This window comes from Nesoenas mayeri (genome assembly GCF_963082525.1).
Source record: "Nesoenas mayeri genome assembly, chromosome: 19".
Classification (NCBI taxonomy): Eukaryota; Metazoa; Chordata; class Aves; order Columbiformes; family Columbidae; genus Nesoenas; species Nesoenas mayeri.
The window spans coordinates 5,932,622-6,061,298 of NC_137568.1; the positions used below are offsets into that span (position 1 = coordinate 5,932,622).

The 128,677-nt window shown below is 43.2% G+C and overlaps 5 protein-coding genes across 9 annotated transcripts; 3 read left to right on the forward strand and 2 right to left on the reverse strand.

Moving 5' to 3' along the window:
• Positions 1-28,887: 28,887 nt before the first annotated feature.
• LOC308047739 (urotensin-2 receptor-like) lies at positions 28,888-29,988 on the forward strand (the record flags this gene model as incomplete). The annotated part of the gene is made up of 1 exon (XM_080356436.1): positions 28,888-29,988. One exon carries the CDS (start codon positions 28,888-28,890, stop codon positions 29,986-29,988), a length of 1,101 nt encoding a protein of 366 aa, XP_080212562.1.
• A 13,644-nt stretch (positions 29,989-43,632) lies between these two features.
• OGFOD3 (2-oxoglutarate and iron dependent oxygenase domain containing 3) lies at positions 43,633-82,203 on the reverse strand. 2 transcript variants are annotated; one of them, XM_080356348.1, is made up of 9 exons: positions 82,017-82,203; positions 81,157-81,374; positions 75,693-75,768; positions 74,748-74,790; positions 68,136-68,200; positions 67,522-67,578; positions 64,374-64,527; positions 56,706-56,829; positions 43,633-46,147 (listed from the first exon to the last, which is right to left on the reverse strand). In XM_080356348.1, the coding sequence occupies exons 1-9, from the start codon at positions 82,103-82,105 to the stop codon at positions 46,011-46,013; spliced, it is 963 nt and encodes a 320-aa protein (XP_080212474.1). In that variant the 5' UTR covers positions 82,106-82,203; the 3' UTR covers positions 43,633-46,010. The 2 variants fall into 2 exon arrangements, with proteins under 2 accessions (XP_080212474.1, XP_080212475.1); XM_080356349.1 differs by lacking the exon at positions 43,633-46,147 and adding an exon at positions 56,368-56,551.
• Positions 82,204-82,335: 132 nt separating this feature from the next.
• HEXD (hexosaminidase D) lies at positions 82,336-92,679 on the forward strand. 3 transcript variants are annotated; one of them, XM_080356345.1, is made up of 12 exons: positions 82,336-82,482; positions 82,606-82,715; positions 82,788-82,875; positions 84,252-84,416; positions 85,507-85,690; positions 87,072-87,143; positions 87,928-88,123; positions 88,775-88,857; positions 89,627-89,705; positions 89,783-89,884; positions 90,207-90,296; positions 91,061-92,679. In XM_080356345.1, exons 1-12 carry the CDS (start codon positions 82,402-82,404, stop codon positions 91,227-91,229), a joined length of 1,419 nt encoding a protein of 472 aa, XP_080212471.1. In that variant the 5' UTR covers positions 82,336-82,401; the 3' UTR covers positions 91,230-92,679. The 3 variants fall into 3 exon arrangements, with proteins under 3 accessions (XP_080212471.1, XP_080212472.1, XP_080212473.1); XM_080356347.1 differs by adding an exon at positions 83,237-83,283 and having other exon boundaries at positions 82,452-82,482; positions 82,606-82,875; XM_080356346.1 differs by lacking the exons at positions 82,606-82,715; positions 82,788-82,875.
• Positions 92,680-96,177: 3,498 nt separating this feature from the next.
• On the reverse strand, positions 96,178-102,537 carry CYBC1 (cytochrome b-245 chaperone 1). The gene is made up of 6 exons (XM_080356687.1): positions 102,406-102,537; positions 101,192-101,233; positions 99,856-99,929; positions 98,666-98,762; positions 97,281-97,425; positions 96,178-96,700 (listed from the first exon to the last, which is right to left on the reverse strand). Exons 1-6 carry the CDS (start codon positions 102,488-102,490, stop codon positions 96,571-96,573), a joined length of 573 nt encoding a protein of 190 aa, XP_080212813.1. The 5' UTR covers positions 102,491-102,537; the 3' UTR covers positions 96,178-96,570.
• A 7,985-nt stretch (positions 102,538-110,522) lies between these two features.
• NARF (nuclear prelamin A recognition factor) lies at positions 110,523-128,213 on the forward strand. 2 transcript variants are annotated; one of them, XM_080356511.1, is made up of 12 exons: positions 110,523-110,695; positions 111,274-111,354; positions 112,323-112,466; positions 114,090-114,222; positions 115,317-115,451; positions 119,732-119,850; positions 120,705-120,834; positions 121,488-121,560; positions 122,849-122,986; positions 123,855-124,012; positions 124,530-124,767; positions 126,915-128,213. In XM_080356511.1, coding segments are annotated over exons 1-12 (1,377 nt in total). In that variant the 5' UTR covers positions 110,523-110,668; the 3' UTR covers positions 126,916-128,213. The 2 variants fall into 2 exon arrangements, with proteins under 2 accessions (XP_080212637.1, XP_080212636.1); XM_080356510.1 differs by having other exon boundaries at positions 124,530-128,213.
• The last annotated feature ends 464 nt before the right edge of the window (positions 128,214-128,677 follow it).

The following is a 128,677-nucleotide window of genomic DNA, read 5'->3' on the forward strand; positions in this document are numbered from 1 at the left end:
ACAGGTACAAAGAAGCTTCACCATAAGCAACCACCTGTTCTTCTTTCTTTTTCAGTGCAAATATGCAGCAACACAGGCATTTTTAAAAATTATACATATGTATATACACACACACAAGACAGAGCATTAAAAGCTCTTTGTTCTGCAGTGTAAACACAATGCTGCACAGAGTGCTGTGAGCTTAAGCCAACCCAAAATACCAGTCCCCCAAAGCAGCCTAAGGCACATTGGTGACATCCTGCCAGCCAGTGTCACGGAGGAGCCAGAAGCACTGAGGCTCTGACAAACAAGTGACTCATCTCTTGGGCATCACTGAGCTTCAGTTGCTCCAACATCATCACCGGAGAGCGTGCCAGAATATGCGAACTGGCTTGATACGAAGATTATTTCAAGGCATTTCTGAGCCATCCAAGACTGCTTTCACGCCTGTACTAGAAGCACGGAGGAAGCTCCGTAGCGTATCACTTTACTTTTTCCTTGGGATCAGATTGATTAAACTGTTCTAAGGCCATTCGAGGCAAAAAGCTGTTCACAGAAACACTTCCAGCTGTAGCATCTGCCTGGACAATTATTTCACCCAGACAGCGATGCCAACCGGACACTGAAGATGCCGTCCAGGCTGACCCGAATTGGGCAGCACGGCCAGCTGCCACAAACCATTCCCAGCTCTGCTTCCTCCAGAGGTGCTGGCAGCATCTCCACTAATTTGTCAGGGCCCGACCTATGCTGGCCATTCCTGAACACCCTCACCCTATCCTACAAACTACATGCCAGATTTTTTACAATCTGTGGAAAAATCCTTAGTGGGATTGCAGCAATTTAAGGCTATAAGTACAATTCAAGTAAAGGCTCAGTGGGGAAGCAAATATCAACACAGTTTTATGGCCAATTCAAAGGCAACTTTTGCTATGGAGCAACCATTAAGTACAGGAAGAGTTAAATATGGCTCAGCTTTCTCACTGCCCCCAAACCTGTAAAGTCAATATATAACAGACATTTCTAGGCTGAGGCATGGTCCTGTTATCAGCCTGGAGGGAATTTATATCCATGAGCAAAACCATAAGAAGACATGCTTACGTAACAGAACAGTTTATATGGCACTGAAGGGCTCCAGGCACTGCTTTAATGCCTCATTAAATTTCCAGACCATGGGGCACTTTGTATTTACACTCCTCCCTGTCACTGCCTTCAAGGTTTCCTGGGATTTTAGCATAGCACTGTTGCATCTTCCTAAATAAAAATCATTTTTTAAAAAAGTCAAAATGTAATCTCATGCTATCTTGGCATGTGACTTCATAGCTCTGTCAAAATTAAAATGAAGTATCACGTGCCTGTTCACCACCTTTGTCACATATATGAACTTTATTTTGTTAAGCGATACTAAGATCTGAAAGCAGCAGCAATCCAGCACTTACGATGTCCCCTCTCTGCCCTTTGATGCTTTGTCACTCCATTTATTCAGATAAGCAGAAAGCTCGAGGCAGAGCTGGTGTCACCTGGGCTGGCAAAACCCACAGCACCTCTCAGGTGAATGGCTGCCGGTATGTCAGCGCTCAGTCCCACCCCACAAAGCCTTTTTGTTGTTAATGATGGACTGAACTTGCAGAAAACATGCTTTCAAATCAATCCACAAGCTTGTGAAATGTATCCTAGTAAAACTGACTTGTACGATTTGGGCAGTTGTAGCTGCACGACTGGCCAAGAACCTCAGTTTTAACATCAATGGGGTCAACCTTTAGGGTATTTAGTCTTTGCAGCTGTTCAGTATTTGACCTCTTTCCACTCAATTTTATCTCCACATCCCACAACTGACATGCTGTAGAGATACATGACCAAAAGAACACAGATCTGCAGCCCTTGTCTTGACCACCAGCCAAGAAGGGGCACCCACGTTGCCTCATCCATCTCCCCGCACGCGGCTGTGCTGACAAACCTACAGCAGTCAGCTGGGGAAGGATCACCAAGGGCTAAATGTCATGATTTAAAGTTGTGTGGTATTCATCCAAAACAAATCAGTCTCGCTCAAGCCAGGACACCTCACCCTTGAATTCCCTCCAGGCAAGATCAGCAGCAGATGACAGTGTCATGCTTTAATAAATGTCACATAACGGGGCCAAAACTGCTTCTGCCTCCAGCGATTATAAAGGACGAGGAGCTGTTGTGCTCATCACTTTGGCCTCCTGTGATTCTCAAGCCAGGGAGCTCACCGGGAGTCACTCCAGGTTGAAGCTGCTGAGAATCATCCCTTTGCTACTCTGAAAAACACATTTTTCCAAGCTGCTTCCCTTTGGAAAAAGGTTGTTTTATTGATGCTGATTAAACTTTTATTTTTTTTGCATCCCTCCAGAGAGTAGCAAAAAGCAACATTTAAAACTGATTTTCAAAAGGCTGATGGGAGAGAGGAGAATCAGGATTGTTTTAATCATATCCTGGCTAGAGAGCCCAACATTGAGCTACTAGAGCACCTGTGGGTTTAGGACGTGCCTCTGCAGGTGGAGATCAGAGGGTTTTATTGGAGTTGTGCATCTGAAGAAGGAAAAGTGCAGTCTGGGTCAGCAGGAGCAGACCAGGAACAAGCCATGGTGGACCTCATTTAATCCACCAAGTGAAGGGACGCTCTGATGCACCCACTGGAGAAGAATGCAAGGAGGGGAGGGGAAAAAAGACCCACAAAATGTTATGTAGAGTTTTACGTGAAAGACAAGCAAGGGTTCAGAGTTAATGTGTAGTCTTTTAACACCAGTGTTATTTTTTTATTATGTCAGAAAAGTGGTATGTGAGTTTTTAAATGAAAACCACGGGGAAATTGTGAAGTGGCGCTTTTTTTAGGGTCAGAAACCAATCATAATGACATTCTTTACATTTATAAATGCACAGGACTCATCCAGCAATCTTTGCTCAAGAGGTGCATTTATTTCCAGTAATTTAACAGCTGAATGGATTTATAATGAAAACACAAGCCACCATCATTGATATTCACACTGAGAAACTGGAGAGATTTTACAAGGTCTACTTGCATTTGACATTTCTCCCGGCTCCAAACGGCGGGTACGCGTTCCACGGGACTGTTTGTTCCTGGAAAATGCAGCCCCGGCTCGGCTTCATATATCAGTTTGCCTAGAACAAACATTTTGTACTTACAAACAACCTCTTAATTGACTAAATTAAAAAAGGAGAACATTTGCTCCACATAATAAGTAAGTATGTATTTTCTATGTCTCCTGCCACATTTGCAAGCATATACATTAGGATAAGGGTAAATACCTGAACGTATCAACAAATCTTTTGTGCCAAAACTTTGCAAAGTAGTTACAGTTCTTAGGCCTGGATTTCTACCCAGGTACTGATGAAATCTGACTTTTTCCTGGCAAGAAGAAAAGAACGTGTCTAGACAGACACATGCTGTGAATTGACCACTGTCACTTGTCTCGTGAGGCTCTCAGAACTGAGTTACGATCTGTTGCGTATCTTGGACTTCTTGCACACTCCTTAACCTTTTAATATCTTTATTATGCAAACAGCAGCATGGAGCATATTACCGTATTAACAGTCCAAATGTCTTTAATGCTCTAGGCACGTCTCTTAACATTTTCTTTAATTCAAAATTTTAAGAGACTGTGAATGAATTTCCAACAATGAAGGCAAAATGATTGATTCTCACCATCCCCATTAATTTTAAGTAGCTCTTATTTACTTATACGTCCCAGCAGAAGTCATGGACGTTTACATTAATTTTTGTTGTGGATTAACAGAAGATACAAAGCTTCATTATTAAGCAGTAAAACTAATTAAATTTCAACAGCCTGGAAAGTAGTTTCAGATTTCCAGTACAAAAAAACCCAGCTAATTCTCAAAGATGCCATTCTCAGTCCTGACCTTGCTCCTTTACACTGGAATGGAGGGCGGGAGCATGTACATGATGCATTTTTAAAGCTGATGGAAGTGTCCTTGTGGCCATCTCTGCCACCCAACAGAGCAACTGGAGATGGCTTCACAACCAGAGCAGGGTCAGGGGCTTCTATGGAGCCTCCTTGTTCCTCTCTACACATTGCACCTTGTTTTTCTCTCTGCAACACCACCCAATGCCCAGTTATTCAAGACCAACACAGAACCCTCTGTTTCCTGATACTCTCATATCACCTTTTTGTATTTGCACACATACATATAATGCACATACCAACCACTTTGCCACCCTGATATGTTAGACTTTCATATAACTGATTAATCAGTTCAGAGTACAGTCCCTGGGAACCTATTCTTATGTTTATGTTGAAGCACCAAAGCTGTAAAATCCACGGAATACAGCAGCATCCAAACCAGAAGTTATTTTGGCAGCATATAGAACCACATGTGATGTACCCAGCACAATAGCAAAAGCTCTATCAGCTTTTTCTGATATTTTTGGAATGGAACAGGAGGTATTTTTCTTAAGTGCAATATATTTAATAGTGCAACAGCTGCTAAACTCATTAAGCCAGCCCAGACAACGATCACATCATTATCATAATTCCATTTAAAGCACTTGCCTCTTTTAAGAAGGCCAACACGATACAATCATTAGAACATTTTTCTGGCAGTTAGCATCCTTATTTGTTGTGAGGGTGAGAAGTGAATTGAAGCTTCCTCATTTTTCTTTGATTAAGATCTCAGTTAGAAAAATCAATGACTTACTGAGGTCACCACAACATTTCAATGTTCCAGCTTTTCCACTGAAGACCACAGAAACTTCACTAGACTTCAACAGCTGAGCAAATTGAGCTCCTTGCTTGCGAATCAGCACCAGTATGAATATTAATCACCTCTGTCCTACTTGGAATACAATTTGCATTGCTAATGACTTGTGGCTGTTCTGTGATGCAGTAAGAGAACACTGGTATGGTTTCTATAGAATGCAAATTCAGCATCTGAGAAGAGAGAATCCCTCGCCACATCTCACAAACCTGCATGCTTGCAGGAAGGGAGAATATTCCCTAAAGAGCAGCATGCAATGGAGACAGGTTGCAAAACCCCATTACATAGCACTGAGCAGAGGTGCCAGGAGCCACTCACTGCTGCTGCCCTCACATCCCACCCAGGGATGTGGGGAGACAAGTGACAGTGGTCAATTCACTGCAGGGAAAAAGCTGCTGTGTAGGTGGCAAGGGACAAATCTTATCTGACAGCAGGCTAAAGCCACCCAAATCTGAAACTGACTGCCAGAGGGGAGGCCGGCAGTCAGATATGCAGTATCAGCTGAACCTTGTTTTCATTTCTGAGCCATAAAGATGCCAAGTAGTGCTTTTTCCATTAAGGACTGTGTGCTCGCGCATTTTAAAGCTGACAGGTGAAGGCTATAGATAGGAAAACTTCATGTCAATGGGATAAGTGATTTTCCACAAACCACTACCTTGCCCAACTATTCACCATTTCCTGCAATTCATGAGCTAGAGAACATCAAGTGAAAGTACAGAGCAGCAGGTTTTAGACAAAGGCGTGGAAATACTTTTCAGCCACAATTGTGTAATTAAACTGGGGAGCGGTCTGGCCAAAAGCCAGTAAGGAGCCAACACTGCTCTGTCCACATCTCCTTTCTGGTGATCGCTGAACACAAGGACTTTTTTCCTCTCTTTTTCTTGAAGATGCACACAAGGAGATCATTATCCCCTTAATGTGATTTCCTCAACATCCTACAGCAGTAAACCCAGGAATAACATGAACTTTGTTAATACGAGATCTACCAATTCTCATTCTTCCTGATCTGCTTCACATTCGTGATTTTTCCTTCCTCTCTCGTAAGAGTCAGGGCAAGAATTGAAGGCTGCAGCTAGAGATAACATGGCTCAAATCAGCTCACGTAACCACAGACAGAGAAAAAGCTGTCAGCTGTCCTGTGCACAGCTGTAACGCATCCCATGAGCAGCAGGAATGTATGCGGGCAAACCTGGTCAAATATCATCAAGAATGAGAGTAAGTCTTTAATCATATGTACACAGTTAGAGTTCTCTAGTTTCAGAGCTCTGGTCTCTGGAGCTTGGATTCAGGCAGACACAGAAGATCCAAGCAATAGCATGGGAAGAAATGCAATTAGAGAGCTGGGTGGATACTAAAGACAGCATAAATGAAGGGCTAAGGAAGCAGTGAAATCCTAAAATCAGGAGGAAGAACAAAAAACAAAAGGGTTTTTTTTTTTAGAATCAATTATCTATACTGTTAGAGTAAATAAGTATTCCCAACATTGCCAAAAATTATAAATCCCCACCTGCAACGAACCTGTGAGCTGTATCAGAGGGTTTATACAGAATTACTCTGCAGCTGCTGCATCAGGGTCCTCCTTATTCCACCGAAAAGCCAAAGAGGATCCTTTACAGCAAAATCTGGGGCTCACGCCTCCTTCACCTCCACGGATCCTCTGATTGGGCTTTTCTCACTGGGTTTTTCTTGCTGTCTATTTTCACAAACCTGGCATTTCTGAACCTTTTGTTCGCTTCAGCTGAAATAGCCAAAGCCCTCAAAAGTTACATGGGGAAGTGTCAGAAAGGCTGGTGTACACAGAGCATACGATCAAAGGAGGTGTCTTTTCTTACGAAAAGAGGCTAAAACTTGCAGGTTTTCCAGCAGTTGTGAGGATGCGTCATTTCAAGGAGGAGATGCACAATTAATGATCAGAACTCTTTGATATTGTACACTCTGGTTCTATTTCTTCTGGGCTGCAGGTCTGGATAGAGAAAGGGAAAACTATGATAACAAGCAATGTGTCCTGGGTGCGCTGCCTCCGCCTGTCCCAGCAGCCTGCGAGCATCTGCTGCCATTGATTTTATTTTTTAAAGGAATCAGAAACCCTAAGTTTCTTCCAGAACACACTATATCATTATTTTTCATCACTTCTCACACACACACACAAAAAAATAGTCTTTCCTTCCCATTCCAGCTGTAAATTTGAGGTTGCAGCTATAGTGGGACTGTCAGCAATAGTGAAACACAGGCTGTATTAAACCATCTTTAAACTTAACAGAAAAAAAAAATCAATACTTCTCCATACCCTCCAGTAGGATATTTTGGTACTAAAACATCATAAGAATAAAAGTGATACTAAAAGCAACTCAGGCACCAGGGAAATGTGGGAGTTTGTTGCCTCATTTATTATGAATAGATGAACGTTTATACACTATCCACTATATGTGTCTGTGTCTGTAGCAACAGGGGTCATAAATTACCGGCGTGTTGCCCAGAGAGGTGGTAGATGCCCCATCCCTGGAAACATTCAGGGCCAGGCTGGACGGGGCTCTGAGCAACCTGATCTGCTTGAAGATGTCCCTGCTCATGGCAGGGGGTTTGAGCTGGATGACCTTTGGGGGTCCCTTTCAACCCAAACTATTCTATGATTCTAGGGGGAGTTGAGAGAAATCAGAAATTTCTACAAAAGCTGGTGTCTTATGAGGAACATGCAGGGGGATTGCAGGACACTTCACATCTGCAAGCGGGTTTTGTTCTTACACCCCAGTGCTGCTGCTTGGTTCTGTCCTGCCCTAAATCAGGCTGAGTTAGTCTTTACCTAGAGCCTGTACCAAAGTTTCCAAGGGGAAAAGCATTGGCACCACAAGAGCACACCAAGATTCTGGGCTTTCTGCACAGAAAAAAAGGGTTGGAATACTTTTCTTCCATTTCCAAAGTGAATTTTAATGAAGGCATGAAGCACTGAGCAGGTAACTCCTGCTGCCTTCCCTGCAGGACACCTCAGCGTGGAGGAATCTGTAAAAGAAGCTTTGTTACCCAAATAGGAGTCTGAAACTGGTGAAAGATGGAAAAGCAGAGTTTAAAATAAAGGAAAATAACAAGAACCTAAGGCACAGAACCTCCTCTCCACAGGAAGGGACAAGGGAAGATGTGGGAGATGAAGGCAAATCACAGCGGCTTCAGGTGTGGAAATTCCACAGGCTCTTCACACAAATCTCAAAGCATTCAGAAAAGCGGTTTCAGCAAAATATGTGCTTGCTGGCTTTGGTATTTATAGTTCCTTACTCTGGCCAGATAGATAATCTTGCCTTAATATATCCTATCAGAGCCCCTCAAACTGCAGCACAGACACCCACTAACATTCAAGTGACAATTGATGATGTAGTTAATGAGAACAGCTGGCTTGCACCATTTCACAATCCTCACTATATGCCCTCAGTTTTTGATGGCTACTCTGAAATGTCTATTGAAATGAAGGATTTCTAAATGTCAGTACTGTATGTTTTCTGATCACAACCCTTTAAATTTGGCCTGGCCAAAATACAGAACTCTGGGCTTTGCCAACTTCTAGTCATTCTCCTCAACTGGCAAGAAAAAAAAGAAAACAAAACACAAAACCACACCACAAACGCAAAATAAAGCTACAATTTCTCGAAATATTTTAACTTTCCTAAAGAGAGATTGATTTTGAAACTTCTTGCTGGCACATGAGATCAAAATGATGTTGTCTAAATTAATTACGCTGACAAATTCCCACAGGAAGCTCTGATAGAAATCTGTGTTCCAGTAAAATATTTGAATTTTTCTGAGCAAGAATTTCCTGAGAGAAAATCGTTTCTTCAGACAATTTTCAATCAGATTTTCAAGATCTTTCAAATTTGCTACCTATAAACAAGAATGCAAAAATCTCTGGGCCATTTTTCTTATGCTTGGGCATTGATAACCACTGGCGAGCAGTGGCATATACCAAACTTCTCTCATTCATCCTGTCACTATAGTAGAAGCTACTGTACAGCGAAAATAATAATCCAGGCACGTCTGAAGCGTGAATTAAAAGTAAACTGAATAAGATTTCTCAAAAGAACAAAACTGTTAAATCTACTCCACTTATTATAAATCTGATTAAAAATAAGGGTGTTTCAGTATCATTTCTGCCTTCATTCACCCTCTTTATCTGATCACTAAAGAGACAATTTAACACGTTTTCCAGGAATCTCGCTGTCTGGAATGGGAATACAAGAAGTCATTTTGATTCTTTCAGCTGTTAAAAAAGAACATGTCTATCAAAAATGGCCTGCCAGGTCAGAAGGAGAACTGAATTTAAGAGATTATCAGCATACTGGCGTGTTATGCTTACAGTATTCCCACTACAATAAGCACTACTTTAAATAAATGAATAATGAGAATTACACATGACAATTTAATTATTCCTACAGGGAATTTCGTGCTGAGGAAAGAGCTCTGTAGCAGGTCCTAGTGCAGGTGAGCATGAACAACATGGGGGTGCCACCTTGCCCCAAACCCACCTTATGTCCCCAGGAGACCCAAGGACCTGGTCCAGTCCAGCCCAAAGCCTGAATTTAATTCTTGGCCTCATCTGTATTAGAAAAGCTTCCCTACCGCTGCTTTAAACACACAGCGATCTCTCACCCTGCAGAGACAGCACACGGCAGCGAGTGATGATTTATACTGGGGTGCCAAATAAAATCTGTCAGGCTCACAGAATTATTTTTGCTGCTGCAGCCATGAGCACAGGGAGGGTTTGCTGACCCTCAGCTGGTACGGAGATCATCTGCTCCTCCAGCTCCTGACAGATGTACTTACACCAAAAAGCACACCTAGTAAAGCTTGCATGCTCCTGGCTTTACTTCTTTTCCCTCTTTGTGATTTCCTACCAAAGCAACCTCACCATCAGCATACCCATCTTCAACCCTTCTTGCCCTCCATAGAGCCAGAATCTCGTCTTTGCAGGTTGCTATAGATGTGCTGCTGACAGTGACCTTTCTCAAGCAGATTCTCTCATTACTCCATAGTGATAAGAAAAGGACAATGAGAAATTAAGCAATTCTTTGTTGTTGTTTTCCTATTACTGTGATTACTGCTAGAGTGGGTTGTGTGTTCCATTACAATACATCCTCCTCCCCCCAAAATATCCCCACTTGGACGATCACATAACATTTCTTGACACTGACGTCTAGAAATGTAGCACCCAATATCCACTTCCAAAAGAACTCTTTAAATTCCAGGCACAACATATGGTTGCACATGGATGTCAAGGACAGAGAACTAAAAATAAAATTACAAGTAAATTAAAGATCATGACACTTTCGGATGCATCAGTGGTGGTGACCACATAGGGCAACAGTTCACTTATCTACACGTACCACTCTGTGATAGTGCAGAGCTCTCTGCAGGCCTTCAAAATAATTAGCATGGGTTCTTATCCAAGAAAATGTGCATCATATTTCTTTAAAAGAAACATAAGAAGCTATAACCTAAAATAGATCATATTTCTCGGCAACTGGCACCTTCTTTTGCTGACAGGGAAAAACATAATGAGTGCTAACATTTTGCTTCTGAAACACGGCTTCTATTGTCATCACATTTTGATTCACCAATACACAGTATCAGCCTGTAGTTGGCAGGTTTAATTTCCTGCTAGTGCAAACACATGGCCCTGTTCCAGTCCCACAACTTGTCTACCAATGTAACACGTGAAGTGTCGTAAGCTTACATTTCAATTAGATAAATAGGCCAGATTCTCTGCTTTCAAGAGCTACAAACAATGCAACATCTGGGAGCTAAGTTCTTAGATTTACCACACTGAAAGGTAGGGCAAAATCTAAACCGGCAATTTTACAAATTCAATTTTATCATTCCCTTTTTAAGATATGTCAGGTAGAAGAAACATGAATCCAGAAGTCGTTTGGGATGTTTGCAAAACCAGATTTATTTACATGCTGCTGCCATCAGTGCAACAGTATTGCAGGTCCTGTATTTTAATTGCAACAGAAAAACTGCCCTAAATTCATCAGCCCAGTAGAACGAACTTGCAGCAAGGGCTGCCAGCAGCTTTTCACTGCACTAATTGGGAAGCAACACCATTTCTCCATAAGAGGAACTCACAGTGCTAAAGATTAATGATTAAAACAATCGTCTAAATTACTAGAGATTATATGCTAATATCACTAACATAGGCCTGACACCTCAAAGCCTGGTCTAATTAGCACAGACGGAGTGCGGGGTGAAGGTCAGACTGGATGGGATCACCTCCGGCTGAAAAGAAAGAAGGGACCAGGTTTCTGCATCAGTGAAGATGCTCAAGTTGCTTTTATCCTTCCAGATGTTATCTGCTGTGCTTCCCATGACACTCAGTGCCCTCTACAAGGAGAGGGGATGGGATCAGCTTTCACTCGCCAGCAGCTGCTGCTTGGCCTTCCACCATTGTCCTTCCTCCAGCATCACCGCACAGCACCAACCAGCAGGACATCACCCGAGGTAGACCTGTCTTTGGTTTTGGGAGACTTCTCAGATGCTGCAATTAATAACAGGTTGGTGTGAAGCTTTTTGCACCACGTAGAAAGTTGAAGCTGGCAACCAGCCCCCCCGGAAAGCTTTCTGCTATGCTAAGACAGATATTTCCCCCGTGGAGCTGCCAGCAAGCTGTTTCTTGCCTTTGAATTGCTAGGCATGGGCTGCAGGAGGGAGAGCTACTTTGGTAGCCTAATTTAGTACATGAGGGGCAATTTCCAAATGCTCTTCTAGGAGTGGGAAGTTAAAACACTGCTAGCCCTGTAATAAATAACAGCCTGCTACCAGCTCAGACTGGATTTGGTCTGCAGAGAGGACTCCAAGAGAGGTGAGATTTTATTCCCCCTTAAAAACACATCTCCCTCTCTCATCTTCAACACAAACCAGCAAAGAGCAATTTCAAAATAACTGGTTTTTTTTTCTTCTTCCAAAAGAAAATCCTTTCACAAAGCGTTCTGAGTGCCAAAGGACATCACAACCCAACAGGCTGGTTTCGGAGCTCTCACTAAGAGGCTTCCATGCCCATTTACAGCTGATGTTCTGGAAACTTGCAGAGACCAAGAGACCAGCTCTGGAGATCCAAGGTCTAAAATCCTCCAATCCAGACCACCACAGAGCTTTGTTATCTAATAGCAAGCAACCACAAACTCCAGCTTCGCTGTCAGGGGCAGTTTGCCACAAAACCTCAGCAAGCTTTTACTGACTTTTCACTGCTCCTTTACTGCACCGATAAAAAATTGAAAATGCCCATGTTTTACAGTTTAAACATCAACATTTCTAGGATTCAGAAGGTCACAGTATGGCTCTAGTGCATGAATTTCATACCTCAGCTAAAGAAAAAACAATCTTATAATTAATTAACTTACTTTAGTTAAAATGAAGAACTTAACTGGTTATCTCTAATTGTATGCAAGTGTTTCTACGGTACAACTATGATTCTATGAAGCTACCAGACATTGGTTGACTCTTTTTGTGCCCAGACATTTTTCCATCAGAAAGGTGTGGTTTTAGTAAAATAAATGTTTTTATATGGAAAAATACCATTTGAAAGGATACTAAAACTATATTTTTAATAAATCAACCATAACAGAAAGCCGAACAAACTTCTGTTTTTAATCTAAAAACATAAGCACTCCCTTGGGGAAAAGGGAAGAAACTTAGAAGGTGAAAGGAAACAAAATCCAGGGAAGGAAAATGGAAAACTCAATGCTTGTGTTGCCAAAGTGGCACTGGAAATTTATAGCAAGTGCGCTTTTATTTAGGAACTGCTCTGGGAAGCGCTTACATGGTAAGTCAGAGGATTGAACCCGGGAATGCTCAGCTCTGAGCATTTGTAGCTCCGTCCTCTGGAAACAGCCACCAGAACTGGGTTTGCAACAGCAAAGGTGTGCAGCAAAAGTGGTTTCTCTTACTCTGTGTGGGACTGTTTCACAACAAAATTTGTAGACACAGACTATCATAGTAGTGGTATCGCATACATCCTCCCAGCTGTAAATACTCATTCACTTGTGCAAGTTGAGGGCAATTTCAAGGTGGTTTTAAACCCCAAAATGGAAGACACAGGGGCATAGTGCAGTGATACCAGCCCTTAGTCCACAGAGACTCCTTAATGCTCAGAGCTGGCAATACAGAAAATATTCAGAGCTGGGCTGCAGTTTCTTTTTATTCATTTCTTTGAGGGTTCATTTATGCTGGATGTCAGTATTCAGCTTGGTTCATGAAGGGTCAAGCCTTTGGCTCCACGCTAGACTGCGTTTCTGAGATTGTTCATGGGAACAGTCTGCTTCAAAGTAAGGATGCACTTTGAAAAGCACCAGAATGCAAAACATCCCCATGGGCTGCCTGTGTTTGTCGGCTCCCATGAGCTCCAAAATGTACCGGCCAAGTCAACAAGAGTGTTACAAGCAACATTTTCCTTCAGTTCCAACATCCTTGTGGCACCTGTCACCCAAGCTCAGGCCTCTCTTGTTCATAGAATAAAACCACAAGAGGGACGAGACAGATGTGTTCTTAAATACACCTTAACTAACATTAAAACTCAACCTTGTGAGGCCAAAGTTGCTCCCAGGGAGACTAAATCAGTCAGCTTTCCTTAATTTGCAAGACAGGCGATTAAAAGGTGATTTTTGTTTGTTTGTATACAGCAAAATAGTAGCAGCAGTTGAGCACAACTGTTGAGCTGTGATCCTTCTTTCCAAGGCAAAACCACACTGATTTCTACATGATGATGATTCTTCCATTCATGAGAGCTCATTCATCCCACATGGCAGCACTGAGAGTAGCTGTGAATCTTGATACTTCTCCCAGAAATGACTACACTCACAAAAGAGCACACTGAAATGAAAGGATATCATATTTTTCCTCTTTTTTTCTTAGGATTCCTTTCTGGCTCATCCCTTCCAGGGCCACGTTTCAACAAACCCAAGAATTTCTGACATTGCAATAGCTCATTTTCCAGCCCTGCCCTCAGGTTACTGAGGAGAGTTTCATTATAAGCTCTGTCCTCCCCATCTTACTTCTCAAGTTTCAAGAATGTGAATGGAGGTGTTTAAATGCACAAGTTTCGGAAGGGGCTTGCGGGAGGAAGAAAACAAAATGCGAAGAGTTATCTGCTCTACCATTCTGTTTCATTCAGAGACACTTTGCAACAGATAACAAATTTTGAATACCAGTAGGATTGCATAATCCAGCCACCCACTATCAGGCTGCTTAGCGCTAATTTGGCTATATTTTTTCCTTTGCCAAACTGTTCCTGCAACAGGCCCCTCACTTGGCAGAAACGCTGCTGCTATTCTGGCTGTAGAACACATTGAAGGGGAACACTTAGTTCCACTGTGTCAAATTTATTCTCAGCAAACTCTTCCTTCCTGCTCACGGGGCTCCCTGCTCCGGAAAAAGCCACTGACACCAGAGCAGCCCCAGCTCATCCAGCTGCAGCTCCACCGCTCCATCTTTTGTTGGGAGGCTTGAACGAGTGTCAGAGTCCTATCAATGGAACCACCTTATCCCGAAATAACTCATCCCAACGGGCAACATGAAAAAAGCTCAGTGCAGAACTCATTCCATATGGAGTGACAGGAACCACGTTTAGAGGCTGTTCTCCAGCCCAAAGTTGGGTTTCTTGGCAACTGTGACAAAGCCATGTGTCTTCCAACCTCAGTTCCCTCAATACAAGCCACACATAATAAAAAACTCTATGTAGGAGACTGCAGGACAGAATTCACACAGGGGTTTTTTGTTTGGTTATTTTCTTCCCCCTCAGCTCACCAGGCGTGAAACTGCTGTAGAAACCTACTCTTCTCTTTTCATCCAACTTATCATCATGTCTATTGAGACACAGTGACTATAAAAAGGCACTAGGAGGTGTTTTGAACCCAGACCTCTGGAAAGAATAGAGGGTTTTGGGGTTTCTTTTGCTTTGTTTTAATTTGTGAGAAGTATCCATTAATTCCTCCTAGGAATCAATGAAGTTGCTCATATTGCTAGAACAAAGCTAAGTGGCAAAAAGCTTAAATACCTGAGTGCTAGAATCAAGTTGCAGGTCTTTAAAGAGTCCAGCGAAAGAGTACAGCCATATAGTCTGTTCCCAAACTCTTTTGCTAGACAAAAACTTACATTAAAATGAAAGAAACAGATGTGCACTGCCACAGAAAATGGAATAACAAAACTTGCAATATTATCAGTGCTCATATCTAACTTTGCCTAAAAAAAAAAAAAAATCACTAACCTTTTGATAGCTCACTTTGTGTCTGAGCATTTTCTATTCCACATGACGTTACTCTGAAGAGAAAAGCACTCTCGAGTGAATTTAGCCTAATGAGAGAAGCCTGTGATGACATTTAACATCATCCATTTATCTTTTGAAAAGGAACAGCATAAGTACATTCCCCATACTCACTTATAAATCTGCTCTAAGTCTGCTCTCAGAGATAAATTTAACCTCAGGCCAGCTCTGTTAGTTTTGGTGCTTTTATATTGTTCTTGGTTGCTCTCTGGGAAGTGGTTTGAGATCCACCAACAGGTTGCACCCACAAGCCATGGGTGTGTAATTAACTCAGAATTAACATCACCTCCCATCACAAATGAACAAGTGATTCAAAGGTTAAAAGCTCCACATCAATTCCCCTGATATATCCACATAGAGACTGCCTTGAAGTAATTTGCAGTGATTAATACATATTATGGGCTGGCAGAACCCAATACAGACACATATCAGAATTACTCTTTGATGGGAGAGAGAAGACACTGCTCTCTGAGAGACCTGTCTACTTGACACATTTAAAATATAACTCTCTTACCATATTGTCACTACATTTTGTGAACCTGGCAGAATGCAACCAGCCAGCCTGACGTCCCAAAGACAACACCCCACTGAAGATACAGAATCAAGTTTGGTTTCTACACTGGACATCTATTTTGACACCCACATCGTTTTTATGTTTGTATTACTTTGTTGAACATTACACTTGTTGCTGCTCCTGAAACTGGGTTTTCTTCAGAATTATCTAAATTGAACTTCTAGTGAAATGGCATTTTTTTCTTGTTAATATGCAGCAATAAATCTTACTGTTAAGAACAGGAAATTTGTATTCTCTGTCGAGAAATAACATTAGGAGGAAAAAAGCAACACCAAACTGAATATCTAGCCCTCATATTCCTAGCCATTAAGAAAAAAAGAGAGATGCAGTAAGTTGAAGCACAGAGCCATTCTGGCAAACCAACATCTTGACTTGAAAAATTAGAATAATTACTAGCACCCTCTTACCTTATTGATGAAGTCTCAAGTGAGCTTCAAACCTAAACTGTGCCATAAATGCAGCACGGCTTGAGGTCAGACAAGCACCTTAGGAAAACACTTTGAGAAGTGCTTGAACTTAGTTTAATTGCTTATCACTGAAGATTATTTGATTTGATTGGTTTCTGAATGAAACTAAATGGGCTGAAATCATCAGTTTAAGGTATTGCCAGCTCCACAAATTAAATGTAGAGATCCTGAAAACCACTGAGCCTGATTCTTAAAAGTGAGGATGAAGAAAGAGAGCAGAAGGGTGGGAAGTTACACTCTAACTGTCCTGGTGCTGGAACCCTTGCAGGGTGCAATGAGTAATGAGAGAAGTTACAGGCACTTCAAAAAGGTGATAGTTTAGCAAAGCACAAATGTACGTCTTCTTAATAAGTTTCAGCCCAATTCTGGGTTGTATGGAGTTTGAGAGGAAATGCATCAGGGCTTAGTAACTACTGAAACTACATAAAAGAAACATCAAATAAATGTCTGTATACACAGCAGAGGCTGCATTAAAACCCTTAGTTCTGTCACTAAGCAATTTTTGACTTGGGAGCTTATAGAATTCCTGTAAAACAGATATTTGCTACAGTATTTCTTAAATAAAATGGAGGGGGAAATAATCAGGCTGGCTGCAGGAGCCAGCCCAAAGCAGCTCTGGTTGAAGGCCGGGGTTAACCACGTCTCTGCAGGCAGCCATCAGCTGTTGTCCACACCAGCCCACCAAGGGGAACGGGGAGGCTCCTCACCAAACAGTTTTGCAGCTGTTTACGGACAACTGCCAAAGGCAGGAATTTGGGAGTCCTGCATTAGGAGCCAGACACTGGAGGTGAATGAGCCTCAGGAGCCACAGACGCTTCTTGGAAGCTGTTGGGGTTGGCGCTAACGCTACACCAGACCTCATAATTCCATTCCTAATTGCACAGCATGCCAGTTCTTAATTACCTCTCTCCTTCCTCCTGCTCTTCCTCCTTGTGCCCTGGTCCCCAGCACCCTCTTTCCTGTTGTGGATGGCGGAGGAGCACCAAGAGCCCAGCAGTGGGGATGCTCCCAGGAGCGAGGTGGGTGATTTGGGGAAATTCCCCCGGCAGGTGTCTCAGCCCTCGTCCTGTCCTGGCCTCAGTGCAGGAAAAACCCTCCTGGTGTGTGTGACAGAGGTGTCCAACATGGTGGACCCCAGAGCAAGTGAGCGGGAGCAGGAACAGGGATGCACCTCCTGCACTGGCACTTCGGACTGGCCGAATCCTGCCAGGCCAAAGCAACTCTTTAATTAGCCTGCTTTTTCAGAGTGGCTTCCAAGGCAAAACACAATCTAAAGCAAACAGCCTGGCAAAAGTCTGGAAAACACCCCTGCAAGGCAAACCCCAGATTTCATGGGAAGTGCTGAGCCATCTCAACCACCACATGTAGCTACACTCCTCTCTCCTTCTCCACTTCCACGACTTCATCGTGCCACTGCCCTCTGCTATCCCAGGCGTCCTCGGGCACGGGGGGACACGTGTGCTGTCCTCAGCGAGCACAGCCTGTCTGCTGCAAGGGTGACAGTGACACCTTCGCTGCAACGCCCTGCGTGGCTGCACACCGCCAGCCTTTCTGCTTGCTCGTTATCACTTCACCATAGGCAGCAGCCAGCATGTTCAGCTAATTCAGCTTGGACTTGTCCCCCCCAGGCCTATAACTCAACTCTAAACTTGCAGCAGAAACTTATAACACAGAGAGAGTGTTTCTTAAATCAGAAGCATCAGATGCTCTCAGCTCTCTGTGGACTTTGATTCTCTTCCCCAGAGTTTGTGAAGCCTGCAGATAAGGCAATGTGAGACATCCTTCCAGAGCCATAAAGCTTCAAACTGTACAAAGACAGACAACTAGTTTTCAGCAGCCTATCTGGATTGCCTGGATGGATTAAGCATGAGAAAAACCTCCAGCTTTCAGGGTAAAACTCAATGAATTTGCACATTTTCTGATGGCTGAAGCACGAGCCAGCCTAGTGTGAACAACTGGAAGCATTAATGTGCAGTAATGTAAAATTGGTCAAACACATTAAATGACTGTCACTCAGTCAGCAGTAGCTGTGTAATATGAATAAAGAAAGCATTAAAAATGCTCTAAATAATTGGCACTCTGGGTTTATATAGGACTAGGGTTGCATATTAAAACACACCTTATTTATTCTTCATAAGCAATAAGTGTTTACTACATCTGTGATAGCTGTATAGAGTCAAACCTCATTTTTAAAAAATGATTAATTGGTATTTAATTAGCATGCATTATCGTACTAGTTATATACATTCTAGTTGTGAATGCAAATATAATTCTAATAATTACATAACTAGCTATGATTTCAAGAACTTAATACATAATGCAGTGCAGACAGCTCCCCTTGCCAGAGAAAAATAGCACGTACCATATACGGAGTAACATTGAAAAAACTGCTTAAATCCTCTTTTTCAAAATGGACTTGGGTCTAAGTCAAGAATTCTCAGGCTTTCTAGTGCTCGAGTGCAAAATTTCTGTGCCACTGCCATTCTCAAACCCTGCTACACAACCCAAGCGTCGTTGTTCCAGCTGGTTGGGACATGCAAGGCCAGGTAAGACCAGCAGGCAGTGAAGGGGTCGGTGGGTGCCGAACCTCAACCTGAGGGTCCAAGAGGGGATTCCTCATCCAGAAACTCCTGTCAGCAGCACCCAGGTGAGCACATGCAGCCTGGGGCAGGTTGGACCATCCAGCAGTTTGCACTTCTGCTCGCTCCCCTCTGGGTCCTCATAAATTGGGAAATTAAGACGTGGGATCCTCACAGCAGACCTATATTTGACAGTAAATAACCAGGGGTTTCACAGCTGATTAGACTGAGTGGAGGGAACTACCACAAGTGACTGACAAGATCATTACAATAATGTTCAACTCATTTCCTCCCCTGTCATCGGCAGCTCCTTTTTCAGCCACTGCCTGCAGTACAAACATAAACCTGAGGTTGTCTGATGAGCCTGAGCACTGAACAAGGAACTGCACAAGGACACTGGAGGGTTACACTCTGCATTTGTTTTACAGCTTGGACCCTCAAAGCTGTTTCAGTGCCTGAATCCCAATGATTTTCCATCAGAGATATGATCCTACAAGTCCAAGTCCTTTAAAAAAATCTCTAGTCTTTTAAAAGAACATTAGGCAGCTGGGAAAGACCTTTATAGTGGCACCCTTTATAGAAGAAATGAAATTGCCTGTCTGATGACCACCGCAGGGGTTGGAAGAGGCTCTTCCCTTTGCTAGGATATGCCTTTGTTACACTAGTTGTAAAGCAGCTACTCCTTTCAAATATTCAAGCGATGTGTGAGGTTCTGGTGGTGCGTGTTTGCATCTCAGTGACACCTCAAGGACTGGGCAGAGGTGGCACCTTCAGACAATGTGCTAGGACAGCTGCCAAACATGAGCCAACGCCTCAGCACTTCTGGGAGACAAATACCATTATATTCTCCTTGTCTTTGCTTTTGTGCTAATTCAAAGTGGCTGTGAGAGAACAATCCCGAGGCCACCAGCAGGATAAAAAACTCGGTGAATCAAGTCATAAGACTCAACGCTTGCATTCATCATTTTACCAATAGCTAAGAAAGTTCTCTAAAATCCACCCCGAATCCCAGTGGTTCTGTCAGATTCTCTCCCACCTTCTTTCAACTCAATGCTGCCACAGGGAGATGTTTCTGAACGGGTTAGAAAGGAGTAGGGGGAACTGAGAGTTCTTTGGGAAGTGAAAAACAACACGTCTTCTGCTATTTCTCCCACTTCAGGAAGATGCTCCAGCCCACGGCTCGCCAGCCTGGACCCTGAAAGAGAAAAGCTGATTATCCCTCCTAGCAGAGAATGTCTTTCACTTATCTCTCATCCAAGCTATTTGGGGTACAATGTAAGGCTCTTTTTCAGCAGTCAAATCTCCCCTGGTGCTGACAGGTAAAACTGCTGGTGTCCCCACACGTCCTCTCTCTGAGCACTGAGGAAGGCAGAGAAATCCCAGCCCCTTTTCTGCACTTCGGCAAAAAAATCCACCCCCTAATCGGTGCCTGTGAAGAAAATCCATCAGGTCCAATTTTCTACTCTACCACCACCTCCCGCCTTTCTTTCCAAAGTCACACATCTCACATACACACGCTTCTGGACCCATTTTTGCCAACTTAGAGACATTTCTGTTTTTACGTGTAGCTCAGGGCACAGGAACTCTCCCGCAACACTTTCTAGGGCTAAATGACAGACCTGCTTCCAAATCCAGGTATGTGTATTAAGAACATGAATGTGCTCTCTATGTTTCTAACCAGAAGCCTACAAAAACATATTTCTGTACGTTAGCCCAAAGACAAACAGCCTCATTCCAACCTCCCCGCTGTTAGGTGGGATCTTGCAGCTCCAAGAGTGAAGGAGGTACCAGAGCCACTGGCCTCAGTGCACCCCAAAGCATCTTAAAGCTGCAGTTCTTGGGGACGAAAAGGCGGCATTTGTCAGTCTGACAAAAACAACCATGAAATACAGCATTTTCTCCAACCAAGTTAAATGACTGCCCACGCAGAGCTTCCTCTCCCCGGAGCAACGCTCCCGCAGCCCTTTATCCGCATCTCTCCACTTCCTACAGCAGGAACGCAAAGCCCGAAGCACTTCAGCTGCACTGATCAGGCTTCCCCCTGCCAGGCTCTGCCTGTGAGATGTTTATCTTTCATTTCTCCTGTTGAGCCCAGTGCAGGAAAACCTTACTGAAGACAAATCCCTTCCTTTTTAAATGCTAAATTTTAATGGAAGTACTTTTTAGCTGAAGATTTGCTGGTCACTCATGGTGAATAATAAAGCCTTTGGTTTATAAACAATTGTGCTTGTCACCGTCTGGTCTCTCTATTTGTCATTCCTCACTCTTTATCTTGTAGAGGTTACTGGAGCGGCTTATGTCAGTTATTGCTCAGAAGAACCCTTTGATTGTGCTTGTTCAGTGCAGCCACACATCTCTGTATCATCACTGCTAGGGTCGTCCTGACAGTTGTTACCGAATAAATGCCTGACCAACATAAGCAGTAGCAAATTTACCGAGGGAAGGACAAGAGAAGGTATGAGAGCTCTTTATAGGTCACACGCTAGCACCGTACCAATCACCCAAATGGGAAGAAAGGTTCCACCCTATTTTGGCACAGCTGCACAAATTCAGCTGTCTGCAAATACCAACTTGGCCGTGGAGATACGCTCTTCACATCAAACCCACCACCCGGGGAAGCCGCATCAACCAAGTGTCTCTTCTGGGGACGGCCAGACAATAACTGTGCCTGGGACCATCAACTCCCACTTTGCCAGTCCTAGGTACATTTTATATTTAAAGGAAGCATTAATATTAGATGTTTTGAGAGCAAATACATATGAATTATTGCAGACAGTCAAAGCAAAAGGCACAAATTCCCACCAGGAAGCAAGAAATAGTTTTACGGCTGTGAAGCTTTGTGGAGCCAGGAACATGCCCACTGCAACGTGAGCTGATCATATGGCAGAGCAGATTTTGATGTTCTCTTTGCTGTATGTCACGTACTTCAGAGCTTTTGTGCAAACTGCCAGGAAACAAGAAAAAAGATACTATTACTGGGGGAAAATCAAATATTCCATTTTCTAGACAATCTGTAGGGGGCTGAGCTCTGGGCTGTCTTCAGTAATAAAAGTATTAGTGTTTTTACATAAATATGCTGGTCTAGTCCCAGGCTGATGAGTAAAGAATTGTAAATGTACGTGGCTATCCACAGCCTGCAGGGAAAAAGCTGTGCTCCTAGCGCTGAGTTCTTAAGTCCGTGAATTTCTGAACAATGATTTTCTGATTGTCTGCAAGTTGTCATGAAATTAAAAAATGGGTCCAAACCCCCCTCCAACAAACAAACAAACAGTTTCCCGTGGTTTCTTTATCATTGTCTCTCTGGTGCTTCTGTTTTTCCTCACCACCCACCAGCCAGGATGGTGACATGTAGGGGAGAGTCCCTGGGGAACAAACCTCTCCAGGTCAGTGCCACAGAGGAGCTGACGCCACAAAGCCATGGCATTGTGCAGCTTCTGCAGGCATAGAGCCATAGAATAGCTTTGATTGGAAAAGAGATTACCAAGTACAACTGTTAACCTAACACAGCCAAGTCTACCTCTACCCCATGTCCCTGAGAACCTCATCTACCTTCTGTCCAACCCCTCTAGGGATGGTGACTCCAGCACTGCCCTGGGCAGCCTGTTCCAATGCCCCACAGCCCTTTTTGGGAATAAATTTTTCCCAAGATCCAACCTCAACCTCCTCTGGTGCAACTTGAGGCCGTTTCCTCTCATCCTATCACCTCCCCCTCGCTCCAACATCCTTCCATGGTCTGAACAAACCTCTCTGACCGGCAAGCAGCCCACAGGGGCTCAGACAGCACATCGTAACAGCAGCCCTGGGTGGAAAAACGACTGGGGTCATTCTGATTTGAAGGTAATTTCAGGACTGGAAGTGAAGCACATGGAGTAAATTCTCTGTTCCGTTTGGCCAAGGCTCTTAAAATAAAGTTTAATGCAGATCTAAAGAGAGACAAAGTCTGATCCAAAGGCAATGGAAAAACTGGAACAAAGGACTTCATTGCTCTCACTAAAGCTTAAGTACCCACCCAGCTGGAGTTTTCACTGGCTGAAATCCCCTTTCAGCAGCAACATCTGACAGTGATAGACTCTGACACATACCCTCAAATAATTAAGCCAGAGAAACATTAAAATAAAAATATAACAAATGTTTCTCAGCTTCCCCAGAGGCAAAAGTCAGCTCAAACTGGCAGCAATAAGAGTCCCTGCCTGGTGCGGCTGGGCTGCCACAGGTGCTCCTTTTCTGCAGAACACACACACCTGCACTGAGGGTCTCCCTGAGGAGTTCAGGAGGAAGAAATCTATAGAAGGTAGACAACAAGAGAAATGACTAAGCGGAGGCGAGCGGGTTTGAGTCACACACACAGCCCTCGCCGTCACCCCGAGAGCTGTGCCAGGAGTCACCGCGATACCCGAGAGCTCACGGCGCTGCTTTGTGATGCTCCCAGAGTGGTTACTGCTGGAAGAGGTTTAAATAATCCACCCTAAAAAGGATGCTGTGCTGCCAGCCGCCAAGGCAGAATCACCGCTCAGTTCAAACATCCCCAAAGCTGGGCCCAGCTCTGGTCTGAACCTCTGTTCAGAGGAAGGAATATAAGTTCTTGTTTGGTTTTTAACCACTGGCTTCCCGCAAAGCCCACTGAAATCCAGGGAAAAGCTCCTGCTGACTCAAGTGAGCTCTGACCCAGACACTGAGCACAAGGCTTCACTGGGAATTGTTTCTTTGGCAAAAGGAGATTCCTTGGGCTTCCACCTTTTTCTCACATCTGTCAAGAGTTTTTATACAATTCTTATAAAACCAAGATGAAAAACATCCATTTTCCTATTGCTGCTTCCTCCAAAACAGAGTGGGAGTTTTCCTCTCTGCCGTGCACCGGCTGCTCCCATCAGCTCCTCTTGCGGCTGCTCTTATGAAATGCAGACTATTCACCTGAAGGTAATTCCTCTGTGTGGACAAAGAGATATTACAGAAGTCAGGAAATAAAAGAGAGTTTCCAGTATGTGAAGCCCTTTATTAACAAAAGGTTGATTTGCGGTGATGAAAGCTTGCCATAGGTTTTGCGTGCTCCATGTGAGTGGAGTTTAGACTGTAGAAAGAGATGATCCTTTGGAGGAGGAATTCAAAGATACAAACACTATAATTTTTCCATCAGTAGAATGGGGTATTTAGTAGCACTAAAAGCCGTCCTACCTTGAACAAAAACAAATCACGTACCAAAAGCAGCACTGCACTGAGCATGCGACTTCAAGAGCTTCTTCAGCTACACAAAAGGCAACTCAAATTGCCAAATCAAACCTGCTGCTGTCCCTGGCAATACCCCGTGCTCTGCGGGTCAGATCTCTGCCAGCTGTTTGGCACCGTCACTGCAGCGCACGGGGCTGCGCAGATGCTGGGTTGTGTAATAACAAAAAAGCTCTCTCAAAGCCAGTGCTGTCTGCTTTGTACTCACATGCACAATGAAGCAGGATGATTTTATTTTTCAGTGTGCAATTCTGTTTTTTAGGTGGGGGAGAAAGAGTTCAAATCTAAGCATAACAGTGGTTTGAGTTTCCACAGGAAATGACTTGGGGTTATTAACATGTATTTTTTCCATTGTAAAAGGATCTCTTCTTAAATGGTCTAACACAAGAAGATCCTAAAAATCCCGTCAGAGCCCTTACTGCTCAAAGTCCCTATGACAGCATAGAATTTACACTCTTCCTCCACTGCAAAAACCACGGACAAAGCCTTTGACTTCCCATCTTTTCCCATGGCCCACTGTAGCCTCTGCCAGGTATAACCTTCACCACCAAAGATCTCAGGCTTGTTGCGACACTGAAGAAGTGGCTTTGGATGTACGAGAGGCAAGGAGACGTTCTTCTGGACCCAGATCTCTTACGTGGTTGCTTGCAGTTGCATGGACTTGGCATCCAGTGGAAGGCTCAGCGTGGCTGCAGGGGCAGCGGCACCGCCGGCCAGATCCTCCACGGGCGCAAATCCCCGCGGCGTCTCAGAACTTACGCTGCCGGTGACTCGACTCTTCACATGTGGCAGCAGGAATGAGAGCGCAATGCACTTGCTCATGAGCGCTGTGATTAAGAGGTACAAAAGCAAGTCCCTCCTATGTTCTTTATATCTGGGAAGGCTTTTAAAAACCCACTCAATTACATTCCAGAAATAAAGCTGCCTGAAACCTGTCATGCAGTCTTCTTTAGAGACATTGGAGAGGGTTCAGATTCCCTCCAGTGACTCCTCCAGTGCTAGGACACTTGCCTCTTAAATTTCTGAGTGGGGAGAGAGTGCTCTAACTTTAATTTAAAGTATACAAGTTGAATTTAAGAGCATATTCAACTGTAAAGACAGATGTAAACATAAGTATTAAAAACAAGCTTTCAGAAGTGGTGGATCAAATTTGCTTTTGCTTATGGCTTTGCAGATCTGGAGTGATCCCACTCAGATCAGTGGGTTATGCTCTGCATGGTCCATGGTTTTAAATAATCCTTTGCACCTGAGTGATTATTCTGGTTCAAAAACAATTTCAAAGACAAATGAAGACTTATGCATATTATTGCAGAGCGTAAATACTATTGCAAGGAGATTCAATTGCCAAGCTGCAGAGATTATATATTGGTGTGTTAGTAACTTGAGAAAAGGTTCTGTATGGTGCATGCTATTGAGTTAAGCAATGCGGCCAACTCAGTCTCTGGGCATCCCATGGGATATTATGCTGCAGTTGTTTTCGATATCTCTTTGTCATCCACTCCACCACAACATTACATTCCATTTACAGGCTCTAAACTAACAGATGATAACTTTGAGCCTCTAAGTTTAGGATTAAGAAGTGAATGTATGGATCTCATCTGACAGCACATGTTTGGGATCTAACAAAACTCAGCCTTGGGCATCTCCGGAGCCGTCTCACTTTGTCTTTCTCACGTGGATGCTGTGTCAAGACTTCTCTGAACTTGGCAAAAGCAAATATTTTCCTGATGCTTTGCCAAGTGATCAGTTAAGTCCTTTCAGTTCCTGCCGAGTAGGAATCTGACGTGACAAGCAGTGGCCACGAGGTGACAGGGCACAAGAACATCGCAAGAAACAGTGGTGCTCGCCTGGCCATGCAGAATTAGTGCAATTAGAGGCAATCCCATCTGAAGGCTGGATCTGTGCCCCATGGCATCCATACCCTCAGAGCTGATGGATGCTGAGAAGGAGGCAAAGGTGGCTTTTCACACGTTCCCCTGCCCTGAACTGCAAAATTCACTCTCAACAAAATTCCACCAGGATGGCACTTTAGGAGAATAAGAGCTTATAGTGACAGTCTCTAACAGGGAGCCACTGCTTTCAAGCCCTCCCTGCCCCCCTTTTGTGCAGCCAGCACTTGATTTTGAAGCCTGGCACAGTTGAATGGAGCAATGAGAGACGTCTTTCCATCTGCCAGAACTCCAGCTTCCAGCTGCCCACCATGTACACTTTGACCTTCATAACCAAACACACGAGTACCAGCTACTCACTGCATGAACCAAGGCGTTTACATAAAAAGACATTGGACATGGCTCCTCAAATAGCCCTCATCATCTAGACTCCTATTATCTGCTTCCTAATAAGCAGACAATTTTGTTAGGAAATTCTGAAATTAGGAACTGAGCACCTGAAAAGCATTTCCTGTTCAAAACACAATAAAATGCAAAACGGAGCTATATCTTAAGATGGCTGGGTATATTTTCATGCATTAGTACAAATGCCTCTGGATGGGAAATATTGCACATGAAGTAAATTATAATCATTTTCATATCAATACTTTTTAGGATATTAAAAGAAAATGGGGGATTAACAGATTTTGAGGTTCATAAAAGACAATTTGATCTTTGATGACTTGGTTTTGTGTGCAATATCTCCCTGAAGACTTATTCTGACAGTAATTCTGCACTGAGCTCCGTAGTTCAATTTGACTAAAATACATCTTCTAGAAAAGCACTTGCAGTCCTTACTTAGACATCTGGAGAAATGGAAAATTCACCACTACTTCTGGTAGATGTCACCCATACCACTGAAAAATGTGCATCTTGTGTACATAAACAAATGGGAAAAATCAGTATTCCAGACTCTTGCGTAGTCCCCTTTCTAATTCTGATTGATCACAGTTGTCATATGCTCCAGATCCAATTCCAGCAAGCACTGAGTGCTGCGTTGATTCTTGCTGGTGTGCAGAACAGACTCGGTGCGCTGCAAGAGCAGAGCATGGGAGGGGAGAAGCGCCTCTTGCTTTGCTCTGCCGCAGCACGACTTCAGGCAGCAAACTATTTTTTAAGAGTTTAATAGGAGTAAGTTCCCATGGATACATGTGAGTATCCTACATATTTAGGAAAAGAACTGTGCTGTGGACTCACTAATGGCTAGTGTTGCTCCATTAAGTGTTTTTTCTACTGGAAGGAAAAAAAAGGGAAGCTGAAATTAGGTATTTACTAAACAGATTAAGTATGTGATGCTTATCTCTATTATCTTGTGTGATCACCCAAAACAAATCAGGTAACGTGGCAGACAACAAAATACCTATTCTGTTCTCCTCTGGTTCTCCGTCCTGGCTGTCAAATTAAGACAGAAAACAAAATACCCCAGAGAACAGTTTCAAAACATAAAGGAGACAGGACTGCAAAAGTTGTGTGCAACCTAATTCTCAGAGACTATTTATGCCAAATCCGGATCTTCCTCGCAGTCTGTGGCAGTCAATCCCCTTGCCTGCCATGCAAGCAGGATTTGGCCCCGGTGAAGCATCCGCCTGCATTCCCAGCTGCCAGGTCCAGCTGCCGCGCAGGAATGCAGGGCTGCGAGGGCGCTGGCACGGCACCGAGTCCCAGCTCCCAGCGAAAACAGTGTTCATCTCCGTGCCTGGAGTTAAACTTTGTCAGTGCGGTGCCTGATTCTGATAAAGCAAATCCCTGCCTGACAACAATTCAGTTTAAATTCTTCTCCCTCACCAGCATTCAAATCGTGCTTGAGCCAGCTACTTTATTGAATATAGCTTTAAGCATTTGGAGTGCTGTGGAAAGAGGCACACGCAGTGATGAGCAGTAGCGGGAAGGAAAGCAGAGTTACACATGTGTGTGTTAACTTTACAGCAAATTACAACCGTGTATGCAATACAACATTTTATAGGGCTAAATTCTGCTCCTATGAATCAATGAGAGCTTCACCACTTTTCAGCATGCCACAGAGAACTAGATGACATTTTGCACAAAAGCAGTTTGAGGAGGGATTAAAACAAGCAAATAAACACATAGCAGTCATTTTAGCCCTCTGGTTTAAGAAAAATGTTTGGAGGCATAAAAGCCAGTTAATTCCTATTGGAAATCAATGGCAGCTGAGGAAATGCAGCACTCTTGTACCCTTGGAAATCTGTGCTTTGACTGTGGAGTGCCCTAATCTCTGCCTTCTCTAAAATAAAATTGAAATGTGAGGTGCTCATTGATTTTGCAACTGTCCCCAGATTTCCTGCCTAACTGGAAAAGTTGTCTCTGTAAACCTCATTAATCACACTCTGTACTTCACCTTCTTCAGGTGAATGAGCTCTCACTAAATCTCAAATTTAAATCTTACTATAACATTGCTATACTATTCAGAGTAAAATACAAGCTATTCCCATGAAGAAAAAAAAAAGAGGCTATTTCAGCCCCGGGTTTATTTCCACTTCCATCTAAGTCTATCTCCGAATCCATCTGAAACACGATTTGCCATCTATCTGAGAAACACATGGGCTGCCTCCGGCTCTGCCTCTTGCCCACAGAGGTGTCTTGGACTGATGAAGCAAAGCAGCGAGCTCCCATCACCAAAGACAAAAGCCAAATTACAGCAGAGCGGCCGGGAAAACTTTTGGGGAAGCTCCCAGAGCCTCCTCCGCCTGGCGGGGTTGGGTTCCCGGGGGCACGGAGCGCTCCGGGTTTGCTCCCACCAGCTCGGGGAGCCCCGTCTCCGCCGGGTCTCCCCCGGGATCCGCCCGGGCTGAGCGCGGCGCGGCTCGTTCCGGACCCTCCGCGCCCTCCCCGGCTGCCGGAGCCGCCTCCTCCGGGACGGCACCTGCCCCGCCGGAGCTGCGGAGGCTCGGGGGGTCCCCGCTCTCCCTCCGGTGGCGGAGGAGGGAGCCCCGGCGGGCGGGGGGCGCGGCGGCCCTTCCCCCGGGGGCAGCCCCGGTCCCGCCCTGCCTCCCGCGGGGGGCGGAGCGGCCGCCGGCGGGGCCGGGAGCTGCGGGGCCGGTGCGAGGCTGCGGGGCCGCCGCCGCCGCCCATGGAGCCCAACGGGACGGCGGCGGCGGGGGGCGGCAACGCCTCGGCGGCGGTCGGTGGCGGCGGCTCCCCCGGAGGCGGCCCCCTGCTCATCTCCTCGGCCTTCGGGACGGTGCTGTCGGTGATGTACGTGGCCGGAGTGGCGGGGAACGTCTACACGCTGGTGGTGATGTGCCACTCGGCGCGCTGTGCCGCCCCCATGTACAGCTCCATCGTCAGCCTGGCCCTGGCCGACCTGCTCTACCTCTCCACCATCCCCTTCATCGTCTGCACCTACCTGGCCCAGGACTGGTACTTCGGGGACCTGGGGTGCCGCATCCTGCTCAGCCTGGACCTGCTCACCATGCACGCCAGCATCTTCACCCTCACCCTCATGTGCACCGAGCGCTACCTGGCCGTCACCCGGCCCCTGGACACGCTGAAGCGGTCGCGAGGCTACCGGAAGGTAACGGCGGGGGCCGTCTGGTCGGTCTCGCTGCTCCTTACTCTGCCCATGATGCTGATGGTCACCCTAACCGAGGGGGGCAAGGCAGAGGGCAAGGTGAAGAGGATGTGTGCGCCCACCTGGAGCATGGACGCCTACCGGACCTACCTGACGGTGCTCTTCAGCACCAGCATCATGGCCCCTGGAATCATCATTGGCTTCCTCTACACGCGCCTGGCCAGGACCTACCTGGAGTCCCAGAGGAACCCTCCCCACAAGGAGAAGAGCAAGAGATCCCCCCGGCAGAAGGTCCTCATCATGATTTTTAGCATCGTGCTGGTCTTCTGGGCCTGCTTCTTGCCGTTTTGGATCTGGCAGCTGGTGCGACTCTACAGCAGCTCCCTGCAGCTCACCACCCAAACCCAAAAGTGCATTAACTACCTGGTGACCTGCCTGACCTACAGCAACAGCTGTATCAACCCCTTCCTCTACACCCTGCTCACCAAAAACTACCGGGAATACCTGCGCAACAGGCACCGCAACTTCTACAGGTTCACATCCTCCTTCCGCAAGAGGGGCTCCAACCTGCAGTGCTCCTGGGGACGGTCCATGTCCTCCAGCAACCAGTATGACTACAGCTCGGAGGCGCTGGGCATGGCCACGTTGAAGGACAAGTGAGGAAGAGGAGGCTCCCTGGAGACACCAGGACCAGCAGCGCATCTGGCCAAGGTAGGGCTTTGGGACCCCTCAGCCCTCCAGGGTCCTAACAACTCATTTCTGGTGATCACTGTAGTTAAAGGCAAGAAGTTGTGTGAACACAAGTACTGTGAGATGCATTTGAATTTCTGTCTGGCTCAGGGGTGTCAGGAGGGTCCTGCAGGAGCCAGCAGGGACAAATCTTTCTGGGGTTTATGTGCAGAAGATGAGGTGGGTGCTCTGTTCAGTTCTGCCGTAAACTCTTTCCCTGCTGTGCTGAGTTTTGCCCAGCCCTGCACTGTTTCTCCCGTGTGGCTTCGCAGTGCTGTCCTCAGCCTACAGCTGGCTCAGATCTGCAAACGTCTGAAACTGTCCTGATATTGCTCAATTAAGCTGCAAACCTTGGGTTTGCTCTATATGCTACTGTTGCCTATTTCTAGAGTGTGCAAAGAGACCTGTAAGCCCCTTTTCCTATTTCTTGTTATATTATCGTTCACTACGGTTTCATCAAGCTTAAAGTCTCTATTTTAAAATTCATTGCAGCAGCACTTTGAACTCCAGGCTTTCAAAAACCACAAGGTAAGCTGTGAGAAACCACAGGATTACCTAAAAAAACTTGGAATTTTTAAAGGTTTCTACCTAAGGTGATTTGAATTTGCCACTGATATTTTTTTAAGGTCCATTTCTTGACATTCAACAGGGCTTGAAAAACTGAAAATTTATCTTGCAAAGAAAAATGTCGTATAATGCTACCACTCAAAGACCTGAGGCTCTAAGCAAAATAACTGAAACCTATATCATGAGACTCATCATAAAAGGGACAAATTTATTCATGACGTTTCATCAAAAGCATTTTGCCTCAGTGCATTCTGCTTGTTTTCTCCCCACTTAGCGTCTCGTAGTAAACCTTCACCACAGATGCCAGAGATGCTTGTAAGCATCTAAACAATTGTAAAACCTCCGTTTATAAAATAAACGATGATTGAAAAGTGGACCATCCTCAGGTTTCCCCCCCGCATGGTCTCTTTACCCATCTCAGGGGTGTCTTTACCAGGGGAGAGCTCGTGTGCGTGGGGATGAAGTTGGGTTCAACATTCTTCCTTCCTATTCTGGAGCAGACTCTGGGGATAAGTAAAGCATGGTAGAAAATGCATAAACTATTGCCAGCAGCTAGTGATGCCCAGAGAATTCTGAAACAGCAGGCGGCTGCTTAAGGAACAGTCATTTCCACTTTCTTACGGCATAACCCGACCCCTGTACACTGGAGAGGGGTCCCGCTCCAGCCCTGCAGTGTTACTGGGTTCCCGTGTCCTTGGGTGATCCCCTCGCGTCACACGCCGAAATTCAGGGTATGTTTGTGCTAAAGCAGAGACACGAGGGGCCAGCAGCGCAGCCAGGGGCTGGGAGCAGAGAACACAGCACAGCAACACGCTGGATTTTATGCACTCAACCAACAGCAGAAAAATAAACCCTTGGGGGCACACGTTGGATGAAGACCAGGGAAGCACGTTCCTGTGTCAGGAGTCAGTTATTCTTACAGCTGCAGTTGTCGGGTTGCTTTTCAGGGAGAGGGGAATAAGTAACTCACCTTGCTCGTATTACTTTTAACCAAGGGACCGTGTTCAAAACACCAGTGGCCCCTTTGCCGTGTACCAGTATTGTGCAGACTCCCAAGCTGGGCAGTATAAATAGACCTAATGGTGCCCATTTCCTCATGAAATAGGGGGGCTAACACACAATTAATGTTAGGAATGAGCAGGAAGGGCTTCAACAGTTTTTAGGAACAACTTTTCAGGAACTAATTCATTTTTTAATTGTGAATTCTGAAGTCATTGTTACTTTTCCTTTGCTTCTCATTTCCGAGGCTGGAAGTCACTCCCATATAAGAATAACAAAGATAAGACTTAACTGAAAAGGCGCTGTGGGAAGGCTGGAGTAGGTGCATGGTCTGCAAGGTGTTCTGTGTGGTCCTGCTCCCGGGCAGCATGTGTGTGCAGACAGACAGACGTCCTTGCAGAGCCCAGCATGGCTGCATCATTTCCAGGAGCTGCACATGCCATGTGCCCACCTCTCAGCAAAACAAAATAGTATTTCTGCATGGCTATAGAAAGAAAAACCCACCTAGATTTGCATCCTGATCTGCCACAGTGCTCGTATGTCTTGATTTCCATTGCTCAACCTGAGGAGAAGCTCCTTGCAAGGCCACTTACCCACCGCAGTATCACAAGGTTGCTATGGGATGATTGCCATGGATGAAATAGTTGCAAGGCATAGTGTATATCCATTAACAGGTATGAATGGGAAGCAGATGATGAGAGAACTGTATAAATATCGAAAACAGTATTAGGAAATACACTTTCTGCTTTAAAAAAAACCAACATAGTGCTAAAATATCTAAAGCCAAAGAGTCTAAAAACATAGTTATTAATATTAATGAAAGAGAAGCTGAAAAGGAGTCGTGCCTACAAAAAAAAAGGGGATGAAACCACAGAGCAGGTAAGATCCACATTTTAACCTAATGTGGGGATAAGCAAACAGAAGGGTTTGATTTGGGGTGCGCTTCCCGAAATGTCCCGTCAGTCCCCAGAAGTGAGTCTGTTACTCTGCTCAGCATCATGAAAGGTGTGTAGGGAACGTGCTTTCTGTGCCACATCGTCAGAGCGTTAAACATCGAAGGGTTGGTGGAGGAACATCCGTATGAAAGGGGGAATATTGGATATTTGTCACTCATTGGGTTTTTCAACCAGTATGTGCGTCATCCCAGTCCCATCCCAGTGCTGCTCCTCTCTCCCATCAGGTTTATCGGAATAAACCCGTACGAGGTTGCTCTAACAAGAGGACCAGTAAATTGGATGGCACCCACCAAGCATGTCGCTGGGGCAGAGGGGAGCCTGTTTAACACACCAAACTGGCCAGCAACCGGCAGATGCTGCTGTGTGTGATGAACAACAGCTCCTCAGCAGCGCGGGAGGTGCAACACGGCACAGACCTTCGCCAACACGGCTCCTCGGGAGCCTCGTGTACTCTCGGGGATCAGAGCTCAATTTAAAAGATTAATTACGTAAACAACATCCCTTTTATTGTCCCATCAGACCAGCTAAACTGCCAAAATTCAGAAGGTTTGACCCACTTCATAAATACCTTGCAAGAGCAGATGATTTAACTGAGTTGCTGTTGTCTGTAACTGGACAAGTCTTGACTCTCTTGGGCGTCCTCATGTTTTGGAAATTAGGAGATGGTCTCCATGTGTCTTCCTTTAGCAAAAAAACCCCAAATTAATACGGTAATTAGTTTTGGAAGGGGATTCCTGCTGCATGTCTGTAGCACAGAGTCCTGTCTGGCCTGACACAGCCTTTATGTGACCCATAAGGGGTAACTTTGCCTGCGGGTAACCCCAAGTATTTTGGGGAGTGTGTTGGTTTGGGGTTGGTAGGACCTCAGTGCTCACAAGCACATCGCCCTGTGTGCAGGCCACGCAACACTGCTGGAAAGCAGCTCAGGCTATTTGTTACACAAGGGAGAATTATTACCTGTGCTCAACACTAAAAAGGATGAATCAGGGCTCCTAAAATCAGGAGATTAAAATCACAAAACCACACCTTTTCCCCACAACCACAGAGGCTGTGAAACTCTATGAAAATCGAGATAAACATAACCAGAATCTGGATTATAAGACTTTGCAAACTCTATGTATTTTGTCACTTAGGGTGAATGTGAAGCATCTCAGTCCAGGGCTGAGGTGACAACAGGAAAGTCAGTTGGGCTGTAACTGGGCAAAATGTGGTGATGTCCTTGAAAACAATATTACTTTGGCTATTCTACATTCCAAGAAGGCAAGCAATGTGTACCTTGGGATCATTTACCCGACCCAAATCATTGTAATCCTGTGGGCTTTAATGTGGGCTCTTTTTTTTTCTGGCTGGTTTTATTCTTATTATAACTGAAGTTTTGTTGCAGTTCACTGACACAGCTGGTTCTTCACAAACTGGGGAATGGTAGGTGTAGGGAAGGCCAGAGCAGTTCAGTTCTTGGGGCAGAGGTTGTCACTGCAAAACTCCACACATGCTTCACAAGAAAGAAAAGAGTTTAATCACTAGAAAATAGTTCCAATACCCCTTAGGGTTTAGGATTTTTTGACAAAACAAACAAACCAACCAAACAAAAACCCCCAAAACACCCCACCAAAACAAGCCAGACTGTGAAATGCACTTTAATCCTGACCGTTCTCTCCTTCCTTTAATCTAAGGTAGGATCTAATGCAGCAATGGCAATTTCGGTGCTTTCACTTGAAAGGAAAAAATGCTGGTTCTCTGTGGACAAGTGAGAATGATTGTTTTCCCCAGACACGGGAGAATCCATTTGAACCTTACTGAATTTTTGAAGATTTTACCTTCAATCACACATTTCTTATCACCTTTCTTCTCCTTTTTTGAAAGCGAATTTGCAACAAATGCTCAAAGGCCCCACATTACAATTTAATCATGACCGCGAGCAAATCATTAACGTTTCCACTCCTGTTTTGTCAGTCATTTTTGGTGCTTAGCGTGTGATTGAATAGCAGGGAGGGCAGTGAAACAGAGGTGATTTTACGAGCACTTTGTACCTTGCAGGATACAAAACGCGCGGCGTGCTGCCCAGTTGCATTAACCAAGGAGAACAGGCAGGATGACTAAGTTCATAATCTGTTCCCCACAAGCATGAAGAAAGGAGAAAATGCATAAACCTTATTTCTGAGCCCAGCCCGCAAACCATGCGAGCAGATAATGCAGCACCTGAGAAATCCTGAGTGCAGCCCCAGAAAGTCCGATGTATTTGCTGGGAGGTTGGGTTGGCTCAGGGACACTCCGCTTTTCCCACCGTATTTCCGAGTCCCTCTGGTGGCAGCACCATCTTCCATCCCCAGGGCTTGGGAAGAGCATTTGCTTTTTATTTTAGGCTTTAAAATGGAGCGGTTGCACAGAATCAGGGCACAACTCAACTACGGAATAGCATTTAATTTCTGTAAAGTATAATGTCACTACAACATCTGGAGGGGAAAAGTTGCTTGTGGAGAGAAATCCTACTCCCAAGTGCCAACTTTCCTCTCCCACATTTATTTCTACATAAACCCAGACTAACTTTACTCCTGTCATTTTTGCACAGCATCCTCACTGCAGCACCCATGGAAACACCCAGAGCCAGTGACCAACCTCAGTTTACCCCAGCCAGGGGCTTTTTGCCTTATAATGTTGATTATTACTGTTAGCTTCAAGTTTTTCTGGGGACTTGGAAAGACATGGAATTAATTTCTGTGACTTATAATAAATATATAGCTTTGCCTTCAAAGTTGTAGCAGCAGCTTCACAGGATATAACTTCAAAGTTATTTTTATTATCATTATAGAAGCCAGCTTTCTGCACACACCAAGTTTCTAATGTGGTGTATGTCACCTTTAGGGGAGACTAACTTCATCCTGGCAGGTTCTGAATGGTCAAAACTGAGCTTTGTGCTCTGTGGTCCCAACTAGAGACATCCTGCCCTCAAACACAAGGTTTCCAAAGGGATATACCACAGCAAAATTGCTCCAACCTTTTCCCTTGTTTTCCTTACTCAAGAAAGGGATAATTAAAAGAGGAAAGGGAGACACGAATCCTGAGAATTCTTTGGGCTCTACTTTTTCTGGTTCTCTCCAATTACAATTTAAATTTGAATTTAAATGAAACATTTTTGTAAACACTAGGAATACTTCTACAGTGAGGAACAAGGTGAAGATTTAAGAAGCGCTTATTAATTTCATAGAGAAGGCTGAACTTCGGTCTTGTAGAAGATCCCACCCAAACACCTCCGTCGAGATATCTGGAGGGGAAGTAGTAAATAAGTTTGTGCAGAAACAAACCATCCAGCAATGTTAGCCGTGCTTGGCAGAAAATGCCATTCTAAAACCAAACCGGTGCTAATCGAAAAGTAAAATCTGCAAAGTTAGTTTGAGCTTGTTTAGGCCAGTGTTTCTCTGAGGTGTTGTTAGCTTCTCCTTGTGCATTCCTGTTAGGATCTCGAATTCAGCTCCCGAATTCTTAACTAAAACCAAACATGATTTCATCCAAACAAAGCAAGGGAGATTCCTGAAGCTAAATGTGGCGTATCCATAAACAGGGCATTTCAGAGGCAGCTACCGCTTCATATATGCACTCCTGCAAACTTCACCAGGGATGTCCATCAAATTCACAATGCTTCTACGCCTTTTATTTGTTTTTAAATATCATCTTGACATTTGAGAACCACGAGGATGGCTCTTGCGAGAGGCCTCCCAGGAAAAGGCGCTGTGTAGCCATTGCTTCTCAGGCCACATTAAACTGATCTTTCAAAAGATGTGGAAATAGGAGAAGGTAAATTAACTGTAACATAGGAATGCTAAAAGGGGAGAGAGTGACATCCCTGAAGACACACATGGGCAGAGGAGATCTAAACCTTCAGGAATGTGCCGTCCCACCGGACAAGCCCCGCGCAGCGAGAGGCAGCACCAGCTCCTGCAGCATCTCCCTCTGGCAGCCCAGCTCCACCAGTACACTGCGCGCAATCCCAGTAACCCACTGATTTAAATGGACTTTCTGCTTTTTCTTTGCAAGATTTTTATTTTCTCCTTTCTTTTAACACTGTAGAAGGGAATATCGTAGAGAAAAGGCATTATTATGCAATCAGCTGGAGCCCTAGTTGCCTCTAGCCAGCACATTTTTAAAGCAGCTTTCTGCCCCTGAATAGAATTTGCATTAAGGAGCAGTAGCAGGACAACACGGGGAGACGGCAGCACCCACCTGCCTCGTGCCCCGTGGCAGCACTGGTTTATCTGATCCCACTCAAGTGTATATATTATATTTATCTTCATTCACATCATGCTGCTGGGGACTCACAGGCCATTCATCCCGAAAGCACTTGGGCTGTTGATAAGTAACCCAGGCAGGCTTAGAGCTAATAAAATCCAGAAGAGATTTACAATGGGTTTGACGTTGGAGACACTTACCAAGGCAGCACTCACACCAGAGCTGAAGAGAGAGATTAACTCAAACGGGGGGGTGCTCAGAAGTCCTGGTTTCTCATACAAAATCACCGCTGACTCGCACTGTGACCTCGGGGAAGTTGCTTATTCTTGTGCCGCTGGTCATTAACTGCCTAGAAAACAGCAACACTTCCTATCATCTGCACAGGTGTTTTAAGGCATTACTGATGTGCGTTAAATGTTTCGAGATCCTTGGATGAGAGGTGCTACACGTGGAAGGGAAAAGCTCTGCTTGTAGAGATAACTAGAGTTCAGGTTAGCTATTAATGGATGAACAGAGGAAAAGTTTGTGTACCAGAAGATACACAAGATATGTTTTTGATTAACGGCCGCTGATCGGTGAAGATGCTCATGTAGCCCACAGCAAGGGCAGCTGCGCTCGGCTGGCTTCCCTGGGAACGTGGCTGAAATGAGGCTCCTGATCAAAGCATCACCATTTTGGTGCATCACTACCCTCTCTAAAGCCCCTCCTTGGGTGAGAAACCATAGCAGCAGATGTGGAAGGGAAGCAAAATAATCTTTACCTCCTGGCAGCCTCTTCTTCCCCATGTTACGGGCCGGGAGCGCTGGGGTCAGCGGAGGTAAAGGCAGAGTCTGTGCTGCAGCCGGCTATAGCAGCAGCATCTTAGCGCAGAGGGGGCTGAATAGAAAGAATTATCCCCATGCTCATCATCAATTGCTAAACACAGCAGAGCTTCCCTGTCATTTTGTTGTTGGCATCTTTTTTAGAATGATTAAATCTGCTGAGGAACCTCCGCCTGCCTGAGGCACAGCACTAGTAATTCCCAGCAACAGCAGAGGAAATAACAACCGAGTAACTTTGCTTGGCTGTTTTCATTTGGTTGTTTGTTTTAATACAGAGGTGAGTTTATTATTGCAAACATCTCTCAAATTTCAAAGCGCTGCCTCTATCTTTGCAGCACCTTCTCTTAGGCAGGATGAGAAAATGAAGCTCCACAGTGTCTGGTGCCCAGTGTTAGAGGAAAAGTTCCTTACAGAGCTGGCTTAAATAAGGGGGTGCACAGTGGAGGGATGGGGAAAGAGCTGGAGCATCACTTGGTCTTTTACCTCCCTCCATCGTGAGTTAATATTTTCTTTTCCAGGCATTGTGTGCCCTGAGTATTCAGTATCTATCTCCATTATGCAGAAGAAAAATACTGTAAGAAGTCTTGGGTTTAGTCCAATAAAACACAAGAAAAAACTTTAAATCTATAACTTCACGGCCTCAGGAAACTCTTTGTGTCCCCTCAACACAAGTGCTCATGTTCACAGCCCCAGAGAGGCGCCGTGGAAGCCGGGATGAGCAGGACCTCGGGTGTGGGTAAATGGCTGCAACAGCTGCTCTACCTGCAGAATGGAGGAGTGAGATAGTTCATGTGTCACACTGCATTACTCATTAATCTTAATGAGAGCACAGAGAAATTGCTTTAGGCTGAGAAAAGGCCTTGGAAGGCAATACTACATCAGCTTCGTGCTGCCTCCCATAATAAGCCTTCACACCTGGTGTGGAAATAGGACGGGGGAGAGATGGGCACCCTAAGGGGAGCACATGCCCGGGCACAGAGACTTACGGTTCTTGAAACCCTCCCTCCCGTCAGGATCTCGGTGCAGAACCAGCATTTGATCCGACAGCCACGTGCCCTGTTCAAGATGCAGCCAAGTCCCAGCTTGACTTGCTTGCAAATCCTCCTCTCTTCTTTTTCATCTTTACTGTGCACGGAAGGAAACTGAGCACAGGAGCCTCTAAACTCCGCACCAAGCGCCAAGCCCTGGCCGTGCAGGGTCAGGAGGTACAGGAGAGGGTGAAGTCCCTGCTGTTTGACAGTGTCAGGGCATGGACAGAAATGGAGAAGCTTGCTGGCACAAGCACCTTAGCTTAGACCTCAAAAAAAAGCATCAAAGTGGCATCTTAATAGGCATTTTTGTTTCTATCACATTCTTCAGTTTATCTTGCAGAGCTCTGAGGTGGGTGTTTCGGGCTTGGAAGGTCTCTGTATAATCACAGACTCAGGACCTGCCTCCCAACCCTGCATTCCCATCGCTCCCCATAGACGGAATCTCCTGCCCACGTTGAAGCTTTTATAGAAACGGAACAAATGTGACTGCGTAGCTTATCTGTGCAGCAGAAATACGCACTTGTTTTTAGCATGTTGCTGTCTTGGGCACTCCTATTTTCATCTGAGGTTTTTCTTTTCTGTCCTTTGTGTGACGTTTCCCTCTCAGCCACAAGACGTGGCCTCTCCCAGGGCCTCTGTCTCCCCCCTCGCTGCCCCCCAGCTAAAACACCCACCAGACCGTGCAGCAGCCCAGCTATAGTTTGGAGGCTTTGGGGAAATTTCATACCTCTTGAATTTCAAATGTGTTGTTTCACGTTGCCTGCAGAGAGGGCAGAAGTCTCTATTGATTTCCACAACCTAATCAGAAAGCAGGCATGTTTCTGCAAGTGCAATTGCTCTAATCAAATCCTTCAACTAAATAGAAGTTACATCTGCATAGCTAGCAGTATAATTTAACAAGCTTTTCTTTAACTGTTGCTCCATCTTCAGCCTCCTCCGTCCCCTCATTTAGGCTGGTAAATCTGGTTTTGCAGCCTTGTGGCTTTAAAGGATTAAGTCATTTTACTTTACAGGGCCTTTTCTTTTTTTCCAATCAAGCCAAAAATAATTATTTCTTGTCCCAATCGGATTCACTGTCTACCCCAGGCAGCTAAACCAATACAACTGATGGGCCATGGAAATAAGTGCTTGTGAAATGACATCATCAAATCTGTTTTGAAAATCATGAGTTAAAAGCTTCAAGGTGCTTGAGTTTAAGATATCACTCAGACCAGTAAATGGCTGAACTCACAACCCAACAACCTTTACCCTGCTGCAACTGGAATCGTCTTTAAGACTTGTGTTCTTGGATGATTCAGGCTTTACCTTCTGTTTTTTCTGGCCGGTAAGGCAGTGGCTGCCCTCTCTAGGGATGCACTTTAATCCCCAGGGAGGCTTTCTAAAGCCTTGTGAAGCAGAATAACCACCAGAAAAACCATCAGGAACCTCTATACCTTTGCCAGAGCACCCATGAAAACATAGTCCTGCAGCTTCAACCCACACTAATAATCTTTGTGATACATCTTCAGTCTGGAAGAGACTACACACCGAAGGACTCAGCATGGGGAAGCACTTTTCCTTAGTTGCCTCTGGACCTGTGGGGCTTTTTCCTGCTCAGTTTTCAATTATTTGACTCACACTTCATGGGCTTCATTTTCTGGCACATTAACAGCTGGTGGTTTCAAAGGCTGCAGCTGGCAAGGGCAGTACCTGGAATGGGGAGTAATTACTTGCTGAGCTCATTGTAATTGTTCAGTTATTGAATAATATTGAAAGGCAAGCAGGGGGAATATTTGGTTAATTAAGAGCTCATTCAATCACTGCTAAATTTAGGCCTCCAAAACAGTGCTCACCTTACCTGGACTTGAAAACCTCTGCGTACCTGTTCTGCAGGGTTAAACCAGGAACGCTTTTTGACTTCAGTCATCAAGATGCATTTGCTCTTGGGCAAACCCTCCCAACATTTATAATCGGCGTTAAGATCTCCCTGAAGCTGCCATCGGTCTCTGCTGAGACGTTCAATAAGAAACAACTCACCTGTAAGCACGCAGGCACGTTTGGGATCAAATTCTCATCCAACAAAACTTAAAAAAGGAAAGAAAAAGAGATGTTACAGACACAACAGCAAAGCATGAGCGTTTAATAGAGCCCAGCAAGTGGGACAGGAGAAGAGCTTGGAGCCCTTGTCATTTTTCCAGTGCTGCTGGTCTAACACAGTTGCTGGGCACATGGTTTTTCTGTTTGAGGCTTTTAATAATTTAAGGTTTAGGAAGCAAGTTTCTTGCCCTGAGGACATTTTCTGGAGCATGGACCAGCTTCCAGGGGCTCTGAGGAGTCTGCAAGGCCAAAAAAGCATTTACAGCTTGTTGTCACGTCTCTGCTGTCGCACCAAGAATGTCAAGTGTCTGTATGAGAATTCAAACAGGCTTGTAACTGAAAGGATTTTATTTAAGGACTTTTCCAGGAGAATTTTGAGGGAAGGACTTAAACAAGAGGTATCATTTGACTCAAGATGAGTACCACTTAATTTTAAACAATTAGTGAACAGATTTTTAAATAATTCTTTTCCTTTGGGCTTTAATCCTTTGTCCTAGATTAATTTAATACACGATATTCCTCACGCACAGTATCGGTCATGTGTAACTACCACTGCAAACCTACCAATGGGATTTGCTGTCAGTGGCACGTACTGGTGAAAAGGGGACTAGTCAACTGCAAACGTTACAGAATCACAGAATCACAATGTCAGGGATTGGAAGGGACCTGGAAAGCTCATCCAGTGCAATCCCCTCATGGAGCAGGAATACCCAGATGAGGTTACACAGGAAGGTGTCCAGGCGGGTTGGAATGTCTGCAGAGAAGGAGACTCCACAACCTCCCTGGGCAGCCTGGGCCAGTGTCTGCCACCCTCACTGAGAAGAAGTTTCTTCTCAAATTTAAGTGGAACCTTTTGTGTTCCAGTTTGAACCCATTACCCCTTGTCCTATCACTGGTTGTCACCGAGAAGAGCCTGGCTCCATCCTCCTGACACTCGCCCTTTATATACCTGTAAACATGAGTGAGGTCACCCCTCAGTCTCCTCTTGTCCAGCTCCAGAGCCCCAGCTCCCTCAGCCTTTCCTCATACAGGAGATGCTTCACTCCCTTCAGCATCTTGGTGGCTGCGCTGGACTCTCTCCAGCAGTTCCCTGTCCTGCTGGAACTGAGGGGCCACAACTGGACACAATATTCCAGATGTGGTCTCCCCAGGGCAGAGCAGAGGGGCAGGAGAACCTCTCTGACCTACTGACCACCCCCTTCTAATCCACCCCAGGTGCCATTGGCCTTCCTGGCCACAAGGGCCCAGTGCTGGCTCTTGTTCATAATGTTCAGAAGGGAGAAAGAAGAAAACAGGTTGAAACCCTTGCTGACCACAGGCAGATTTATCCCCTTTGCACTTCCAAAGTGAAAAACGTTTGAGCCTGCAAGATCTAGCAGCTCCATCCTGTCTGTAGTACACACAAAATAAAGAGGAGGAAAGAGTGCATACCAAACCTCATCCTTTGCTATACACTTCAGAATGAAGTAAACTTAACCTTTCTTTCACAGATAATACATTAGAATAAGCCACATCTTGTATGTCTGGAGACACACCAGTCTTTTGAATAGGCACCTGTAATCATCTTGTATTTTGCTTTTAGTTTAAACACTGCAAAAAGGAAAATAATTCTTAAGCAGGTTTTCCAGAGCAAACTCTGCAAGGTAAATTCTGCAAAACAGAAGAGCCGTCAAAGCAGGTTGATTTCAAAAGCTGACAACCTTGACAGCCTCCTTGCAGCAGCACAGAGCCGCGTCATTTCTGCAGTTACCCGTGGTTACAACACTGTTGAATGAAAGGGAATCCAAACCTGTCGAGGGTTGTAACTCTTGAACAGGCGGAACAAACGATCTGGAATGACAGCTCGCTGAGTACTCTGCTGGGTTCTCAATGGAGTGTTTTGCCAACTGCTGCAAATTGCTGGACCTCATCCATTCGAGTCTGGGCTGCTGAGGGGATGGGGAAGCTCCCGGTGGGATCTCCTTGACTTCTTTGGTTTTTAGAAGAGGGGAAGGCGTAAGGCAGCTCGTCAACAGATCCTGTGATTTCAAGTAGAGTCATGAGATATTCTCTCCCTGCCCCCAAGTTAACATATGAGCTGAAATTAGTGTTTTCTCTTCTATTAGTAATTTCTTCTAAATTAAGAAGGCTGAGACATCTACTTCAGCAAAACAAATAGTACATCAAAGTAGCTGCCTTAAGCCAGGCAAGTGATCCTTTTCAATGCTAGCAAGCCAGTCTATGAATAAATAAGAGGCTGAGCTTATATACCCTATTCAATACATGCCACAGGTAAAAGCTCAAGTGTGCTGGGACAACTGAGCACTGAAACAGATGATTTGAGGGGAGATGATGGACAGAATCAAAGAAAGACGTGCAGTTCGGAAATAGGACAGCGATTTTCTTTGGACAGTCCACCCTGAAAAGCTTTAGTACAAGCCACCAGCATTCACATGGACAATAAAAAATGCCTACATGGATGCTTCCCGCATAAATAGATTGTCATGAAAAGAGAGTTGGCCGGCAGGTTTCAGCAAACGTGGTGTAAAATTAGCTTTCAGCTCCCTAAGGGGGTTTATAAGAGAGATACGGCAGAGCACTGGAGTTCTTCATTTTCTGAGGAGCAGACACTCACCACTTGCCGGACACTCAAAAGGAGAGATGAGCTGGGATGTATTTCTTGTTTGCTTGGGGGAGGGAAGAGAATAGGGGTGACTGGTTGGATTTTCTTCCCCCTCAAAGAGCCCTGATCTCCAGCAACATCTCCTGCTTTTACTCCTGGAATTTAGACAAAAAAATACTGCCCCAAGCCACACGTGAGCATGTTAGAGAGATGCAGTTCACACTGTGTAAGGATATCTGCATGTAGAAGGAACGTGAGGAATTCTGTATTAAAAAGAAAGTCATCTTTATTTATTGGGGAAAGGAAAGCTAGAAGGAGAAATTCAAATATAATAACTGCAATCAAAGAAGAAACAAAACCAGATTCTCCTGACACCATAATCATTATCAACGCCATTTCAGCTACACATTTATTTTAATGTGCACACCTTTGTGCTACAACCTGTTGAGATGTTGACTTTAAAAATAAGACATGAAGCTAAATTTCTGCTGTAAATCCAAATTAAATTCTTTTTGTAAACAGAGTACTCTGGTAAACATTTCTGGACTTGAAATTCATTAAGATAACACTTGGAATATTTCAGGTGGACGATACATACTCAGGAAAATCTCAGCATAAACGTACCTTTCCAAACCTTCGGTTGATTTATGAGGAATTAAAAAACCCACAATGATTCCACAACTGCTTACACAATGAAAATTCCATACATGAGTAATGCCAAGGAGTCCATTCAGAGTTCTTAGAACCATAGCATAGAGGATAAAAAAATTAAAATCAAATGCATGCTGCGGAATGGAAAGCTAGGATTACACTAAAAACCTCATCTGATCCCGTATCTATTGATTTTATAAAAGTTCCTGATATTCCCTAAAACCTTTGAATGGAAAGACAGTTTTTAGAGTAGCACAATTTCGCAGAAGTCCCCATGAAGCTTCACTCAGGCTCTTAGAAAGGATTAAATCTCTGGCTTTTTCTCCTGCTGTATTTTCTGTTTCACCCTGGGACATTTGACACAAGCAGGCTTTATCTTCCTTTCAAGTATTTTTCTTTCAAATACAAACCAGCATTCCCAAATACTTGTAACAAGTATGCTTTCAGGTGCAAGGCTGTAAATTTAATGTCAGGACTAAGCCCCAGTTCACACAAAACATGTCCTGACCTTTCTCTATTCTGTTTGCACCATGAGGGCTCTTAAAGGTTCTTGCACAACTAGGAAACATGAAGCCAAGTTCTGCCATCACCCTATGTTCAATTCAGAGCACTTGTCTGCAGCAGGTTGGCATCAGACTTACGCAAGTTTAACACAACAAATCCCATCCTTGGCATAATCAGAGTTCTAGGAAACCAAGCAGCACATTTCCCAGTAGCAACAGGCAGGCTGAACCTGAAAGAGAACAGTCATTAAAGTAATTCAAGTTCAGAATTATCTATCAAGGACTGGGAAGAGATACTCTTAATAAAAAGTTATTCAGGCTATTTATGTGGATCAAAATAAGTGAAGCCAAGTTTATTTCTAATGATCTGCGAACATGTATTTATTTGGCCTAGAGGGGTTTTATAATCAAGCTCTAGGTCAAGACCAGATCCATTTAAAATGCAGGTGGATACGTTTCCCTCAGACCCCACATACTAGAGTCTGCTGGTCCATGTGGTTTTGTCAGCCGGCCTTCAACGGCAAGACAAGGTTTACAGAGTGAGTAACATGGAAAACCACAACAAAAACAGCTTCTTCCTCAGCTGTTCCCATCACAAATCCTAATGCCCTACTTGGGAACTGGGGATTGACAAATGCCGAGATGAAGGCAGAGGACTGTCCGATTACCTCTGCTGTGCTCTCCGGTTCAGTATTTACTTGATGTACATGGTTACACAGTCAAGCCACCTGCATAAGGAGATCTTAACCTTAACGCTGGGCTTTCAAGAGGAAAACTGCTCATTTTCATTACAACTCAGAAAATGAGGTGAGCTGGGCATGCTGCATTCTGATCAGAACGATCTAGTGCCAGGACATTCCCAGCACACCAAGGTGTAACGTGTTTTCTGGCTCACCAGAAAATTCTAGTTCTGACTTAATATTAACTAGTCCCAGTTTATAGCAGAAAATATCTGTAGTAATTCAATAAAATAAAGTTCAAGTAAATCCCAGTAGTCAAACCACAGGTGTATTGCCTGCTAGTGCTCATGCTAAGGAGAATACATTCCTCTCAACAAAAGGTATGTTCACAAGAAATAGCACTCATCTTGCTCTATTAACTTAGGTCAAGCTTTCTACCTCCCATCAGTAACTGAAGTGACTAAGTAATTTAACAACAGGCAACAGTAGCATGGGCAGTCATATCGAGACATGGTCCAAAAGATTGTTTGTGTCTTTTAAACTGGAGAATTTAAAAAAATATAACATGAAAAATAAAGAGCCTGCTCCAGGACTCTTCATTTTAGCCTATCCCCTTTGGGCGTGAAGAGAAACCATTTTCAGAATACACCAAATTTAAGGTGGTCCTTAAGGCACTGTTTGCAATATTTATGGAAAAGGTCACACGAAAACAAAATGTATTACAATATATTAACACAGTTGGGAAATTCTAATTGTATGTGAGGTTACAAGAGATGTTATCTCCCTCTTTCTTCTCCTCTTGCAGGGCTTCTCTCATTCCATTTGACCTCTTCCCCGGAGGAATTACTTCAAGACGGGATCCCCAATGCCGTGGTCTGGGTTGCAGGTGAAGGAGATGGTGACAGCGTAGCGAGTGCCCCACTGAACCTTTTCCACCCGATGAAGGTTCTCCGATCCAGAGGTGAAAAAGGAAACCCGGCCTGTAAAGACAACATATTTAATCAGTGACACGGAGTTCACCACTCGGCTCTCTACACGGTTTTGCTGTTGTCTTGCTCCGACTGCTCCCTAGTGACCTGAGAGCCCATTGGTCATCGCAGAGACAAACTGTTACGAGCTTATGCTGCACTCTGACAGCTTTATGTACTGTTTGAAACGTACCTTAATCCTCTGCGCTACAAAGCTGGAGACTTAATTCCACCATATCTCATAGTTTATAAAAGGCAGGAGGAGGGCAAGAATATCTGAAGCCAGTTCTTAGTTTTTGCAAAAAGAAAAAACAGAAAGGTGCAACTCCAGTGACAAAGTGTATTGATCTCCTCTCTGCTCCCTTCTAGTCTGGGCTCTAATTTTAGACCAAAGGACAAAGTACTACAAAGGTGGCAAAAAGTCTTCAGTGAAAAAACACTCAGCAGGTTTACAAGCAGCCGCGGCAGCTTATCAGCGTTGTACCAAGTATTTGCTATGGCGTGTTGTGCACAGCCTGATCACCCCCTGCTCAGCCAGGTTAGAAAGTTACATATAAGTCATATACCAATTAATTTTCCTTAGAGCCACACCATCAATGCATTGGCTTGGAAATTGTGGGGTTTGTTTTGGGTTTTTTTTTAGATGTAAGTGCTTATTCCTGCGCTTCGCGCTGTCCAAGCTCTGACCACCACCCTGCCTCGGGGTTCTCCAGGCACCAAGTGGCATTGAGGTGAAACGCAGCTTCTTTGGTAACGACAGCAGAGGTACATTAGCATCCCACTTGCTGAAACAGAAGAGCCCTCTGCACCTTCATAGTATTAAAGTCTGCTGAAAACACAAAAAGTTTGTTTAGCAAGTAACTCAGATCTGACGCAATTCCGTAGGACTGCTCGAGTTCTCCTGAGGAAGCCAGTAACACCCGTACGCACAGCTGGTTTATCCCAATAGCATGTGTTCTTCCCGCTCGGCTATATTTTTCCCCACTGTTCAAATTAGATGAAAGCTTGTTAAAAAGCTTATCATAGGGAATTCATATTGCCAATCTAACTCTGCCTGGGACTCATTCACAATCAGGCAAAAATCAAACACTTATGGGGCTACTTAAAATGGGCGCAAGATAAACTATTCCAACCATTATATGGTGTCCACTGCAGAAATGGACTCCAGGCAACATAGCTGGTTTTCTCCTCTGGATCTTTTGGGCCACTTTTAGCTAGAAGTTATTTTGCTCGCATACTCCTAAGCAGCACAAGGGAGATTTGAACAGAACTAGACTGGCTTCAGTGAGCCCAGTTTGCTCACTAAGCCGAGGTCTCTTCAAGCAGCCTCCGTGTTCCTCGCACATACAGTTGCAGTTCACTGTTAATCTTTCATAGTCTTTCATAACTGCCCAGTAGAAGTCGTATCACACTCTTCTCTGCCTTGTCGCTGCACAACAGTAATTGGTAAAACTATATATCTATTTTAAAAACACATTCATTTGTACACATAGCTCATTTAGACCTTGGTGTCCTGCTTTTCTGGATTAAAGGCTAAGTTAAGCAAGGTACTCCTGTCCTGGGAGTGTTGCAATGAACAGTGCTCAAGGATTTCATACAAAGTCCCCATGTCATGATATTTTTTTTCATTTTGAATCCTATTTCAACATTATTCAAGTACTTTATTATCAGTCTCTCACTTACTCACCCAAAGCTTTGCCTTAAACCGATTTTCAAGCATTTGTTTGATCCCTTCTGAGAAGAAGCAGCAATTCAGAGTTAGACAAGTTTCAGTGTATTGTTTAGGCCAGTTAAATGGGATTTTTTTTTTTTGCTATACAGAATGTATTTTAATTTCTTTCTTTAATAAATATGTCTTCATATATATGGCATCTATAGCTCCTTGTGCATCTGGTCCCACATCAGCCAACCACAGTCTGAGTCACTGAACAAGCCCACAGTCAGTTTTCAAACATAAATTCTTCTCAAATGAGGAAAAAGTATCTTAAACTAATTTCCATTGCAAAATTCTGAAGCAAAAGCACAGTCTCCATGGTATGCTATTTTTAATAGTAGAAATGTTCAAAAAGAGTGTAAAGCGTGCTAATTCCCATCCCATCTGACAAAACCTTCAAGAAATGTATGGCAATATCATTATCCAGAGACTCCTGGCAAAGGACACAAAAAATCGAGTTGTACCATTAGCAGATAGGATGACTTCTAAGACTTTCAAGCACACCAAGACTGGACCCTTCACAGTCTTGCTTCAATACATAGTATATGGAAACCTCTTCAAAAATTAAATCACTACAATAAAAAGCAAGCAGGTCAGGACTAAGCAAGTTCCTTAAAGCACAGACCTACCCCGAGGTTATAACCTGTCCTTGTCCCGGCTATTATTTTTTTAATCAATTTTGAGTTAAGATTTTAAACCCCAAAGTTCCAAGCTATGAGCCACATCAGCAAGTTAGTAGGACCATATACAATATGGGTCTGGTTGTAGCTGTGAGGCTGCATTCAAAGTGTTGAAAGTGCACTTTAAAAAAGTGTTAAATGCTGCCACAACTAGTGTTGCTGTGATAGGATTGCTCTCATTGTGAATGGGGAAAACAATATGCACAGGACACCTCCACTAAGCTCTCCAGACTATGAAATACCAATAGAATCAATGTTGAGCTTCAAAAGAGATGAGTGTTGTACTACAAATGCTACAGAATGGTTATGCAACTATTCATTGCAGATAAAAGTGTGTACGTACTTACAATTTCCTGCTGAAACATTTTTGCGGAACAAAAGCTCAGGAGAAAGTATGTAAAATTCGTATCCCATTTCCTTTGTCCTTTTCTTTCATTATTTAACAATGTCCTCAAATTGGTCTTTTCATTCTCTCCTCCCCTCCTCTGATGAGCCTGCACAGGTTTCTTTCCAACTTGCTTTTCTGCTCCACTAAAGAAATTTTGACTGCTACCTTCTGGCACATAATTCCAGTTTGATTTATGAACACTTACTGTTAAAGTGTAAGCTTTTTTGAGACCACAAGGTACCACTCCATACAATTTTATAGTATATTATCTAAGCAAAACAGATGCGGTCTTTAATCCCTGGTCCTTAGAGGATGAACTTTTGGAGAGGACGAGACAGCAAAGGGATCACCTCCTGTTTTGAGGTCCGTGCTTCCAAGCTTTCAGAAAGACACCAATCTCTGAGCTATGCTCTGAAGGATGGAGATTGGAATGGAGGTGTCCTGGGGTTAGAAGTGATGCCAAGGGTAAAAGCCAAAGGATTCATTTTTTTTCTACTTAAATAAATCTGTAGTCTGAAAAGTATTTCACCCCAGTTGTGAACATTTGACTTGTTTTCCCCAATCATTGCAAGATGCCAAAAACTCCATTGTTTTAGCTTCACGATGCTTTGACCCTGTACTTCAACCTCAGGAAAAAGAGGTTGAGATTCATAAGCTACCAGGAGCCACGGGCTGCCCTGTCACACCTACTATCCATCACCTCCTCCTCACCTCCGCTCCCCATTCCATGAGAAGTCAATGGGGCAGAGCTCACCACAGCAGTCAGTGCAGCACGCCACCACACTGAGTGCTCTTAACACTTGGACATACAGCCCCATACTAGATAAAAATACATTTTGTAGGCACTTCTGTCCATGCTCTTTTCTCTCTTCTGCCCACAAACACTTAATTTCTTTAGAGTTGTTCCCAAATGGCTTCAAAGTTTGCCCCAGGGTGTCTAGGGCCAGGGGAGGGAGCGGTACGCCAGCCTAGCTCTGAGTGCAACTACAGGCCAGAGGAAGTTCCTCCCACACAAATGCACTTGTTCTCACTTTTATTAGAAAAGCAAAAAAAACCCAAAGAATTAGAAAGATTTATGGTAAACTCAAGACCTGCAGGAGCCCGTTTCTAAATGCTTTGCTTGCTTGCATATCTCCGCAGTAACAGAAGTAATGAGTCCTTGCCCTACAACCTCTATTTGACAACAATACCTGAATCTACAGTTTGTTTTTATTTCCTTTCCAGGTTTTCTCTGCTTTCCAGCATTAAGTGCTAGACAGTGTGCTTCAGGATGGAGATAGGGCCTATAAACCTTTAGCTGATGAGCTCCTGTTCCTTGCAGGCTGCAGAAAGTGTTGTGGTGCAGTCGCTCCCCTCTCTAGTTCACAGAAGCTCTGCTTCTGTACTAAGATGAGCCAAGAGTTCCATCCACAGGTGGAGTTTCATCTCAGTCCTTTCTGTGGCCCTTAAGCATCCCCACAAGTTTTAATAACTCAAAAGAGGAAGCAAAGGATAAATTGTATTGGGGACAAAGGGATTAATTGAATGGAAAACCCAGGTGCAAACTCATTTAAACACTCCACTCTCACACTGACTGAGGACAAGAACTGCCAACGAGCTCATCACCACAGCATCCACCAAACTGAGCCCGGTGTTTGGTGTCACTGACACAAGTCAGGCTCTTAAATGCTGTCAGGCTGAGAAACGCCTGTGATGTGAAAAACAGGAAAGGTCTCGCAGGGAGCAAGACCTTAATCTTAGAGGTAACCACTTATTCTACTGATGTTTTGAGAATCAACTTCTGCACTGATTCCAGGACTCGTTATTTATGAAGACATACAAATGCCAGTCACAAACCACACTGCCACGAATTTTATGTGATCCTAATTTAGATGAAGCAACACTTATTTTCAGGAATAATACTTCACCAGCAGCAAAAGCCACAGATATTTCACTAAGCAGCAATTATGTCCCATTTAATTACTCAAACAAAACCCCTAGAGGAAGATATGTATTAACAATGAGCTTTTGCTTTTCCCTGCTTTTGCTTTCTCAGGTTTTAATCACATTCTTAATTGCCCCTTATCAATGGATTCTTTTTAGATGGATTCAGAAAATACAACTGATGCAAGCAGCATCATGCAGGTGAGAATTCAGCTGCATTCAGCTATATATCACAGTAAAAATGTAAAAAAGTATTCCCCTAAGGCTTGTTCTCAGGAGATTTCATCTGTGTTGAATTTTAACATTCGGTTGCATTTCCATAAGAAAAGCTGCCTAACTCCTGGTCTGTGAGGTAATACAGATTGGAGGAATATGAAAAGGAAGCAGTTTTCAATCACAACTATGCTCTTGACATGTAACTGACTTCCAACCAAACCACTTACTCTCTCATTTGTTCCCTTGTCTCCAAAATGAATGTGGTAGTGACCTATTCTAACAAGGTTACTGTGAAAATTAATTAGTAATCACCATTACAATACTTTGCAGTTAACACATGCTCTGTTTTCTAAGTATTATAAAAGATAGCCTATGTTGTTCTTATTCTGGCAAGAGAAAAAGTAGATGTAGGGAATATATGAAAGGACTTTGAGACCATACAAATACTAACATACTGTAATGCTCATAAGAAAAAATACTACAAGATCATTATGCCCCAATATTATAAATTCATTGCATAATCTATGTTGGAAGAGACCTTGAGAGGTCATCTGATCCAATTCCCTTTCTCAAATCAAGGCCAATTTCTAAATTATATCCAACAGCTGAGTTCCACCAGGTTGCTCAAGGTCTCAGCATTAGCACATGCGAGTGCAGAACCAGATACCGATGTTTCCCAGGTCTGTCTCAGACACACATTTTGTTGTTACCCTCACGTCTTCTGTGCTTGATTTTTGAGCAGGGGACATGGAGCAGATGACATGCATGCAGCAGCCCCTTCCAACCTCAGGTATTCTGATCACACATGAACAGGCCATTCACATGAGTATCAGCTTTGGCAATCACTTTCTATTTGCAGCACACCTGTTTATCCACTGGACTCCAAGTCCCTTCACACTCTCATCCTTCACATGGCACCGATGTTTCTGCTTTTTTGGCAGCATCCTGGCCTTTGCAGTTTAAATGACCGCCAGGTTTCCTTGTAAACTCCTTGGGTCATGAGAACATCCAGGAAAAACCACAAATTACGTGTTCAATTGTCTCAACCAACACTCGATCACACAAGTAAGCGAGTGATAACTGTCCCCTCATTCTCCGGGAACTGGAAAGAAGGAAATGAAGCAACTCATCTGTCTGATTAAAGAGAAGCAGAACAGTTTGTTTGGCACTACAGATCCGTGCGACATCTTTCATCTCAGGCACTGACAGCTTTGACTGCCTGCTTAACATTTACCAGCTCTAAATGTTACTTGCAAAGGAAAGAAAAACTGCATCTCATGTGCCGAATGACACCAAGACAGAAGCACTGCCAGGGAAGCTGCACAAACAACTGTCTTCTTACCCCTGTCATCTGTTTTGGATTGATAATTCATTCTCACATAAAGTGTCCAAGAAAAATGACCATATCACTAGGCAAATAACCTGATCATAAATAAGTTTTATTGTGTGACTACAGAATATAACAGATATGCTTATTCAATTACTTACAAATAAATGCTGCATGGGGAAAGCTTTAAGCAAGACCTTACCTAAATCCCGTAAAAATAACATGAAATGAAAGCATCTGCAATGGCCCTGATCCAGAGTGGAGAGAGGGGGCACAACTCTAAACGTTTTATGCTGTATATATGCCAAGCATAGAAGCATAAAGAAGCCTATAACCTTAAAAATAAACACACAAAAAACATACTACACAAATCTGCAATGTGTACCTAAAGAAGCCTAGTTACAAACTTGTCCGAAATTTATTTGCTAGACAGAGAAATTAGTTGCTGTTATAAATAAAGTCACTGATTTACATAGCTGGCTTGTAATTTGTAGAAGTATTATCACTAATTTTAAAAGTACTTGCTTCTATTTTAAATTCAGAACCATTTGGACCGCAAACTTCCAAATTACAGTTTTTCAAGGAAATAAGTGAACTTAATTATTTCCTGCTAAAAGTACATGAGCATTTTTAGACTTCAACAGAAGCCCTGCCTGCTGCTCTCCTACCAGCACAGTCGGTTGCTCAGAATAACAGGAGTTTCCGCTCTGTACATTATGTCTGAGGGTGTGACAACGCAGTCAAGTATTTAGAAGTCAAAATGGCTTAACTACTCCCTCCAAATCACAGCTACTGTGTCTCACCAAGGCCTCCTGGCTCCATTTCTTCTCCTGACAGCCCAGAACAGGACAGGGATCCCACCTCTGCTCCACCTTCCAGCTCTCCCCTCCATTACTCACCAGTACGACCACGTCAGAGCAGCAAAAAGTTCCTGAACTGGACTCCGACAAGAAGTTCTTACCAAGAAAAGCCTCTAAGTACAAAATGTTGCAATTCCAATCACATGAAATACATCTGGAACGTCTATTTTACTTTTCCTGGCCTTGCTAACCACAGCATGTTTGGTAGAGTCGAACCACACGGATGCCAGTTGTAGGTTTTGGAGTTGACAGAGAAGGAATTTATCCTTGCATTTAGTAAATCACTAAAACAAACAAGGGTAACTTCTGCTGCTCATCTCTCATTCAAAAAATGGCCTTTAAACAAAAAGACTTCATGATAGCACCTATAGTGTGTGACGTTAACATTCACAAAGATCAGGAACCAAGAAATGAAATATCGTTACTGAACCATACGGTGTAATACAGCTGAACCTGCAGCTGATTTGGTATTTTGTTTTACTTTATCCATTACAATACCTGAATTCCATCAAGTTGACTTGCTGAGGGCAATTTTCTTCTGCTCTCTTTATGCTTCTAGCTTTGCTGCATATTTGTCTAGCAGTATCAAATTTGTGAAGTATTGGCATGCATATGCATCACATAAAACCAAGTCCTGTGCAGCAAGGAATGAAAAGCACATAAGGTGCATACTACATGTGTTTCTTTATAGCTAAGTATTTTATACCAAGGAAAAGAGCCTTAGAGGCCAATTGTCAATATTGACAGAGCAACCCCTGGTGCAAAGGACAGAAAAAAAGCCAAGATGTCAATTTTGGAAGTAGAATTTGCATTGACATTTAAAAGCTACAGACGCTACTTTAGAACTGTTTCTTTGTCAAAAAAATGGTTTTTTCCAAGTAGTATTTCACTCAGCACTAATAATTCTCTTACTCATGGTACAGTGAGTTTCTTGCAGCAAACAGAGGTCCTGACTGAAGTCAAAAGACACATATATACTTCTGAAACTCATCACGGCACAAGAAAAATGTGTTCCCTACCGCCACGTTTGGTTATGAATTAGCCAGAGGTCTGTACACGTCAGTTGGCACAGTGGAGACTTTTGTTCATGTCTTAAAAAGAAGAAAATACCTCAAGAACCTCTAGGTTAATAAATTATAATTCCTTCTTGAAGCTAGGGGTGTCTGTTAATAATTTAACCAGGCAATGTTGTAGACCATGCTACATATTCTATCGAGAGTCTTTCCCTCAAATATGTGAGAATAAGAATCAGGATTTCCAGACTTCGTACACAATCCACAAGTGATATATAATTAGAGAAGTGATAAGCATTTGAAATTAGGCTCCACTTCTCATAAAACAGTTCTCGCTGTCCCTAACTGCCTGGCTGAGACAGATCCTGAAATACCAAGTGCTGTGAAAGCTTTGGAAGCAGCAGCAGGACTTGTCCAGGCAGGACTCCCCAACACAGGAAAGCCCATAATGTTTTATTTTTAATTATCTTTTTTTAAATTCAAATTACTGCTTTTCTGCTCCACTGCATCAGGAACAACACCTTTCTGTTCCCTACTGTAAAGCCTGACACTTTAACAAATGACTGCTCACAGAAAAAGGAATGTGCTCATTTTGGCACACGGTACCAGGTTCCCAAAACGCAGACTAACTTTGAGACAACGAGAAGTGCCAGGTTTTGGAACTGAAATGGCATTAGCAATACAGAGAAGGTAAATTACCTGTCATGCATGAAAACCAAACCAGCAATTACAACAGTCATGTCTCAAAAAGCCTCAATCTCCTAAATGAGAAGCATAAAAACTTATCAACATGGTTTTAAGAGTTGGGTTGGAGTGACATGAGAAGCACAAAGGATCAAAAGCATAAAACAAATAAAGAGAGGAGGAGAAAACACTGCAAAGGAACATTCTGAACATGCAAAACACATCAATTAATGTTTACAGATATCTAAAGGGTGAGTGTCAGGAAGATGGAGCCAGGCTCTTCTTGGTGACAACCAGTGATAGGACAAGGGGTAATGGGTTCAAATTGGAACACAAGAGGTTCCACTTAAATTTGAGAAGAAACTTCTTCTCAGTAAGGGTGACAGACACTGGCCCAGGCTGCCCAGGGGGGTTGTGGAGTCTCCTTCTCTGCAGACATTCACTGGATGAGCTTTCGAGGTCCCTTCCAATCCCTGACATTCTGGGATTCTGTGATCAACTTGCACCAGCAACAGAAAACACCCTGGGGTCATTCCCTCCTTCACATTCTCCCATAAGCCACTTTTTATCAGCAAGAGGAAAACCATAGTAAGTGAAATTGCCTTCACATTGTGCTTGTGCTTCACCTCTCACACTTTTCTCCTTTGCTCACAGGATGCTGTGGTTAATTAGATTGCACCACAGGTAGTGACACAACCACAGGAACCCTGACGACTGTGTTTAGATAGAGGAGCGCATTAGAAACGTGTAACTGGTATTAAATGTAATGTTCTGTTGTGTGCATGTGGCACATTTGTTCTTTCAGAAAAGGCCATTCCCTAATGCTTTGCGTTGTCTGTTTTCCCAAGGCGTGTTTAACCAGTTCTGGGGCACACATACAACAGCCAAAATCAGGTGCTGGTAAAAATCTTTCTGTAATTCATCTGCTCCCTCTTCCTCCCCAAGAATGACAAAGAGCCAACGCCTCGCAGCACAACCTGAAAAATTAATCGGATGGGGCTGAATGGAAGCAATTTCACAGTTGCAGACTCTGAAATTAAGTCAGAGGAACATTGCATAGAGCAATCGGCATGAGCAGCCTTCAGCTCCCCTCTCAGCTACCTAGAATTCAACTAGGATTTCCACAGCTATAAAAACATGTTAACCTCATAACTGCATTTGGAAATGGAATAGTTTAATGTATTCCCTTTCAAAATACTGGTGGCAGCATTTTGCTAAGGATGACACTTTCAGTTTGGGGTTTATTTCCAACCACAAAAGCCAAAACAAACACGCATGCAATCCTTGATACCAAACCCAGAATGCGGATCATACCAGAGTTTATTTAAGCCAACTTTACTGCTGGTGAGTGGATTGTTATGACCCACGAGGCAAAAAAACCCGCACCCATCTCCATTTGCAGGCAGCAACAGTCAGAAGTCAATTCTGCTTGGGGTAATGCCTGTCAGCAATTACTGACACTGTCTTAAATGAGTAAATCTCCATCTTTTCTCTCTTGAAAAGAAGATGGAACACAGTAGGAATATAAAGTTGTCCTTGATTTTTTTTGCTGCAGAAATGTGCCTGGTCTCGCATCATAAAAGGTCACACTGCTGGAAGTTCAGCACTCACCTGCCACACAGACAGGTTGAAGCTCAGATAAAATGCTGCATTACTCCACAGTTACCGCTGACACAAAATAAAGTCCCACTGCACCCACCAGCCCACCCAGTTAGTAAATGGCACCACCTGGGCTGCCCCAGTGGGGGCAAACCCAGACTCTCACCTGCTCGGGGCTCTATCGTCTTGTTGGAACCCGCATCCATAAACACAAAGCGTCCACCACCAAAATCTTCAGTGTAGTCAGACAGATAGAGCAGTGAAGTGTAGTCAAAAGAGCCGTACGTTACCTAGGAGTAAAACAGTATTACCAAGTGTTAACCAAATTCTACTCTCATCTTGGCAGAGCACAAATAAAGCAGATGGATCTGATGAGGTTTTGTAATTTTCAAGTTTTCACTCATTTCATAAAGGGGTCTCTGAAAGCTGAGAACTTTAACAGAAATTATATATGTTTTTGTCTATTCTGTTTATATACAAACTACACATAAAACTAGCATGTTATGTTTACTATATCTATTATTACAGTTTCCATAAAGAACCACTCTTATTGACTTATGTTATCCAAAGTCTGCTAAACAAGCACTAAACAACATGGCTTCAGAAGTTAGAGCTTTGCCTTGTATCAAAAATACAGATGGGCTCAGATCTACTTCTGCTGTTGTAAGATAAAACACCACTCTAAGGTTAATGGTGAAAGACAATCCAAGAACAGTCTTTGACTAATTAATTCCACCCACTATCTAATCACAGCTACAGGTTTCTGGAAACCTCACCTTCTACTCTTTTCACCAGCTATTATGCAGGAGGTTTCTCATAACAGTGAATCAGACTTTCCAAGTAAAAACATTTGTTGGAGGAACTTCTACTCATTTCCATACAGGTTTTGTTTAAAAGCCTCCAAATGTGACTTTCAAAGTTTCTGCTTCCTCTCAGCCTGCAGACCAAACATCTTACTTAAGTCTAACAAGGTTATTTTCCTTCCTTTTAAAGTATTATTTTTGCTCCATATGTACACTGAAGATGGAGAAAAGAAATACTATGCAGTAATACTCAGAGAGAAGCTATTAAAATATTTGACAATGAGTTCAGCTGGATTCTGAAAACATTTTTTTCATATCTATATGTCACCAACAATTAAAAATATACTTCAAAATCAATGGCTATGTTCTCCAATTCCTTTACATTATATCACAACTCAGTCAAGTTCCGCATTACACTGTCAAGCAGCAAAATGTGCAGCACAGTAGCACTGTATAAATACATAGTATTTGCAGAGTGTTTTGAGTGACCTGGTGACCATTAGAGGTAGGTGCTACTACCCAACTTAGACATTTTCTAAATATTTTCGATTTTGGTTTAGGTTACATTCATTAGTGCCAGTTAAATTCTGGCTCAACAGCAGTCGTACACATTATTCTGTAAGGGCAACAACTAAAGAGAACATAGCAGCAGATGGAATTGGAAGACATTGTCATTGTTACTCATTTTATTATTTGGATCATAAGGGCTTAAAGGAAAAAAGCCAAATCCAGCGATATGCTGCACTACACAGTTTGAATTAAGAGAATGAGGGAAATGTTTTAGTGATCCCCTTCTCCCCACATTTATACAAACCTTAGTAGCAACACAAGGCAATAAATGGGAATTAATAAGCATGTGGTACCGCAGCACCTCAAAACAGCCATTCTACAGCAATTAGGTGATCAGCTTCACAAAGCTGTTTTCCTCTTCATGGATTTGGTGATCAAACTCCCAGTCCGTTCAAGGAAGTCTTCTGGCTAATTAAGTCATCTGCACAGTGAAGAAGTTCAAAGAGAAGCCCAACTCATACCTGCAAGTCTAACGCTGTAGAATTATTTTTATGAACTCTTCAGTGCTGCGGCATCTTTGCTCCATCAGTGCACTCCTCATCCTTCACCAATTCTGAACTTCTAAGAGCTGACGACGAACCATTTTAGCCTAACCAAACATCTGATTTCTATAGACAACTAATCTGACGAACCAAGCGTGCAATGGAAAATGGCTTTTCTGTCCCTGTTCTTGTTCATTACTAACAAAGCAGCCAGGCCTGAGAAATGCAACACCACGGAAAGGAGGCACTAAATTATACTCAGTTATTTAAAATGCCAGAAGTCCCACATGTATATAAAATATATTTATTACCCCGGTAATAGCTTCCAAGTCCAGGAAGGTTAATAACTGAACCAGAAGTTCAAACTATGTCAGAAAAGCTGTCATTAAAACCAGGTGATAAGCTACAAAGGCACACTGCAGCAAATCAAATTCTATAGCTCCTCATGAACAATTCAATAGAAAAGATGTGGGCATTTCCATTCAGCTTGATACTTCATACAGTTAGAGTGTTCTTTTTGAGTACCCTTTATTTAAATAAGTCAAACACAGCTAATATGTAATGGTAGACACTCAATGATATTGATATGATTCTTCTTAAAGGTTATTATCATAAATACAACTAATTGTCAGAATTAGCCAGCCACATTTTGCAGTGTGGCACCTTTGGGTTTTTGAGGTTATATGTTTATATGCAGCTAAACAGCTGTAAGAATATGGAATAGGCCTCAGACACATAGGAGAGCATTCTCTGCTTTCCATTGCAGAAGAAAATACATCTATTCACTTTCCAATCAGCTTAGATGTAGCATGATACCTTCCAGGAATCAGTCAGAACTGCTCTTTTCCCATAAGCCTCAATCTCTTTGTGCAGATAATCATAAAAACGGCCTTGATGGCTACTTGCAGTGTTTTATATATTGGTAGTATCTATTTAGTGGACAATGTAAGACACCAAATAGCAAGTCTCTAAATAAAGAGGGGCTGTAAGGGAGCTGAGGCAATAAATTTCAGCAGACACAAGAAAAAAATCAATCCTCAGATTTCAAGGAGGATGCTGTCCTAAAGCAGAAGCAAGATCTTTTCATGTTATTTCATAACATGTCTAACAACACAAGGGGAAGACAAGAGTGCGAAGTTCGCTAGCACAGGGAGCAGCTGCCATCAGCAACAGCCCCAATGGCCAGAGGGTGGTTGGAAGGGTCAGGGGGATGGAGATGGTGTTACAAGGTTTGGCTTGTTCACCTTAATAAAAAAGGCTGAGAAGGGATATGACTGCTACCCATAAATACCCAGGGATGGGAGGAGGTGGAAAAAATAGCTATAAGCTGCTCATGAAGATATTTAGGCTACAAACAAAGGCTGCAACCAAGAAAATTTACACTGAAATCCTGGACTAGCTCCAATAGAAGAAATGCAAGGAGAACAAACCAAAACTGATCTTACCGCAGATCCTGACAGTTCTGTGAAAAACAATGGGATCCTCACCCAGTCAGGGGACTGCAGAAATCTTCAAGCCCCTTATCACTTCTATTAGAGAATGTTTTAAGACTATTCTGCTGTCAGAGCTGAGCGTGCAGCAGCAATCCCATTATAAATCAGAGATTTGCTGTTTGAAAGGCTCAGCTCCAAACAAATTCCATCCAAGATGAAACTCCACATCTTAAGCCAATGCTCTCTCTATTTGATTTAGCTGCTTATACATTCAACAAGATTAAATGAGTCATTTGAGTGATTTCAGGGTTTCCATTCCTGTGCAACCAAAAACCAAATAGATTTTAGAGAAAAAAAGCAAAGCCTCATACAGACACAACAGATCTGTGCTACTCCATTATGCAGTTAAAAATCTTCCAAACCAAGGATATTCAGATTAAGAAATATAACTACAATAGTCTAAGCAATATGGGGGAAAAGGGAAGAGGGCTATTGGTGTATTCTAACAAGCCTACATCTTTGACTCAGTGTCAGACTCTGAAACAGAAAAGTGTCACATTAATTCTTCAAGGGCTTGAGTTTTCCTTTCTTTGGGAAAGAGGCAGAGAAAAAGAATCCTAAAGTCTTCTAGAAGCAACCTTCACCATTTAATTATTATGCGGAAATGCATAAAGTGATTTGTTATTTATGCACTCTCCTTGGAATAGAACAATACAACACAAAAGCATCCAACAAGCTGTCAATATTTTTAACATGCTGAGCTTATTTATCTGTCTTCAACTCCCTCGTACTCGCACTTATTTTGCAGGCCAGATAAGAATACCACTGCTCTTATCTGAGAAATGTTTCCTACCTCCGATCAATAGCAATGGTTTCAACTGCAGTCTGGAGGTGGTGAAACACAGTTTGTTGGAGAAATTAAAACACAAAGCAGGCTGGCTGCACTGAACACAACCTGTGAAGCTCCACAACCTTTCTATCCTGTTCAGCCTTCTCTGAAATATCTTCTGACCTACTGACCTTCTGTTTGAATTCAGTCTCCTGCACAGCCTGAGCAGCTAGAAATATTTTTACCTTTTTCTACCCACATACCAATACAGCTATAGATCTACACAACATATATCTACAGTAGGCTAAAACTATATACAGACATATTCTACACATACTGTAACATTTCTGTAAGCCACGATCTGGCAAAGACATACATGGAAGCTACATCCAGAAATAGTTCTTTTCCAATTGCACTTAACAGGAAAATAACACCAGACCTTTTGACACACAGAAGTTAGAGAGGAATTAGTGGCTTGTTTGTGCAGCAAGGAAAGGATTCAAATGAATCCTTTGAAGCCAATTCAAGTTAATGATGTAGCAGAAGTAAAGGCGGCCAGTGTCTGGTAAAAATAACACATGATGATGGAATTTGGACTTTTACGGCGGACACAAAGTGAACAGGATCAAGGTTTTACCTCTATCAGACCCTATTTAAAGCATCATCAGCCTGGTTCAAACTCTGAATTTTCAACCTGGTAATGGAAAAGTGCTATCATTCAACTATTTAGCGTGCAACATTGCTGTCACGACAGCACAGAGAGTAGCCCAACTTTGGCATATTCACATACAGCCCTTACTGCAAAAATGAAGATAACCACATTAAAATATATTCACCTGGAACATCAGGTTCCAGGCACAAAAGGTTCAAGGCACAGATGAAAAGCACTTCAGTGGTCTGAATGTTTGAGCCTTCCAAACACAGTCAACTGCTACAGAACTGAAAAATGTTCAAACTACTTGTATAAAATACACAGGACAAGCTATGGTTTTAACTCCCAGTGTGATCTAAACAATACTTCTCTCAGAAAATATCTTGAAAATTAGCATAAGTCACATTTACATGGTTTAGAGCAGGTATGCTATTTTTTGGAGGTGCAAATTCTACACTATTATGAACACAGTGTTTATTAACTGCCCCAACTAGGATAATGGTCTCTTCACTGCTGTCATAAATCAGACCACCCAATTATTCAGTATAGACACTCCTAAGGTTTAGGTTATACATAGCAAGCTTAAGAAAACGCATTTTGCATTTGTTTTGGGTTTTTTGTGAAGCTGGAGATGGGCTAGAAAAAGCCAAGGCCAGTCAGTTGATGTATCTGCTCCCTGAACAGCCAGCCTGCGAGGTAAACAAATGTGGACAAAAGAGATGGATAAGAACAGGCAAACATCCAGCCTGCTGTCCTGGTTTTGGTAAAAGACAAGTTTCTCTTTTAGTGAATTTGCCTGTCAGTTAAAGCTTCGTATTAGCTGCATTTTACTGGAGAACCAGATACATGTTTTGGTAAACATAGCGATGGAATGAGAAGTTATTGCTAAGCATGGATACACATCTCACAAGATGGGCAACAAGAAACAGGTGACCAAGAAACTGTGTGTAACATCCCATTCAAGTGAATACGTCATATAAAAGTGGGAGATCATGAGGATCACATCCATTTTTTTTTCCCTTTTCCTTATGGCCGACATTAGCAGAGGACCTTGCAAGTCATCCCTGCAAACTGAGGCCAGTGAGAGACTGAATCCAGCTCCGCTGGCTGTAGAGTCCAGTCCAGGACTTCAGGTGCTGGCTCTGAAGTTGCTGGGACTTTCAAGATTGGTTTTGTATATTTTGTATTATTTTCTCTGTTCTTATTAGTAGCATTAGTAAAACATTTTCAATTTTTCCAACTCTCTTCTCTCTGTCCTTTCCCTCCCCATCGCCCGTCCTGAGTGGGAAGGGGCAAAGTTGGGGGCCAAAGGGGGAAGTGGGGGGGAAGAGGAGGTTAACAATACATCTGCCAGGGTTTGATTGTCACTCCGCAATCAAAACCCTCAACACCTGCTGTCCATCATGTACAGGCAATGTCAGGATGCCATAACAGAGAATTTATTTCCTCTGTAGAAGCTGCTTCTCTTTATGGAAAGAGATTTGCTTCTAAATGACAAAATAACTTGTACATTATAGGAAAAATTGGGGTAGAAACACTTAATTGTAAGGTTATCCAACCACCTTATTCACTTACCAATGCAAAACACATGCAGAAAAGAGAATATTGGCAAGCCTAATGCTTGTGCAGACACAAAACTCATTATAGTAATAAATCAGAGTCTGAAATTCTAAAATACACTTTCGGGCTGAAAGAAAAAAAAAAAGTGGAGAAAACAGGCATCAGCTATTGAAATTTACTGCCTTCTTGTCCCTCGTGGCAGTCAAATTCAATTCTCTGAAAGTGTGAAAAAAAACCTATGAGGAACCTATGAATTTATTGCACTTCACGTGGAAATGAGCATAACATGAGATGGAATTCTTACGAACCCACCCAGCACAGTTTATTCTCTACAACCAGCTCCCACCAGCACTAGTCAAAATAATCTGCACCTCAAAATCATCCCTCCCACCCCGGTCCTCGGTGCACTCCTGTTCAATGGTTATATCGCAGCTTTCTAAACAAGCAGCATCCAAAAGCTGAGCTGGTCTTTGTCATATTAGTGGCTGAAAATTCCATGTTGTATCACTTGCTTCTTCTGAACAGCGGCTGTGAAAGCTGTCACTGTATTTTCTAAATTTAAACCGCTTCTGCCTACACGAACCTTTGAACTTGGTTAAATTCAGAAATAATACCAATCCCAAATCATTCAGGTCCATTGAAAAATGCGAAGTATTGAGCTATAAACCTTCAGATAGAACACTATGCAGTTGAAGTAAGCCTACATTGCCTCTGCTGTTAGTTTTATCTGCCACGTATTGAAAAAGCTCTTCCTGTTGTCCTTGACCCCTCTCGCCAGGTTGAATTCTAAGGAGGCCTTAGCTTTCCTAGTTGCCTCCCTACACCCTCTGACAACAGCCTGATATTCTCCCCAGGTGGCCAGCCCCTCCTTCCATGATCTAGAAACTCTCCTGTTCCACTTGAGCATACCCAGCAGTTCCCTGTTTAACCACACAGGTCTCCTGGCTCCCTTCTTTGACTTCCTATGTGTCAGGATGCTCTGATCTTGTGCCCTTTAGAAAGAGTCCCTGAACACTAACCAACTCTCTTGGGCCCCTTTGCCTTCGAGCAGCCTTGCCCATGGGATTTCCCCCAGCAATTGCCTGAAAAGGCCAAAGTTTGCCCTGCTGAAATCCAGGCTCAGATCAGCTACCAGTGACCAACTGACCACTTTTCAATAGCTCCTGCCAGATCTGGCTGAAAGAGCGAGAGCTGAATGGAACCGCAGGTTTGAGAGACTGAAACACTCTGTGGGTCAATTTATTCAACGTTTCTGATAAAAGAGATGCTTGAGTAGTCATTCACATAATGTGTTAATTCTAGCAGAAGTATGGAAAATAAAATAAAAAGGAAAGTAGCGGCCTATGTTTCTAAAATTCACTTATCCTTCCATGAGGTTCATCCCCTGAAGGATTTTTACAAGCACCAATTTTCAAACATGTTTGACTGATTGTTTAATGAAAAGTGACTTAAAAATTATTTAATAATAACAGGAAACTTTTGCATCCCATCCACCTCCTACTCACCTTGTCAACGTGTGGGTGCCAGTATTCATCATGTGTTGTCTTGGCTCCCGTGTTGTTTATTCTCGAGAAGAAGGTTGGCTTCGTCAGGTACAGGGAGGCAGCGCTGATCCCGAAGGTCTGAGCAATCCTTTGTTGAATCCGCTGTCTCACATCACTGCAAAGAACAAGAAACGGTGACACATCTCTCCTGCTGCTTCTGCGTTCTCCTTATTGCTTCCTCAGAGCAAAGCTTCTTCCTCAGCTAATAAATCATGGGGAACCATGTCCCCGTACTTTCTTATTTTGCCTTAAATAAAGGAGATCAACCACATCAGGAAGAGTGACTTGGGTTGGGGTTTGTTGTTTTGGGTTTTCTTAATTCTCAGAATGTCAACAAAAATAAATGATGAAGTAACTAGAAGTCCAAGGAACATACAACTTAAGAGAAAGGATGTTCACTAGATTGTAAAGTGGACAGCTTAATGTATCAGCAGCAGCATGAAGGACTGAGTAAAAGAACTAAAAGTGCCACAGTAACATTTCTCTAAGTTACAAGCAAAAAATGCACCGTCAGGAGTCCCTGCAAAGTGTGATTCACGTGCTACAACAGCGAAAAGCCCCAAAGGCAGCAGGAGCAGACAAAGCAACACTCTTCGACAGCCAGAAAGGTTTAACAGAATTCATGTGTGCTGAATGAATAAAGGAAGAAAGCACATTACCAGCTCTCCCTCTGCTCATTCTGTGTCTCTACCTTAAATAAGTTGTAAGACTTTTAGAATAAATCTTTGATGGTGCTATTTTCTGCTGAAGCGGCAACCCTTAAACCAAGCATCCCAATTTAAAGGTCTCTTCTGGATAGAGATGCATCTGTTATGTGAAACGAGAGGAATTGCTGTAATATGCCTGGCAGATGGTGGTTAAAGCATCAACCTAGAAACCATAATTGATTCTGAAGCAACATAATTTTGACACAGGCAGTTTAGAAACCAGTCTCCTGGCTCAGAATGCCTACTCAGATTTGTTATTTTTGCAGTCAGGAATACTTAGATATGAATTATATTTAGTTATTTCTCTCAAGAGCATATTTTTAAACTGACCCTCATAGGTAAGTGAAAGTAATGAAGATAAATGCTCCCAAGAATAGTATAAAAATCATTCATTGATGAAGGAGGTGCATGCCCTGGTGACAGACGATACAGAGAAGGCAGAGTTACTGAATGCCTTCTTTGTCTGTGTCTGCTCTGCCGGAGGCTGTCCTGAGGAGCCCCGTACCGCTGAGGCCCCGGAGGAAGGCAGGACAATGGAGGAGTTTGCCTGGGTTGATGAGTACTGGGTTAGGGAGCAGTGAGGCAATCTGGACATCCATAAATCCATGGATCCGGATGGGATGCACCCACGGGTGCTGAGGGAGCTGGCTGAGGTCATTGCTGGACCGCTCTCCATCATCTTTGCCAAGTCATGGGAAACGGGAGAGGTGCCTGAGGACTGGAGGAAAGCAAATGTCACTGCAGTCTTCAGAAAGGGCAAGAAGGAGGACCTGGGTAACTCTAGACCGGTCAGCTTCACCTCCATCCCTGGGACACTGATAGAACGACTTATCCTTGGTGCCATCTCAAGGCATATCAGGGACAAGAGGGTCATTAGGGGCACTCAACATGGCTTCACCAAGGGGAAGTCGTGCTTGACCAACCTCATTGACTTTGATGAGGACATAACAAGATGGATGGATGATGGCAGAGCGCTGGACGTGATCTCCCTTGACTTGAGTAAGGCATTTGACACAGTCTCCCACAGCATCCTCACAGCTAAACTGAGGGAATGCAGTCTGGATGAGCGGGTAGTGAGGTGGACTGTGAACTGGCTGAAGGGAAGAAGCCAGAGAGTCGTGGTCAATGTGGCAGAGTCCAGTTGGAGGCCTGTGTCTAGTGCAGTGCCTCAGGGGGCAGTGCTGGGGCCTGTATTATTCAATATATTCATCAACGATCTGGACGAGGGAATAGAGTGCACTATCAGCAGGTTTGCTGATGACACCAAGCTGGGAGGAGTGGCTGACACACCAGAAGGCTGTGCTGCCATCCAGAGACCTGGACAGGCTGGAGAGCTGGGCAGGGAAAAATTTAATGAAATATAACAAGGGCAAGTGTAGAGTCTAGGCAACAGTATCTAAAATAGTTTTCAAATAGAAATAAGCTTTAAGTGGTTCATATTTTAAGATAAATTACTATACTAACAGAACTAATAAACCTATTTGGCTACTTAATGCTACTTCTACCACTAGAGGGAGGTCATATTCCTTCACAAAGGCAAGAAAAAGACAAAAAGAGTTAAAAAGCTCAAGCCAGGTACATTTTAAGTTATGAGAAAGCCAGTGAAATGCATAGCTAAAGATTTATTGTGTCTAGTCAAAGAGTGATTGTTCCTAAACTTTAGCCACACACCTTCACAGACACATGGAACTCGTTACGTTTGTTGTCTTCGTTAAGTACATGAGCAGGTCTACAGGAAAGCTAAAAGGATTAGATGCCAAAGCTATTACATTATAGCTTTATTTCATATTCTGGCTGTTTAGGGGAAAGTTTCTCTAGCCAGAATATGAGTAATTTGAAGTTCTTCCACTTCCCGCTTTACTATACCTTATGCTTTGCTGGGCTTCACCCAAAAAAGACCAAGTTCCTAATATAATAATAGCATAGGATTGTCCTCATCATCTAACACAACAGCTCTTGGATAACACACGAAATGGGAGTTAATGCTAAAGGATTTTACACCCCAGCTATAATGTTCTGGCCAATAACCACACAGCTCGGATGAATCCGCTTTCCTCGCCCGCAGGCCTGCAGAGCATCGGCCCCTTGGGCAGAATGGGAATCGTGTGGTGCTGCCGTCATTCTGATCGCATTTACACCATCCGTAAGATCTTGACACTGGTAATGCAGCTGAGTTCAAAGCAGCAGATCCTACCAGGTAGTCACCAACAGGTCCTTTTACTTATTTTCCTCAGAGCATCTTAATTCTCACAGACATTATTATTCTGAGCTGCAAATTCAATTGTGTGCCCCAATCCAAAGGACAATTGTGTGTCTGTCCAAAGGACAATCCCAACCTGTGCTTCATAAGAAAGCCAAAGTTATGTTTTGTGCTTCATTGATTAGGTATTGAAAATCTTTACCGATACAATGCAAAATCCTCTTCTGTGAAGATGTCTTGAATTTTGTCCCCAAAGTACCTGAAAAATTAAACAACAGTCTCAAAGAGGAGTTGCCGAATCAGACTGTGCTTTACCCACAGTCAATAAATGACAACACAACACAAAGGAATCCTACAAATGCTTTTAGGCACGATGTTCCCAAAGCATTGTTCAAAGACTACAAGTTAAAAGAGTAAAGGATCAAGATGCAGCAACAGAGAATGGAATTCCCTGGGCATGAAAAGAGCATATGAAATAAGCACATGGATTCAAATTTTTAAGAGTTAAGACTACTTGATTTCTTCCACCACTGACAAACTAGGCTGTAATTGTAAAAAACAAACAAACAAAATCCCCACATTATTTATTGTGCAAGAAGAACTCTTAAAAGGTAATGCCAGCTTTCAAAGAGCCCAGTTCGACAAAGGACCCATTTTCATGCCACAAAAGCTTTTTAACTGGTTGTGGAAACCATGGTGAATCCGTCCAGCTTGTGCAGTTTGTCACCACCGACCACACGGTCTGAGCAATCTGAAGAGGCGACGAGCACCGCAGTGCAGGACGATGAGCGGCAGCAACGCCCCGTCCCGTGTTACCTGTACAGATTGACAAAATGCTTCCCCAGCGACAGAGCTCCCGAGTGCAAGTCCAAAATTGATGCCTGGGAAAAGAAACAAAAATAGTAGGAAAAAAGAGCATGAAAAGGTTTTATCATTATTAACTATGACCTTTAATAGCTGTCCCAAGTCAGATCTCACTTTCCACAGCCTCCCAAAGAAAAATATTAGTTTCTAGCAACTGGGTTCACAATCCTAATGCTTAATTTATAACTACAAGCCCCTCTCAGTTTGCTGTGTAGGTGCACAAAAGATGAAGGTATATGAATGAAGCACAAGGCTGCTGTTCCCAGGATTCAGATCTGACGTACAGAATTGCCAGAATCTTCCTCCACAGGTTGGGGTAAGACACTATGTTCCTGGATCCCTTCTTGAAGATGTTTCCCTTCCACACTAAGATAACAACATTTTCCAATATTTGTGAAACGCTCAAGTAGCAGCACTAATATTTATCTTGCCCAACATTTGTTATTAAAACTTCTCCTTCCCCACAAGTTCCTGTATGCTTCTCGTTTTTAATACAGCCATAAAAGTCTGTTTAAAAGAACAATTCTAATTCTAAGGCTTACTAGAGCCAAACTTTCTTTTCCCCAATTTCTAAACCGCTGTAAAAGAAAACCGAAGAGTAAAAAGTTTTCACATATGAAAATGCAATCCATTTCTTCATCTGATTCAAACCAAAGACTTCTGCCCAGCTCCAGACCAACCTGAAAAGATTAGTACTCGCATTTGCCAGGATAAAGAGCTACCTCTCAGGACTCTAAATTATTTCTCTAAATTGAATAGAGTATGCTTTTGTAAGTCTCTTGCTGTCCACAAAATACATGTTTGTTTTGAATCGGTTAAAAGATATTTCAAAATTTGTCTGCTTAATAGCAGCCTCTTTTTTTATACTAGAAACATCAAGGAGCAACAGTTAATTAACCTGACCAGCACCAAAATAATGACATCTTTGATATTCAATACCCAGGCAAGAGCACTCAGCTTGCAACCTGGCATTTCTTGATGCGCCACATACCATTCACATTATTCTAGCAAAATCCAGACAACAATAAAACCACTAGGTGAGCTGCCTGGAAAGAATGATAACTTCCATCTTACCAGCAAGAAGAATTTCTGGGCATGGTTGGAACAGAGCTGTTTGAAGCCACTTTGTACCTTTACCCAAACACAGCAGCGCACAGATGTGACCCAGCTGCAGCGCCAGGCTGGCAACCCAGCCTCACCTTCACCCCAGCCCAGAGCACCTTCCTCCCTCCTCCTCTCCATCACGGCGGAGGACGACATGCAGGACAAGCTCTTGGCAAAAGAAAAGCCTCAGCTGCTCTGAGCTTCAGGGCTGAAGGCGGGGAACTCCACTACAGTCTCCTTTTAGAGAGGAGAGGAACAACCATCTTTCAGTAAACCTGCCTAAAATCGATCCCTGAACAAAGCTTCACAAATAGATAAAGTAACAAGCTATTCAAGTGGACACAGCATGAGCTTTTCACAGAATCGTTTTGGTTGGAAGAGACACTCAGGATCACTGAGCCCAACCATAGAGCACTGCCCCATGTCCCTGAGAACCTCATCTCCGTCTGTTCAACCCCTCCAGGGATGGTGACTCCAGCACTGCCCTGGGCAGCCTGTTCCAATGCCCCACAGCCCTTTGGGGAAGAAATTGTTCCCCCGATCCAACCTCAACCTCCCCTGGCGCAACTTGAGGCCATTTGTTCTCATGCTATCAGGCCTCTTTCAGACCTCTCCTTCCCACAGAAGTTCTCCAAAAGCTTCAGAGGACTTATGGAAACAAATTATCTCACTCTCATGGAAAAACAGCTCTCATAATAAGGTTTACTCAAGCTTCAGAAACAAATTATTTTCATTTATCAGTTTCTGGTTCTGTATAACAACCCAAGCTACAGCTAAAAGTAAAACTGCTCCCGTGTAGCTTCAAAAATGCTTGTGATCATGCTAAAATAGATTATAAGGAGAAGTAGCAGGACACATCTGAAAAGATAGATTTAATTTAAAAGCCAATTGTCTTTCAAATGCTTTCAACATGCTTTCCAAACGTACACATTTCTTCTCACTCTTCCAGCACCTGATGATGATAGTTGGGAAGATGCAAAATGACCAAACGAATCAATAAAAGCCACCCCCAAGGACTGTAGGTTTTCAGAGCTGAAAAAATAGCTACAATATAAAGCCTAGAAAAGCCAGATGAAGACTGGAAAGGAAGTCTGAAAAAGAAAGAATATTCTTCAGGGTTGTTCCAGACAGAGGAAAACAACTGAACGCCAAACATAGACGGGGACTTGATTACATACGAGCACAGAGCTATTTGTTTAACAACCACCTTGGAAACAAACTGAAACATTTATTTTGGCCTCTGCCCTTTCAGAACATTAAACATTTTCGGCATGGTTTCCTACGCTGAGAAGAAAACCTTGTGGAAGCCTGTGTCAACATCGCTGCTCCGCGGCCAGCGCTGAGCACCGCCTGGGACTCAGCACTGTTCCCTGATAGAGGGCAGGAACACTGCAAACAGACACCTATCGCTGAGAGCCTGTTTCACAGAATGACCCCAATACTGTGGTTTATAGAACTTGTACAGAGAGGAAATCGAGCTTCCTTTAAAGAAAAAAGAGGACCAATCTACGTTCTTTTGGATCATCAATATTGTCAGTCCCAAGTTCTCCACCCTCTCACTGCTAAATGGATTCAAAAAGCACACAAATAACCACCGATGTTCAGTGTATGCCAAAAGGATCCATTTCCCATCTTGCAAAGCACAACAGGCTCTGCCTTCCATCCTCGCTAAGAGGAATTTCCAACCTTTAAAATATACATTCACTTGAACAATTCCACCTTCTTCCCCTGCCTCTTACAAAGTTCTAAGCATTACTTCTACAGAAAGCAAGCAGACACACCACCCAAAAGAGAAAAAAGACAAAAAACTTACTTCTACTTGCCTATAGAACAGCTGACAGTGAAGAGAAGCTGCTAAATTAACGTATAGCGTGATTCAGTTATAAAAGACACACCCAACATTAACCAGTTGACATGATAAATGCTTTCTAACCACCTGCAAAATGAGAGGCTGCTTTTCAAGTTTTAGATCCTTCTGCTTGACAAGAGCGAGACAGACTCAGCAACACATTGTTTAGGAGCAGAGTGCTTAGCTTATATTTGACTAGTAATTAATAGATGTATTCTAAGTAAGAAACTAATCAATTATAACTAACTTCATACTCATCTTATGATTTTGCAATTATTTCTTAGTATATTGTATGTTAAAATTTTCCAAAAATTGTAACAAATATGCAATAATTGTGTGAATATAAGCAACATGAGCATCCAGTCATTGGAGCGCTTATGGAGGATGACCCCCAGTGCTGATAAAATAAAGAATGCTGCTTAACAGCAGAATTGATTTTACTGTTAAGTTTATTTCTTTGTTCCACTGGAGTCGAGTCCAGATAATCACAGCAACACACGGCTGTAAGTCAATGGAGGACACACAGCCAACAATGTCTTTCACCCCTCACAAGCACATGTTCCTAAGTGCCATCAGGAGGCTAGTTATGAAGAAATAAAACCATGTAGCCTGTAGTAGAGGTCTAAGATGGGACAAGTGTTATCTGCTCTCTGGAAGATGCAGAGCTGACAGTGTTTGGAAGACTTCAGAATTTAGCTGGAAGGGCTGAAAGCAGAACACAGAGGGATACGGTCTGCAGAACCACTGTTCTATACGCAGGTCCGTGAGCCCGTATCAGAAACCCTTGTTTGGCATCACAGCTACACAGATCGATCAATCCTCCCAGTGATTAAGGAATCTAACCCCCTGCAAAAGGAGCTCTGGGTGGCTGCTCCCGCCAGTTTTGCCGGAACCAGAACACCGCTGGCCAGCCGCATCAAGGCGTTTCTTCTCTGCGGCTTCTAAATACATGTCAATAGATCCAACAATAAAGAGTCGTTTCATTTACACTGGAGACATGACGGCAGTCACAAAGACGTGAATGAATGAGCCGTGACTAAAGTGGTAACACAAGGGTAGCATGCAAGAAAACATTAGGTATGGAGGAAAGAGAAAGGTCTTTATCTTTAGAAAGAAGAAAAAGCCCAAGCTGAGGCAAACATCAAGAGAACTAATGCAGCTCACACTCTGAACGAGGGAAGGGACCGAGTACAAAGCTATTTCACAGCTACAGAGCCGGAGAGGTACAAGGGAAAGCAGCATCCTGGTGGCAAAGATGCTGTTCAAAGTTAGACTAGAACACTGCAGTGGCCTCTCCCATGTGCATAAATAAAAATAAATCTAAGAAAAATTACAAAGGGAGATAAGAAAGCAAGCTCAGCATGACCACTGGGGCATGACTCCTGGGACACTTCAATAATGCAGGTGTTTGCCAGGACTTTCTCAACAAAAAAAGGATGGAAAGGAAACAAGTTATGCTATGCTTCAGCCCTCCAAGGAAGCAGAAAGGGCAGCAAGCGAACAGAGGAGAGAACTGACAGTCACAAACTGCACGTTTAGGTGTTGAAATTATACCCAGACGCACACACAAATCCATTTCTGTGAGCTGAAAATATGACATACAGGAAAGAAGTTGCTTAAAAAGGGGTCAAGAGGGAATCAGAGAGAGCGAGAATGCAGTCTGCACCCCAGCAGAAATCTGAATAAGTTGTATTTGGAATAGTGGAGAGATCAAAGTGGCTAAAGCAAGAATTAAACAGAATGAAACAGAAACAAGGAATTGAGAATTTTAAGGTGAAAAAAAAAAAAAAATCAGTCTTGGAACAACAGGCACAAATGGACAGAATTATCCAAACATTCTAGAGCCCAAGAAATTTAAAGCAATAAGGCAAATCTAATCCAATAGGCTTGAGAGGCATATGGGCAAAGTAGCTAGATGGAGGAAGACTTGAAGCATTTTGTATGCTGTGAAGGTAAGAGATGTGAAAAGCCAATAAAAAGGCTCAAATGAAGACAGACAGTTTCATCTCCACATCACCACACACCCCACCAGTATTTAATGATTGCTGGAGTCAAGCTAGCACTGCTGGGAAGAGATTCACCCCGCAAGCACGCACATTGAAAAAGAAAGAGGAAAACGGCACAACAGGAGAAAAAGCGGCATTAAAGAGACTGTAATTAAAGGCTTTTCCTAAACATGATCTCCCAGAAACACTGGCCAGCACTTGGTTCTAGCATCTTTCAGTGTTCGTCCACTATTCTGGATGAGACCTCAATGCAATACCACTCAACTCCCTTCTTGGACCTTTCCCTAAGGAGTTACAGCAATGCAATAACTTTCCGACATCCACAGATTATAAGAAATGTGAGACAGGTTGGATCAGAGCCCAGACCTCTCAGTGGACATCGAATTTCTTAACAGATTTATTTTACTGCCATGATAGAATCTTCTTCCCCCACCCCTTTTCCCTCCCCTTCAAAAAACCACTCACAGTAACGCTTCCAAAATGACGCAGATGCTGAATTTATATTTGTCTGACACTCTGGCTTGTTGTCCAAGTGACCCCTGGGCTGCCCTGGGCATCGGGCAGCGAGTTCACCTCCCCTCGTGTCTCTTCCAAGCTCTCTCTGCCTCAGTTTCCCCAGTTTCCTGATCCCCAGCTGCACATTAACTTTCTGTGGTCCAAATCCATGAGGCTGCCTGTTATACACTGCCCTTCTAATCCCTCTGTGGAAGCCTAATGGCAAATTAGATGTAGGTCCTGGAAAAACAGGATACAAACCCCACTTGGCAGCACTAATGACAGGAGTTAAGTTGTAGGTCCCAACAGGCAAAGTAATCTGGGCAAAGTGGAAAATCATGCAGCCACAGAACTGCAAAAAATCCAAGGGATCCTGATAGAACAGATCAGACAGTGTTAAATCTTTTAAATATATTGTTACAAATAGGCAGCACTGTTTAAGTTTCTCAAGTTACGGTTTTTTGCAGGTCTTCCTCAGCAATCACAAGGACAATCAAGTCTTATTTTTTCATTGAAACCTTTCTCCTTTTCTGCTAATATGTGCCCTAATTCAGCAGAGCCCTAAAGAAGTGGATGTGTTTACAAATACTCAAGAAACAGTTTCTGTTCATACATGAAAACATCCTGAGAATGAAGATGAGGAGGAAGAAACTGAAATCAACACGGTTGTTAAAGCAAAGTGGTTTTGTTTTCATTTTTAAAGAACATTATTCAAAGGTCTACTTAAGATATTACATGGTAGTTTTCATCACTACACAAAGCAAATCTTTACGTGATGCTGTAAACCACTGTGACTTAGTTTCAGAAGTCAAACTCGTGCAGTTCTGTTGTAGCAACTGTTTCCAGTTGGAGAAGACGATTCAGTTCAAGAGGGGCACTAGAATTAACTATAAACTGAATAACAGAAAGTGTCAGCTGTATTTCAGAAGTCACAAATTACACTGCTAGCAGAAGTATTAATGGGAGATAAAATAACTGTCCAAACAAATTTTCTTCCAAGTTTGAATGAAAGGAAAAAATTCTCCATCTCCTCTCCAGAAGTCCCAAAAATGCACTTATAATCTTGCCTTGGCAGTAAAAGAACGTAAAAAGTAACAGGACACTGCTCACCCCTCCATCAGATCCTCCCAAGGACAGTCCCCTCTCTGCTATTCTGCAGGCAAAACAACAATCGCAGATGAGAACTGAAGTCTGATACTCGATCCTTAAATGTCATTATTTACAACATGTAACTCTTCAGTATTATGTGATGCATCAAATAACCTCATTAAGAGAAGCTGCCACTTATTTGTTTCAAATCTTGCAGCCTGACATGAAAAAGTATCTACATTATAGAATACTTTTGAATTTGCAGCCTCCTTCCATAAATCCCCAGAAGACCCCCAAAACCCATCCCCTTTCAAATACATTCTGGCCAAGTAAGATTAAACATCAGATGTTTACAGATGTTGATTCTTCGGGGCAGTACAAATAAACCTGTACAATGCAGAAACGCTGCATCAAGACCAGCAGCTCGGCTGAATTTGAAATCGGTGGCCGGCCCGAGCAGGGAGCCAAGCCCTTCACCAGCTGCCGAGCCCCTGGAGCATCAGTGATAGTCCCCACTTGCATGATTATCAAGTGCAAATCGCACTCAAAGAGGCTGATAACTTTTCTAACTGCACCATTTGACAATGTCCTCTATTATTTGATTAAAACTCAGCACTTTGTGTTCATAGAGGACTATAGGGTCAGCACCAGCTCAATTACCCAGAAACAGACTCAGCTGAAAAGAGGTTTATGTTTTGTTTGTTTTATAGAGGCCAAATGGAACAGAAGGATTTAATTATTTTCCTTTTTTTTCCCCTCTACAACTCTCATGCCCCACAGAGCCAGGCAGAACATGAAAATGAACTGCCTCCGCTAGAGCAAAACCACTAATTGGCTTTGGAAAAAAGGTTTTAGCTAGTTTAACCCAGCCTCCTTCAGCTAATGAGCTTTGTGCTGCACCTTAAACACTGGCACAGTGTCACTAAATCAAGTGCTCAAAGGTCAAAGAGCTAAAAGAAAAGTTACCTACGGATCCTCTCAGCTTCTTCCCTTGTGATCACCGCATCGGTCACACCTCTGCCACACTTTCTGGGAGTGCACCCTGGAACACAGAGAGGAAGAGAAATAAGGAAAGGTCACCTTTCTAAAAAAGTTCAAAACAGATCTGTAATATTTTTCTATTCCCCCTTCAGATTCACACCATTCAGAAAGGGGGTAACAGCAACCTCACATTGTTTCAGATCACTCAAACTACAATGCCGTTCCATCTCCATTCTGATGTGTTTGGCTCCGCTGGCAGAGACAAGACAAACCAGCCAACGTCACCGTTGCTCCTGCAGATTCAACTCATCTAAGTCACATCACTTACACTGCTACGGCTGCTTGGTGCCATTCCCCTGAGTTCTAGACATTCCTTCCTTGCTTGGGAGAAGAAAAGCCCCTTGTTCAACACATTTAAATTGAAGTCAAAGGCACCCACAGCAGCCAACTGTTCCAACACAGATCCAAGTCAGGAAACCAACTGGATTACAACCCAGATAATTCATTGCATTTACTGACGACCCAGCACCAATTCACTGAAGCCGGCTCAAGATTTAGCCTCCTGGAGGCAAACAGTAAGTTATTTGAAGATGATCTAGGAAAGCAGCAGTCTCAAATATGCTAGAGATTACATTCTTGAGCATCCATTTATCAGTGCCAGCACAGAACCCAGCACTGCGACAAGGAGCCAGAACCACTGCTCCCCAGCTCACTTATCTCCTTGTGCCCCTGTGAGCTAAAGAAATGGGCAGAATCAAAACACCCCATTCAGCAGAGGCTGTAGTGCCTTGGTATAATAAAAAGCACCAAAAGAAAGTTTAAAACTCTGGCAAAAACCCAAAGGTGCTTTGCATATTAAAGAACATCACTTTGCAATACAGTACCAGCCCCAAAGGTACAGAATTCAAACCAACAATAACCCACATGGGGTTGATAGGTGGAAAATTCTTAATCACAGATTTGGGAGTGGAGAGAGATGGAGCTTCTGTGCCATGTTTCAGGCACATTGTAAATATCCCCTCTGCAACTAGAAAGGCTAGGTGCAGTTTTTGTAGCAATTCTTGCATTTTTCAATCTCAGTTCCAGGAACCAACAACGTACAAGTTAAACACCGCAGATCGTGCAATAAAAATGCAAGCACTGGAAATGCCACGTTCCTTCGGAGAACATCACCATGCAGTTCTGCAAAGCAACAAGTAGTAGCCAGCAGACCACAAGTTTTCTTGTCTGCCCTAACAAAGACACACGCATTTTATGTTGCTGTGCCGTAAAGCTCCATCATACATTCAGCAGTGGCAGATTAACTTCAGTTACTTCTGAATGCCAGGCTGAAGAGCCGCTCAGAAGCCAATTGACAGGGATGAGACATCTCTGCCTCCAGGCTTGCAAACACTCACCCAAGGAGTTGGACAGATGGCTGAGGCAGTAACAGCTTCCAGCACCCAATTTTAAACTCAGACACATGCAAAAAAAAACAACCCAGCCAAAAAGCAACTAATTTGAGTTCCCAAACTGAGAAAAAATAACTTACCAGACATTTAGTTAGTAACCATAAGATCCACTCAAAGACTTTCAGAATAATCATCGATCACAAATCACATAACATATACTCCACACTGTACTGAGCATTCTGTTGGGTATAAAGATGCCAGGAATCTTATGAAGCATAAGTTTGGATGTTGGCAGTACACTTTTTTATACTGTCGTTACAAAACAAGATTAAAAAAGGCTGAGGTAACAGGCTGACTGAAAAATGAGTTTGGGAGAAAGCAGAACACAGAAAAACATGAAGCTCTCCCTAGCTAACAGAGACAAGGGGAATGACTTCTGCCATTGAAAAGGTCTCTTCAAAGCTTGAAAGGCAAAGGAAATTGTCTTAGAGATGAGGGAAAGCTGATGTTCAAGGACAGAAGTGGCGAGGAAGAGTAAATTCAAAGGAGAATTTCAATACTCCAGGACAAACCTGTCTAAATAGAGTTTTCTTTGTACGACACTCTGCAAAAAGGACATGAACCAAGATTTCTGATTTCAGAAGAGATTTGTGCTCTCTATTTCTAGCTGCAAACTAGAGCACAGATATCACCCTTTTGGAAAGGCTGGGACCAGATTTTGCAAAGCTACAGGGTTACCTAGGACAACTGTTCCATGTCCAGGGTCTCTGACAGAGAACTGGCAGAGGCAGCACTGGAGTCAGGACATGTCCTGAAGGCAACAGCAGAAGCTTTCCCAAACTGGGAAGAAAACCAAGAAAGAGACAGCCCAGTACCAACAGTAAGGCACAAACACTGGATGAAAGCTAAAGAAAAAAACAGAAGACTCTGTTTGAAAACAACTTTAGCATTAAGAAACATGTTGTCTTTGTCTACGAGACCACAGCACACAGGAGCACTCAAGTGTAAAAGCACACTTGGAGAACCTGCACACAGGTACTCAGTAGTTTCCACAATTTTCTGCCTACTAGACACAAACCCATTCACTTATCAGATAAGGCACTTGGCTTTGGATCCAAGAGTTGTATTTTTCCAATCAAGGTAAAAGAGGAACATACCAAAACACAACTACTCCCTGTGGCCCCTGGATGGAACATGGGGTCCAAGTGCCTAAAGTGCAGCTTTGTCTTCTACTTAGAGTGGTACTTGGCCAAGAACCATGTGCTGCCAAGATCGGGATGATTCTCAAGAGATAAAAGCCCCACCATGATGCTCCCCTAATGCGATCCATCCCAAAGCAGGACAAGGCAAAGATTTATCAGATGCCATCCCCACAACCACACCAGCAGTGTGGCTGCTGGACCTTTTCCCCTGCTGCTCACAGGCTTCTCTGCTTTCCACATCCACTGACCCAGCCTCTGGAAAGCATCCTGAAGCTGTCTCCTGGGCAGTGATCACGGATGCTTCGTACACTGACATAACATGTCAACACACAGAAGAGACTACATAGGAGTTTTAAGTAGTTCACCATGTCTCAAGACAGCAGAAATAGCCAAGATCTGGCCGCAGGGTTTGAGCACTCACATCTTCTGCAAATGCAATAAGTTAAGTGCTTGGCCTCTGAAAAATAACGCATTTGATTTCTGGATGAAGCATGTTTATTGGCAGGTAGTGCTGTTGAAATAAAACCACTGCTCTGTGACAGCAGCTACCGTATCACTTGAAGCAAACTAGAAGCTGAGTGGCACTAGTTCGGTTTGAAGGAGGCACAGGTGCATAAATAAAAAGCTCATCTTAGCTGTGGAAACTCCACAGCTGAGCATCAGGCACCAAGCGCTGATAGGAATGTGCCTCCTGACACAGAGCCAGCCGCTGTGGAGATCGAGCCAGAGTAAAGACAGAATGAAATGCTACTGAGTGATAGGAAGCTATTTCCAACGAAGCAACTCAAGTTCCGGCGCTGAATCCAGTTCGGCAGAGAACCATAATCCACATTTACTGCCTCCCTAAGCCATCAGTAACAGCCAGGCTGAGCAAGGAGCCGGCTTTGCCAGGCCAGCAAGGCTCAGCAGCTCTGCACCACCCTCTGGCGGCACTGAGCAGGAGACGGGAGTTGAGAAACGAGAGCAAAGTCTATCATCCCAGCACAGCTGCAATTAACCACTTAACAAAACAGATGCGCACACACTTCTAATACCACTGACCTCTCTCTGAAAGCATAGTACAGGGGGACACGTAAAAACACCTCCTAAAAACCAAAATCAATCACATAAGCAGCAGCAAGTAAACACCTAATTAGAAAGCTGGAACACAGAGTTTTTGCTTGTAGTAACTACGAAAAGTTAAAACAGAACATGTGTCTTTATGTGCCCAGCCAGAAAATCCCCGCCCTGAGGAAGCTTCCTTGCTGGTAGCTTCCTGACAGCAGCTTTCTTTGCCTCAATAACATTTGGGATGAACCCCCTAAAACCCTATCAAGATGCTACAATAGCAGCACTGAGGAAAAACTATCCGACCACAGACTACACAAACTTCTGGTTTCTGTTCAAAGCCTTTCAACCAACAGCACCAGGACCAGCCACCTGAAGAGGACAGGGGAAGTCACCTCCACATCCAGGCTGCAGTTGGACAAACGTTTTCTACCAGAACTGGCACTGCAAGAAATTTAGATGTCATGCAAAAGCCCAGGTAGGAAGGTACCTCAAAAGATCACCTGGTTCAGCCTTTCATGGGAAAGGAAGCCTAGATAAGATCATCTAACACCCTGTCCAACCACATCTTGAAATCCTCCAGTCACAGAGGCTCTGCTATATCCCTGGGGGGCCTGTTCCAGCGATTCTCTCTGTTCCAGACTGTTCTCTCTGTAAAACACTTCTTTCCTACATCAAGATGAAACCTTGCCCAGTGCAACTTGCACCCATTGCCCCTCACCTTCTCCATGTGGCTCCTTGTGAAGAAAGGGCCTCTATCTACTTGGCAGCTGCCCTTTAATATTGGAATAATGTGGCATCATCCCCCCAAGCCTTCCCTTCTCCAGGGAACAAAGACCCAACTCCTTCAGTCTTCATCATAAGGCAGGTTCTCCAGCCTTTTGGTCATTGTCGTTCTTCCTCAGCTCCAAGCAGTTTCCTCCAGCCCCCACACTGCCTCCAGCTTTGTATCAGCAAGTCTTTTGTCAGACACATAATGAAGCTGATAAGAAAACAGATTTAACTAAAAACAAATTTAAAAGATTTTTTTGATGCAATACAGCTAGACATACAGGCAGGCTGACAAAAGGCAAGAGCAGAGCTGCTCTCCAGCAGCAGTACCAGCTCAAAACATTCATCAAGACCCACTCTGCAAATCTGAAAGAGAACACCAGCATAGCTCATCTATGCAAACTGCAAGTGTGACTCTCACCACTCTTCATCAGAGAAGGTGAAAAGCTTCCATTGCTCAAGATCCAACATCAACACTGCAAATAAATGAGTGCCAGGGGAAACAAATACCAATTTGACAGAAAACAGGCTCAGCTGGAAGGCAAAGACAGAGGAGAAGAGCTTTGCAGGCAGCATTAAAAGCTGCCAGCACACGCACATCTCAAAAGCGGCACTTCAGAAACTGGCATTTGTGCCTTTACCACATGCCAGCAGCACAGACAATATCCTAAATCCGTTCCATTCCTTACTCTGAATGGTACTTACCAGTAACTAACTAACCCACAATCCTATTACAAGAATCAGAGTATGAAAAGACACTAGAAATAGATTTAGCAAAAGGCTTATTTCTCATGGCCTAACCAAAGCAGTTTCATAAAAGAATTATGTAGGAACGATAGCAAAACCTCTCTGGTGCAACTACTTCTGCACTGGCCCAAGGGGCATGAATGTTTGAGGATTTAAACAATACACACAGTGACCAGGTGTTTGCTGGAAAAACAGGAGTTACATAGTGCATGTTTTGTTAAACAGAGCAGTCAGCTGTTGGGGTCCTCCGAAAACTGCTTCACCCCACTTTGGACAACCCTCCCCAAATACCTTTGAATCTCTTGTGGCTGTCGTAGTCCTCAGAGCAGGGGACCTCGATGAACGTGTCCCGCAGGTTGTCACCATGACGGGCCAGCACCTCCGTCACCCCGTCCTCATTCTGCAGGCAGCTCCAGCTCAGGAAACCCCCAGCAACGACCAAGGAGACGAGGAACGCGGCCTTGAGCCACCTCCATGGCCAGTCCTGCCGGGCTCTGCTCTTCCTGGCACTGCGGAGGGAACAGTCACAGCCACACACAAGCACCAGCGGTGAGGAGCCAGTACCCCAGCTGACCCCCCTTTTGCACATCCACATGCATAAAGAAAAGCTGCTAAATTAACACACACTTTGACTCAGTTATAAAAGCCATATCCCTCACGAAACAATTGACATGGTAAATCCGTTCTGACTACCTGCAAAATGAGGGGATCTTTTTCAAGTTTTAGACTCTTTGACACGACAAGAGCGAGACAGACTCAGTAACACATTTTTAGAAGCAGAGTGCTTCGCTTATAATGAACTAATAATAGAAGAATTGTAAGTAAGAAGCTAAACAATTATAACTAACATCACCAATTATTTCTTAGTACAGATGTATGTAAAAAATTTTCAAAAATTGTAATGCATGTGTAATAATTATGGGAATAGAAGCAACGCAAGAGCACCCAGCGCTTATGGAGGATGATCCCAGCGCTGCTGAAATAAGGATGCGCTGAGCAGTCAACTGACTCTGCTGTTCGGTTTATTTCTCCGTTTCACTCCCCGCCCGGAGGTTCCAGGCCGCTCCCCCCAGCCCGCCGGGCCCGGGCGCCGCCGCTGCCCGCGGGAGGCGCCGGCGGTGCCCGCAGCCCCCGGCCGGCCCCTCAGGTACCTGCAGTGGCGGCGGCTCCCGCGCTCCGGCCCCGCCGCCGTCCCGCCGCTCTCGGGGCCCCGCGGCACCGCCCGCCGCTGAGGAGCCATCGTGCCCGCCGGCACAGAGCGATGCGCTCGGCCCGCCTCGCCAGCCTGCCAGGGGAGAGCAATCGGCCGCCGAGCAGAAGCGCATCAGGCAAACAGGCAGCAATGCATTACAGAGCCGAAAGCAGCCTCACCGGAACGGAGAGACCGTGCCCGGGCAGCGCCGAGACACTGGAACCGGGACAGAGCGACGCGGGCAAGCGCTTCATGCCGGGGCATCCTGGGGTCGGCGGGAGCCCGAAGCAATCGATGCGGAGCGGCGGTGCGCAGGCGAGAGCAATCGAGGCCGGAGCGGCGGCATGGCGGCGGGCGGGCCGCGGCGGCGGCTGGTGCACCTGGACATGAAGGGCGCCCCGCCCCGCGCCGCGTACCTGGCGGAGGTGAGGGCGGAGGTGAGGGCGGAGGTGAGGGCGGAGGTGAGGGCGGAGGTGAGGGCGGAGGGGCCGGCGGGGCTGGGGCGGCCGTCGCTCCCCGGGCCGCTCACCGTCCTCTCCCGCCCGCAGGTGCTGCCGCTGCTCCGCGCCCTGGGCGGCTCGGGGCTGCTGCTGGAGTACGAGGACACGTTCCCGTACGCGGGGCCGCTAGAGCCGCTGCGGGCCCCGCACGCATACAGGTACCGGCCGGGGAGGGGCTGGGGGCCGTCCCGGTGCCGCCCCGGGCCCTGACGCCCGTTCTCCCCCCGCAGCCCCGCGGAGCTGCGGGCGGTGCTGGGCCAGGCCCGGGCGCTGGGGCTGGAGCTGGTGCCGCTGGTCCAGACCTTCGGGCACATGGAGGTGAGCGCGGGGTCGGGCGAGCGCGGTGGTTTTGTTGGGAAGTCCCTGTCGTTCTCCAGCTCGGGCCCCGCGTTGCCGCCGCGCTGATCCCCGTTTCCCTCGCCCCGTGGGAACCCCCGGCCCCGCGGTCCCTCCTGCTCTACCAGAACTCGTCCCGTCCTGTGCCACCCACAGCCAAACTGCTTGTACGACCCTGACTCTAATGCTGAGGCCCCACCAGCCGCTCCCGTCTGATCCCGATACCAGATTTGTCCATAAGTCCGTGGGAAACTTGCAAAGACATCAAGAGTTCTTGGTGCGATTGTCTTGTGTTCAGCGCCAGTGACGGCTTGAGGTCTCACGCTTGTTTGCACCTTTCAAGGTGTCATCAAAAATAGCTTCGATTGAAGTATTGGATCTATGCGAGGAGTAAGTTAACTCTGCTGTGTGCTGTTAGCAATTCATGTCCTGAATTCCATCTATTAGTAGTCATAAAATCATGGAATCATTTCAGTTGGAAGAGACCCTCAGGATCATCGAGTCCAACCATAACCTAAGCTAAGTCTAGCACTAAACCGTATCCCTAAGAACCTCATCTGAACACCTTATGAACCCCTCCAGGGATGGTGACTCCAGCATTGCCCTGGGCAGCCTGTTCCAGTGCCCAACAGCCCTTTCTGGGATGAATTTTTCCCTAATATCCAATCTAAACCTCCCCTGGTGCAACTTGAGTCCTTTTGCCATTTAATTGCTCTTGACTAGCCCTTCAGAATTGAGGAGCTTATTCCCCTAAGCCAGAGGTGTCAAACTCATTTTCACCAGGGACTGTATAAATGTAATTTTAGGACTGTATATATAGTCCTAAAATGACATTCGGCCCTTTGAAGGCAACTGTGAGGCTGATGTGGCCCCCGGAGAAAATGCGTTTGACACCCATGCCCTAAGCATTATAATGCCTTTGTGCGCACAACAAAATGAATTCAGGACTAGGTTTACATTTGATTTAGTACCTCCAGGCTCCTGGGCACTTAAAACTCTTTGCGAGAGTATTTCTATGGCCAAATCAGCTTCTTATTTGTACAATTCATCTTTCTTTTTAATCTACAAGCGAAGAACTGTAGGTTACAAGGATTTGCAAATTTAATTTAATTATGCAAAATTTAATCAGGGAACTGTGTTTTCTTATAGCTTGAATTCCTAAAAATCTAATTAAAATCTCTTTAGTTAGTGCTGGCAAAATTGCTCAAGCGTCGAAGGAGATCATATTCCTTGCCTCTAATAAATGCTAAACCTCAGGTTTTATAAGGACAACTGTTAGGGGAGCGCTGGTGACACAGCAGGACGCTGCTGTCCCCTTCATTTTGCTCGTGTTCCCTGAGCTCTCCTTTCTCTTGCAGTTCGTGCTGAAGCACAAAGAGTTCGCCCATCTCCGGGAGGTGAAGGTGTTTCCCAACGCCCTCAACCCACACAAGGAGGAGTCGCGGGCGCTGGTCAAAGCCATGATTGACCAGGTCATGGCGCTGCACGAAGATGTAAAGTGGTTTCACATTGGATGTGATGAGGTAGGACTTCCCTTGAGCCAGGAATATTGTTTTTGTGTGAGGAATGAAGGTAAGGGCTGAGGCTTCTGCATTCAGTGGCGCCCAGGCCACCTTTGGGTCGGATTTTGGGGACAGAAAACACCAATTCAAGCTGGTGCAGAAAAGTCGTTTTGGCAATAAATGATTCCAGTAGCACAGGATGTCATTTGTGTTGATCTGACTGTAACATTGGAAGTCTTGAAAGCAGTTTATTAACATTAACTCAGCATTTGGTTTCAAGTCAAATGAGTATTTAAAGTGAGATATCAATTGGAGATGTTACTTAAGATTCATGTGAGTTTTGGTGCAAGGTGTTGGCTCATTGTTCTGGCCGACTTATTCAAAGCGAGCCCTTTTATAGTGCTTTTTATTTTCTCTTGGTAGTTTGTCTCCTTGAGGAGGAGAACCTTGAGTTTTCTCCTGGCTCAGAGGTTCTTAGAGCCAGCCCAGCGGCACGCAGGTCTCTGACATTCATAGTGATCACTTTAACTGTACAGATAGTTTAGCATGTTAGATAGGGACCTGCAAGCTTTTATAAAGCAAAATAATATTTATGTAGAATAAACATGTTTTACATAAAACCTGCTCTAAAACAACAGAGTTTAAATGCATCTCCAGCTTAACAGACCCAAATCTGCATAGGACCAGTTGTGCTGGGGCCCCTCTTGGATGCACCCCCAAGTCACTTCTAGATTCACATACAAATGATCTTCCCCAAGAGAGGAACCTCATTTTAGATGATTTAGGACCTTATGGGTTAGTAGATTCAAACTGAGGAAAACTGGTGAGAGCTACTTCAGAGGACAAACTTTCCAAAGACAAGTACCACACACTTTAATCATTCTTTAGATATTTTAGTTTCTCTATGAAAATTCCCTTGTGTGATCCGTTTAGTCAGGGTCACAGTCTCCTACAGACCGATAGAAACACTCGAAGTGCTTTTAAATATGCCCACTCGGTGTGTCGTGTCTTTACAATAGGATTTCAGCATTGTAAGGTTTTGTGACACTGTGCCAAATTCGCTCCCCCTGTTCCTATAAAACAAGCCAGGATTATTTGTTTGACGTTTCAGGTGTATTACCTCGGCGAAGGAGAGGAATCAAAGCAGTGGCTGCAGCAACAAGGCAACACTCCGGAGAAGCTGTGCTTATCCCACATAAAAGCCGTAGCAAGTTGTGTGGCCTCGTCGTACCCGGCCGTGACACCCATCGTATGGGACGACATGCTCAGAGGGATGAGCGAGGAAACGCTGGCAGGTGTGTGACCAGTGCTGGGCTCAGTTGTGTTTTATAGCATACAGTTTACACACCCAGTTACAACAGATTTGTTGGCAGATGAAAAATAATACAAAGAAATCTGAGAATATTCGAGATACGATCCATTAGACTGGAGAGTGGAAACATTTAGACCTTGGCTACATCACAGACTTTCTGTACAACTGTGGGCAAGTCTCAACACATGTGGTTTACTTTTCCATCTGGTAATACAGTGACAAACAAAACAGTCGTCGTGCAGTGCTTGCCATCAGTTCTACTTTCTTTACACATTTAAAAATGCCTATGAGTGTTTGTAGTCTCAGCCTAAATTTCTGTGCCTTTCGCCACCTTCTAATGTCAGTCATTGCCCTGTGCAGTTTCTGGTTCCAGCGGTGCAGACTCGCACGGAGAAGCTGTGGCCCTGTGAGCATCTCTGACAGTGCAGGTGATCACAGTGCATGTCATGAGGAGCTCTGATACTGAATTGTGGGATAGCTCAGTGAGCTGGACATCGTGAGTCTTGGTTCTTGAAAAATAGGAAACAACTGCTAAAATTTGACTAATCCTAACATAGATGGAATTCCAGCATTTTCAGAGCCACCTTATATGTCTGCTCTAAATAGATCTAGACAACACCATGAGTAGCCGTGCAATTCCTCCAGCAGTGACTGGCCTACTTGTGGCTTTAATAGTGGGAAATCATCCAAAATAAATGCAGATAGGACCCGTGCAGTTCCCACAAGAGCAGCACAGCATCTAGCTAAGTACACTGTACTGCCACAGGCAATAATGAACTAAACAAGTTAAAATACTAAATTTCTGTACAATTTACTGCAGTTTCTCAAAAATTTGTTCTTTTCATGTTTAAAACTAGTCAGAGCGTTGATGATAAAGGAATTTGAAGCTAAACCTATATCTTCATTTGTGCTTTCAAAGTGTCTTGAGAAGCTCAGCCCTGTGCAAAGGGAGCTGAGACAATCTCTAGCTCAAAAGGTGAATATTTCCTTTGAATTTAGCTGAAATCTTGTGTGTACAGTTGGCAGCACCACCAGTTCAGCCCAGCAGGTATACGGGTAGATTCCAGGGATGAAGGATGAGATGAGCTTGGGATGAATGGGATCTCCAGTGAATTGTTGCTGCTGCCCCATATTAGTGGTGTCAGGCTGTCCAAGGACTTGGTGGCCCCTGGCATGTGAACCCCCATGTTCAAACCCCTGGCTGGGCTGACAGGACATGTGGGCACTTCAGCTGTACGTGAAGAATTCTGGTGACAAGCCGGAGTTAATTCTAGTCTGTTACTGTGTTACTGCACCAGCCATATGTACTGAGTAGTCATTTTTAACTGGCTCTTTTCCACTGCTTAGAACTCTGTCCCTTTCAGAGTCTGAGGTCCCGCAGCTTGTGCAGCCCATGATCTGGGACTACGCAGCAGACCTGGACGTGGAGGGCAAAGGTTTGTACTTCTCTGCTGAGCTGCTTAGGAAAAGCAAAGAGCTCTGTTACCTGTTAAACAAAGTAGCCAAACCAAAATAATATGATTAAAACATACCTTAGTTGGACACAAATTATATTTTTGTTAAATTGCTTTAGTAGCATAAACATAGCCCTTGTTTGATTTCACATAATTGTTGCTATTATTTATTTTCTTTCTCTGCTTTTGCTTCTCCTATGAAGGACTTGCATCTTTTTGCTGCTTAATTCTTTTCAGCAGGGCTATGGAATCACTGATGGGAGATTGAGAGGTTTCTCACAAGTACTGTTACATTAACTCCTTGCATTAAAACCAGTGGGAACAGATAGCTCCGTATCAAACACCTCTACAAAAGAAGCTTCAAGGCTTCATACGTGTATAGAATTCAAAGGAAAAACTCCTAAAGGCTGCAGTCAGGCATCTAACATGCACACAAATATTTGTTTGTTCAAAGAAAAATCAGTTGTCAGATGTTGCATGTACTGGTTACATACCCATGGTTCTGCACATTGAAGCAATTCAGCAATTCAAGGGGATGGGATATGGTCACTGGGCACATGAAGATAGGAGGGCAGTCAAACAGAGAAACAGGTTGTTTGGAGCGCGTGTCAAATCTCCCGTCCTTGCTGGTGCTCAGAACTTGATGGGACAAGGCTCAGCAGCCTCTTGTAACTGGACCTGCGTTGCTGTTAATTGGAACATTACAGTCAATGCTTTAAATGGAGAAAAACTTGTCCTCTAAGTGTTCTTTTGTGTATTATTTCAGTGCAGCTCATAGAGAAGTATCGTAGATGCGGCTTCTCCAAGGTGTGGTTTGCCAGTGCCTTTAAAGGCGCTACGGGAGTGAATCAGTCTCTGACGCTCATCGGGCACCACTTAAAAAACCATCTTCAGTGGCTGAAAGTGGCAAGCGATAGCCCCGCCGATGTCCTTGAAGGTATCGCCCTGACCGGCTGGCAGAGGTGAGAACCGTCTTTTGAAATGGTTCCGAGGATCCCACAGAAGCAAATTTCCACCCAAAAACTCCCCGGGAGGTACAGAGGGGCTGGGGATTTAGAAGGGAACTTTGCAACCTGCAGTCCTGCCTGTTGGTTACTGCTGGGCCTCCCGCTGACCGTGAAGGGTGGATTTCAGAGTTCCAGTCATCTGCCATGGTGTTAATCAGCAGGAGCGATTGTTTTGGCAGACACTAACCACAGCAGATTGGATTTGAAGGCTAGAATATACTTAGTGCCACATTGGACTGCTATAGAAAGCACAGTCAATGTATGGTGTATAGCGGAATGTCTAATGTGGGTGAAGTTGCATAAGAGAGACCTTGTTAATGTAGTGAAGGAGCAAAAGGATTTTATGCGACAGGAGGTCTAAGGGAATACGAGAGAGCTGAATTCCAATTTTTGAATCTAATTTGGCTTGAGAAAGTAATTTGGTTCATATCTGTTCTTATTAGTAAAACAGAAACTTAGCATTTCAGAGGTAGATGGTGCCTTCTCTGAGACAAACTGATGTTTTTAAACTTCTTTGAATGTTAGTGATAGAAATATTAACACAGCCCCCTTGTTTACTATGTTCTAAACGTAAAATGTCTAATTGGCGGATGTTTTCTTACTTAGGTATGATCACTTCTCGGTTTTGTGTGAGCTGCTCCCTGTGGCAGTTCCGTCCCTGGCTGTGTGTCTGCAGGCACTGGAGCACGGTACAAGCACCACTTCATTCTCTCTCAGCTAATCCCTAGCACAAGAGGGAGGTGACTTTGCCCCAAGGTTGGCACAGGCTTATTATATTTTGAGGTGGTTTGACTACCCGATCGAGGTCTGAATTATTAACAATAAATTATACACTTGCATGTTTGCAGTGCAGGAGCAAAGCCTCTTGGCCTCGGTATTTTAAAATAGCTGTAGTATACTAATCATTTCTTGTATTTTAATCTGTAAATGGTCACAAACTTTGTGCTTATACTAAAAAAAAAATTAAGAAGCTGAATTGCTTTTGAAACTGATTTGAAACACTGCTGGTATATCAATGAGATTTAGATCTTGTTTACATGTAAAAATTGTTTTGACTCATTAATGGATCTAGGGCTTGTAAAATACACCCTGTAGTTTCTTGTTTCTTCACAGGCAGTTGCCAAAGGATTTTTATTTTTGTCTTTCTGCATTTCTTATCTTTAAAATAAGAAACTGCAACCTACCTGTTTTTAACTAAGGCACTAAAAACATTCAGCACCCCATGTGGAAAGCTCATAGCTACAAGTGCTTTACTTACCACAAGACAATTGTGTGAAAGACAATGTACTCCTCCCACCCTCAAGTTCTTTTCCTTGTTCTAGTTCCGTTTTACCTTTCAAAAACTTCTTGATCCAAAGAGAACTACTAAGCCAATGCAGGGTACTCCAGGAAAATCCTCTTTAAGAACATTTTGGTTATTTAGGCTCCTTTTTACTTATTTCCGCTGTCTTCTGCCAGGTGGCTATTCTGAAAAGATTAAAGAAAATGTGGAAAAGCTCCTGGGAATGTCCAACCTGGAAACCGAAACGTTCATGAGGTGAAATTGCAGCTGTGGAATTCTGACGCTTCTCAGCGCATGGTGAGTTCAGAAACTGACGGATCCTCTTTGCACAGCACCGCTCTGGGGACCTTTCCTGGGAGCAACATCCTCACGCTCGTGACGCAAGTGAGTTTCTACCTCAAGTCATCAGTGGATGAGCTGCTTGAAAGGAACAGGTACCGAGGTTTGTGGCGATGCTCTGGCTGGCTGCACAAGTGTGGGGGCTGTATCCGCTCAAAGTGGGACACAGCTCCAGCAGACTGAAACATCAAGCTCTACATTTCAGGCACCATATATTGACTTAAATTGCAACAGGTGATCAGTTATTCTCATCTGCCAGGAACCATCTCTTACAAGATAGTTCCAAGATAGTTGTACACTTAAATTTACTTACTCCTTATATCTCTGTGTGTGCAGAAGTTTGGCTAAAGCCCTGTCAGGCTACAAACACACATCACTGCTGGTTCACAGACTGCTCACACTAACACTCTTTTTCAGATATGTCACAGGCTGGTTCAGCCCCTACCACAGAAAAAGGAGGATTATTCATCCTATAATAATGCATCACTTCCAGCCAGATGCAGTAAGGTAACAGCGCTTATTTTCCATTATAGAGGAAGTAAAGTCTGTTATATTTGGAGCATTCAAGTCCCCAACATTTAGTTTTGAGTCCTTGCCTCTTTGTAAAATTATTTCGGAAGCATCAGCAGAAATCAAACAAGCAGCATTCATAATGTGGTTTTAAACAGAAGAACATGTTTATATTTGCTTTCTGTTGAACACATTCTTTGAATGCAAGTACAAAATTGGTCTCTGAAGAACTTCCCTTGAATGTGCAGATGCTCCTGTACAGACCTTCCCGCAGCTATTGGCCTCAGTGCAGGATCTACCACAGCCCACGTTCCAGGCAGGGCTTGGAATAAAACCCAGCCCTGTTCCCTGTCACTGGATGTACTCTTAGAACTTGTCCTAAAGATGATGCTGATTCATGCTAAATGGCTAATTTATACATTTTTTGCTAAAGCAACTGCATCCACTCTTCCTGAGTTAAATTCCCAACAAGTCTTACAGTGGGTTTCTGTTACACTTGAAATGTGTTTAGTGTTTTGCTGAGCTCACATTTTGATATTTTAGAAGTCATGGCATAAGTGCCAAGATTAAAGGTGCTTAAACACCATCAACCTTCTGCCATCTGCCCAAAATCGAGTCCTTTGAGCCCTTATAACAGCTGCTTTTCCTGTAAAGTAATTTGAAGGCCTGTTCTCCCTTTCAAAGGCCTGGTAGCCCAGCCCCACCTTGAGACAGAGCTCACCTGCAAATGTGTTTGTTTCTTCCTTCTGATTTCTGCTCAGCCTGCTCTCCAAGTGGAACATCGTGGTGCAGGACCTCCGAGCAGCCATGGAGCAAGTTTTCCACCAGTGCACTGTAGAGGAATGGATGGAGGAGAATGTCCACCCCAGCCTACAGAAGCTGCAGCAAGTGGTGGATGATTTAGATGAAGCAATAAAAGCACAAAATTAAGGGCATTTCAATTAGTCTTATTCCATGGGAGAACAGGGCTAGTGGGAATCTGCAACTAGTTGTATCGTGAGAGTTGGTCATCTTGAGAGCTGAAACAAGAATTGTGATCAAACAAAAGAGACCTGAAGGCATAAAGGAATTACTTTATATAATAGGCTTCAACTCTTAATTTTCCTGTCTTAACACATCATTGAGCCTTAAATCACCTGCCTTGTATGTCAGATTTGCTCCCCTTGTGTAACAGAATGCAGGAGTGAGTCAAAACTCAGCTGTGTGAAAAGGCAGGAGAAAAACCCTATTTCTTCAGTACTTGTAGTAATAGACTTTCTTACATTACACTGACCTGGAGGAGTTCCACAAGGTCTACTGTAGTCAGTAGCCAGCATGTCCTCCCTTTGCAATTTCCACCTAAAAAGTCAGATTTTAAGATACTTTAAACACACTTGAGGTCCTTATGGTCTGTACTGTGACCCTTTCCTTTTCTAGGTGCATTCAGAGATGTGTCCTGTTCCATCAGGACAAATCCTTCCACAGCATAGGGAAGTTTTGTTCAATTTTGTTTGAACTACATAAACCCATCCATCCTAAATCCAGCCTTGAGGAGCTTCAGATCAGGGAACTATCATCCAGCTTTTTGCAGAAGTCAGAGCAAGGACCTGCTGACCAGGTGCTCATTGGGTGACAGTGGACAAAAGAACCTGGACTGTGACAGTACAGGGCAAGAGGAGCTCATCGCCAATAGTGAAGGTGACACTTGGACTTTGAGGGGAAAGCGCCTTAACACATTTTACCAAAGCATCACCTAAGTGTAGTTTTACCCCTGCAGAAGAGCACCATCCCAGTCACTCTAGGGCATCTACTTCACTACATAAAACCTGAGACTGCAGGTTCATCCCAGTTTGAAGCATGACTAAAGTCTACTGAATACTAGGGGAAAATGCTGCTTTATTTTAGCTTTTAGTAACATACAGCAATATATTTTGTGGACCTAACTGGAGGATTAAGGTAATTTTCACAAGAGAAAATGAAAATCTGGTAGTTAAGCACACTACCATGACTATTCAAAATATTCTTTACATGTTTGCTTCATTTATTGCTTTCTTGAAAGTCTTATTTTGGAAGCACAGGTATTGAAATTCTCTTGGAACAATCTATTATGAGTATAGATACAGATAGTACAACTGTAGCATTAGAAAAAGTCTTTAACTTATTTAATGGGGGCTACAGGAGTTGGGTCCACATGAAGATTTCTTAAAAAAAAAATCAATTGCTGTGTATAACAATTACAAAAGCTACATACCTCGAACTAAAAAGCTTAATTTATTTTACTTTAATAAATCCTTTGGTATTCAAAATGTTTGTGGAAACTTTTTCTTGCATGTGGCCTGTTGGTTTGAAGAGGGGAAAATGTGAATATATTCACCAATGGCAAATTGGTTTTATCAGTTTATATGAAATCAAAAGCTGAATCACTATAAGAGCAAAACCAGGGTTGGCAAGGAGCCGGGCACTGGGGCCTCCTGTTCTCTGTCCCTCCCATTAACTCCTTCAGTAGATCTGTCCCAAGTGGTAATTTAGACAACCATCAATATTTTAATACCTTTTGATTAAAACCAATTAAGAAAAGACTACAGTGACACAACACAGGTTATCCAAGTTGATTTTATCAATTGATTTTTTTTTTAAAAAAAAGAGACAATGTACAAGCCCTTGGTGAAATTCTACTTACAATTTTCAAGTGGAAAAGCAATTTCTAAACCTTTTCCAGCAGTATTTCTGCCTCTCAGCGATGTATTACAGTGTCAGAACCAGCACTTTTTATATACTATGTAAACCAGCTTAGTTCTTGGTATTTGTGTAACTTCATAAATACAGCACAAGAGTCAGATCTCAGCTCTATGGCATAAATATTGGGAATTTTTTGAGACGTGCACAATTGAATCTAGCTACTGGAATATCTCATTTTGTGAGCTATCAGAATATTAGATTATATCTTAGATTATACAACTTTCTCCCTTTGTACAACATGCGCTCCAGCTTTGTTCAGGGTGATGGTTCAGGCTGTGATCCCACCCAACCACAAACACACAAGTAACTCTGAACCTGCTGCTCAAGTTGAAGCTTCATCATCTGCCAACTGGCATTGCTGATACAGTTCTGTTAAAGGACACACTACAAGTGTTGCCATATGGAGCAGGACACTAGATCTAACTTAAGATCTTCTACACACGTTTTCAAATCATATGTAAATCAAACTACAGCTGCCCAGGCTCAAGTTACACAACAACCTGAGATGCAAAAACCTTAAATACATCTCCTGTAGTACTTTCCTAAGAGTATTTAATTTCCTAACCAAAACTAGTCTTTCACATGATTCCTTTTACTACAAGCCACCTCACATCACGCACATGTAAGGCTACATTTATTGGGCCTTTTGATATGCTAGGCCCAGGAGAAGAGAAGAAAACATCCAAAAAAGCCCTCAGCAAAATGGTGAAAAGTGGCAAGAAAAGAGGATCAGAGAAAAGAGTGGAAAGAGAGACCAGAACCTGTCCTGAGGTGGCACCTGCTGTTCTAAACGGTTCCTTCAAGCTGCATCACATCACTGAGGAGTCCAATGTTCCCATAACCAAAGCCATATTAACAACAATTTGCAAGTTAGTTTTCCATGCTCAGTTACTGTAAAACATGAAAACCTGGATATGTCAAAATCTCTGAACTCTCTCCAGCATCTCAAGGTCTTTCTTGTCATAAAGGGCCAAAAACTGACCCCAGGATGTGAGGCTGGGCCTCACCAGTGCCCAGTACAGCCCAAATCAAAACACAGCTTATTCCACAGGACATATTTCAAGCTCTGTTATACCTCACTAGAGGTCACTCCTGTTTCTAGGGTCTCTGAGTTTTCCTTACAGTGTTTTAGTCTTTGTATGCTATTGCATAGTACATAGCTATATACATTACTAACATCAAGAATGCACAACAAGCTACAGCACAAAAGAGCTCAGCAGAAGTGGGGCAAACAATGCAGCGCAGGATTAGACGTACCTTTCTAAAGCTGATTTAACTGCAAAACCACAGTGTGGTTTGTATCTTCCACAGAATGTTAGCTCTCATGAAAACAGAAGAGAAACCCAGTATAGTCAAGATTAAATGCAGGCAGTTCTGTCTGTTTCATCCATGGCTGTATCTGTGGGCTCAAGAATATTATGTGAATGCACATCCATACCGTGGACTCCCTACAGAGCAGCAGGTACCTGCAGGTTGAGCCCTTTTACTTACATTATAGCATTAAATGCTCTAGTTTTTTTCAGTATTTCTTACTGTAGGTCCTCAGAATACTTGCCATTCTCATTTTACACAGTGAGGAACAAAGTTCTCCAAATTCCCAATGTCATTCTCCTCTCGAAAAGGACAATTACCTGGAGAGTATATTAGACTGCATTTAAATGAAGATCTCTCCAGTGTTATATCCTGCAGTATTTTTCAACAGGTTTGATTATTCTTCTTAGCAGAATAAAAGCCAAATTTACCTAATTGCCTGCAACCTAATTTCCCATATTTGTACATCGCAGCTTCCCAATTCCCATGACATGGGGTGGGGACTGAAAGACACACGATTCACCCACCGAATGAGAGAACTTCACAAGTGTGTCTATGGGCAGAGCTCTGCTTCCACACCTGATGTGATTACAAGTTTATTTCCTTATTTAACAGTAACAGACCCACTTCTGCACTGCAGTCCAGCTGCATCACCAGCCATCTCCACAGTACAGTCCAGGGATCCTCTCCAATGGACATTTGTCCCCCAGCCCACACACTGGGTCTGAACTGCTGAAGGGAAATCTTGGTACAACTTGTTCTTTGGTCAGATAAGTGTGTGTTTAGTTTCAGACACAGCTGGAACACAACAGGACAGAGCTGCTGCTGAGATCTCAAAGCTTTCTCTTCTGTAGAGGTAGAATGCTTCGAAACAGAAGGCAGGTTAAATCAGGAAGAAACTGCTCTCAGAAGGTATTTACTGCTGGCCAAATGTGAACACAGACCACGCAGTTATCCTGTACCACATTCACATCTCCTAGAAATAACTGAGTAAATATTTTCTAATTCAGGTCTTAGTACCGTACAATTCCTAAATAAAGCCCAGTGACCTTTAATACGAGCAGTTTCAGCACACTGAAGGAGCTTTCAGCTATTTACAACCTTTTTCTTGTACTGACATGTCAATACAGGCACAATGTTTAGTTCTAGACAGAACATGCTGACTAACAGAGGTAGCTTTTACTTCAAAAAGTATCTTGGAATATTGATATTTTAACCGTTTGTGAAACCATTGGTCAGAACACAAGACACTGTACACACAGAAAACATTCAGTCTATCCCAGCTATCTTAGAAACATTATTTAGCACTTTGGTGTCATTTCAAGTGAGGAAATACTAAGCAAATCTAGGCTGCCATGTTGTTTGGCATCAGTCTTTTTCCCTGCCTAAAGTAACAGATGTGCTTTTCTTCCTTTCTAAAATAGTAATTGTTAAGGTATAGAAAAAGGTTATTCTATCCTGGGATAGCCTATGCCCAGAAGTTAAGCAGAAGAGCATCAAGCTAGAACATCCCAAAGATACATTCTGTGATCTGGAATCATCAAGTGATCATTTTTTGTTTACTATTTATGGCTCCTTGACAAGTCCAAGAGAATTAAGACAATGTAATGAGTTGATCACTCTGATGTGTCCCATTCCAAGGCAGATACCAGTGGAAATTAACATTTCAATGACTAATGGTAAATCAGTAGAAGAGAATATAAAAGTGCCACTATCCTGCAAAACCCAATTGCATATATTAAGCTGCTTAAAACCAATTCAGCCAGATATTCAATCACATTCCCAGAGAATCCTCAGAACATTGTGCTATGAGTTCCAAATGCGGCTCTTCTACATTCCATATACTGTACCTGCAGCAGATGTTTGCAGTAGGTGGAACTCTACATCTGTGTCTCCATTAATGGGAATGCAATAAATGACTTCAAACCAATTCATTAATAAATAACTACTCCTAGACGAGTTTGATGAGCTGACAGAGTTCAAAAACCAGCAATGTCCACATGCAAGACCAAGTCAAAGGAGCAAATAAAACAAAATTTGCTTTGGACTCTACAACAGCAATACTGGGAATGTGGATATTGAAGCAGTTTAAAAAATATGCCCTATAAGGGATCCCTCCTGCTATAAATGCACATATAGAGAGATGCCCAGGTCAAGACTGAAGGATTTCTTTTTCTGAAGAACAATCAGTATACTTTCCAGATGCTCAAAAACCTCTGCTTTCTTCAGCTCATGGTGACCACTAATATTTATCCTGTGGTTCATCTGCATCACTGCCCTCTGTTTCACTGCTCTGAGAGAGATCTTGTTGGCTCTCTACTCTGTGCAGTCCCAGAAAACTAGTAATGAGTTTGGCAACTGCTTGCACATCGCTGTGGAGAAGAAGAAATAATGTACGAGTTAGTGGAATTGTGGCATTGACAAGGCAAGAACAGGCACTCTAATTATTGCAAATAAGTGTTTGAAGCGCCAGTCAACATATGGCACAGTGTGACTGACAACATCCCACTTGTGAAGGCCTATCAAGCCAGGCCACTACTTCTACATCAGAACAACTCAATCCTTTTCCCACAGTCCCTGCTGCAGGATTCCTTATTATCGATGCTTAAAACAAATCCCCTGTTAGCTGACAAATACAGCGCATGTCTGCAAAATATGATGAATCCCCTCTGCCATCGCACAGCTGAGCTAGTAAAAGTAACTACAGCAGACAAGCAGCACTAAAGGGATCTTAGAGATCTAAATATGATTAGTATCCTAATGAGAGACAGTGTTACCTAAATGTCTGCAACTGAAAGCATTAAAGGGTTTTAAAAAGTTAAAACTGAGTATCACAAGGTCTTATCAGCAAGTATGAAAATGGAGCCGAGTCTCAATAGTTGGCAATGACTGACCCATGTGACTGGCATTTCCCACCTTACACATTTTAATTTAAAGAAGTCCACACTGCACCTTCTACAGCTGAACACTGCACTCTGAGTCAGGGGGTGTGAAAATCCAGTGACGAATCGCAGCACGACCAGGTAACCCTTCCCAAAATACCGCACCGTCTCCTCTTCCACGTTCACATCTCGGATCTCATTCAGCAGAGCCACCACTGCAAACAGATGCAGAAAACAAAGTGGTCAATTAGCAAACAGCAAACTCCGAGTGCTGCCACTAGTGACTGGGACTCTGCTCTAGCACTATTGCTCCCATCCCATGCAGCTGGGGCAGCCCTGCAATGGCAAATAATTGCTGAGCTATCCAGGCAAAACAGGCAAGGAGAGACTATAGCACATATTAGCTGGTATAGGTCCTAATGAACCGTCTCCCAGGAACCAGGGGCCATTAGCTTATTACTTACATTTCCCACTTATTTTAATGTCCGTTTTCACTATTTTTTTTGTACAGAATAGGTAAACAGGTGTTAGGTTTACCAAGATTGAATAATGAAAGGTTTAACTGTTCAGAGCACCTGCTGACCTCTGCACCCCCACATTAACAGTACTTGAAACAGATATTACCAAATAATCCCTCAGGAAGAGACGTGCTCAGCTCCCTAACACATGAACACCCTAAAGAAAAGTTTTGAAACATTAAACATCCTGCTGTCCACATCTCTTATCTTCCATCTCCAAAATGAACTGTTTAAAAATTAATTCAGCTTAAGGACATTCCATTCTCACCGTACCAAGAGTTGGTTGGACTTAGACTGGCAAGTAGAATTAAAAAAGTATCTGACACTGAAGAGGATCCTAGTTGAGTTTGCAATGGAGCTCTGTCTCACTGCAACCCAACCCAAGCACATCCTGTACTTTAACTTCTGTTACTCCAACAGGAAGCTCAAAATAAATTAGATTCTGCATTAAGCTGAGCCTGCTGAATATGCTGGTTTAAATGCATATTATATATCTACAAGATAGAACATGCCTGCTTGCATACAATAGCTAAAGATTTGCCTGCTACCAAAGCCAGATTCGATTATAGAAATCTTAAGCCCTGGCCCAAAATTTAAGTTTTTCCAGCAGTCCCACCTGCAGGCAGGTTAGCCAAGGGAAATATAGACCTGCACAGGAACATCCCAAAGAAGTGGCTCAGACTATTACAGAAAGCAGCCTCTAAGTTCAGTTACCTTGGATGAAAATAACTAACAAGATGCATTCAGCAATCTAACCTGAAAAAGCATTTGGGTCCTAAGAGGCTGATTATTACATCTGCTGTTTGGGAACAAAGCAGATCTGGAAACAGATGTTACTCATTTAAATACAGAACTCCAGAGAAGCTTATTAAATAGGCCTGTACACATTTCTTCTGTGTGCCCAGCACACATCCTACCACAAATACTGCTTTCTCACCTTGTTCATTGCCTCCTTTTGAGAAGGTCAGTATTTTCTTGTAAAGATTGAATGTTTTTAGGCAGACTGTTCCTTTTTTCTTATCAAATACAGCTTCCTGTAAAATGCAAAAATAAAAGTAAAGATGTTCTTAAAAACACCATCAGTAGCTGTGCTTCAAAGTAAAATAAAAATAGCTATATGGGAAAATAATCTGGGTAACAGAAAAATACATCGCTATTTCAGAGATATTCCTCTGTTGTAAGACTGCAAAAATCACAATCTTGCTCTGGGCTTTACTGTGTCTCCCACATCACTTCTAAAAGGAAGTTCAAGCAGGTTTCACTGCCCCTCTGGCCACGTTCCTTATGCAATATAACTTTGTCTGGAATCAAATTTGAACACTAACTTGGAGCTCCTGTAATTTTCACTTGGGGTGTGTGCATTTGGCTGACAGTATAAGCACAAGGTGAACGTAGTTCTAGTTACTCTCATCATTAACTGCAACTTCCAGCGTCACGCTACACAGGCCAAGCTCACACTAGATTAAACATATCCCTGACAGTCGATGAAAAGAGAATGTCTCATATGTGTGGGTTATTATTCTAGTAGCAACTTGGGGCAGTACAGCGACAAGCCTGTAGAGAATCATTTTGGCTGGAAGAGACCCTCAAGATCATCAAGTCCAACTACTGACCCAACTCCGGCACTAACCCATGTCTCCAAGAACCTCCACATAATGGGTCATTCCTCTCAGTCCAACTCCCAAGAAATTGACACCCACACAATTATAAACTGGCTTCAAACACACCTCTCTTTTCCCTGTGGAAAACAGCTGAGTAGCCCAGAAGGTCAGATTTGCCCTATTTAACAGTCATTAGCTGAAACAACAAGTGCAAGATCAAGTTGCAGCAGCTGAAGCTGCTGTTCTTTCTCCCTCCTTTAAACAAGAGGAAGAAAAGGCCACAAAACAGTTTGGGTCAAGTCTCCCTGTAAAAACACTGATGTTTAGTTTCACGTTCTCATGTTTGTGTAGTGCAAGAATTATTGCCCTAATTCCAGTCCTAGTATAGTAACCCCAAAGGATTTCCTCTAAACCAAAAGTGTAACTTGTCTGTTTGGACTGAGCGAGTGCACGAGGCTGCTGGAATCAGCACCTGCCAACTGCTCCTGAACCAGCACAACCTCACTTCCCAAATTCAGCATCTTACCTCCCACTGCTCCAGATTCTGTGCTGCCACAAAGAAACACCCGGCCACGTAGAAGAGCTTCCATGCCAAGCTGTCTGAACAATACAATAAAAAAGCAAAAAACCACAAATGTAGGAGTTTTCTTTTCCATCCTTGGAATTCAAACAGTTTTAAAAGCAGCATGCTGCCTTTAAAGGCACAAAAGGAAAAAAGGTTTCTGTGATGCAACATGATGCCTTTAGTTGTAATGCAAGCTAATCTACAGCTTCCTCACAGGATAACATATATAGGAACTCTTACATATTTTTCAAATCTACACTGGGCTCCAAACCATGCAGAACTATAAGCATGTAGATTATTGGCAAGGTTGTAACACCATTACACATCTCTTTCTCCCCTAAAAGCAACGGCATCTTAAAAGGCATCCACAAAACTTTCAACCTGCTCTCAACCACCAAATATTTGTGCTGCAGAGGAGAAGGGTGAGGGATAATGGAAATCCACTGAAGCAAACATGTTTCTTCATATAAGGAAGCAGTCGGCCCTCTCAACAAACATACATTTGCATTTTATATCCTGGAAATGTTTACATATAGCAGCCTAAGCAATTTGCTTACTCAGGCTCTTACTGAGAGTAGAAGCATGCTCAGTATTGTTTCAGAGAACTGTTGCAATGTTTTAAGAAAGCTGATAGAGCTGCCATCTCAAGCAGCTTTCACTGGACTTTGCTCTTAAAATAAAAATGCATTTATTATATTGGCAGTATATTCCTACACACTATTAAGTATTAAAATTTGATGTTAACAGGATGAAGCAAGAGAATCCCAGGACAGCCTGCAGGATAAATTCCACAGATGGATGGACCTGGCATTTGGTGCCATCGGCTCTATTGCAAGAGCCAGGCACCAGCTGTCTGTTCTCTAAAGGTGTTTTTATGAGTAACCTCTGCCAGTGATGATTTAACAGTTTGCAGAGATGAGAGCACTTCCAGCAAAGGCAAGCTAATAATTTCATTATGGTGGCAAACAATTATTTTACATCTTCTCAGGAGAGCTGTGAGGACTAGCTAATCACATTTACAAAACACACTGAGTACAAAATGCCACAGAGTACTAAATATCATTATTACAAATACTCTTGCAAATGGAAAGAGAGGCTGAGTAAGAAATAGAGCATTAAAAATGGTAGGTCATACGCAGGCAGCAATTATTATTGGATTTTAATATTCACACCACAACGTGTGATAAGTACCTACACCGCCTTTGTAAGGCCAGAGAGAAGCTGCAGAGAGGAGTTATCAGCATGAAAAGCAGATTAAGCAATAAACAGCTCTTCAAAAAAAAATATAGGCCATTACCTGCACTATAATAAGCAGCAGCCAAGCCTATGGAGGCTATTCCTAGGATAAGAAGGGAAAGAATTAGGACAAACAAGCAGCTCAAACCATCTAAAATTCCCTGATGAAAAACAGGAATATTCACAAGTGTGTTACTTGTTAAAAACCACACAAATGTGATAGCAACATTGATCACTGTATGAAAGAGTCAGTTATTTTTTTCTCTGAACTCAGTACAAAAACCCCTCCCATTCTGCAAAGATACTAAAAGAACAGTGGCTGAGGTCGGGAATAAAAGGTTGTGACAGAACCTGTAACTGAACTTCAGAGGGACTCTCAATCTAACCAGCACACCATCCTTCCTATGGAGCACAGTATGACTGTGAGCATGCTCACACAAACACTACTGATAGTTATTTCCCCCCTCCATGTGCTCTATGCAGTCAAAAGAAAACTTCTGCAGTGAAGTTGTGTCAGAGCTGCCGGCTCCTTTGCCCCACTGAGGAGGAAGCAGCAAAGTGCCTCTTGCCGCAGTGGCTACTGCAACTGCCAAGATCTCATCTCAATGAGAACCTGACAAGACATCACTGAAAGCAATGAAACCTTCTCAAGTCACCTCGATGAGCTCCACTCAGCTAGAAAGCAGGATAAAACTGCATTTTCCCCACCTCTGTGTGGCCCTACAAAGTACCGCTCCATTTTTTCTGTATATTCAGTAGTGTTTAAAAACAAATGCCTTTCAGAACACCCTGCACAACTTCCTATTTCATACACAGTGTCCTTAAGAGTTCACCGCCAACCACACACAAGATCTAACCCCAGCATCACTCCACTGCAGGTTTTTACATTTCTGAAAACCTAGATGTTTCTCCATATAAGTATCCACCCCCTTCAGAAGCTTCACATTTACATTGCTATACAGCATATAATAAACTTTCATTTTCTTGATCTCTCAGGACTCCCTTAAAATTCTGTGCATGAGCCTCTGAGGTTCTGCAGATGACAGATCAAACAATTATCAGTCTCACAATGAAATTACCACACTGAGGAGGAGGCTCCAGACTCATTTAGTGACTTCTCTAAAAGAGAAGCTCAAAGCCTGATGACTTCTGTTCCTGAATGAAAAATGCCTGACAGACAGACATCTCTTGTTAGAGGCTCTTTCAGGAATTTATTGTGTGACCCCCATTCCCCTAAGGCAAGCTCTGAAATAGACAGGAATATTATGGTCTTACCAACAAAAAGAGACCAAGATCGGATCCCTGGTGACCTCTTTAGATGAAGATGGGAACTTGTGCGGTTTTCAACCAACATGTACATCTTCAGAAGAAACTCCCAACAGCCCAGTCTGACTCATGAAACCTCACTGGACAAAAAAAAAAGATAAGTCAGAATTTAGAATCATTGCTGATCTCATCCCAGCCCAGCAGTACCAGTGTCACATAATGCCGTATATGGCATTCTCATCTTCAAGCCAGCTCAAGAATAAACCCAGGAGTTTCCAACAAGTTTGTTTGCCTCTCCCCAACAAGACCATGCCTTCAACCTAGACAGAAGGTAACGGTGTAGATTAAAAAAAACATGTACTAATTAAAAACAGTTAGAGCTGGGCAATCCCATGCAACATTTTCAGTAAGATTTTACTACTGACAGCATAAAACTGTTTGAATTCTGACAAGATTGTGAGCTCCAGTGCAAAACCCAATCCTACACTGATACTCTCAGCATAAGTGTAACAACTGGTTTGTACAAGACGCAAGAAGCATATGAGGACCCAGCTGGTCTTTCAGAATTGTCACCAGAGAATGGACAAGCCGCTTATTGCTTGTACAGACTGGCAGAGACACATTATTAGGAAGACCACAATCCAGTAAAAGCAAATGGGAAATGAAAGCATGTGCTAAGTATTGTGTCATAACATTAGCAGGGTGTAGCTGGCCTTAATCAAGGATATCTTCTAGTTGAGTTTTCTTTGTTTGTTGTTTGGTTTTGTTTGGTTGGTTTGTTTGCTTTTGTATGTGTGGGGGTTTTTGTTTGGTTGATTTTTGCTTTCATTTTCTTTTTTTGTCCATGTGTTGCAGCCTTGACACCACCTAAGGCAGGGGGTTTTAAGCAGACTTCCCCAGAAGGAATTTCTACAAAGGAAATGTACTTATCTGATGGCTGTGATGGAGCTCAGTATCTGCAAAGCTCTCTGGAGACGGCAGGAGCATTAAACAGCTCCTTTACTGTCAAATACAGTGAACACCAACACCTATTGACTTGGTACTTTAATCACTCAATAGCCGATTCTTCTGCCCACAGAGGAGTCGGTAGGAGGCTGGCATTAAGCTGTTGCCAGCTGCCCATTATAACAGGCTTCCAGAAGAACAGCAACATTCAATTAGTTTTTTAATAACCATGAAAAACATTCAGAGAATACACTGAGGCACATCCAGGCTCTTACAGAAGAAAACTACACAACTTTTAGTCCTTTAGTCATCTTGCTGTTCTTAGATACTACATGACACTCCTGCAATTCTGCATGGACTGGCTAGTTTAGATACACAGCTCCAGAGGATTTTTTTTTCCATTTAATAAAGCAAATTTAGTCAAGTCTTTTTCAATTAAACAAAAAATCAAACCCTATGACTTTGACTTTAATCTCTTAGCAGAATGTCTGAGACAATCTGAAACGGAAAGAGACAAAGCCACTTATGCACAAGCCACACTCCATCTCCTCCGGATGTCAAGCATCAAATTTTAATTTTCAAATTACTCCTCTGAGTTGCTTTCAATATATTAGAAAATATTTCTGTATGTATGAAGCCTCTTCCTGCCTGCAACATAAAAAGTATCAACAAGGTATCAAATACATAAAGATCACTGCAGAAACCTGAGTGCACTTCACAACCAACACACCCCACTTCCAACACAACTCATATACACACCAGTTAAATCAATTAATGCAAGCTTTGATGTCTCTCACTCTCCATATTCACTCAGTGCAGTTCAACCATGCAAACACCAGGTCTAGTTTAAAGATGGACACTCAATAGCATCATCTCTTACAGAGGCGCTTGATTGCAAAACAGGTGCCTCAGGGAATAAAAAGCAGCAAAGCAGCCTCTTACAGTTACATTTAATAAGTCATAAACGTGCCTTTAAGTAAGTACGAGAGTTTTACTGTGGCCATTTTATGATTGCAAAGAGTGTGTGTGTTTCCCTGGCTGCTAATTTCACTTGAATTCGTTGGGTTTGACATTAAACTGATCTTCAGCACCAAAATAAACACTCACGTACTTCCCCGAGCTCCCGAGGTGGGATGAAAACAAAAGCTGCCTGAGCGAGAACCCCAAAAGTTTCACAACAAATATCTATCGAATGAGGACCATCCCCGGGTCAATTTTCTTTACCCGCCTCCCCGTGACACCCCCGCCCTCCCACACGGAGCATCCCCGCGTGGAAACGCACCGCAGCGTCCTGAGCAGGCCGACACAAACCTCGGGCTCTCTTCCCCCACGCGTGGGGATCACCAGACCTTTCGCTTTAGCTCCCGGCCAACAGCACCACCCCTGACCCGCTTCTCGGGAGCTCCTGCTCCGTGGGGCCGCCCCACCAGCCCCTCACCACATTGCGCTCCCCCTCACAGACCGCTACCCCTCAGCTCGCCCAGTACCTGCCTGGCGGCAGCACCGACACCCTCTGAATGAAACAGGTCAGCCCGGCGGCTCCGCTTGCGGCCCCCGTCCCACAGCGCGGCCGCTGGGGTGCGCCGACGCGACGCGCGGCTTATGAAGGAGCGGACGCGCCGGCGGCCATTTTGGGTGAGGGCAAAGCAGTGGATAAATAAACCGCCCCGCCCGCTGGCGCCATCTCTCAGGCTTCATGTGCGAGGGGGGAAGGAAGAGCCTCGCCCAAGATGGCGGCGCGCTGCCCGGAGTGAAGATGGCGGCCAGGCCTCGGGTGCTGCCTGAGTAAGAGCTTTCGGTGTGTCCTAAAGTTGTATGGCTTTAACTATATTAAAAAAAAGGAGAAAAAAAGCGTGTGTTGGCAGAAATAATAATAATTCAAGGCAAGGTATTTTGAGATAGCTATTCTAACTATGAATGGAATCCTGAAAAAATGCTATTTTTCAAAACCTGGGGGGGATTATAAAGCAGAAATAACAGTGGTAATCATATGGGTTTAATGTTGATGTGGTGATAATTATATGAGTTTAACGTTGATGTAGTGACTTTTCATGAATTGGATATCAACTGAAGGCTTGAGTTTGGGAAATCTGTTGAGGAAAGTTTCTAATTCACTTGAAAAATTGACTTTTCCTGTTGTGGAGAGAGGGGCTACATTTGGAAAATCCTTTGTGTTTCTAGTTCAGTTAAACATCATTAACCTGTGCAAACTGTTCGTGTTCCATCTGTTAGAGCAACTGCTCATGTTACCTTTGGGATAAAATGGGTGAAGTGTGGACACCTGTAGTTTTGCTGAGCTTCTTAAATTTCCTTTATGTGAGATAATGTATAACTTCATCAATAAATGATATTTGATTCTCAGTTGTACAGAAATACGGCCCTTCCTGGATGACATAGTGAATGTTTGCATTATTCCCTAATCTGAATCCAGATACACCAGAGTGTTTGCCCAAGGCCATAACATGGCTGAAGTTTGTTCAGCTGTTCCTGAACGTTGCTTTTGGTGAAAAATAACTGAGTTTTTGAGCAGATAGTGTGTTTTATAACAGTACAGCGTGAACTATTTGAAGATGGGGGGTACCTCTCGGAGTTAATAGTATGGACTTAACTGTAAGTAGCAGAAAATACAAACTAATCTGCAACTTTAGTGTGTAAATATCCTAATGGGAAATCCTAATATCCTAATGGGAATCCTAAATATCCTAATGGGAAGCTGGCAGGATGAATTGGGGGGGTGTGAGTCATGAGGTACCAGCTGCTGGACTTGGATAGAAAATAGGAAGTAGTAAGTATCATGTGTTCTCAGCCCAACTGGGCAGCTGACTGAATCTTCTGGGAAGAAATGTAATGTTATGTAAGAAATATATGTCTAAGCAGCTGTCAGTCAGTTTTTACAAGCAGCCAGTTTCTCTGGAAATCAAATGTTAAGCTAATTTGAGTGATACAAGACAAAAGATTTCTCATGCCTCAGACAGAGTGAGATAAGAAACTTATCTGTCCCCTCCACTCAGTATAAACCACACAGCATCTCACTGGTTTATGTTATAATCTGCAAAAATATTAACTACTCTATACTTCTCCAGTTCTGCAAAGACTACGGTGGAATAGCCTGATGTGACCTAATTTAATTATGAAGTTAGAAATTATTTCACCTATGGGAACACCTCACACACACAATCATGTGTCCAAACTGGAATATGGCGAGGATGCTTGTAAGCTTCTGGTATTTAGGCTGGACATTAGGAAGAAATTCTTTACAGAGAGAGTGGTCAGTCACTGGAATGGCTGCCCAGGGAGGTGCTGGACTCGCCGTCCCTAGAGGTTTTTAAAGTGAGGTTGGACATGGCACTTAGTGCCATGATCTAGTAAACAGACTAGAGTTGGACCAAGGGTTGGACTCGATGATCTCTGAGGTCTTTTCCAACCCAGTCGATTCTGTGATTCTGTATTGATTAATGATTTTTTACACCTTTATTTTTGCAAATTATCTAGGGATTTTACACCAGCACTTTGAAGTAGGTAGGTGGCATTATGCCCACCAATAAAAAAGGGAGAAGAAACATGTTGTTAAAGCGTGGTCTTGGACTTAAAGAACAGCATCAATTCCAAAGCATGTTGCTGCAGAAACAAAAACTATTTGCTAGAAGAAACGTTCAGAAATATGTAATTGACTATTTGTAAACTTCTTGCTCAATAATATAAAACTAGATTTTTGTAAGGCATTGTATAGTAAATATACTTGTAACTTCTAAGTCATTGATCCGAAAACAAAACCATGCAGATGTAACAGAACTGGCCTTTATTTTACATTAGTTTGGCACTACCCATATTTCTGATGCTTTTTCCTAATTTCAGACTATTTTCATACATATTCTTGATTTTGAGCAGTTGGTTGGAAAGCACCACCAGCCCAGCGGTGCTTTGTGGCTGAGCTGGGTTGGCTGCCAGTCCCTGTTAGAAATGAGCTCATCCCATTGCGCTGTGTGGGAGCCCACTGACCTCCACGGGAACACTGGATAGAGCCTGGGGAGCACTAATTTCGTTGAATAAGTGTTTACCAGCTGTAACTAAGATTTATTGCCTAATTTTGACAGCTGTTGAGTGGCATACATTGAGGAGGCATTTGCAGCCTTGCAGGACTAGTGTGTAACCTCTAAAGCTTGCTGAAGTTGTCCACAGCAACTGTTTTTGTAGATAAATACTTAGGTTTTTCATTCCTGGTATAAATGCTTTAGGTGGAGGTATAAATGTTAAATTTAGCAATGGAGGCCAAATAAATCAAGAGAGGCCATAAAAGCAAGTCATGCTCTGAAGTGGTGCCTACTGTTGACATAGGAAAGCTTTTATAATGTGGATTTTTTTTTTATTAGCCTTACAGTGTTGCAAATGTAGGAACTTACCTGCCCATGGGCAGATGAAAACAGGATGGTGCTTTTTCTCAGATTGTTGAGCATGGTGCTGACGGTAATTGATCTGATGTGCTGTGGGGAAATGGCATAAATAGCTAACAGAGAAGAGAAATTGCTCTTGGCGATTAAAAAAAATGGGACATCTAATTATCTAATGATTACACTGTGCATTGGAACCTGGATTCCTTGCATGCTCTTCAGTTTGTACCAGTTTTTGCTCTTTTTTTGAGTTCTTGAGCTGAAATTCAATCTAAGTATTCCTTAAGCATACCTACTTCAACCTCTGGCTTAGATGTGTACCAAAGATGTTCTCAATGTTTCAGTGTTTCTGCATGTGTTTCAATTTTCATGTAGTTATCCATTTTGCATTGTGAATATAAGGAAATATGGGGGGAAATAAAAAATAGATTAAAAACAATCTGTGCAGAGTTACAGAAATATCCCAAACTGTCATGTCTTTTGAAGAATCACTATATCGAATTTGGATAATAAATGTAAGCACAGTCACCACAGTGTGAAACAGAAGGGTTTTAGCTGTGCCTTTAAGTGCAGATCTCAACACATTCCTAATTTAGAACTTTAGTCTGTGCTATCACTATATCTGTCAATGCAACCATGTACCTTTGTGGAATAAGTCACAAGATTGGCACAGCTTTTTATTCTGAAAATACTAAATACCATTTTGAAGTTGCATTGCTCTAGAGTGATTGTAGTGCTTTATAAATCTGCGGTTAATATGCTAATGTGAAAGCACTTTGAAGACACCAGAAGCTCAGAAAACGATTACCAAAGCTATTACAATTTTTACCTTAAGCTAGGATTAGTGATATTTTTCCAGAGTATATGTAGAGCAGTATCATCTTATTTTTGTTTCAATGGGCAGTAAGGAAGTGTTTCTTTTTGCTTTCAGTATGGTCAAGCTAAGGAATTCCCCATTTCCTTGACCTCAGTGATAACTCACCTATAGCTGTAATTTTTTTGTTTAAAAAAAACCCCATTATTTTTACATTCTGGGGATATCTTTAAAACACTAATTAATTTGATTGTGAAATATTTAACAGCCATATCCACAAACTTCTCTGGATTGAGATGTCTTTTACAGACAGTTGCAGTGAAACAAGTATTTAGTTACATTCTTTAGTGACAAATTTCTCCAGCCCTGATTGTCGGTAGTTCTTGTGCTATTTGTGCTTAACAAAAACGTCTTCTGCGGATTAAAGCATTAGAGCTTCCTTGTAACAGGAGGGGATTTACCCAGTGCGCTTGATAAGAAAGTTGCAGTTGAGGCAGGAAATTGCAGCTTTGTTGGAAGTTCTGTGGTTTAATTTCTAAAATGTCATTTTATACTTAAAGAGCTGCTCAGGGCAGCTATAGGTTTATGTTTATACTTCTGTGCTCAGCTGGACGGGGAGTTAAAAGAGGAGGAAAATGTGGATTTAACCTTTCTGTTTAAATGTTAGAGTCTGAGGTTTAGAAAGCCCACCATAAATCATAAGCATCTTGATACTTTGGGGCCTATGAGGTTGTGGAAGGCTGATGTGTATGTTTAATAATGCTGCACATAAGGATTTGTGATGCCTGCCTGGGAACAGCATCACTGGTACTTGGGTTTTGTTGCAGATATGGGAGATCAGAGCATACTGGTTAAATAAAACGGTAATTATGGGATTTTTTTTAGTACCTTCCATAGTGTTATTTCATTTAAAAGGGATTGAGAGAAAACAAAAATCGAGGGGGAGGGGAGTAAAGTCTTTATGATGTAACTACGGAGTATGTTTTAAAAAATATGCAAAGAAGGCCAAGAGAACCAGCAAACCTTTGGGGAATGCCGCACCGAACTGCTCTCAATCGCATTATTGACACCCTTAGAGGAGGACGAAGCTCGGAGCCCGCCGTGCATCATCATGCTGCCCAGGAGCAGCTGCCGGGGCCGCCCGTTCCCGCCGCTCCCGGGCAGGTGCCTGGCGGGTCACACGCTCCCGTTCCCCGTTTTCTTACCCGAGTGGCTTTACGGCCCCGGCTGCGGGCGCAGGACGCGGACGCGCAGCGCGGGGTCGCTCCGTGCCCGCCCCGTGGCGGGGACGCGCGGCGCGCCCCCGGCGGCGGCTACGTGACGGCGCTCAGGTCCACAATGAGCCCCGGGAGGCGGGGAGGCGGCGGGACCTGCCGGCGACAAGGCGCTGGGTGAGGCGCTGCCGCCTCCTCCTGCCGGGGACGCGACTCAGCGCGGCGGGGAGGTACGGTACCGGGTCTTCGTCCTTCCACCCCCGTTTTGAGTGGTTCGGGGGGGTGTTCGCTTTGTATTTTTCCTCCTGTGGAGCTGATGAGCTGCGGCTTGTGGCCGCCCGCCCGCTCTCCCATCACCTCGGTGGCGGGGGGGGTTGTGAAGAACCGGGGTGCGGGGGGTGTGCGGCGGCTGAGCTGGCGGCCCGTGTGCGGGGGAGCCCCGCTCCGCTCTCGGCAGTGCTGCGAGGCGCCCGCCGTGCTCTCCGGAGGGACCTTTCCCCGTGCCGGGGGGCGTTTCTGTCGTTGAGCGGTTTTTACCCCGTCTTTCTCCCAAGAGGCGCCCGATGCCCCCTCGCTCCGCGTAACGGGCTGGGGCGCTGGGTGCCCGCCGGGATTGTTGGTTAATTACAGCTTTAATAGCGGAGCACGTGAGGGGCGCGGCGGGGCCACCCCCGCCCCAGGGGGCTGTATTGGCTGCGGGGACCGCCCGGCGGGGGCGATAAGAGGGGCAGGAGGCGGGCACGGCAACAAAGGGCGGCGGGGTCGGGAGCCAAGGAGGGAGGGTTGGCAGCGGCCGCTGGTTGTGCGCCGGGGCTCACCTGCCTGCCCCGCTCTGCCCCTGTCCCGCAGCCCCGGCGGCGAGGACCGCTCGGCAGCCGAGCCAGGGCCGGGCTGCGCCGGCGGGACCGCAAATGAAGTGCGAGAACTGCACCAAAAAGGTGAGTGCGGCGGCGGCGCGACCGGCTGGGCCCCGGGCACGGCGCCGGAGGGGTGCGGGCAGCCGGTGGAGCTCCCGGTCCCCCCCCCAGCCGGCAGGGCTGTGGCGTCCCGGTTTGCCCGGTGACGCGGAGCGGCCTTGGGCTCCAAGGTCACCGGCCTCTCCGCGCTCGGAGCGCAGCGCTGTGCCCGTTTTCCCCTCCGCGGAGCGGCGGTGACAGCGCACGGGGGGCAGCGGGCAGCGGTATCGCGGGGACGCGGCTGTTTGTCGGGCCGGAGCCGTCACGTAGCGCCGCGATATGTACACACAGCTTCTGTGCTCCGGTTAATCTTCCCCTTGGGGTTAAAAAAAAACCCGCTCAGAACCGTGAAACTAGTGAAGCAAGTGAATTTCTGCGGAATTATGTTCACCGTAGCAAAACGTAAACAAAGCGTTGCGTGTAAAGATGTAGATTCAACGCTGCCAAAACCTGTGAAAGAGCCACGTTAGCTTCTAATGGTACAAACAGCTCTGCAAAGATGTTCTTACTGAACGGCGAAGGAGTTTTGTGTAATACATGTGGTTTATGTTTTGTTTCAGGAATGCAGTAAAAAACAGAAAAATGATGACACACAAAGTACGTCTGTTGATGCATTGAGTTCAAATGATGACGTTGAAGAGGTAATGTTCCTTCTGAAAATCGTGAGATACTGGTTTTTATTGTGTACCCCAAAGGAGGTTGTAAGTAGAGAACTTTTAAGTACTAAATATAACACTAATCAACAAGAAGTTGTAAGCAATTTTGAGCACTTCTAGACATCTCATGAGAATCAAGAATCTTTTAAAAAGATGAAATAAAAACCCCCTTAATATGTAAACACAAAATTGAAATTGAAGCTCTAAACATTTATTTTTTTTTAGTGTCAAAAATCTTCTATCAACTATTCAAAGTAGGCATAGGGCTTGTAAAGAGAAAATGGGTTTTGACAGTACAAATGCATGGAATGTCTTTATTTATATCAGACAAACAGATCACATACTGTTCTTTAACAGAGGACTGTTTAGCTGGGAATGGATTCTCAATTGAGGGATTTTTCTTTATGTTTTTACAAGTACTCTGATTTGTTGCCCTTTTATCCAAGTATTCCTTCTTCCCACAGATGAGCTGCCAACAGTGTTGTAGCCAGAAATATGGAACTCTTGATCTTACAGTATATGGTCAATGTAACTGTAGGACTGTACTCTGTCTTACCTCATGGTAAAAAGCCAAAGCCATCTTGCTGTTGGAGAGCTCTCTGGCTAGTAAAGGGGTTTCATAGTTCAAGTAGAAGTTTTCTCAGTTGTTTGGGGACTGTCCGCTCTGAAACGCAATGCAAATCAAGTCACTAGAACGTGGATGTAAATTTAGATCTGTGTTTACCCTTAAACATTTTGCAGTTTCACAGTAATAACAGGAGCAAAGCCATGAAAAAGGATGGAACAAATTATTCTGATTACTTCTGAATAATCCTGGATGCTATTCAAGTGTCATGGATTGTCTTGTTTTAAACAAAACTGACAGTATGTTTGTTCTTCAGCTGGGTCATTGCAGAGCTCTTGAAAATTGGTCGATCATTATTAATTACTTGTTTACTTTTTTTTCCTCTCAGAAAAATGAGTTTCATACATTGGCTAATGCTAAAATACTCCTTAGCGACTGCCTAGCTTGTGACAATTGTATGACATCAGAAGAAGGAGCCAGACTTTTCCAACAGAATCAAAAGGAGCTCTTTCGTGTTCTTAACCTTAACAAGGTAACGTGACACAAACAATAACACAGCTTTCTGTGCGGAGGAGGAAATCACAGAATGACTAAGCAGCTTGGTTTCCCAGGGCAGATGAGATGAAGGTTTGTCAGGATGTGCTTTTTCCAAAGAGGAAGTGAAAGCTTCAGGCAAGATGAATGTTGAATAATTTTGTGCTAGATGTGCAAGGTCGTGGCGCTTAACCTAAATGTGAGAGGAAAGTTACTGCACCCACAGAAGTAAAATCTTTGGGAAACGTGACTACCTTGTTACTGTAATAGCAAATTAATCTGTGGTTCAGTGTTTATAAATCCTTACACCTTCATTACTACAACTGTTCTGGGTGCTGCTGGTGCCAGTGTATCCACATAATAAAAAGTTATCAAGGCAAGTTTTTGAAAGTAGAGTTGGTTTTAATATATATTCAAGCTGACTACATTGGGAACAAAATTTTTTGTCCAAATTCTTAGCAAGAATTATGAAAGTGTTGTATTGCTGTCTTATTTTCTGCTGAGAAGCTAGTTGCTATGTATGGTGCTTGGATCTTTAGATTACTGAATTAATTATTTTAGTTCCGCTCCAGATTTGAGCCCTTACTTGGGATGCAAAAGCTACCAGAATTGATGCAGTTTCTTAATCTGTATAGAAGTGTCATAAATAAGAGGATTAATTACGCAGTGATTCAGTTTCCTTAGAACTAGTTTAACTCTCCGTACAGTATGATGTTGTTGTATAGAAGAAAAACAGAAGAAAAGGGGAAAAAATCTTTTGGGTAATATGGGTCATATTAAGAAAGTCCACAAAAGGGAGGCAGCCAAGTAGCTTGATCAGAACTTGAGGGGACCAAGAGAGGACAGCGAGCAAGGAAGATGCTTTCCAGGCAGCTGTGAGCTCTACTTCAAGGCTCATTAGGGTGTTGAAGTACCAACTATGGTTGCTAATCTTTTTAGGGTAAGACTTGTCTGTGGCATAGTCCTGGTTGTCTTCCGAGGGTTCCGCCGATGTGGAAAATATCACAACTAAAGCAAGATTCATCTTCATATAAATGTCACAGTAATCAGAGCCTTAGAGTTGCACACCGTTTTAGGTATTTTGAAAGAGTTCTTCAGTGCCTACACACACTGATTTGTTGAGGGTCATGTCTTGCCTGTTTTCCCCAATGCCTTCAGTGGCAGAGACACAGGAGCCTTAACAAAGGATCGGATCTGTCATTTCCTGGGTTGGATTTGTAACATCAAATGCCCATGCTCCCATAAAGATAAGTTTATTAATGTTTAAACATACAGCTTTGTTCATATTTGCTAGAATGTTCCATATTGCTAGAATGTCATAGGTGCTGAATGTCTCTTAACTTTTCTTATGCCACTAGGAGACCAACCACAGAATTGTCCTGGGAGGGCTGGATTTCCCCAAGTTATATAAAAAAGATCTACAGGTGATTAGAGATGAACACTGACAGGGTCAAAGGAACATCTTGTCCTGCCCTCAGGAAACTCGATAGTTGTTTTGCAGGGGTTTTACACTTGGGGTGTTGAGGAATAGCTCCAGGAGTGGAAAAGGGAGGGAAAGGAGGGAGCCTTACCCTGTCGTGATTACACACCTTGTTTTCTTTGTTTTTGTTTTGTTTACCAGAAATGTGATACCTCAAAACACAAAGTGTTGGCAGTGTCTATATGCCCTCAGTCATTGCCTTATTTTGCTGCTAAATTCAATCTCTCTGTGAATGATGCAGCCAAGAGACTCTGTGGTTTCCTCAAAAGTCTCGGTAAGTTTGAATATGTTACGATGGTGGAGCAGAAAGCCGAGATTATTTTAGGTTTTTGCTTCCTCATTAGAGTTTGAAATAATGACAGCGCACCAGTATGACATACACCAGTTCCAGAAATGGGGATTTGAGGCACATGCTGATAGTAAAGGTCACAGAATTGAAGGACATTACAGACCTGTCTTCAGAGCCTTCACTACTAAGAAGTCAGGAAAGAGTTGGTCATGAGCTTCTGTAAGGTTTTTTTTCCCTTCATTTTGTAACTCAAGGGAGGAGGGAGTTCTTAACCTAAACACCTTCCAGTCCTTTTGACACACATCTCTAGCACATTCTCAGTCGTGGGGGTTTTTTTCTGTAATTTGAAACTATATGCAAGAACTGTTGCATCTGCCTATTTTATGTTAAAGCTGTATATTTCCTTTGCTATTTTTACTATATATACCAAGTTTTATTTAAAAAACAAAACCCACTTTGTCTATGGGTTTGAAGCTCTTGTACCTGAGGGAGGAAGGGAAAGGATAGTAATATACTATTTCCTCTCTTTTATATATATATATTTTTAATAGTTTTTATGGATCCATTTTTTAATCTAAAAGGAATTCTAAGTTCTGGTGGGCCCCGTTTTTCTCAGAATGGTTGATTATCTGTGCCTCGCTGCAGGGCCCTGCTCAGTGTGACGGAGGCGCGTAGGGAGTGTGCTGCTGCCCAGGCGGGCGGGAGCGCTCTGCGGTGCCGCTGATATGTTCGGTGGTATGTTCGCTGATGTGCTCATGTGCCTTTGGAGCCAACTTCAGCCATAGGAGAGATGCCTCGTGGCTGAATGGCAAGTTTCTTGTAAGGAAGCAGACAAGTATTTGAAGTGTTACTAGTCACCATTAGCAAGTTGGTGGTCCTTTTTAAATTCATGATGTAGAAGGTAGCTTTTCAATGTATGGCTTATTTTTTTTCGCTCCACTATTTGTGAAAATTTGGAGAGGGTAAAGGATATACCTGTTGATCCTCCCAAGATTTTCTGTACGCCTGGAACTTGAAAGAAGCCTGTGGGATGGAGAATATGCTACTAATTCATTTTTCCTCACTGCTTTCTTTCATAGGGGTGCATTATGTATTTGACACCACTATAGCTGCCGATTTCAGTATTCTGGAGAGCCAGAGGGAATTTGTGCAGCGGTATCAGCGGAGGAACCAGGAGGAGCATGCCTTACCAATGTTTGCCTCTGCCTGCCCCGGTGAGAACAGATTTCTCCAACCTTCCTGCACTTCATCCTGGGCTCTTTGGAACTACCAAGGGTGGTTTCATTTGGGAGCCTTACATAATTTAGAGCATTTTGGTTTTGCTTTTGAGAGACACCAAACATCACAGCCAGTACTTGCCACCGGTAGCACTGCTCATCCGTAGTGCATTGCAATCCTTTGCTAGAGGGGCCTGTTTTTCACAGGCTGTTGGGGGAGCAGAATTTGTTTCCAACAAGCATCTCATCTTTCCCATATGTGCGTGGAGCTCTGTAAAAAGTGAGGAATTCTGCTGTTGCTTTTCAAAAAGAAAAATGCATGAAAGAACCTTGCTGCAGTCCACAGCCTCTGATAATACAAAGAACCTGGACTACTGATTTCCTTGTACTAGTGTTCATTTGTGGTATTTATTAGTCGGTTGAGTTTCCCATCACTGCTATAAAAGAAGCATATATGACCTATGAATCTCTGGATAATGAAACTGAGGCACAGAAGCACTGCGGTTCTTAGTGCTTTGTGTAAGACCTTTGGAAAAATCAATGGGAACTGGAACGGAGGAGTTAGTGCTTGCTGCTCGTGTATCTAGACCACAAAGTTTAACATGGCATTTCCTTATTGAAAAAAATCTTTAAGGAACTTTGCTTACTGATATGATTAAACCACAACCTCTGTTATCTTAAGCAAAGTTTTGAACTTGCCACTGAAGCCTAGAGGAAAATAGCAAGTGATTATGACTCTTAATGACTGTGAGATGGTTATGTCTGACACTTAGAAAATAATTCCCACTTGAAATGTCACAGACTTGACTCACTAAATGTCTCACTTCTGAGAATTTGGCACCTGAGAACTTGCTTTGTTATGAACAAAACCTGCACTTATTACAACTGACAAGATGTAGAACATTCATTGTTTACTTCTGCATTTCTTAGCACATCATCATTTCAGTTTGATAAGTCACATTCCTAAAAAAGAAGTATCAAAAAGGGGGTAAAAGTAACTCCTTCACCCACCTTCCCTCTCAACTCCACCCTAGTAAGCTCATGGTGTTGCTTTTCAAAAGGATAGTAAAATACGAAAATATAGGGTTGAAATAACTCAAGTGAGTTGCATTCTTTAAAGAAACGTTGCAAGAGAGCGAGTTAGATTAAGCATTTGGTGATCCCAGAATCTGCTGTTGTCACTGATTTAAAGTTTAAATACTGCTATTTAAATTGCACTTTTGTTTGTTTTGTGTATTCTGTAGTGGAAGTATCTGGGTTACACTTTAGGAACTACATATATGTATTAAGAGGAAAAGTCTCCTTTTTTCTGTTACTGTTATCCTAGCATTACCTCCTGTCTTCAGGAGCAGACACACTATTATGTTGCTTTTTCTTTGTGTAAAACCTGTGAAGTTGAAACAACCCCCTATTACTCGGCTTTGTCATCTTGTACCTGGTTTATTTAAAACTCAAACTCTGAGGATTTCTTTTAGAACTTCTGGGATCATTTTAATTCTTCATCTAGAAAGAGAGCTCAGATTTTCCACTCTTCTCATTGGAAATATTTTAAAATAGTTAATGGAGCGCTTTTCTTGTCCTTGTCTGTTCTACAAAAGATTGTTTCTGTTTTCAGTGCTAGTTATGGTGTTAACATCTATACCACAGCAAACAGCTAGCATGGGTGCTTTCCATTTCTGGAAAACAGAACTGAAATACCACTGCAAACCCATTCTGAAAGCATATGGTATTTCATTCCCATTGACAGCAGTTACAGGAAACAAAATATAATGATCAGTCATCTTTAAAGTGAGGTTGTTCACTGTGTCTCCTGACTTAATTGTCTGGGTGCATTTTCTGTTCCTCCTCGTCCTTCCTCTCTCTAGCCCCACATTACATAATTTTGTCCTAGAAATGTTTACTGGGTGTGTTTATCACAAGATGTTTTTTATATAGCTCTGTGGATATAAGGTCAATGTGAGCTCAAGTCTAACTGCTTTACTCTTACTTATCCTCGGGTGTAACTTTCCACAGAAATATCACCCTCTGCAGGAGTGTTCTGTGGTGTAAAATCTACCATGAACAAAAGAGCAGAGCCTGTATAGTCCCAAAACTTGACAAAAGGGCATATTATTGTCTGTGTCTTAATTGTGCCTGCCTCCTCCTGCTGCTCTCTTAAAAGAAAGTGAAATACATTTTATTGGTTTTGTTTCCTGTTGAGAGTAAAATAGTGTAACTACTGATTTTTATGTATATAATATCTCAGAAGTAATCAGTTCTCTTCCCTAATTAACCAAACTGGTAAGCAACAGGGAGCACTTGCAGTGGGAAGCAGTCAGCATTTTGAATGCACTACCAGCCTGCATTCCTGAGCAGACTCACATTTTAAGTAGGAAGAGCATAACTACTGAGGATTCAAATGCCTTTGTCCTAGTCAACTAAACTAATTTCCTTTTACAGGAGTGGAGTTTTACAGTAGTGACAGTTTTGTTTTTCTGCACTTTACACTGATGCATAGATATTTATAGTATGCGACTTTGTGATCTACTCACAATCAACCACTAAAAATAATGTGTTCTGAAGTACATCTTTAAGAATGTATGGAGTGATTTGTAGGGGTTTCCTGTAGCTTTTTGCTAACACAAGCCAAGAAATGGCCAAGAATCTGAATGAATTTATGGAGGCTATAGGTTATTATGGGTACAGAAGTACATTGATATAAGAACTGGATATCTTGGGCTCCCTGTGCCTGGCTCTGGAATCTGTTGATGAGTAGGCAGAAACAGCCAGTGAGTATGTGAAGTGCAGATAAATGCCTCCTGTTGCTTATTTACCACGGCTGCCTGTATAATTACACAGTGACTAATGGTCATTGTGGGGCTGGAGCTATTAGACACTTGTTCCATCTACTGCAAGGAAAGAAACAATTTAAGAAATTGCTTTGGACGATAGCTGCCAGAAGTCCCTTGCAATTTAGTGAAATTGCCTTACAGTTCGTGACTACAATATCTAAAACATTCCAGTTCTGAAAACAGCCTCATGCAGGAGCGCTGTGGATGGCAATCACACTGTGGTGGATTGACCCTGCTGGACATCAGGTGCCCACCAAGGCTGCTCTGTCACTTCCCCTCCTCAGCTGGACAGAAAGGGGAGAGAAAATAGGATGAAAGCTCATGGGTCAAGATCAGGACAGGGGAAATTAGTTTCATTTATCACCAATCAAATCAGAGTAGATAATGAGAAACCCAGCACTGTAGCCTCCCAGCTACTAAAAACCTCACCACACAAATGCAACACACAGTTGCAGTATAAGGGAAGGACCTTCCAGAAACGCTGCTAAAGTACAAGGCAGGATGTTTTTAAAAACTGTCCTTAATTTGTTTGAAGCAGTTTTTGTTCTCTTTTGACAGCATTTGACACTAAAGCCATTTAAGAAACTGTTATGTATCTGTTTCTTGGTTCATGTAGGTGAAGGAAAAAGTTCTGAATCCTTGCTGTGACAGATTCTGGGCTGTTGTTTTCAGTAAGAGTAAGAAATAATTGCACACCCTAAATATTTTCATCTGCTCATTTGCCAGCTCCTGTTCTGGAAGTGGAGGGATAATAGAACTGCTCTGGGTATTGCAGGTGATGTGAATACATATAGTGGGTCATAGCTGAAATGGTGAAGGAGCCTGGTGAGAGAGAGGGGGACTCATGAGGAGCTAAGAATGTTGAATACAGAGAGATTTCAGTGACTACTCTGTGTGTGGGGGGTGTTTCTAAAGAAGGTATGGCTACTCTAGTAAAATAAGGCATTTTTTACCAGGCATAATCCATGTGCATCTCGTGATAATGCTTTCATGTGACTCTGTTCTAAAGGAGGCAAGCTGGGTGCGTGGATATTAAATCTCAGGAAACAGAAGGTTACAGTTAAGCAGCTGAACAGAGAACATTTGTTGTGGTGTCTGGTGATCCAAGGGCTGAGGTCTGAAAAGTCAGCTTACCCTTTGTTAGCTGGCGTCCTGTTATTTCTGCTTCGTTAAATCTATGCATTAGAAAGGTTGGAATAGGGCATGAAGTTCATGGTGGTTTCCAGGCCTATAACTGATGGCACAGGGGATTATTGACGGCCAACTGTAAAGCATTTTAACAGAGCCTTGAGCTTTCCTACAGTTCCCAAAGTGGGGCTTCCAGTCTACACAGCAATGTCCTACCTACTGTGAAGGTGCCTGTTAAGAGCTGTTTCTGTAACTTCTGCCAGTTTTCCATGCTTACATGCCACTTCTCTACCTAATGGTGATTTTCTGGTGTTCTAGGTTGGATCCGGTATGCTGAAAGGGTACTCACCAATCTCGTGACCCCTCACATTTGCACTGCGAAGTCCCCACAGCAGATCATGGGCTCTCTGGTAAAGGGCTACTTTGCCAGGCAGCAGGTAAGTAATTCTGATGTATTTTTACCATGATGCTCTTCTAAAATGATAGGCTGGTAGGTTTAAATACTGAAATATAGGTCTTTAGTATATTATAAAATGATAAAGCGTCTTCTGAATTGTTTGTTCTTTACTTGAACAATAAATGGCGTTCTGCTGTTATACAGGCACCTATGATAAGAAGAATGTATAAAGAACCTCATTTCGTGCAGCAATCCTTGTGCTCTCAGTGCAACATGGATTTAGATGTGTATGAATAAAGTTAAATCCAGGGTAGCTAAAGAGATTCTTAAATGCTGCCCATGTAGTTCTACAGCACAGCCAAAATGGGAGTGGAGGAGAATAATGGAGGAACTGCCTTGTTATCTGGGATCAATAAAAAGCATTGTATCCTAGAAAATAACCTTGTAATCATCTCAATTTGGTATGTTGAAAAAGTTGCTCTTCTTTTTACATATCATACTTAAATTTAACAGCATCCACATCATATAGGGAAGTGTTGCTGTCTCTGCATAGAGAAATATTGATGGACTTGCTGTGCATGCAAGTAAATGAGTGACAGCCAGCAAACAGAATTCTGATGTCCTGACTTGCACTCACTTTCTAAGGCAATCAAAAGCTGTAGAAAATGTGGTCTGAAGGAATAAGTAAAAGCCAGAGCCAGAAAACTGGCTCTGGATGATGATTTGTGACTTCCAGCAGATCACTTCATGTCTGTGGGGCAGTGTTTAACTGCTAGGGATTGATTGCTGGTATTACTTGCATAGAGTTTAGGATGCTGGTTTTGTCCTTGTCGTTCTTCAAGCTGTCTTTTGTTCTTCAGGGAGTTCACATGTGCTCTCTTCTGTGTTCCACAGAACTTGTCTCCTGATAAAATTTTCCATGTCATTGTGGCGCCTTGTTATGACAAGAAACTGGAAGCCTTGCGGGAAGATTTCTACACTGCCTTGTATAATTCGCAAGAAGTTGATTGTGTTCTCACATCAGGTTAAATCCTCTTTAAATTTACTCTTTATAAAGATATAAGTGAATAACCATTGTAAGAATAGCCTTTATGCCAGACTTTGCTTTTTTCCAGTCTGCTTTAGTTGTAAGGTTGGGTTTTTTTTTTTCTGCTTTAAAAATAAGTACAGGTTTTTGTGCTACTGGTAGTATAGGTATTGTATTTTGTATTGAGTACAGGTATCGAGTTTGTCAGCCTCTAGAGAAAGGTAAGAGTTACTCAAACCCATATTTAAAATCATTGTCTTGCTCGTCTGCGGTCACGATTTAATTGCCACTGGGATTATTCGTAACATTCCAAATGCAAGGCACCAGAGGCCTTTTGGTGTGGCTCTTGTCTTTAGGTTTCATGTCCAAACTATCCTCCTTTTTCCCCCTGTGGTACAGAAATGTCTTTGAAACTTGACCTCACCAAAAGGCTAAGGAGAGCGTTGTGAAGTTTGGGGCAAGCTGAAGGCCCTTGACTTCAGGGCTGGGAGTGTTGGGCTTCTCCATGGCTGGAGGGAACTGACTCTAGTAAGAGTTGGAGAATGTGGCTGTAAGCACATACAGGTGTTGGGATATTGATCCTTAAACTGAGGCACAGCATGTGCGTTTTGCTTTGTGTTGAAAGTAAAATGTCGTATGTTTTCCAACAGGTGAAATTGTCCAAATAATGGAACAGAAAAATGTGTCTATGAAAGATGTGACTGAAGTAGCTGTAGATAGTTTGTAAGTAGTTTTGTTGTGGATTGCTGCCTTGTTTTGATGACAAAGCTTTTGAGCGTATTCAACATCAATGTAAAACTTCTCACAATAATGTTTTTTCGTTTTAAATAGAAAAGCCCGCATCAAAGCCTGAGTATACTAAAGCCTCATCTTTTATATAATAGTCAGAAAACCCCAAAGTATTCTCTTAGATGTTCATTGCTATATATAAAAGTAATACGAAACAGAAAATATAAAATGGTATATGCTAAGTACAAAGCAGATAATTGAGGTAATGACCCTCATCTAGGGATTCTTTTAAAGTTTATGATTTTTGGGTAGCTCTTTTTTATATATTTTAATGCAGTAATATTAGATTTGAATGTATCAAGTTCATGACTTGCTAGCAAGTGTGACTGTTGACCCCATTGGGAGCTCCCCTGTGCTTGAGCTCGTGTAAAGCTGGAGAGTCTCACCTGCCCCTTGGGCCGCACACAAAGCTGCTGGGGGCGACCACGGGTTCCACCATCTGTTCTGTGCCTCCCTCACTCAGAGCAGTGTCTTGACAGTAAATTTCCACTTCCCCCACCATGTGCATGAATCAATGGAAGTAGCGCCCTTTCAGGAAATGGTAATGAATTGTTCCAGCCCAAACAGAGCAGTTTTCAAGATTAGATAAAACTGAAACGTGCTTTAGGTGAAATGTAGTAGATGAAATCACACAAAGGATTGAAGAGGTTTTGTTTACTCGCTGTATGACTGGCTCAGAGCAGCATGCATGTTGTTTTAATTCTCAGGCTTAGTTACAAAAGCTGGGCTCACTGATCTTTGTTCAAGTGCGACAGATGTTACTTGGGATCTTTCCAAAGTGGTGGTAGTGCAGCAATAAACGTGCTTTCTTGCACAAAACAGAAAGCTCTGGACATTTCCTTTTCCCTTTGGGTTTGTGTCCTGCTTGGACCTTGGGTAGACTGGAGAGATTTAAGTGGTACAGTTGTAACAGTTTCAGAGCTGGCAACAATGTTTCCTGAGCCGAGAATGGCTGTTCACCAAGTCTTTAGGCTGTGCTTATAAATTACTGTTGCTCAAGGTTTCTGAACATGGAAAGCCCTGCATACTTTCCTATTTTTAAAATTTTATTTCCCCACCATGTTGCTACTGTCTTAAACAGATTTTAAGTTGTAATAAATAAAAATGTTAATATGTTCTCAGTTACTGCTGTATAACTCTTTATGGGTGAGACAGAGAAGGGGAAAAACATCCTTTATTAAAGTGAAGGAATGAAATTTTGGTCTTTCTGTTGTTTTCGAAGGTTTGATGGAATCAAGGAGGGAGATGTAGTACGGCATGATGGGAAGAGATCCGATGGTTACCTGGAGCACATTTTTAAACATGCTGCAAAGGAGCTTTTTGGCATGGATGTCAAAGAAATCACCTACAAAGCATTAAAGTAAGCAAGAGTTTCCTATCCTTGTTACATAGGATGGGCTAGTTGGTGCCACAGTAAACCCCAATGCAGTTACTGCTAGCCCAGCTCATTTGCTGATAGGCAACTACGTCAAGCCGCTCTCCATCATCTTCCAACAGTCCTGGCTCACTGGGGAGGTCCCATATGATTGGAAACTGGCAAATGTTACCCCAATCCACAAAAAGGGCTGCAAAGCTGACCCTGGCAACTACAGGCCTGTCAGCCTGACCTCGGTGCCTGGCAGGGTTATGGAGCAGATCATCCTGAATGCAATCACACAGCATCTTCAGCATGGACAAGGGATCAGACCCAGCCAGCATGGGTTTAGGAGGGGCAGGTCCTGTCTGACCAACCTGATCTCCTTTTATGATCAGGTGACCCACCTGGTGGATGAGGGGAAAGCTGTAGATGTGGTCTATCTAGACTTTGGCAAAGCCTTTGACACTGTCTCCCATCATATACTCCTGCAAAAGCTGGTAGCCCATGGCTTGGACAAGTGCCCTCTCTGCTGGGTTCAGAACTGGCTGGAGGGCCGGGCCCAGAGAGTGCTGGTGAATGGGGCTGCATCCAGCTGGCGGCCACTCACTAGTGGTGTCCACAGGGGTCAGTGTTGGGTCCAAGGGTTGGACTTGATGATCTCTGAGGTCTTTTCCAACCCAGTAGATTCTGCGATTATAAACCTGTAAATTTGTTGCTATGACTCCGTGTAGAAACTGGAAGAGTTCACCTTAATCTCACTGTTATGTTACCCTTGTTCTGTTCTCTTCAGAGCATCTGAATACAAACCGACACAGTTGGGTCATCCCCTGAGTAACGCGGGGTTTAAAATGTTCTCTGTGTATCTTTACAGGAACAAGGACTTTCAAGAAGTCACCCTGGAAAAGGATGGTGAGACAGTGCTGCGTTTTGCAGCAGCTTATGGCTTTAGAAATATCCAAAACATGGTTCTGAAGTTGAAAAAAGGGAAGTTTTTATACCACTTTGTAGAAGTCCTCGCCTGCCCAGGAGGTAAGAATAACTGTATCTTTTGAATCTCAAGGGAAGTTGTCTTACAGGCAGACACTTAATTTCATTCCCTCTTAATAATCTAAAATGATTACTATGTAGTGAATGGTCTAGAGCACAAATTGCATGTGCAGGATTGGCTCAGAAATTGATTGGGTTTTCTAAAATTAACCACAATGTTATTTGCTCTCTTCTGACCTATAAATAAGGGACAGCATGGCTTTTATGGTTGTTTCAGACCTCAAAGGAAATACTCTGAAATGTGGTTGTCAAGGGGAAGAAAAGACAACGATCATAATTAAGATCATAAAGAGAGGGCAGGGAAAGATTGTTGATATGGAAACCTTATTTACATTAATATGTTGTTGATATTGGAGTAATTTTAAGTAAATACAAATTCTATTAATAGCAGCATGGGGGTAGTTAATGTAAAGAGACAAGATTTTTCTTTCGTATGAAAAAAAATTCCAAGTTAATATCAAATCTTCACCACCCTTGTGGCTTATTTTCTTTTCTTAAGGGTGCCTAAATGGAAAAGGTCAGGCACAAACTGAAGATGGAAAACCAGATAAAGCACTGCTTAACCAGATGGAAGAAATGTATGCTGCAATACCCGTGAGGCTTCCGGAAACCAACGTGCACGTAGAAAAGATGTACCAGGACTGGCTGGAAGGCATGGACTCTAAGAAGGTCCAGGAAACTTTGCACACCAAATACAGCGCAGTAAATCAAACAGCAAGCAATCTGGATATCAAATGGTAATTAATCAAACTTAGAAAAGATTTGCTTAGGTTAGTTACCAATTCAGCACTGGAAACATTCTATGCAATCGCAGATGCTATGCACTAGCCGAGTGTATGAATGAGACGCTTCCTAATTGTGAAGAACCATTGCTTTTTACAAACAGAGAAGTCTCCAAAATCCCTGGCTCCTGCCATTGTCATTTAACTGTTACCGTGTGTAGTCTCCTGCGTATAATGGATTTCTTTAATCAAAAACGTGATCTTGCAAGGTACATAAGCACTTTCTGCCAGGTGCAGGGAGTGTAATTCCTGATGAAGCTACTCCCTGAAGTGGAGGGTCCCCTTCACAAAACAGGCTCCCCCAAGGTGGTGAGATATTTTGCTCCTAGGTATGCAATCCCTTTCGTCAGGGGAAAACAGTCATCATGAATTTCAGTATTGTTGCAGTTGTTGTGAAATAACTTGGGATTTACTTGCCTCGTTAACAAAAAAACCCTTTACAGGGATGAGTGTGTATATGGAGAAATGTAATGACTTTATGTATGCTTCTATCCAGATTTTAACAAACATTATTCAGTTCCAAACTAGTCACCATTCCTTACTCATGTAATATTTTGTAAAGAACAGGATGCTTCATATAAACTGAACTTGGGAAACTAATGCTAAATGGTTATAATGCAATCCATCATTAAAAATAGTTGCAGATGGGTTCATTGGTACAAAAAGAGAACTTATCTTTCCTTTTAAGTTTTCTTAGAAACTTGCAGCTAGAAGAGTGGTGCTGCTTGCTTTGTCTGGCTTCTGTATGAGAGTGAAACCTGCATACGCGACGTCACCCGAGCACGTGTGTGCTGCAGCCTTGTTAGATTTGCTGAGCCAGACTTAGAGCACTTTTATTCTCCTGTGTTTCGGTACACAGAATACTACATTGTTCTTTCATTGATCTCCATGTTGACAAACTTCTGTAAAAATAACTCAATGGAGTGCCTCTGAGAAAAGTATTTAGCAATGCTTGTGAGCTTATCTAAGTTACTATACATTGGCATCATGAATTTTGGTGCATTTATTTTTTTTGAGTATGCTGTAGAGGCTTCATTTAACAGGCATCTTAAAGTGGTATTTGCCTGCAAGCTTTTCTGCAACTTCATGAGTTGTCAGAGGGTTATTCAAGAATGTGATGGACAAAAAAAAATGCAAAGTACTGCCAAACTTCTTCATGTTTTTCCTAGTAGCATCAGATTTGTTCACGATGAATAGCTGTTCAAAGCTAGCAAAGTTTCAGCTTTCCTTTTCCAGTCTGAAGGTGTGGACGGGCTTTTTAAAATCATTTCAGGCAGTTTGAATGAATCTTCCTATAAATTTCTTGATATTACAACTGCTTGTATGAGTAAGATCTAATACTTGCAAAAACCTGTGTGTATTTGAAATACGCCTTGAACTTGGACACAGTGGGTGGGATAAAGTCATCGGTGAAGTCGGTGCAGGTTCTTGCACAGGCTGAACAACAGAGGCTCAAAAGGAGAGGGACAGACTGGAGTATGTTAGCCTGATGGCAAGAGAGAGTTCTCTTCATGTGGACCACTTTAATTGGACCTCCACCTAAATAACAAAACACTTCGAGGGATGTTTTCTTTAAAGTGCAAATGAATTTGATTTACTGTGCTACCTAAATGCACACAATGAGATTATACCCATAAATTAGCCTTTTGTAAGTTGTTCCTTGTTGTAATTAAAACATTATGCTTACGTGGTGCAATATCAGAACATCTACAGAAATCTACCTCTGTACAGGAAGGGAGTCCAGAAATCGTGGGAAGACCTATGTATAGCTGAAACTTTAATAAGTATCCGCTACAGAAAGATGGTGGTGTTGCATGAAATTTCTGAAGAGATCACTTTTAGAAGCAACATCCAACTCCTTTGGTTTGCTTTTCTTTATCTGTCATGATTTCTGCAAAAAAAACCCAGAATTACCTTGTAATAAAGTGGTCTTGTTCTGTTTGTATAGGCATATGTTTCTATGTATATATGGTTTATAGCTTTGATGGCATGTTTAAATTATATTGTGTCTGTTCTTTGTATAGTATGCTTATTTTTTTTTTTAATGTGCATAAACTGGATGAAATGGTACAAAAAACCAATTGTTTGCTTTTCTGATGAAGACTTCACTAAACTACGCAAGAGCTGCCTCGCTATTCTGAAAGGACACCCTGGAACTGGTTGTACAACTTGACAGATGCTCATCTGGCGCAGGTGGCACTGCTATACGTGTTGTCTCTTGTGGTGATACCTGCCTGTGGCACTGCAGAGCCTCGGTCCCCACGCCGGGGGGGACCCCAGGAATAGGCCAGTAGGTGAAATCAATCTGTCTACGCTATACTGTGCTCCCACTACATGGGGAGTTGGTGGCTCAGTGCATAAAATAAACTACGTCAGCCGAATCCACCATTTCTTCCATCTGCTCAAGTGTTTTCACCTATTGAGATAGTAGCAATGTAAAAATCTAGTAGATTATTTGTCTGCTACAGTATTCTTTTTAAAGATGAGGAAGGCATCTAGCTGGGCAGCTTTTAGTGGCTAGGTGGAATGTATGTATTATAACTAGTGATTTACAGTGAGTGATACTTGTCTGGGGTTTTTTTTGGTCAGCTTTTGTTTTATAAGACTTTTTGGAGTGAAAAAGTTTTAAAGTTTTTAAAGCCCTTTTCTTTAAAGTGCCAGTTTAAAAGCAAAAGAAGGGTTTTTTTCCTTAACTATAGTAAGTCATTCCCCCTTCACCTTCTCTCACTGAAATGTTAACATATATCAGAAAACCTTATTGCAACTTCATATATAGTTAAAAACTTGCCTAAGATTTGATTCTTACTTTTAAATCTACAGTTGGGAAGTCTGTTGTTGTTGACAATACGTGTTTATAGCCACGCTTTCTGAAACTACAGCATTATTTAGTTCCCTGATATGATTTTGGCAACTAATAATTTTCACTGCTACTGCCTTTTCAGCAATGGGAGAAGTTCCTGGGGTGGTGACAGCCATAGGGCTTTACTTCTCAGTTGAATGTTGTGCTGAGACAATCTTGTCTCCAGATGTTTTTAGAAAAGATGAAATTGGAGGGATTGAAGGGAAAGTAACTGGAAAACCTAAATTAATTTGGAAATATCTATTGGCTTGAGTATATCAAGTGCTTAGATACATTGGCTTATGGTACTTCTGAGACTGCAACAACAAGGGATACGCATTGTGAAGAACTTCTGCTATGTCTTCTCTAGCACCTTGTGTTTGCCCTCTATAACAAATAGATATGGCAGATGTGGGCTGTGCTATCACGTAGAATAATGGATATATCTGTATGCAGCAGTCTCAACTGGATTATATTTGGAGAATGTGCAGTTACCTAAATTTTGGTGCTTTGTATTCAAATGGAGCATGACCATGAATTGTCCTAAATAAATCTTGATACCAAATTATGTCTGGATTCTGTCTCATTCCATGTAAAAAGCTTAATTATTTACACTTGTTCTAACATATGTGCTTGTCTGGAGAATTTAGCATGAGTACTTAGCCTGTAGCAGCAGTATCATGTCAGCTGTTTATGAGTATTCTGGATTTACAGCTACACTTCAAACTGTGATAAAGGGAGAAAGCTGCTGGATAGCAGTAGGAAACGGTAATTTGCTCTCTAGAATTGTTGAAAGGCAGACAAGCACATACTGCATTTAAAGCTCTCTTACATGTGAAGAATGATGTTGCTGGATGAAGTGAATCTATGGTGGTTGACTAGTTACGCTGAAATTTACTATATACAGTTACTTAAAACACTGGTGCGCAAGGAACAGTACCAAAGCCCCCAAGCAGGGAAAGGATGAAAACCAGCCCAAATACAGAATGCGGGGATATTTTTTCATCAGTAGGTTGTGCCAAAAAT

What these genes read in the sequence shown, in the direction of transcription:
- OGFOD3 (XM_080356348.1), bottom strand. Translation starts at nt 82,105, where the DNA reads ATGGCTCCTCAGCGGCGGGCGGTGCCGCGGGGCCCCGAGAGCGGCGGG. An exon ending in CATTTTGTCAATCTGTACAG is followed by an intron (nt 67,579 to 68,135) that starts GTAACACGGGAC and finishes TTAATTTTTCAG; the next exon opens with GTACTTTGGGGACAAAATTC. An exon ending in GAGGATTTTGCATTGTATCG is followed by an intron (nt 64,528 to 67,521) that starts GTAAAGATTTTC and finishes TGTTCTTTGCAG; the next exon opens with TGATGTGAGACAGCGGATTC.
- HEXD (XM_080356345.1), top strand. Translation starts at nt 82,402, where the DNA reads ATGGCGGCGGGCGGGCCGCGGCGGCGGCTGGTGCACCTGGACATGAAG. An exon ending in CGGGCCCCGCACGCATACAG is followed by an intron (nt 82,716 to 82,787) that starts GTACCGGCCGGG and finishes CTCCCCCCGCAG; the next exon opens with CCCCGCGGAGCTGCGGGCGG. An exon ending in GAGCTGCTTGAAAGGAACAG is followed by an intron (nt 89,885 to 90,206) that starts GTACCGAGGTTT and finishes ACTCTTTTTCAG; the next exon opens with ATATGTCACAGGCTGGTTCA.
- CYBC1 (XM_080356687.1), bottom strand. Translation starts at nt 102,490, where the DNA reads ATGTACATGTTGGTTGAAAACCGCACAAGTTCCCATCTTCATCTAAAG. An exon ending in ATCTTGGTCTCTTTTTGTTG is followed by an intron (nt 101,234 to 102,405) that starts GTAAGACCATAA and finishes TTCTTATCCTAG; the next exon opens with GAATAGCCTCCATAGGCTTG. An exon ending in AAAAGGAGGCAATGAACAAG is followed by an intron (nt 97,426 to 98,665) that starts GTGAGAAAGCAG and finishes ATCTGTTTGCAG; the next exon opens with TGGTGGCTCTGCTGAATGAG.
- NARF (XM_080356510.1), top strand. Translation starts at nt 110,669, where the DNA reads ATGAAGTGCGAGAACTGCACCAAAAAG. An exon ending in GTTTGCCTCTGCCTGCCCCG is followed by an intron (nt 115,452 to 119,731) that starts GTGAGAACAGAT and finishes CTGGTGTTCTAG; the next exon opens with GTTGGATCCGGTATGCTGAA. An exon ending in TGATTGTGTTCTCACATCAG is followed by an intron (nt 120,835 to 121,487) that starts GTTAAATCCTCT and finishes GTTTTCCAACAG; the next exon opens with GTGAAATTGTCCAAATAATG.